General features: G+C 37.7%; 1 protein-coding gene across 1 annotated transcript; it reads right to left on the bottom strand.

Moving 5' to 3' along the window:
* Positions 1 to 9240: 9240 nt before the first annotated feature.
* Positions 9241 to 89558, bottom strand: UBE3C (ubiquitin protein ligase E3C). The gene is made up of 23 exons (XM_074899925.1): positions 89339 to 89558; positions 79023 to 79076; positions 76226 to 76300; positions 75393 to 75539; positions 73573 to 73688; positions 71554 to 71711; positions 69384 to 69537; positions 68378 to 68598; positions 67860 to 68014; positions 65609 to 65796; positions 58548 to 58634; positions 57707 to 57864; positions 56900 to 57132; positions 51825 to 51929; positions 50648 to 50735; positions 47092 to 47189; positions 43700 to 43832; positions 38568 to 38815; positions 25734 to 25946; positions 17459 to 17647; positions 17294 to 17360; positions 16252 to 16382; positions 9241 to 10926 (listed from the first exon to the last, which is right to left on the bottom strand). The coding sequence occupies exons 1-23, from the start codon at positions 89402 to 89404 to the stop codon at positions 10756 to 10758; spliced, it is 3255 nt and encodes a 1084-aa protein (XP_074756026.1). The 5' UTR covers positions 89405 to 89558; the 3' UTR covers positions 9241 to 10755.
* Positions 89559 to 124092: the final 34534 nt, after the last annotated feature.

Genomic DNA, 124092 nt, shown 5'->3' with positions numbered 1-124092 from the left:
CTCCTGTCCCGGAGTTTCTGGGCCCCCGGAGGCCGGCACCTGGCTGGAAACCCCCTCTGTGTTTCTCTGAGAGGTGTCGGGGCGGGAAGTGCTGTCCAGGTGTGCTGCTGGGGGAAAAGGAGAAGAGGAAAAAAAAAAAAATCTTAATTTAAAAAACAAGCTTTGAATAGGCGAGCTTGGCTGCTAGAGGCGAGAAGACAAAATGTCATCCCCCATGAGCCCCTTTGTTTTAGTCTCAAAAATGGTAACCCTCACGAGTAATTCTTTTGAGGCCAGGTTCGTCGTTTTCCAGCTGGCACCTATACAGATTCCTCGTGCTGTTCAAATAGATTTAAGCACGCTTTGGGTTATATTTGAGGATGTGGTTTTCTGAGTGGCATGGCTGAAAGCAAAGTATAAGCAGCCAAGTTATTATTCTATTTTTAAAACTTGGACTTTATCCACGATTTAAATTGCTGTAAAATTGTATTTCTTGCCCTTTATTTTAAAAGTTGGAGGAGACATTGATTTATGGATCACCAAGGTGAAATTAGAGAGTTTCCACACCTAAAACGTGTGCTCCTCAAAGTCAATTAAAAGGCTACTAATTATTTTGGAGGTGTTTATGTGGGGGTGGGATCAGTGCAAAAAGAAAAAAAGCTTGGAATCAGGCAGAGGAGAACCTAATGCAAATCAGCAAGGCAAGTAGTAGGACAACTCTAAGAAAGGTATAGGCTTGGCGCTTTGGGGGAAGTAAAAGCTTCAAAAGAAACACTGTTCCATGAGATTTGATGCTAAAATGTGCTCATGGAATGAATCTTTAAAATTAGATCAAAGAGATGCCTAGCACCATTATTAGTTTCTCATCAGCAAGCAGCGGTGAAGTCCAAATTGTTGATCTGCTTGGGGAAAGAAAAAAAGCTGCTAGTAGGTTAAACTTTCGAAAAGGAATGGTTGCAAACCTCAGAAGCAAGTGCAAAGGCAGGCGGTGGGTCAGCACTGTGTAGTTTGGGAGGAGGTCATATAAAGTTTTGATTTAATGTTTTAAATACTTCTTGATGTGGAAATAAAGAGTTTTTTCCTCAACCTTTCATAACTGATGACAGTTGAGAACAAACTGCAGTCTTCAGTCTTTTAAAAATCTCACCTGCAGTAAATCTGGAAGCAGTGTATGAGGCAGTTACTTTGCTTTAATTGTTTATAGAGTAAAATTTATATTAAAGTTATGGTATGATGGATGCCAACCATAAAATTTTCCGTTTATCCACACAAGCAGGAGAGTGGCAAGGAAGCATAATTCCATATGGAATTACAGGGCTGAAATCACAACGCTGTCTACATTAATGCAGCCAGGCCCACTGCTGCTTTAACACGATCGTTGTACAGGTGATATCATTACATTAATTTGCCCACAGATTTTCTAACACTGTTCTGCCTCTAGACTGCGTAGCTCTCTATTAGCACTATTCAGGCACAGGAATAATGTTTGGGAAAGCTTAGAGACTAATTTTTCACTTGGAGAAAGTAAGATATGAGAAGGTAAAGTGCCCTTCTCACAGCTGAGGGCAGGGCTAGCAGTACAAGATCCAGTTTGGCATTTTCTACAGCAAAACAGAATAAATGTCAATAAATGTTCCCAAAGTTATAGAAAGAAACACAACATTATGTAATTATTTTTGAAATGCCAAAATATAGTTTAATTGGTTTATGTTTGTCTTTGTCTTAGAAGTGGGATATGAACGCATTTCCTGAGACTTTGCAGAACGGGTGGTTTGCACAGCCACCAATTACAGATATCATTTATTGGGGCATCTTTTAACTTATTATCTTTGATAGCTCAGATTATCTAATACTGGACAACAAGAAGTATTTAATTTTTAAGTTTGTTTATATTGTGCACTTGGTATTTAACTTTTCTAGGTTACAGGGAAAGGCAAGGGATTGCAATGAATACAGCACATGGCAAAGGCAGCCAGAAGGGGTACTGCGGGGTACCCTGAAGGACACACTGCCAATCCAGGTGAGTGTGCAAAAGCAGTACCCCTGTAGCAAAAATCCTGCAGTAAATCAACGTGACCCCAGCTTGTCCCCACCAGACCTGAGCCAGCTTCTCCAGAGCCACTCACATGATTGCCCCCAGCGCTCCAGTTCTGCGAGATTTCGCTCCCCAAAGTTTAAAAGCATAAGGTTCGATCAGCTTTGGAACCACAGCCAGGCAGGAGCCAATCTTAGCCACTCTGCAGGAGGCAGCTCAGTCTGGCGAGCTGGCACAGAGTGCTACTGAACCTCCATGGACTTGGTGACATTTGGAAACAACGGGACAGAGGTAGCACCTAAGGGATATCTGCTTATATCTCAAGGTCTTAGGAGCAGGGTGGGAGTAACTCCAGAGGCTCCAGGCTGAGATTGCCTCTAACACAGCATCCATCAGACTGCTCAGCTTCTACCAAAGGAGAAGTCTCTACCTCCCACCTATGGTTCAAGCTCCCCCTGTTGCTAAATGGCTATGTTTCAAAAACACAGACATTCATAGTCTTGTTTTCCTGGCTTCTGTTCTCTGATCAGAAGAACGTTGCTTGCTGGTAAGCAGTGGAGGAAATGCTGCTTCCATGCTGCCCAGCGCACTTGCCTTAGCCCAGTACGGTGCACAGCCACCTCCTACCCCTTCAGATCTTCAGCGGGTCAGCTCAGTCTCTAAGATTTTTCAGGCTAATTGATCTAATCTGTATGTGTCCAGGCAAAGTCTCTGCTTCTCCAAGATCACCTAAAGCTCAAAATAGGTATTATGGCTATGATTAGTTTGCTTTTAAGAGTATCGCTCTGATAAACGATGTTCATAACTATAGTCAGGTACTGCTGAACCACCTTTTTACCCCCTTCCATAGTTCAAGTACTGCAGGACAGGACTAACTAGTTCCTCAAGAATTAATTAAAATTCCTCTTACCCATAGTTCAATTTGATCTGTATGTTCAGTCACATTCATTTCAGTTTTCTCAGAATTATTTTTAAACTTCAGCGTTAATCATATTTAGATGTCTTACAACAGTTTGAAAGTCCTTAATTGAGAACTGCCCATGTCAGTGTCTTCCATGCAGCAGTAGGACCTTGCAGTCTTCTGTGTACAAAGTTAACACTGATAAACAAGAGGGGGAACTGCATAAATTACAGAACCAAAACCACCTTCCTCCTCATCAGAGGTGACGTCATGGGAAAGATTTTAGAGGCAGGACTTGTAGAAAGAGGTAACGTGCTTAATTTGATCTACTTACAGGACTAATAAAACAGAAAAGCTTTTAGATTCCGAAAACCTTCTTCAAAGGTATTTGTAAACGTATAAAGCGTTCTATGTTTTTATGGCTAGCTGCTTGCAGCAAAAGCCTGGAATATTGTCTTAAAGAGCATTAAATCTGATGGTGCTGGCAGAGGATCAACATTCCAGTAACAAAAGCTGATAAAGTCTGGTGGGTCTGTTGAAGCCAGTATCAAAGATCCAGGCAGAGCTGGGCTGGTATCCAAGTGCTGAATCATAAGTCAGAATAAACTTTGTTATCGAAGGATCTTCATTGTTCATGGATTTTCAACTCTTACCCAGGAATATGAGGGAAAGGTCTGGTTTCACTTCAACTAACTTCAGCTGTCTAAAAGTTAAGTATCTAGTTTAAGGCCTCTGACTACGAAGAGACAGAGGAGGAGGGGGCACCTCCAGGGCATGATTTATTCCACCCACTTTGGAGATGTATTTTAGTAAAGAACAAACCGCCCTCTGGAGCTCTGTCTCTGGGTCGCCTCTTTCATCGGAAGTGCCTCGACAGCCACCTTACAGATGGCTGAAGTTAAGTGAGATGAATTCAGGCCTAACTGGTAGCCATAACCTAATGATGGAAATAATGTGGCAGCATTCCAGGACGTATTAGCAATTCACATAGTTCCCAGATTCTTTTTTTTAATAATTTTTTATGACTTATGGAGGTCAATTTTGAAAAGCCCATCAGAACACAAGAAATGCTTAAAAATGCTGCATTAGAGGGATATTAATATTAGTCCTTTTGATGTGGTAATGGCTGTAGCCTTCCCGGCCTGCTGCTCTGGCCTGCTGCTTAATGCATACAGTTTTTCTATTTACAGATTCTATTTTTGGTATTAGCAAAGAATATGAGCATATGTATCAAAGACTGTTCTCACATCATTTAATTATAGTACTACTGGCAAAGTAATTCTGGAAAGTGCCACTTAATTAAATATAAGCATTAACTTTTTGCTGATAGCTTATCAGAAACAATTAGACTTGAAATACGGGCAATACACCTAATGTTTAAAACTTTTAAGTAGAAGCATTAAAAGCACAAAATAACCAATTTTCATTAGCATTCTCCAGAGTTTTTCTGCCGAGCACAAGCTCAGTTTTCACTGGTATGGTGCTCCTTAGGTCACCAAGGGGCTGCAAGTTTATCTGAACTCCTCTTTGTAACTTAAAGCTTCATCCAAGTGGACGCTTTTGGGAGTGGTTAAAACATTTCAGGATAGCTGGTGGTTCTGGCAATTCCTCCTGAAATATCAGAGGTATTTTTCTGATTGTTTGGGGTGTTCAGACAACAACCTGAGAACTGTTGCGTGCAGTGAGAAGATCTCACAGCTTATAGCAAGCGCTTATTCCTTGCAAGGACAGCTTGATCAGCATTTATGTTCATTAATTGGATCAGGGATATGCTTTCTTCTTATCCATATGCCAATGCCAAATATTAGTTAATTCTATGTAAGTTTTCATCAATAGCCAGATAGACCTAACAGATAATTAGACCTAAAACATCTCTGCAGAACTTTGAGCTCTGCTGCTGTTTGCCTGAAAGCACAGAGAGGAAAAATAGTAAGCAGAGCTGTAATGAAAAGAATTACTTAAAGACGCAAGGGCTAGAAGAAACTAATTTCTTCAGAAGGTGTGTTTGACAACATACAGCAAAACTACAGAGCAACTGATGAGAGATGCTTCTCCTAGATCCAACATTTGGGTAAGCAGAAGTAGCAAGATGATCTGAAATAACACCATCTGGTGAATGCCTGTTTCCTGCTCCAGCAATCAAGAACTACGTATAACTATAAACAGAATAAAATACAAATAATGCAAAACTACTTTTCAGTCAAACGTTACACAGAATGAAAAACCAGCTGCTCTGGGAATGCAGAAAAGAATGATTTTAAATATAGTAGGACATTTGAGCAAGCTGTTCCTATAAATACATTAACAAACACTGCAAACAGAATGTGTAGTTTCCACAGAGCTGTGGACAGGTAAACTTAGTCCCAGACTGCAGAGCAGCTACTCTGGCAAGGAAACATAGCAATGATTTAACCATCACACAAAAAAAGTTTATCCCTTGACAGCGTGAAATCAAGCCTGCAGGACATCTGTGCGTGCTTTATATACAAGCAGTCCCACTGGTGCCAGTCAGAATTCCTGTGTTTCTCCCGTATGCCTGATGTGCTTTGCTGGATTGCATCTAGCACTGGGCTACCCAACCTTTGTGGAAGACAGCCAAATTACAAGAGTTTGTCCAAGAAGCTGCACTTCCAGATGTCTGACAGTGTTGCTGGCAGAAGTGAATACACATTTAGGTGATCTAACATTAACCCCATGGTTTTTGCATCAATGTTTAGCATTGCATCTATCAAAAGTCGTAAAAATAATTGAGAACACAATTTTTACTGAGTCTGTCATTTTGCAGTTGACAGCAGGTTTGCAAAATCCTTGAAAAGACAAAACAGCACTGGAAGTTGAAAAAGCAAAGCCACAAAATCTTAAATCCAACCTTACTTCAGAAATGCCATTTGTTAACAACTACAGACACGTACAGGTATCTGACATGGAAGAGAATTAGCATAGCCTACTCAGTCCCCTGTCACATCAAAGTCCACAAAAGGTATTTTGAAGATGCTGCTGTGTTCACTAACAAGCAAGTCAGAGAGAAAGATGAATGGTTTGGAATATGTATCATGTGAGGAGAGGCTGAGAGAGCTGGGATTGTTCAGCCTGGAGAAGCCTCACATTCCTTTTAGGACAAAAGGCAAGGACCATGAACTGGAATACAAGAAATTGTGTTTAAACCTGATTTAAAGTGTTTTCTTGTAAAGGTAAATCGAACACTGGAACGGGTTGCCTAGAGAAGTTGTGGAGTCTCCATCCACAGACACATTCCCACAAGGCAAGGTCCTGAGCAATCTGCTCTAGGTGACCGTGCTTAGAGCAGAGGGGTTGGACTGGGTGACCTCCAGACATCCCTGCCGACCTCAGTCCCTCTGTGTTCTCTAAAATGGATTCAACCAGTAAAACTTCATAATCACTTTTTGCCTCATGTTATCTCTCTCTACGCACATCAGAAATGTTATGAGCTTTCCAGACTCCCAGATACATACTGAAAAACAGGCAAGAAAGCTGGGCATTTGTGTTCTATTCGTGCTATGAATTATGAAGTACCCTACAAGAGGAGTTTATGCAATTTTCTGTTTACCACATTTTTAGTGGCAGGTAAGCTGACACTGAAGAAGAGATGGTGCTATTTTTAAGTATTCCAAAATAAACACGCACAATACTAACTTTATAAATGCTATCATGGAAACAGAAGTGTATTTAGCAATGAAAATAATAGAAAAGCAAAGGGAAACAGATAACTGTAATTATCAAAGGAAATTACACTTTCAGAGGGGCCCACGTGTGCTAAAATTCCAGACACTGAGGATGGTTTATACGTGTTTGCTGAGAGAGCAGCGTTCTTTACCATGAGTTATAGCTTCTCATATTTTTACCCAAGGAGGGAGTTTTGTTCTTTCCAAAGATTCTGAAGAAGTTTTTTTCAAAGCACATTAGTGATCTTAGCTACGTTGTTTGAAAGACCCACTGAAACAAAGCTAAACCTTATAGCTGCAGTTTGACTGACAGTGGGAACTTCACAGCTCGAAAGCTGAAGTTACAAATCATCCTGAAGCAGTAAAATCATAGAATCATTTAGGTTGGAAAGGACCTTTAAGAAAAGAGTGTTTCTGCAAAGTTTCAAGAAAACTCAAATTATTTTATTCACAAAAGCAGAAGTCAATAAAAATATAGATATCCTGATCAGTTTTACAGACCATGTTCATTTCTTCTCTCCTTCACTGACAGGCAAAGCATCATGAAAAAAAATAGTAACAAGCATTTACATCACAAACCATTATTAACACAGATTCATGTATATGAGCAAATGTTTTAAAGTTTTTGCATATAATTATAAATACCCTCAAAAAATTACAGCTCCAACAAAACATTCCAAAAAAAACCAGCTCTCATTTTTTCCCTTTTGTTTCTGTGCTGTACTATTTTTCAGTCATGAAAAGAATATGTGCTGTCTCACTGGCATTTAATAAATAGTTTTTGGGTTAAACTGAAATTTAGCATGATCTCACTGCACTCCTTAAAGTATTTTCTTTGAATTCCAAACCCCTTTACAGATCAAATTAAGATGTTTGTGCTAGACTACTCAAGTGATGCCAAAAACTCTGTCCACACTGCTACTAATAGCATCAGGAAGCTCTTCTTTAAATTATGGAGCACGCCCCAGAAAAGTAACTGAAGATATCCTGTTGTTCAAATCAAACTTCTGTCAGCTTAGTGTTTACACATGAAACTGGAGCCAAACCTTTCCTATTTTGTAGATATAAATTCTCCCTATAAGTCATGAGTGAGTTTTGTGAAATTTTTACAAGTCTGGCTTTCAGGACCATGATGGAAGACAATGGATTAAGAAACAAGGCCAATTATTTTTGATTTGGTTTTTTTAACCCAGCTAGTAGGACTAAACCCACATCTGGAAAGATTCTCACCGAGAGAAACAGACCAAGTACAAATTTTATGTTTTTTTATTCCGCTTTTATGCCTTTTAACTTTGGAGAGATGAATAATTTGCAACTTCTTCCATCATAAAAATAAACCTTGACAAAAATATTTTTAAAACAGGTTACCAAATTGTAAAACAGAAATTTTTTTGAAAACGAAAGCCAAACAGAAAATGCTGTCATTTTTCAAAAAGCAAGTACTGGACTAGGAGGACAAAACACTGAAGTACAGAAACTGACTTTAAGGAAGGGTTGTCTTGCACAGACAACAATTCCAAACCCATAATTATTACTGCTATAATTCTGATTATCAAAATCTACAATAATATTTCAGGTTACTTGCATGCAAAGTGCTTCCTGCCTCTGCCTACCTCAACTCTGGGAGCATCACAACTGGGAGAGAGTTTGCTCTTCTTTTAAAAAACAGAAAATCCATTTTCATATATAAACAATTCTTGCTACGTAAGAGCTATGAGAGATCATTCAGACCACCTTGCTCCTCAAGACATGACTAACTATATACCTATGTTATTTCTCATACCTTCATCTCCTGTTCCTTAAAATATCCAGCAATAAATCACTGAAAAGCAGGGATGTGTGCTTCATCCTGACTATACGAAAACAGTTGACAGTCGGAATTGAAAGTACTTGTTGCCAAAGGAAAGCCCTACCTTCTTCTTTCTGCAGTCTGGATACTGAAGGTGGTGTAAGCTCTTGCAGCACAGAGTTTCAACTGACTACCTGCAGAATGAAATCTAGGCTACAACCCCCCTGACTTGAGTATGTCAGAATTTCATACTTAATGTACAGAATATACAAAAGAAGATCACCGAGTACTACATACTGAAGAAATCAGACTATTTTCAGTGAACTTGAATTCTCTACTGATGTTTTCTTCAACTGTGTGATTGCTGCAATTACCTGTCTACACCTATCTGCAACTTGCACTTATCCCAGCCTGCCCTCTCTGGTGACCCTGCATTCATGGTAACAGACAGCAATAGCGTGTGCACTGTCTCCTTTTACAAAAGCAGAAAGCATGCATTACCAGTCATGATTATTTGGCATGACTTCAACACAATCTTCAAAATACAAATATTTAATAGAAAATTTAGATTTAATTTTACAAAATACAGATACAGCACTACCCAATGTAGCAAAATAATGGAATTGAAAAATAATTTCAAAATATTTAAAGCATTAGGTTCTAAAATAATTACTGCTATCTGAAAGAAGTGTTCAGGTTTTGCGATTATGAGGAGGCAGTTCCACTATTACTGATCTCTTTTTCAACTTCTTTACAAGTTCCATAATTTATGTAGAAAAATATACAAGAAAAGAATTCTGGGATAAAGAATAGGTTGGGTACGTAACATTTAACATAAATAAAAAGCCTAAAGCAAAACCAAAAAGGAAACCATTCGTTTTATTTCTGTACATCAAGACTACAAATAGTATTTTAACACTTCATTTATTACTCAAATTAAGAAATTATACATTTTTATACGGTTACTAGTAAACATCTTAAAATCACTCAGTTTCCCCACATTTAAAAGGATATTGCTGATTACTGCTTATTAAATATGAAATCCAAGAGTTTCCAGTAACAGCAAAATATTTTTTTTGCATAAGAGATGAATACAAATTTGATTGTAAATTTTGATGATTTAAAATATAAAACTAAAGTTCAGAGGGATGCACTTATGAATCTTACAGTCTGAACTATAATTCCTTTTTAAATTGACTGCAGTTTGCATACGAATACCCAACAATGTGCCTACTACTAGAGGATCAGTTCCTTCCCTATGAAAGCAAGTTTTTTTCCCAGATACCGAATTATATTAAGCAGCATATTCCCATCTACTCTTCTTAGCAGAAATACTGCAGGCAGATGGATATAAAAGCTGTTTAATCACAAAAAATAATGAATTTGACTAGTGTCTACGGCACAGATATGATACAGATGGAAAGAAATTATAGGGAATAGGAATGTGAACACCACAGGCTTCAAATATAAAAGATAAAGCCTGATAACTTTGGTTCAAATAATTTTAATAGTCGTTACATGTAAATTCTTCCAAAGTGATGACTTTTGTGTGTACTGTGTATGCAACAGGAGTCTGATACATTTAAAAAAAAAAAATCTGTACAGGCACAAAAGACAGAAACAGAACAGAGAAAACATGGATAGTCACATCCATTCACGACAGTGTTCAAGTGATAATGATGCAGCCAAAGGTTGAACTTAAAATAATGCAAATCCAATTTCTCTAAGGTTTTCAAGAAAGCACAAATGGAGTATTATAAACATTTTATCTCAGTGCCTACCATCTCGAGGGAAGGTAGTATCAAACAAAATCAGTTCTGCAACAACTATGATCTGTAAACAATTCTACAATGTAAGTAAAGATGTTAGGTTACCGGTAATGAGCATTTTCATTCTCTCAGTTCTGGGATATCTGCAAACATCTGCTTCACTTCCATCTAAAAGATTAATTACAGGATGTTAGCCCTGTCTCATCCCAACGCGCTGCATGGTACACAACTTTATTGCCAGTTTGTGAAATTATTTATGTTTGAACAGCACAAAGCCAAAGCTTCATCTTTGGTTAATTTCACTGAGATGTCACTGTTCTTTAAATGTGCTCTTTCTTCGCATAGACACAGAAAACAGCCACACTGCACACAGCATTCATTGTTTCGAATCATAAAGCAGTGTCAATGTAATATTAATTCATGAAAGCTAACTAAGAAATTGTGTTTAAAAATGAAACCTATTTGAGGGCATTTGATAGGACACAAGAGCTGCTCAAATCTAGACAGAATTCCCTTAAAACTCTTGGGTATGGGTGCTGCTTATCAAGTAGGCACTGAATAGTTCCTCTGCAGATCATCCACATAAGAATCAGTTCGACTCAGCTTAATTCAAATCCAGCAGCACATTCAATGGCATAAAGAAGCTTGCTTCGCATAAGATTTTCATCATAGAACTCGGGAAGCTTCAGCAAGTTCATGCAGGTACTGGCAGTAGGTAGCCTGTCTAAATCAGATCCTCCGTTATGAATGCAAAATGCAGGATATAACTCCTGAAAAATGCAACAGAAAAAAAAAAAAAAAAGACATCAAAAATACATACAAGCCAAAACCTACCCCGTAACAGCTGGCACGGATTTCTAGAAAATAAATCATTAGATTAAAATCTGTCACAATGACATATTCAAATGGCATATTCTTTCATTCCTGGTGGCCCAAAAGCACTCTTGAATTGTGTAGTGCCTCTCTCCACCTTGTCCCCACCAAGAACCATTACTTTGCAAAACACAAAACAATTTATTTGGTTCTAAGGAGAAAAGAATAATTTGTTATCGTTCATACACTCTATTCTGCAGGTTTACGATGTTACAAAAACAATGAAGCACAAAATGGAAAAAGGAATACAGCAGTATGCAAGAAATTTTTTGTTGTATTTGGGAGAAACAACTGTGATTCACAACTTCGGACTCTCCTTACAAAGCCTCCCAAATGCCCATGGATGCTGTTGATTCTGTAGGAGCAGGAAAATGATGGGGGTTCCTACTACACCAAAGTTTTCTGACAGCAAAATAAATGCTGAACATAGGGAACAATAGATCCCTAGCAGTAACGGAGGTAAATGGAGAAAAATATTCTGTCACGTTTGAATGACATATAGTATTTGTCATTGTATAAAATAACACAACTTCTTCTGAAAATTGTACTTTCTGGTTTTTTCTTTCCATTCTGTATATACCAAAATCCCTAAGGCAATTTTGCTCTAGCTAATGAGGTGATGTGCTATGCCGGTCACAACATTCTTCTGTTTGAGTTTAAAAGTATTCTGATTTTATGCGGAAATTCTACACAAACATTTACTTGTCATGTTAAAGTGATGCTCTGAGGAGAAAGAGGATGAATGAGTGACCAGATCTAACAAATATGATAAAGTCATAGTACTACATCAATTTCTTTGTGACATAAAAAAAAAATCTCAAACAAAAAAACAATGATCAAACATATCTTTTCAGTGTTTTCCATCTAGAACTTTAGTTTGTTAGCATACCCCACACAAATAAAATAAATTCAAGTGAATGAGTATCAAGCCATCGTTTTCCTTCTACTCACAATATGCCATATTTTCTTTGTTAAAATCAATTGTTTGATACAATGTTAAAGGCTTTCTTGCTCCAAAGAGATTTCAGTCTAAACTAATCTTTCAGCAAGCCTACAATTTATGAATTTCAAGACAAACAGTACTAATGACTTCAGTGGGGCTGTTCACGTGTAAGATCAAGCAAGTATTTACACTACCATAGTCTAGAACTCTGAATCAAGAGCTGCTTTATATTCTCCAAATAAATTATCTAACTTTAAATAAAGCAATGATACTTAGTGTTTCTTTACCAAGTGACTACAAAGTCACTCATCTGTTATTGGGATGATACTCATGTGCATAGTGTGTCTGTAATGATATAAACTTGTCAACCCCTGATTATTCTTCTGATGTGGTAACTATTTATCTGAGGAACAGCCTTTTAAGACATGCTATATGGAATATTTAATTGCTTTAATAAAAAATCTGATTTTGCTTTTCTTCTGAGAAAGAATATAGTGGAAAATGTATTTATTTGCTCCATCTAAAGCACTGCTTTTGCTGGCAAGCAAGTATTCATTTTATCAAATGCTTGCCTGAGGTAAAACAGTTTTACTTTTAGAAATGGGAAAAAAATCCCAGCTCCAAAGGCAAAAGGTCAATGAGATTCTAAGCTAAATTATTGTTCAAATGGAGGCCTTAAAAGTATTTCATGGCTAAAATGCTGCATTTTTAGTGTTCCTTTCAAAATGCTAATTGAATTCCCTTACTTTAGCTTTAAAAATGGAAAAATGAAGTTCTAAATTGAAATGTCATGCCAAGGGCACCATTTGTTGCATAATTAAATACTGTACAGCGGGAAACTGCAATAGTTTGGAAGTGAAAAGTATCATCAATTTATTATGTGACCTGATTGGAACTTAACAATTTTCAACCACGCTATAATGATTTTTTTTTTGTCCGTAACAATCACATTTATTAAACTTATTAAACTTTAATTAGCTTTAGTAAATGTTATTCTGAGTCTGAATCTGGCAGTGAGCGTTTAAAATTTTTAAATGATGCAAAGCTAGACTGTGCTATAAGCTAGGAATGTCAAGACATTTCCTTATCTTAAATTAACATAAACGAAGAAAACGTGAAGGTTCCACAACATAAAGCATACAGAAGATTTCAGAGTAAGAACCAGAAACTGTGTTCCTCTCAGAAAAATACAGTACACATATTAAAACTATAACCAAATTTTGAAGCTAGCTTATATTAACGTCTACCATCAACATAAATATATTCAGTTATTTGGCCATTAATACTCCGCACCCCTGCAGCTTTGCACTCTTCGCCTTCAAAGCTCTGAACAGCACACTGCCATAGGCTACCAAGACATTATTGCTGATGACAATACCAGTTACCCACTTCCTTTTCTGGCAAACATTTCCTGGCAAACCCCTGGTTTGTTGGTAAATCAGTGTTAACAAGATACTACTGCAAGTGCCATGCTAGTATTGACTTAACCTCCACTCAGTGTTGCTCACCAAAGCAGCACTAATGCCTTTTCACTTTGTTTTCTGTAGCCAAAACTGTTGCATGTGGCTGAGCTCGCAAGTCTGTTGTATAGTGAATTAATCTTTTAACTTACTGCTATCATGCTGAAAATTTGATGACTATTTTGCTTCTGGTTTTCCCTAGGCAAGTATGTTAAAGTCAGGTTGTGGCCTGTCTCCCAAGTACACACACAAACTTCAGCTTTCCACATTTGGCTTCTTTCTAATGTGTTGCTGTCAGCCTTAGTATTTTTAGACTTTTGATTCACTTCCTCCATCACTTCAAATGTCACGCTAGCTACCTCAGTGCTGGGTAGCCACATATGCATTTCCTCCTCCCCTTGTAATTAAAAAGGATGACAACAAATGGAGACTTCTGTTTGTTTCCACACAACTGTTTCCTAATTCTCCATTACATGACTGATGTGCACTGTTCTATCTTGGTCTCATCCAACAGTTTTCTCATTTTTCCTCCCACTGCCCTATAAAATCCTGTTTGTTGCTAGAGTACTGTACAGTGATATTCACATGGACTTGAGAGTTTAACAGAAATGCTTGCAGGCTTTTAAATAATCAATCACACAAATCAATCAATGAATATCTTAGATTTATGTGACTGAACAGCCATCTCCGTTGTCTCCATATCCCAACCTAGTCACCCTGGACACTCTTTACTGTTAAGGGGATTTAGTCAGTATGTTCTGTGGAGTCTAAGACAGGATTCATTTTATCCTGAAGGAGACATGTGAAATAGACAAATTACTGACTGACAGTGCCAATTCCTCTCCTAGGTGCCTATAAAAGGAAGGTAGCTGAGCTATAGATTATAGATATTGAAGATGAAGGATGCGTTTCCTATCCACATGCTAACAGCACCACACAGCACTTGCTACAGCAGCTGAAGGGATTATGCAGAGCTTCAGACTGCACAGAGGGTTACACAATGACGGTACCCAGGGAAGTTTAAACAATCACATGCTGCAATGTCAGTGCTGCATACCCCTATCAGCTTACAAAGAAATAGGAAAATAAACAAAAGGACTGAAGAGGGAAGTGAGCATGAAGTTGCAGCGTAAGGGGGTAGATGGATGTCAAGGGAAAAGGGCCATGCTTCCCTGAACAATGTGGCACTAGAAACAACTCTTCTACTTCAAAATTGCTCTGCAGCCTGAGAAAAAAAGCTAAGCTACTGGAAGTATTCTTTCATCACCCCTAGCAACTGATCCACATACTCCTGTATGAAAATCCATATATGCTTTTATGTATTTTAAATCATCCAAGTGCCAGAGGTCTGTGTCTGAGACCAGTATGATTTCAATACCAGAGTGTCATCTTGTTTGTTTTCCAGAGGAAAACTGTTTTTATGAATAAAGCATCAAAAGTTTGAGAATTCTGGAATTAATTTGGTTTAATTCAGTAAAGAGAAAAACAATGATAAGTACTACAAACATCTAAGTTATATGTCTGGAAGAGGAAGGTGGGGTTTGTTGTTTCATTTTTTACTTCTGACATCTTTATGTCACCCCCAGGACCCATCACAGGAAAGGGCCCAATTCCTAGAGCTGAGAAGAAATTCTTCTAGCATTTGCCTTTCAAGTACTTTTTTAAAATGCTGATAAAAAACCTAAACAAAACATCCCCAAAACCCCACCAGAATGAACTTTCAGAGTATGATTCAAGAAAAAATTGTAAAGAATTTTAAGTAGGTTGTTTCTACCTCCAGACTACTGCATATATCTGAATTCTTTGTTCCTATATAAAATGTTAGTATCTGTCCCTGAACTCCTTCTATAGTAAGAAAATGTTTATTCAACACCACTTATTTTACATAACAGCTAATAAACCTTCAGGACTTACACATGTACTCAAACTTTGTTTAGCAACAAATCTTATCCTTACTTGTAAGGAACTGGACGATAAGCTCACCTTTGTATTAATTTTACTAAATAGTACAACAATAAACATACTGTGGACTGCTGTACTAAAGATGATGGTGTTGCTGTGAAGTAATTTATTCTTTTTTCTTCTTACAGAAAAGCATTGAATGTTCCCACATTTTAGAGATAATTAAGTCCATGGACAGTTCTCAGACAGAATTCTGCAGCCCAGCAAAATTCTACCCATGGGTAGAATATCCCCAGAATTTAATTCCAAAATGTCTTCAACTTGCCTTGGCCTCTCTTTACTTTTATAAGCAGTAGAGACAAAAGTTTTCTTCATACTTAAAGCTCCACTGTAAATAGCAATCTGAAGATAGCAACAAAACACTTAGATACAAAGGGTAATGAGCTGTGACCCTATAAACAGATAAATGGTAATTAAAAGAAAACACAATACGTCTTCTGCTTCAAATAGTTAATTTAAGAGGTTCAAATTTAATAGTTGCTTTTATATCCTAAATCATCTTTTGCTGATTTAAAACACATTCATTCTTAACTCAACCTGTTCCTTGAAACTGGTAGCAATACTGCTTCTGCACAGCAACATGAAATGGCAGGAGGGATCTTACATTGCTTAGAGTGCTTACTCTGTCATGGATTTGTAGGCTTACCAAATTTTTCAGTTAAAATAGAAAACACAGAAGAACATTTCATTAATTATTTTAAGATTATACTCATTGTACATGCAAATGCAAACATTGAAGCCGTTTCTTTAGTCACAGAGGAACATTCTTGAACTGTAAATTCCTACAGACAAGAAAAGCTTGTGTCATAATCTGTAGTAGTTACAAAAACTTGCCAGAAAGTCAGGAAGACACATACCTTAAACCCCAGAAGAGGTGGTCGAGAACAGCTCGTTACAAATTTGAGTAGTTTGCGTTTCTCTTCATCTGTGAAGCTTTCTACAACTCTCCAGAATATTTTAATTACAGGATGGTCTGCTGTGTAGCCACCTATAATGAGATTTAAATGATTTATAGGTAGAATAGTTTTATGTAAGAAATAAATCCTTCAGAAAACCTAGCATCAGTCTTGACAAGCTTGGGGAAAATACTGTAACCAACAGGCTTACGCTGCTGACTTCCAGTACCTATAGATCAATCTGATGATCACTGCATTTTGAGTTTCTCATTCATTCACTGCTTACCTATGGCTACTATGTCCCTCAGCTTCTTAACTGCAGTTTTCCTCACTGAATCCTATTTTGTTATTTTAAATTAATTTTATTTAGTTTAGCACTTGCCTAGTAACTTTGAATTATTGCCTTTTATTCCAAGAGTCTGCAAAACCTGCAAGACTCAGAACGTTACTCAATGAATCAATTTACCTTGAGGTAAGTTCAGATGTGAACTGATGATACAGTAGCTATTTTTTGATTACATTCACAATAAATTCCGGAAAAAATTAAGTAAGATACCTTGCATTTCTCGCAAGAGAAAAATATGAGCTCTCTCTTCAGGCTGCCTGACAAATGGCAAGTACCTGAATGCAGTGGTAGAAACAACTATCCCAAAGTCATTTTTGCAGACTTACTTCCAGAGCAACCAGTCACAAACATTGACCAACATCCATTTAGAAAAAGAATGACATGTCCTCCAATTAGCCACCTATAAACTTGTATTTAGTTGCATAAATAATAAAAAAATGCATACCTATACTTCCCAGCATTTATAAAACTAGATAATTTCACTCAATCTTCTGAAATTCAGGCCTGTCTAGACAGTTTGGCCAAAGTTAACAAGCAAAGTCAACAAAAATGACCCTACAACTTTATTTTTTTTTTAAAGCTAGGATAAAAATCAAGTTTGTTTATTTCTGAGTCGGTCATAATACATTTTTTTTTATTTAAGTAAAATATGCTTGCCTGAATAGTTTGTGAAAGATTTAAGGTCATCCAAACTAATAGGAACCTGGGCACCAGAAATCAGAACCTAATAGTGGAAAAAAATCAGACAGTTACATTACAGGCAAAATTTAGCATTTATTTCTGTTTAAAGCAATTGTTTTCTGCAGTTTTAAGCAGAAGTACCTGTATTTCCTGTTGATCAAACATTCGAAGCCATTCAAGATTTACAACATTGGCCAGTCCCTGACGGAAAGCGAGGCAATGCTGTCGAATTTGTTTGTTTAACCTGTAGTCTGCCACCAGATGGATGTACGCGATTCGGTTAGCGCTGGTAACAGGAATATCTTTTCCCCCTGGCTTCAACTCAACCACCTATAAACATAACAATTTACATCATCTGGGTAAACTTGAATTCTGTGTGCTGTAACCATAAAATTAAACCGCAAAGCATTCTAGTAAGTGATGTATATATTTGAAGTTTACTCAAATATACTCAAAAACATTCACCTCAAAATAAGATAAAAGATTATGGCAAGTAAGGATTTTTCTGTTTATTCAAAAGAGCACATTCTATGGCATCCAATTGTTAGATCTAGACCTCCAGCTGCTAATGCAGCCGACCACACGGCCCCGTGAATTATTACCAGAAAGAAGATTCAGCAAAACCAGAGCTCTTTCATTGGAGACAATGTGTAACACTAAATTCACCACTGCAAGTCAGACAGAAACTGAGGTGAAAAATCTTCACCTTAGCAAGCTTACCCCTAGCTTCACTGATGCTGATAAGTGCCCTGGAAGACAGAGTAGCCTGTATAAGCACTGAGCTCACACAGAGTGCTCTCCTTCCAGCTGGATTAGGAAAGGTGTGTTTGACTGGCTAGGCTCTTCTCCAACTGTTTGGTGATTGTGAATTCTGCAGGATCACATTATGGTAAAAGCAATGTCCATTGAGTCAAAATTCAGATTCTGATACAAGCCTAATTTACAGAATGATAAGCATTCACAATTCCTGCTGTTGAAAATCCAAGTTATGCATGCTCAGCACTTTTAACAAAAGTAAAACACAAACAAATCAAGCCTAATCCTTGTTTCTTCTACTAAGAAGCTTAACTTTTGTCCTTCAAATACACCAAGATACCTCAGCATGAAAGAATTTTTAATGAAAACCAAAGATAATGTAATTGCATTAAGATATAAACCAGGATCAATGGTAGCTGTTATTAAAACATTGAAGACCTTCACATATTCTGCTCTTTACTACATGACGTTAATTTTGTTGAGCAGCAGCCCAACTGGAAGGGACTATTAGAGTGCTAAGAGAAGGATTAAGAAAACTGAAAAGCTGTGGCACTGTCACCTTCTGAACTCTTCCAAAAACGTTTGTTTTTCTACATTCTACAATCAGCAATTTCTGAATTTTTTTTACACAACTGTGTAATGATCACATCTTTAGAACATGGAGAATTAAACAGATGAATAGCTTCTTTTGTAACATACTACCTAATAAGGTGAGCTGTTCTAGTATTATGTAAAATGCAAAATGGTAAGATTAAAAATTCACAATGCTTTTGAGCATTCAGATTTTCAATTTATTCACAGCTTTTTAAGGCCAAAAGAGAACATTATGATCTGTGAATCTGACCTCTCAGGTAACACAGGCCAGAGGATTCTGTCTAGAGATTCCTGTATTTAACTCAATAAATCCACAGATGAGTTAGAACACATTTTTTAGAGAGAAAGGTATCCTGCTGTAAAGACTCCACATGATGGAGTGTCTGCCACTTTCCGTGATAAGCTAGAACAACCTGAATTACAATAGGTGTTAAAAATATATCTTATTTCCCACTTTAATCCTTCAACTGCAAGCTTCTTGCTTTTTATTATGCCTACAGTAAAAAAAACCATCAATACTCCAACATGTCTGTGTGCAGGCAGTACTAACTATGCTTAAATCCTACTCCCTGAAGAATTAAGTAAAATGAAGCTGTCAGTTCAGCAGTTTCATACCCTGCACACAGTAGCTTGCTCTTGAGTGAGTCTGCTTGAACAAGAATCACGGACACAAGAAGCAGGATAGGTTTCTCCAGGGCATGTGAGGCAGCCAGCCACTCCAAGGGGCACAGGCCAGTACCTGGTGCCACTGACTGGCCTAAGGGTGAGGATATTTTTACTGGCAAAGTCCACAAGGATTATTAATAGAAGTATGAGACATGTTCCATAGCACAGTGGAAACATCTGATGAGAAGGGGCCCCTGTGCTGTTAAGCTTTCTCTTCTGCTACTGCAGAAGTGTACTGTGTTTCATCCCACCCTAGTAGATTTACTGTTGTCACTGGAACATTAGTCAATAATTGGATTCATCTAATGATTAGAAACATTTTAATTTCCACTTCAAGTCCAGTGGGTAAAATTTGTTCACACCCCTTGTTCTTACTGCAGTATTGTCCTGTAGCTTAACCAGCTCCTTCCTTCCTCCTCAATTATTTCCATGATGTATTACTTATGGGCAGCAACTTCATTAATCTTCCCAGAGACTTTTTCATTGAACTAAGATAAGTCAGGTTCCTTTAATTTCCTCCCATAAAATACCCTTTCACAAAGCTTAGCAAGATCAGAAAGCCTTCTCTTACTTGTTATTTAAACTCATGTCCTCTTTAGTGTTAGTGGATCAGAGCTACCTATGATGTTCCACATGAACAGATTATTGCTGAGACCTCAACACTACTAATACTTTGGTATCTGCCCACTTATAAATTTTCTCTACTGGTTTTGCAGAACTGCATAATTACTTGCTCTTTTGTCACTACTTCACCAAATACAATTCCTCCCTTTGAGGTATGGACACATTGAGTTTGGCCATATTAACACATTTGTATCACCTAACTCATCAAGCTTCTCTTAAGAATAGACACCAGCAATAAACTAACTAATATTATTTCATTTGTATACAGTAATTTCTGTGAGCTCAGTATTTACACAAAAAGATGTTTGAACTGACTTCCTTCCTAAAATAGCAAAGGGAACTACTGACAGGGTGTTCTAGAAAACTGCTGTGTTTTAAGATTAATCCCAGCACCTACATGAAGTAAAACGTCTAAACTACCTTGCAGGTCAGTGAATAGAGATGAGGACACTGATTAATTTATGTTTATACTTGCATTAGATTAGTATCGCCTCCACACTGGTTTAAGGGTGTCAAGAAAGCTGTATTCATTGTATAGTAAAAGCTATTCTCTCTTCCTAGAATGTTCTTCCTGCAAATCAGTGAAAAAAAACACATTGTACTCTTTCTAACCACTATTTTTAGAAAATAGGAAAAGATACTTTTTATTAATCTTTTTTTTTCCTTTTATTTTTGTTTTTAAGTAGCAAACCTTGATTTCTGATCCAGTAGCATTTCTATAGCTCCCCTTCTTCCCCACAACCCTGCGTTGCCACAAGCATTCAGTTAACTGAACTTCCTGGGGTTTTCCAGTAATCTAACTATCTATTTTCAGAGTTTGTCAATGTGAGATTAATTCTACCACCATTTTGACAAAGTATCATCACAGTCTGAAACAAAAGAGCTAATGTAGCAAGAATAATATATTATGCCATAAAGGCTAAGAAGGACGTAGAATAGAAGACAGAAAATAGTAACACTTGGTAGCAGTAACTATAGTAAATGCCAATGCAGTTCACTTTGTACTCATTCAGTGTTTTCGCTGCGTTTTAAAGGAACTATTGTAGAATTCCCACTTAATTCTAAATGTCAGAAATGATTGTTGAAGAGCTTCTTTTCAAGAAGGCCACAACCCAATTTATTACATCTGAAAAGATTATCAACTGGCATTTTTATTCTCATCCATCCAATTTTCACCACTAGGTGGTGCAAGATAATAATAACACAGGTTACACAGGATGGGCAAGAACAGAAAACTACTCAAAAGATGCAGACTTGTGTCACCTTATTTTCTGTTTTGTAGATTAAAAAGATTTAAAATTTAAAATTTTGTACATTTTAAGTTTACACAAGAAAAAAATAATTTAAAATTGGTTCATTATCAAAATCACATGCATCAAAAACCATCAAGTCATACATATAATTTAGATAAGTGTTCAGATCATTCAGACAATACCATAGATAACAGAATTCGACTCCATACTGATAAAGTACGTCTTCAAATGAGACAGAAAAGTCCCATATTTTTAAAAATCTGCAAGAAGAGGTGCTTTGCATTTTTTAGTACTGTGGACAGAAGTACTGCATTAGGCCTCTGACTGAAGGTTAGATATACTTGGAAACTACACTTGCATGCACTTAGGGTTTTCTTGGCTATAAATTCAATTGTATGTTTTCTGCAGGTACACACCAAAAAAATGCAATCAACTTACATTCATATTCTTATTTAAGAAAACCACCACAGTTTAATTAAAAAAAAAAAAAATCTCTGTTTTATGTATGGTTGCAATTCAAGTGAAGAGTTCAGATGATCCTATTTTGAACATCAGCATAATAATGAAATAAATATGCACACTAAAAATCAGGCGAAAATCAGTGAATAATGTAATTTGTTAAGCAGAATTCAGGGGATGTATCTTCTGGTTCATTGATAATAATCTGTCACACAGAGTCGATTTGCAAGGTGATTACAGGCAGAAAACGGCAAGTCTCTGTTGGTAGACAAACTTAAATTGCTAGCTGCTGCTCACACAGATCTGTCAGTGGCAGCTGCTTCCCAAGCTAATGGAGAAAAAGGGACTATTTAGACGGTAAAGTGGGAAATACTTTAGGAAAGAATAAAGGACTTGTCATCTAGGTATTCTTTTTTTATGCATGAAGAAGTAAGACACATATCTCCAGTACCATTTCAAAAGGCACTCTTAGAGACCTCAAGAACTCTTATAAACCTGTTTTTAGGACAGATGAAAATATGTTCTTTTCTCTTGGAGTTTGACCACTTTTGTTCCCATCACCCATGAAGTTTTTGCCCATTTTTAAAATAAATAAAGCTTTTCTTTCTTTCCCTATCATCTGCCTTCCAGATGTTCAGGCAGGAGATCCAGGTAGGAGATTGCATTTGCATGCCTAAGAATGCATTTGCCGTAAGTGTTATAAATCTGCCTGGGAAGGATCAGTCTCAACTTCAATATTTTGCTTCTGAAAAACCTCCAAAATCATTCACCTAATCCACTGTATCCTAGTAAAGAAATTGCCAAGACAGAAACTTTAATAATTGTTTTTAAGGCTTCAAAATTTTCTCTCAGGGAAATTTAAAGGCAAAGAACACTCCTTTAGTGAGTCAACATATTTTCAGTAACAGCATTCACATTTGTTCAAAAAGACAAAGAAGGTGTCCTGACACCAATTTCTATATGATATGGATGTAATAGAAAATGCTGCCATATATATTGAGTGCTTTTATGTGGATTTGTGCTTCTATACTTCATTTATGAAGTCTTCTGATCATATTCAACTATTCTGATCCATGTAATCTCCAGAATCAATGTCTGAGAAGATTTGCTGGAGTACCGAATCTACCTTTTTTGAAGAAAGAGGAATACATATTTGAATCTTCCTCTCTTCCCTTGGACAGCCATAAAACTCACCTTCCTCACAGAGAGAAAGGGGGGAGGAAGGTCTGAGAAGAGGAGGTATTTTCTTGAATTTGTTAACCTTACCCTTACTATAAGCATTTTATAACCATTTTATCACCATCTAATCTAAAAGATAAAAGGAAAAATAAAATCAATATACACAGCTACTTGAAGGCACCTGTAATTAGGCTGACATTCTTTTGAGACTTTTTTACTGGCCACCATTTATGCAGCAGACCCAACAGTTGAAATCTTAGGCTGGTATCACTACATTAGATAGGTCTTTATCAAAAGCTAAAGCTATTTGGGGTTGGAAGATAAGGTTGATGGCACAGCCTCCCTAATTAGCAGGTCTAATGTGCAAATTATTAAGTACCTTTTTCAACTTCTGCTGAATGCACTTTGACAATAGTTTAATGGGATCTAAAAGCACATTACAGGATTGGAATCAATATGCTGATAATAGAATTCCTACCTTCTACTACTGACAGAGGCAATAGAGCCCCCTTTGAATGTGTCTTTCATTGCAGATAACGCTTTTGTGCCACAATTGCTGGATGGACACTGTCATGAGGATAGCTATTTACAGTGATAGATTTATGATGCATTTATTGGGCACTAATTTATTAGACACTAAAGTGGTTGTTTAGCTGAAAACTAGAGATAATGTACATTCAACATAAAGGAGTGCAAATTAAGCTCTTTTCCCAAAGTGAATTAGCCTTACCTTGACACAATTCATTAGTATGCAATGGTTACAGGGGTCAAATAGTAGGAAAAAATGTATTTATCCATATGAGGTTTATTAATGTAAAGAAACAAAGTATAAAAAGTAACTTGTTGCATTAAACACAGAAGACAGTGACAAGAACCAATTAGTTATGTTGAACTACACTAACATGTTGTGTCATTAAAAGATCATTAATACTTCACAGGTGTAGTGTTCTCTCTCCAAGTATAAACATAGCAAAACAGCATTAGGGTATTTAATTTATCTTACATTTCATTAGTTACTCAGAAAATCACTGTTACATTTAATCTTCATTTAAAAGTTATGCTAAACAAAAATCAAAAGTCGTAATAATACTAGCCATAGCCCTCAGAATTTTAATGTACAAATTAGGCTTCTTGTCAAAAATGTACTTTTTACAACTTTTTGTTGCAGTAGGTACAGGTGGCAACACCTCTAACTTGGATCTCCTTTTATGTTATTTCTGAGCTATTTCTCTTTTCTATATATTCGTATTTTCTGAATTTGTATTAGCTGCAATCAACAAAACTATTACTTTAAGTGCATTTAAACAAAGTTTTAAAATACAAACAACGGACTTTTCCCCCCCCCCAGAAAATCTTTTAAGTTATACTGGAAACTGCCATCTTTCCTGCTTTGCAACCTAGTAACCAAATGCATGGATACTACAGAACTCAATTCAGTATCAGTCACTGACAGCACATGCTGCAACAGAGCAGGCACTCTACTGTACAATATTGTACAACAGAGTAGGCCCTCAAAGAACATGCTTTTTGATACATCTGTATCACATGCCTTTATTTCAAGGCTTTGAGTGTTTTTTCTAAAGACAGTGCAGGTCAGAAGTTTTCATATAGGGAATGTAACCCAGGGGAAAAAAAAAACATATGGCCTAAGTTTAATATGAAACATTATTTATATCACGCAATTGTTGACTCTCCCCCTCAGTATGATTCAGGATACTGTTTTAAAACTGTAATGCAATCCAGGTTTTAGGATCTTCCCAAATGACAGGAAATGCATAACAGAAGAGTACAGGTAAAGTCCAAGCCTGATGCTGTTAAAGCAGAGGACTAGCTGCTGCATCTCAGTGGTGCTGCTGCCTCTATGAGGTACGCATAGTCCCAGGCATCCCCAGCCAACAAGTAAACCCAAGAGAACTGCTCACCCCCTTTTATAGTCTCTTTCTTCCACAAGAAACAAGGCTGAATTCAGATGCTGCTGCATGTCACAGTGTGGTCAAGTCTACTTATTTTTATCCAATTATTAAATACCATAATCAAGTATTAGTAGGCCATAAGTAGTACACAACTTAAAATCCTTAAAAATGAAAGAGGAAGCGTGACAAAAGATTTGATATGCTAATACTGTTAAAACTCGTTAAAGGCACACTTTCCAAGCTCTAGTGACACTTATTTTCTACTATAAGTGATCTTTAGTACTCACAACAGAGCAAATAAAAGCCATAATCAAATTATATAGTGCAATTGTGTTAAAAACTCATACTTAAGGACCTAACTGGTTTGCAGAAGCACTGAACACCCATTTCTCCACTCTGACTCACCTGGTGTCTCAGCCCCTCAAAAAAAAAAAAAAAAAAGGGGGGGGGGGGGGGGGAATATTTATTTATTTATTTTTAAAAAAGGTCTAACTTCAGGCCCTCTACTTTGAAAATTACAGCTAAAGGAGACAACATTTCTATCACCATAAAGGGTCACTATTCTTTAAAACCACTGTGATTTCTAACCTTGATTTCAAAACCAGACAGTACTTCTGTAGTTTACATATCATCTAACTTTTGCAATTATTTGAAGTGCAATCAAAAAACAATGTATTTTGTTCAAGAAATTATCTTGGGCAATAGAACTTTTCATGTATGACTTAGAAAATAATCACTATAGTCTACTCCTTGAAAGACCAGACCTTTCAGTCATCATAAGGTTTTTTTTCAAGTACATGATTAGTTATTGTCTATCCAAATACTGAATCAGAATCCCCATGATGCCTCACAACATACAGCACCTTTAACAGTTGTTTCCTGCCACTTTTAAAATAAAAAATTATTTAGTGGGGGTAGTAATGATTCATCAGTCATACATAAAATAAAACAAGAAGCAAAAGACATTCTTACCTGTGCTTCCCCAAGGTCATTATTTACCACAGTGAAGTTTAGTCCAAGTTCTTCCACATCCCCTTCATAGCTCTTGAGAAAAAGCAAATTTTTGTACATTTCTGGATCTAATGAAGCTAAATGATGAATGTCAACATCAGCACTTGTCCCTAGTAATTTTGAGAGGAAAAAACTAGCAAATGGCAGCTCCACCAGCATATTTTCATAAAGAGCCTGAAAAACAAAGCAATTAAAAGCACGTTAGATTTTATTGTTGTACATGCAGGAATCCTGAAGGCTATGGTCTATTCCTCAACTTTTTAATAATTCTTTCTTAATTTGGTACCCGAATAGGATCTTCTGATAGACCAGATATTGCATGAATTTAAAAATATTAATCTTAAATTTGAAATTTGAATATTCTTGTGAAATACCAAGCTCCCAAATTTTACAAATTAATTATACGGTGATTTGAAAGGTAAGGTCACTGCTCTTCTCATTAATCTTGTATGAAGTATGATAGCAAACAGGAAGTGTTGCACAGATTGGCAAGAAAAGCAAAGTTTGCTAAAGGACAATGGAACTGCATCAAAAATGTCTTCCAGAAAAAGTTAGGATCTCTACCTCCATTAGCACTGTCACAAGTGATATTTTTCCATTCATATCCATTGCTACATGTAAAATATTCTGCCCCTTAAAAGTAACTACGTAAAACCAGTACGTTTTAAGCTAATCCAAATAAATTATTTTTCTTGCATGCTATACAGATTCACTGCATATTTTTAGTGAATTCTACTACTTAACGTCATCATCAAATCATCCTAATTTCCAAGCCAAGATTTTACCAGTTTATGACTATCATATGTCCAATCCTTCCTATGCCTGACACTGTTACATCTGTCAAAAGATTACTGAACCAAAAGAGAGCCTGATCCACATATACAGTACTCGTGAAACATGTATTTTTACTGTAAACTGAGTTTCCTCAAGAATTTTCAAAAATGCACAAAACTCCAGCAACACCACTCTCACTTGATCTACTGCATGACCACATTTTGATGTAATGCAAAGCAACTTTGCATATTTTTTATACAATAACTAACGACTCCTTGTTGATTGAAAGAAAAAAGTACTTATGGTAGCTCTCAAAAGAAGGTGAGATAGCAATTTCACAGCTAAAAAGAGAAAGCATGACATAATTTAGAGAAAGCCTACATGAATAAAGAAAAAATAAAAAATAAAAAATGGTTGCCTTCAAAAAAACATTCCTGAAACATGCTGTCTGTGCCTTTCCCGTTGTCCAGTCTGTTAGCCACATCAGCATCTCTAACAATGACAACCAAATCTTTAAAATATTCCTGTCACTGCCAGGCTGATCAGAAAAGGCATCATCAACAGAGTATCACTGTTTGTTCTCTTTTGACTCTTAAAGAGCAGTGTTTTGGCATTACTTAATTCCTCCATAATCTGCTGCAAACTTAGAAAAGCAAGCACAAAAAGGAGCAAAAAAAGGAAAAAAGAAGAATAAATGTAGCTGTAATCACTCAATGATACTGCAACAAAGACATTAAGAAAAATATACACAATTCCTTAAACTTTTGAAAGAACGTTTCTATGAGGTGAGTTAGACCTTGCAGAAAGAATTGAGAATAACGAGTTCAAAGCCAAAGGGTGCATTATATTTAGAGCTGTATGATTTATTCAAGGTGTAGAAGTCGAAATCCTCATTTGTATAGTTGACTTTAAAAGCAAACTAGAGGGATAAATCATTAATTTGCAATGTATAAGGTCAGTGTTTGCTGTTCCTGCATTAGTAACAATAAAGCCATTGTAATTCCTTAAATACATCAAAGCTACCCGAATTTAAAATGGAATTCAATCTATGACTCATAAAATGTAAATGTAGAGGTGTAATTTTTTACACAAGGCAGGTTTAAGCCTTTAGAGCATTTAATATACAAGGACTAATAAATGATAGCACTAAAAACTATGATCACATCAGCTAAATGGATTATAAATTAAATTTCCATAATGTATGCAACTGAAATACAAATGTAGACATAAATCAAGGTATTTTCTAAACACAGGTTAATTACACAAATTCAAAACCTGTCTATTTTTTATGCAAAATAATCCACTTAGCATTTTTCAAACTGGTCTTAAGACTTAGCCACTTGCAACACTTGATCCTAGAAGCCTATCAATAACTCCTCATCAGGAAAAAACAGCAATAGGTATATTGCAGAAACTTGTATGTTATTTTTCAAGTGTCTGTCTTTTATGAGTGTTTATTGCCAGAAATTGTGCCAAAATGATTTGAAATAAAAAGGATTAATTATAGTAGAAGCTTTTTAATATAAGTGAGTGCAGCTGCAATGCAATTAATGCAAATTGTGATGCTATCAGGAAAATAAATGTGAACAACATCACCGGCTATTTCTGTTTGCTGCCAAATAACTTCAGTAATTTACTACATTAAGAATCAATAAAAAAATAATGCATTTCAAATGCATCACTATTAATCTTCAGGTAGTTCCAAAGTGAACATTTATAACTTCATCTAAAAACTATATAAAGCATTTTTAAATAAACTAAATTGTGCAACTTGATTATAACTTTAATTACTTCTCTTGGCTAAGTGACTGCAGTATTAAAAACAAAGTATTTTTGGAAACAAGACAAATACTAGTGTTCTAATTAGTTTGAAAGTCAAGCTATCCTAATAAAGTTTAATAAAAAATGCACTAAAACTCTGGTAAATAAAATCATGATAAACTTTGGTTTTGCTTCAAAGACGCAAATTACTCCATTACAGCTCCAGCACTGTGCAGAGATGCTGAGGAATGCTGATACAATTGAATAGGACTAAATGAACTGAATCTTTAGTTTTCAGTTTCCATCTATCTTCCCTGTTTCTCAGCCAACATAAACCGATCAAACTACCTGTTGCTGCCAAAAGATTTGATTCTACCCATTCCTGCCAGAACGATGAAATGAATTAGCTTGCTGATTCAACTGGGTTTCTCTGCAAGTAGAGTACTGTAGAGTAGAGGTTACATGAGCACACAATATGCTGAGTAAGGTTCAAAATTTGCCCATTATTTGTGTTGTGCTTTTGTTTGGGGTGTTGGGTTTTGGCGTGGTGAGGTAGGTGTTGGTGGACACAACACGTACACTGCCTGAAGTTGAGCTTTCTTTCAAATCAGAATCAGAACCTACTCATAACTATGGCTTAAACTGGGTAGGAACAGCAAGACCAGTTGTTTCAATGGTAGCACAACCTTAGAGCAGCCAGTTGCCCATGGAAGTCCACCCTGATGGGTATTTTTCTTAACTGCTGCTAATCTAATGGCCAAAAGGGGAGATTCACTCCTTCCCTCTTTTCCCTGCGTTAGTTGTCTTGGGGAGCTATAAGTTACCTGATTTTAAGCTTAGTTTTCTGCCCACTGAACTCTCTGACTGGCCTTCTGCAACGTCAACATAAAGGAGGCAAGAGCCCAAGACCAGTGACAGGCAAGGGAATGGTGACCACCTCTTACAGAGGTAACCTGTTGTCAGATTAATTAGCTTCAGTATGAAGCTGCACTGTTAGCATATACTTACTATAACAGAAAGTCACACTCTCCCTACAGCAGCAGTCCTCTTTTTTCTTCCAGCAACCAGTGAGCAACAACATTGACAGAAGAAACTGGCTTGTTCTTGGAAGGAGGTGACTACTTCCATTTGACTAAGTCAGAGGTTCCTGTTCATATACTGCTTCAAGCAAAGCCAGCAAGCTTAACCAATATTTAATTTAAAACTAACTTCTCAAACTTCAAGTACTCTCACCCTTTGGCAAGTTTCCTTTAGAAACCTACAGGATGGATGCCATTCTATGATGAATTCTGAGAGTTCACATTCCCAACTTTCATACCTAATGACCACCTTGACTTTATTGTCTCTATCCTGCAGTCCCATAAACTGCAACTGACTTACATAAAGCAAAAAATCCAGATGGGATGAACAATTGGTGGTCAAATAGGACACTGGACTTCTAGTTTCTAACTTGGGGGGGGGGGAAGGGGGGGCAAGGAACAAACACCTTAACAGAGTCTATATAGCTCTGCCTCCTCAAAAGGCTGGGAGTATTAGGATTCCACTTTCACAGAAACGCAATTTGCAGATGCAAGCTTGGGGCAAGAGCCTCATCTGAAGCAGAGACAGGGATGTCTACATCAAGGGCAATCACCCAAGCACTGTAATGCTTGTGGGGTGATGTATTCCCAGTAGCTAAAACATTACAGCTGCTGCAAGGGCCAACCTGGATTTCCCAGCACTATTTTTCAAACTCATTTAGGTTAGGGATGCTCTTTAGGCAAAATTACAACAGTTGCAGATAACCATTAACATAACTTAAAAGCTTTCAAAATAACTAAACAAAACAAAGCAAACAAACAAAACTGGGGTTTGGTAACAAATTATTCTTGGTACTCTTCACCCCAGTGTTTTCCCAATTATCTGATGATATCTTGCTAGCGGATTTGTTTTGTTTTGTTTTTTAAAGTAAATGGTTAAAAGAAGTTTCTTCTGGTTAAAAGGCCAAGATCCATTATTTCACTATGGAAGATGCAGTATTCAGCAAAAGGAAGTTCATATACCTCCCTCCCCCTCTGGTTGTGAATGCCTGTAGAACACACCAAAAAATTAAAAACAAGTACAATAACAAAAAGCCTACTGTGGTTAATAGCTTTTGACTTCACACACAAAGCATGCAGTCTGAAGTCTATTGCTTCTCTTTTAAATAATATTAGCTAAGGGCGATTACAGTAGAGTTCAACTATAATTGACTGCAACATGGACTAGCTACAAAAGCCTTTACTCAATTCAGTGACACAGATCACAACTTGGTCATCTAAAGTGAAAAAATATTATGTTCAGATACTTGTGAATACACTGAATGCATTCATTAAACACCTGTGATGGAGGGGAACAAGAAATAGTCCTCTTAAGGCAAGCAACTTTCAGAATATAGGCATGCCATTAGCAGCTTTAATAAATTATGGAAAAAAGATCTCAGCTCAAAGGACAGCTGTATACAGTACGCAGTAAGAAAAGAACAAAAGCGACAGTTCTCTGGGCAAGGAAAACTTTTTTTCATGTTTTCAACATAATGAGAATAATACCTGACACGGTCACTATCATAGTATTATTTAAGCACTACATGGATGCATAAGGTAGTGTTCAAGTATCACCCCAAGATTTAAGCAACAGCTTTTCAGAATGAAAAGCCTTTATGCAATGTTTTAAAACTGGATGAAAAATTTAAGCTAATCATTTCAGATAAATTATCTATATATAGTAGAGGTTACATGAACATTACAACATACTGAATAAGGTTTAAACTGTGTAAACAAATTCACAGATGAACTAACCAAACCTCCCTGTGAGGCAGCTTTAGTGCCTTTTCTTACACTTTCATGTCTACAATTAATTCTCTCATTTATTATTTCAACTAAAATGTTTCTTAAGAAAAATAATTCATCGGTCATTGTTCCTACTTTCCATTAATCCTTTACAACCCAGAACTATCTTTCAAAACCAAAACAATGCTAAAATCATACTCCTGGAAAGATCCACAGTTTATGGGATGAGGCAGTAAATGACCGGGCTTAAATTCAGTTATTTCCCTAATCAGCCCCCAAGACCATAACCCTTTCTACTTCAGTCATTTTAAACAGTTACTATTAAATAATACTTAGCACTTACAGAGTGCAATAGATCTTCAAAGCTGTACAGAACCATTAATAAAAATAATAGAAAAATCGCAAAACCATTAGAACTTCCTTCTACCTTATTATCTATATCCTAGAAATATCTCATCACACTCACAAAGGCTTTGGGGCCATGAAACATTTTCTACCCAAATGAAAAAGATAAAACTAAAAATGTGAGTTAGATTAAAATTAACATATTTAAAGCTAGCATTTAGTAATTATAAGATAAAATAATTTCTTACAGATGCACTTAATAATGTGTTTTAAAGTGAGCAAACCCAAACTGATATTGCTCCTAACACCCATATGACAAAATAAAACTAATTCTATCAGGTGTGTGTCACAATGCACTATGTCTGCTACCTGGTAGCTTTAAGTCGCTGTTTTTCAGTTCTCTGTGATCTATGCTATCAGAGACATCTAGATGCATTCGTATCACCATAGTAATGGAAAATCTGGTACATTATCTTCCCCATATGACTGTGAAAATTCATAGTGCACTTTTTGTACAAATACTGGATGCTTTTTCTGTCTTTTAAAAAAGTAGGAGTCTGAAATACCACAGCTAGATGCCTGTAATTAGGCTTCTGAGAGCGCTTTATTAACACCCCCTGCAGCAGTGTTAGTATCCTCAGATTTTTTTTTTTTTTTTCATAAAAACTAAAGCCTTTTGTAAATTGGTTTTACTTTTGATTTCCCACTCACTGGGAATTTGAAGGTCAGTAAGTACAAGTTCACAGAAGCTCAGAGATCTGGGGTAGCAAGACTCACATGTGAAGGACCTGCCTGTCAAATTCGCTGCAGTCAGTGTAAATACCTGAAATGATTGCAGGTGTGTGATAAGCACAAGACAAATTCATGACTGACTCATCAACACATTACCATAAAAACGTAGGGATTCATTTCCAGACTCCACTGGAGCATATTAAGTATGATGACCTTAATTTTTAATTTAAAATGGGAAAGTCATGGTAGTATTTAGGACATATTTAATTTTGTTAGAATTTTTATTACCAAAATAAGAGTGCTTCAGAAATGTTGGTATTCATAGAAAACCACATCAGCTTGGTACTTCCTTTCTGTTTTAATAAGAACAGTTATCTCTGTAACTTAAGCCATGTATATGATATGAATTGCTATCAATGTCATCTGGGGGATTTTGAAGGATGAGAGAGAAGGACTAGAGGTACCTGTGGATACTGGATAACTGATATTTATCATTCACTACTGAAGTTCCAGTAAAGGCTTAATAGATTTTTCTTGTCTCAAATTTAATCATAATTTAGTAAGAACTGAAGATAAAAGGAAGACATCTCCTCCTTATTTAAGTTCTAATCTTCTGAAAAACTGAAACATTTACTACTACATACTAACCTCTGGATATGCTTCTAAGATAAATCTGTATATTAATAGCAGTGAAACTAGTAATTTTTGAAGACAGTTCAAACAGAACAAAAAATTTCAGCAAATATTCCAAACCTAATTGATTGAAATGGACATAGGTGTTTCCAACTGTGAAAAAAGATCAGGATACCATTACCACACACTCTAACTGTTTATTTATTCCCTGTCTAAGGAACCTGATTTAGAGGCAATAAAATGCAATCAGTACACAAACCAGAAGCAGGAATCATCTGCTAATGGAACTTTTAATTGAGGAGTGACCACTGACATGAGGTAATTCTTTCCATGCAGAACTCCTTGCAGAGACCCTTATGCACTTTATCACAGTAAACAATCACTAACATATGCATTAAAGAAAATTTAAATACATTATGACCCAATAAATATCACAATCCATCAATACACACTTTTCCTTCCTAAAGATTTAGAGTTAAAATACCACATTTCAGCAGTCTTTTAGTGCTAGACATATATTTACAAGGTTAGTACTAACATAGCTATTTGTAATCAAAAGATAATTGGTTATGTTCAATGAACCAGTACACAAAGGAATTGTCAAGCTGAATAACCATGTCAGAAAATAGAGTCAGATTAGTTTACATCTACATTCATAAATCATGAAATAACTTCCATAAGGTACCAAGTTCACTCTCTTATGATTGTGTTTCTGCACTGTGAAAGTATAATTAAAAGAGCATGCCACTTTACATGGTAAGTTCCTGTTTTGATTCCATTTCAGATGATTCAGGATTTTTTGAGACAAATGATCATCAGCTAACTTGCTTTTTAGCAAAATGCTGAGTCTACAAAATCACGTGCAGGGAAACTGAAATTAATAAAACAAAAAGTTTATACAAATTACATCCTCTTTGTATCAGCATAACTAATTCCAAACCTTTCTAGATACTAGTAGTATCAATTGTGGCTGCAACACAAATCAATTAAGAGTGTACTGATTTAAGCCAAGCCAAAGTGGATCTTAATTAACCAGATAGTAAGCAAGGGGAAAGGTTAGCCTAAAAATCAGAAAGAAAAAACACACCACCCTTCAGCAGTCTGAGAAACAGTGGAAGAACAGGAGCGGAACGCTTCACACACCATCCTATTAAATATTCAAAGTATACAAAACCCAGTTCTCACTGTAGAGTTTTCTTGCTTTGTTTTCGCTCTACAAGGTTTTGGCAAAGAAAGGGCACACAAATGTGTTACTAGAAATATTTGCTTGAAGGTTTTAACTCCATATGTGCAGCTTATTAATGATTTAAGAGTTTAAGATCTGATCCAGGTCTTGCTGTGAAAAGACTCGCACTGATCCAATCCATCTTAGATAAGGCCCAAGAATGATTAAGAAACTTCAGTTTTTCTGTGAAATGGATACTGTAGACACTGCTAATCTTAGAATTGTACCTTGCAGCCAGGAATAATATCTCACACAACAAATGATCTATCACAGCTCTATTCAAAGTTGCAAACAGTAACCCCAAGGCACACTCTCTAAGATATAGAAAAATAAGCAATAATTAATGGTCCCACATTTACTACTAGGGTAATAAAATTTGTATTTGATCTACTATTACCCTTCTAATGCTTAATTATACTAAAAGACATATTTTATAACTTTTTTCCAATTATATATGCTTAACATTTAGTTATGTGCACAGAACAGTCCATTATATCTTAAATCAGTATAGTAACCTACAAAAAGTCATATGAAAATAAACAACTTAAAACTTTATCAGTGTAATAATATCCCCCAGGCCATGCAAATTACTGACCTCCTATATAATATTAAATATTAATGATCAAAGACTAAACCTAGATTGTCTCATCTATCTATCATCAAAATAATGCTTAAATTTAAAATAAACACATTTTTGCTTCATCCTTTCTGCTTCTCCCATCAAAGTTCTTTATTTGGATCCACAAAGGAAGGACTGTTCAAAACAACAATAACCTTTTGTTCTTTATACTGCCTTCCCAACCATTTAAGACAAAAGCTATGCCTTGGCAAAACAACTCTATATTTTTTCTGAAAATACCAGTGTCTTCCAAGCACTGCAGATTCTATTGCTTAGAAGAGACTTCATAGTGTATTTCAAAGATAGTGTATATGTTCTTCAGCAACATGAATGAATGACTTACTAGTGCTCTTCAATATGCTGGGTTAAGAGAAGAGAAATTGAAATGGTAGAATTCAACATAAGCAAAGATGCTGAGTGTATTAGACAAAAATCTCTCGTGTCAGAAAGAGTCACTTTGTTAAAGATGCAAAGACAATCACTGCAAAACATAACACATGCAAGAACCAGCAAGTTTATGTCAAAAAGGAAGAAGAGGAAACCATAAAAATTATCATTCTTATCCTTCTATGGACTTCCTGCCATACTCTTAAACCAATGCTGATACTTCATGAATTTTAAGTACATTATCACAAGAATTAGCTACCTCATGTCAAATATTTCCAAATGCAAAGAATGTCCTTTTCCCCAACATCTGTCACATTAACATCACTGAATAAATGCAAATGTGAACTGGAAATGGAGACAGATAATACAGTATACAAAACTGAGTGGTGAGAACATGGTGGAGCTCAGATTTTAATTCTGTATCTGTCACTGTTCTAGTAATCACTGTTTCTGCTGAAACAGTTAACCAGCATTTTCCTCTTCCCAGGTTTGCAGCAGACCATTCAAGAATCAGCACGGAGAAAATCTTCATTTAACCTTCTCAGGTGTTGCTTCCAAACTTCCCTTCTCTGGCTATGTTACTTGAAGTTTTGGCAGCCTGTCAAAATAGCAACTTTTGTGTTTTCCTGAGCCAAGTCCACTACATTGCCAAAGCTGCAGCAGGGAAGTCTGCACGTGGAAAGATTTTTTTAGTGCTGCCAGAACAACTACTGCACATGGAAAGGAAATTAAACCACATCAGGTGCCTTCCCACAGCCCAAGCCTACCTACTGAGAGAGCAAAAGGATTACAATGTCCCATCCATACTTCTGGGACACCACGTGGGACAGGACTTCACCTTCCAAAGAGGACAATGAAGAGAATCTGGGGCTAGCACACCTCTATCCGAAGAAACCCAAGAGCCCAGGACACCTTCAGCTCTCAATCAAAGCCTGGGACCCAGAAAGCCACTGCTATCCTTCCACTGGGCAAAACTGAAACCCCACCAGTGGTAGGAGACTGTTACCAGAGGCGGGCACGGTAATCTGAGTTGAGGGAAAATGCTTAAAAAGTCACCAATGTTAAAATAATATTTACATTACAGAGTAAAGTCACTGAAAGTTGAGAAATGTAAACTTTGGAAGTGTTTGAGTAGCTGCTGTTTAAGCAAACTCATTTCTGCTTTTTTGTTTTTTTAAGAATGATTTCAGTCAACAAATGCAATTACATGATCACGTGGTATTATTTCTACAAGACCTTTTGTTCATTCGGTGATCAGTAAAGGCTGCATGGGCAGCCATGCAGTTTGTGTAGTATATAGATTTCAATTTCTTCACTAACCACAAAATACACCCCAAATAGTCCATAATTTATCTAGGGTTAAAATAATTTAAGATTTTAGATACACCATTTTTAAAGTTAAGTTTTAAATTTTTGGATGTTTCTACTTCTGAACTGACCAATTAACAGAGATAAAACTTCCTGTTGAGAAAAAAAAACTGAATTAGGTGTAAATCTATGGTACTGAAAGTTAAATGCATTTGGGTACTAGTATGACATGGTTACCAAGAAACAGAGAATTTCTATAAATTATTATATTTTAATGTATTTGTTTTCTGATAACATTGAAACTTCCTACGTGAGAGTTTTTGGTGGCAGCGCTCTTTACATACTGGTTTCCACAAATAAGAAATTGCTGCGGATGCCCGATTGCTTCCTTTGCATTATATCTATTTTGTTTACAAAGGGGCTTTTAATAATCCGCTATTGCTCTCAAATAACCCTGTGCAAAGCATAAAATGGACACATTTTTTGAAACGGGTGAGTGAGTATTCAATAACTTAACCAAGATCACAATACTGGCAGGTTTTGAATAGTATGGTCGTGCCTTATCTTTCTGTTTAATTCATCAGGTCTCTAAATACACTACTAAAAGGGTGTCTGTGCATCTGGGTAGAGATAATTATTAAGTAAAACTGTCAATTCTTACTTTATGTAAACATACTGCAAATACAAAAACAATTTATGCTTTCAAAATGTTAAATAATAGATCCTCTGTTAAAAAGATAAAACCAAAACTACACTATGGGAGCTAAAACATTATGCAACTTCTGTCTTTATGCTAATATTTGAAATCCAATTACAGAAGGCACTGTGTTGTTTTGACAGAGGAAGTAAAAGATTCAAAATTACAATCTTTTTTTTGAAATAATGTTTCAAATTTCCCCATGACAACTTAGCCCTGCCTCGTTCCTAGATAAACACTAATCACTTCTGAAGTAACTTCCTCACAGTATCACAGCAGTATTCACTTCCCCACTCCCCAAATACATACGTGCAGAAAGAAAATGAAGCCTTGGATCTGTAACATAATTACAAACTATTGCATTAGTACTGAATCCATCTCCCATTAAGAGCGGGAACATGCCTCAAATATTATTTTATTGAAATGGTCGATTTGAAATTTTCATTATTTAACAAGTTTGGATATTGCAATAGCTAGGATACATTAGCAGAGAATTTGCCTACAAAGTGACGGTTTAATCTAAATCAACTGACTGGCAACTCTAAAGAACAGCACTGTGTTTCAACAATTCAAGTTTGCCAACAACATCCTCTTAAACCGCTTCCAGGTACACTAAAAGGACATCCAACTATATGTTAAATCTCACTGCAAGTCAGCAGGATTTTAGTCTCAAAAATAATTCAGGCAGTTAAATGGGACTTCTACATCTTAAATTCCTTCAGCTTTAGATAGCTAAGTAGCAATCAATACTTTTTTTTTTTTCTGAAATGAAATTTGTATTCCAAACTTCCACAATTACTAGCTTTACTAAAGTTATTCCAAGGGTTTAGAAGGAAATAGGCTCAGTACTACACCTAACCATAAAAGAAAATTAATATAATGAATGTTTGTAATTGTTTCTTTTTTCTTCCCACCTTCATTTTTTCATATAGCTCAACAAGTGTGTATTAGTCTCTAAACATGCACAACACCCAAATATCAAGCACTAAAACTCAAGAAAGATGCAAAATGTATGAAAAAACAAAGAATAAGTGAAAGTTAATTTGCATATGGCTCAAGTATGGTAAATACTCATGGCAAATTTTAAATGCTAACAAGAACTGTACACCTAGAAACTGTTTCTGAAAATATTAATTTCATACTATCCAAGTGATGAAAATTAACTGCAATCAAGAAAGCTCCAGGTTAAGAATCACCATAAGCAGAGGAGTTCTATTTGCTTTAATCAATTTAACTTTAGGCAAGAGGATAAACACAGAAGCAAACATATGCATACTTTGCTCAACTGGCAGTCAGAGTATCTCAAATTCTTTGTATGTCTCAAGCATGTAACTTATTAAAATGAACCAGAAATTTGGGTGGTATGTGGAAATAATGTTCAGAACCAACATCTGACATTTTTTCTCAACTCTAGAAAAATCAGGTTTTTCCCCATTTACTCCTATCTAAAATGAAAAAACATTACTGAATAATTTTATTACTGCTAAATCTTCATATTATACTTCACCTTTCCGAGCATTCTTCCAAGAAAGTAGTAATGTCGAGCATAAGAGTCTCCAACAAGCATCTGTGCAGCAGGATTAGGATAAAGAAGTCCCTCATTGGTGGTCTTAAAAAATCCCTGGTTAGGGTTAAACCCTGATTTAAGTAGTTCATTCAGAAATTCTCTGAAAATTCCACCACCATCAATACCAGCTTCATCAAGACCATGTGCATTAAGTAAGTGAACACGAATGCGCTTTTTTAAATCAGGTTCTGCAGAGAAAGGAGAAAGACAAACTCAGATACAGCTATCCACTTGAACTTTGTTTAGATTAAAACCACATAACTACACATACAAATATATCGACACTAACTTTATATAAAAAAAAAAATGAACCAATAGCTAAAATCTATTACTGGCTTGAGTTTTGGAATATTTAGTATATAAAACTCACTTTGTAATACAAGGGATCTTGCTTTAAGTCATCAAAAGATGGAGTGGAAGAACACTTAAGCAGAGGGAGAAAAAAGCCCTACAAAATATTTTAAAAAAACCCAAGAATAATTTGAAAATTCTATGTATGTAAAAAAGTTGTGAATGTAAGGTTCAACTTTTTCCTGTCTGTCAATAAGCACTGCATTCCCCTAGAGGGCCTGACTGTTTAGCTACACCATTAAATACTATTTGAAATTTAACGTAGTACTTTTGATACTTTGGACTCATTGCTACGTCATGTAACTCCAGTGAGGAAAGTGTGGTAAAGATAGACATGTTCTGAAGGCAGGTGTTCTGCTTGTTTCTTAGGAGGCTGCCACTTGAGAAAGCAAGCAATATTTAGCCACTGAACTATATATACATAACAAGGAAGGAGGACCTTTTCACTCAATTCACTGAATGCTTCCAAAGATCTAACGAAATATACAGCTTTTATGTAAACTCTTGCATCTCCTAAGCTTGCATCCCAGCAAATTAGACAGTAATAAACCAGTAACAATAAAACTTTCTACTGCTTTCATGTGCTACTAATGCAATACATTATGGATGGACAGCTGGTGTTCATGAAAAAGACTTCAGCACTCCATAGCAACAGAATTTCTCCTGAACCACCAAGTGTCTTATGCACTCCCATTAGCAAATGCCTCTATGTCTACCAGTAACTTCCCATTTCACACTCAGCTGTTTCTAAAAATTACGTATTCTTCACTCAAGTGAAACGCTCTCTTGCACAAAAATTCTGCGGGCTGGAAATAGAGGACAGCCATTTTTAGCCACAGGCACTGCAATAGGTCCACTCACCACCATTCAAAACAAGAAGACAGAACACTGGCAAGAGAGTCTCAGGCACACAAACATTCTTTGTCTGGAGACTCCTGAGATACTGAGCATTAATGTTAAAACTTTTATATATGGAAAATGTTGGTTTAGTGCTTTTTGGGGCCTTATGAAGCAAACTGGTTAAATGTCTCTTAATCTGTGTACTGACAACCACATTTATAGCAAGGGGAGAAAAACGGTCCTAAAACAAATTCACATCTCAAAACAGGTGACCAGCTAGAGGTGGACCCCAAGTTAGTGCCATCTCTGAAAAGTTCAGTTCAGTTTTATAACTCGTACAGCTAGAACATAACTAAACTGCTGCTGGAGTCCACTGGAGGCTATTATGAATATTTCAGTCACAGGGGAAAAAAAAAACCAACAGAGAAATGCTTGTACATTATTAAGCATATGACACCAAAAAAAAAAAAAAAAAAAAATTAACCTACAAGATCCAACCTAGTACATTCCTGCTATTCCAAGCCTGTTTTCTTAATGATCTCAGATAAGGAAATACAGAAACATTAACTTTGAACAGCTCTCTTCTCAGGGACAGTAGACAAACTGGATGCCTCTTCCAAATCAATGGTCTTCAGTCTCTCCTAATCAATTCTAGGACCTCATCTATCATCTGTTCAATCTCCCAGATCAATTTTAATCAATTCAGTCTACGGTCTTGAAATTGTGTCTCTTGCAATTTTCAGGAATTTCTGCTCTCCCACTTAGTGCCTGACCTACTCCAGAACTGAAATTATTTTGAAAAATTGTACTGTCTCAGCATTCCATCCGGGTTTTTTTTTTTAAAAAAATAAAGGTCCAACCTTCTAATTTAGTCTTTATTGACTCGAAATAGCACTAGTGCTGCCATAGTACCATACTGGATAGTGCGTGTGTGTGTGTATATGTGTGTCATGCACACATGCAGAAAAACATTTTCAGATTTCAATGGCCAACTACCACTATGGCTTCTCTGTACCTGTAAACAAGACAGAAATCTTCACCTGGAGATTATTCTACTTCCAAATCCCTTGCTACAAGCTTATTGGGTTCTCCCTTGTCACTGTTTTATGAGTAATTTTCTTCCTAACAAAAAGCTGATAACATTATCTGGAACTATATACATGTATATGCAAGTAAATTTTGTATTAATACAAAAGCTCTTTTTGCTGAAGAGACGAGACTTGACAGAACAGCTTGGACAGGTTGGAAGAGACCTCATATGATCCAAAATCCCTACACTGAAAGCAAGGCCAATTTCCAAGTTAGATCAGGATGCTCAGTGCCTTGGTCTATTTGAGTTCTTCACTGACAGAGATTTCACAGCCTCTCTGGAGAGCCCATGTCAGTGCTTAACAAGTCTCACTGAAACGTTTCTTATATGTATATATGTATGTCCAAGTAAAAATTTCCCTTGCTGCTACACATCACCACTGCACCTAATCAAACTGGTTTCTGCAACCTCCCAGTTGCAGTGAAGTTACAGCTTCTTCTCATATGCCATGTGCTTCAGTCCTCTGTATCACCTTGGTGGTCTTCTGCAGGACACATTGTTGTATGTTAATGTCTTTTTTTGTACCAGGATGTCCAAAGTTGACACATATAATTGGTGCTGAAACTGTGAGCTATGTTCTTGCTAATACAGCCCAACATGCAGTACACTTTCATCCCATAAAGGGGAACTCTTTATTTGTTCAATTTGTTGGCCACTAGGAACCCTGGGGTCCTTTAATGAAAACAGCCTTCTAGACAGTCAATGCTCAGTCTGTACTGCTGCATGACGTTGTAACAGCCCAGGTAGATGATCTAGCTTTGGTCTTTCCTAAACTTCATGAAGCTTCTGTAAGCCCTTTTCTTCACTCTGTTGAGGGCCACCTCAGTGGCAACCTGACCTTCCAGTATATTGACTACTCCCCTCAATTTCATATTGCCTGTGACCTTGCTTCAAAAGTGGCTGCTCATGGCTTGGATGGGCACACACTTCGCTGGGTAAAAACTGGCTGGATGGCCGGGCCCAAAGAGTTGTGGTGAACAGAGTTAAATCCAGTTGGTAGCCGGTCATGAGTGGTGTCCCCCAGGGCTCGGTTTTGGGGCCACTCCTGTTTAACACCTTTATTGATGATCTAGACGAGGGGATCGAGTGCACCCTCAGTCAGTTTGCAGATGACACCAAGCTGGGTGGGAGTGTTGATCTGCTCGAGGGTAGGGAGGCTCTGCAGAGAGACCTGGACAGGCTGGAGCCATGGGCTGAGCCCAACTGGAGGAGTTTCACTAAGGCCAAATGCCGGGGGCTGCACTTGGGCCACAACAACCCCCAGCAGCGCCACAGGCTTGGGGAGGAGTGGCTGGAGAGCTGCCAGTCAGAGAGAGACCTGGGGGGGTTGATTGACAGCCGGCTGAACAGGAGCCAGCAGGGTGCCCAGGGGGCCAAGAAGGCCAATGGCATCCTGGCTTGTGTCAGCAATAGCGTGGCCAGCAGGGACAGGGAAGGGATCTTACCCCTGGACTCGGCACTGGTGAGGCCACACCTCGATTCCTGTGTTCAGTTTTGGGCCCCTCACTACAAAAAGGACATTGAATGACTCGAGCGTGTCCAGAGAAGGGCAACGAAGCTGGTGCAGGGTCTGGAGCACAGGTGGTACGGGGAGCGGCTGAGGGAACTGGGGGTGTTTAGTCTGGAGAAGAGGAGGCTGAGGGGAGACCTCATCGCCCTCTACAGCTCCCTGAAATGAGGGTGCAGAGAGCTGGGGATGAGCCTCTTTAACCAAGTAACAAGTGATAGGACAAGAAGGAATGGCCCCAAGTTGCACCAGGGAAGGTTTAGACTGGATATTAGGAAGCATTTCTTTACAGAATGGGTTGTTAGGCGTTGGACTGGGCTGCCCAGGAAGGTGGTGGAGTCCCCATCCCTGGAGGTGTTTAAGGTTGACTTAGTGCTGACAATTATACAGTGACATCTCCTGATTCGCCTTTAAAACTTTCCAAAACTAGGAGAACATAATTTGTACTTAATTTAAAAGAGATAGATAATCGAAGTGTATCTCTTTCAGGTAGCTAAAGTTGTAAACACAGGTACTGAAATACAAAATTCTATTTATAAATAGAATAGTATCTTTAATACTACCTTAGTAAAGGAAATTTAGAAAAGGTATGGTTTCCAGTAATTTTATAGAAACAAAGAAGATCAACATCTCTACTTCTTCCTCTCTAAACTAGCAGTTCTCCAGGAGGGAATTTAGATGGCACAACAGGTGATATTCACATGGCAAATCTCAAGTATTTGTCAAATATTCTTTTTCTATGCAAAAATACCATATAACTAACAAGGACTTTATTTCGATGGGCTTTATCTACATTGGAATTTTGGCTTCTAGAGCAGCCACTCACACAGATTGACACTAAGGCATGATTTTATGTAGTAAAATACGTACTATTGCATACTATCGCTACAAAGTGCACTGCATTATCCTTATCAGCCACACTGCACCTAACAAATCCTGTGCAGCCTAGATATATTTGTTGACACAGATTACCAAAGCAGATAATATCTAATGAACTACATAGATAAGTATGCAAAGTAGTTATTTGGACAAGTAAATGGGAAGAAAAGCCCCATAAAAGTAGGTTTGAACTAAGGAAGGGTGTGTTACAGGGTGAGACTGCAATAATAAGAAAGTGGATAGGAATTACTTTACACAAAAATGAGGAAATTTATCTTTTTAAGAACTTTCACACCTCAGAGCTGATATTCTTTTACATCCTACTCAAGTAAGCAAAATGTAACTATATGGTAAGAAAAGTTAAATGTTATAAACAAGCTGATGATAACTTAATTGTAAACCTACCATTTTCAGGAGAAAGTTTATCATAAGCATCTTCATAAATATAATTTCTTCTGATAGTGACATTAATTCCATCCAAAAATGGCCCATCTCCTTGAACTTCTTGTTTATCAGCATAGATCAGTCTTTGGAAAATCTGTTAAAATGAGTGAAAAAAGAACTCGTGTCATTGTGCAGATCTAAATATTCAATGAGAGACGGTTATTCACTACTGTCCTTTGAGTTGCTTCTGGGTACCCATTTTCAAGTGATTTGTCTTCTCTCTCATTGAACTGAAGAAACATAATACAGAGCCATGTATACGTCCCAGGGGAGGAAAGAAGAGGATACAGACAAGCAAAAACCTTTTTCATGCTAAGATATCATCCTCAGTTCTTTCTATGTATTGAGGCATATCTACAGACACTGTGTGAGTGATTCCAGTTTCCTCTCCCTAACTTTCAGAGTTCTGAAATGCAGAGTATTCAAAAACAAAGGGAAAAATTCACAAGAATATTTTCCACACACAGAGGCTATCCTCAATACTAATAAATAATTTTTTGTCACTTTTGTAATGCTTAGGAAGGAACATTCTCAGTAATGAGAAGTTAGGTATCAGTTCTCCTCTCAGGAGCAGTGAGCAAGTAACTCAAAGCAAAACAGTGGATAGCACTGCCATATTAAACAAAGAACCACACCAATTAAAAAAATAATGCCAGCAGCTGAAGTACAAATTGAAGTTCAAATTGTCCCTTTGCAAGTCTTCACAACAGGAACCTGTTACAGTTCATCTGAGGAGTAACTGTAGCTACCTGGGTTTCTACGCCAAGATGCAGCATGGGAGGGGGTTGCCTAATGTATAATAATGGTCAAGATACCCTCAATCCAGGGAGTGTCTGTTTACTACATCTTCTCTTGCATCTTTCCTATATTCAATAAACAGTTCAGTACATTTTGTAAGGGATGTAATCTCCCAAAAATATCACAAACTGCTTCCTTAACTAAGAAGATTAAACATCCTTAGAGACTCTTACTTAAAAACAACAAATTTACCATGAAAGAGCAAAATCTGAAAACAGCAGACAAAGCTAAAATAAGGTCTCACATCTACTGTTTCTATGGACAATGGTAGGTAGTGAAGAAGATGCTCTCCAACCAAGAAGATTACAGTGTAGACAAAGCCAGATTCTTCCCTAAAGTACACAGGAGGAAGACAAGAGAAAAATAGTCCTAAGCTGCAGAAAGAGAAATGTTGAATAGACATAATGAAAAAAAAATTCATGAGAGTGATTAAGTATTGGAAGAGGTTGCACAAAGAGTCTGCAAAATCTCCATCTTTGGAGATAGTCAAAACTCATCTGGACAAGTCCTTGAGCATCCTGACCCAGCTCTGAAGTTACTCCTGTATGAGGAAGGATGTTGACTAGAGTACTTCCAGAGGTCCCTTCTGACCTAAATTTTTCTACATTTCTATGACATCAAGACACACAGACAACTTCTTTTTATGTACAGGGCATGAGAATATGCTTACCACCATTCTCTTTCCTGAAGCATGGCTAGATATGGTTTATTAACTATTATTACACAGCACCAGATGGAAAGAATCTCTTGGAGGTGTATCTCATAGAAAATTGTTCTTCATACAGTCTGGACTCCTACATAATCCAGTGTTCATGCATGTTAGTCCTGAAAATAAGAACCCTAACACATAACTGAAGCATTTATAATGACTTCAGACTAAAACATGGAAAAGTAAGCAATGCTGACTGAAATACACACCACAGAAAGTAACATCACCATAGGCAAGCTGATGGAAGTATAGCTTAAGTAAGAACCGAGGTGTTTGATATAAATTGGATTCATTACCTCCCACATGTAAATATCAGACTGAAAGGTGCACACCAGTGTGCCTTAAGGCTAAAGAGAGTAACATGCCCAGGAGTCAGAGGGCTGAAGAGCCGACCATGAAACTGGATTCAGTAATTTGTAAGGGTATCTGGTAATTCAAGGTAAAAATCTCATGCACAAGTCAGAAAATGAAAGGACACATGGAACAACGCACACATGGAAGCAGCACTGAGCTGTACTACCACATTCAATTGCAGCATAGATGACAGCTAGTCAAATTAAAAAAACAACAACAACAAAATTTAAAAAAAAAGAGAAACCAAACCAAAAAAAAACCACCAGAACAAGATAAGGTATCTTCTCTTATTACAAGTTGTTTTGCAAGGACAGTGGGACACTTCAAAAGGATGTAGACTCCCATTATTACACAACAAGGACCGTATTTGGTCCAAACAGTAGTAAAAGAGCATCTCCTCTTTGAACTATATAAAAGAAGGATAAAACTATACACAGAACAAGCTCTCACTGAACTGCTGCTTCATTTTTTGTGATAAAACCAAACAAGGTTTTATGAATTCCAGAAACTTAACATATATGTATCTCTACATAGCTCTACTAAATCATAACATAGAGATCCTTGCTTGAGGTCACTTCCAGTTCTTTCCCTGTAACCCTAGCGCAATATCACCATACGGTATTAAGATGTTTTGTTAGAACAACTGCTTAATTGAAGCCTGGAAAAAACACTCCTTTTCTACCAAAGCTGTCACTGTCTTTTTTGACAAATACTAATTTACTTTCCCTATGAACTATGCTTCACTCCGTTGATGGCATCTTGCAACTTAGCGTTTCCAAGACAATTCAAGGAGTAGTTTTTAAGTAACTGACACTGTTGACAACAAAAGCAGCTCAGAAAAAAAATGTACATAACAGATTAATAGCTTTAAAAAAAATATATGACGCAATCTGAAATAGGTAATAGAACTAACAATTACATGCTTAAAATCTAGAAAACATTCAAAAGCAAATCCAATAGTACAAGAATCTTGCAAATTTTAAATTACATGCTCTACTCATATTCAGCTACTCAGCTATGAATGCAGAAATTTAATCTCTAGGCATTAATTTTCTCAAAATGGACATCCATCATCTCATTCTCAGTAAATCCACCCACTGCACAAAGGTCTCTAGTCTTGACCTTGCAATCTGTTTATTACAGATACACAACTAGTTAGTGCTCTGCTTACCACAAGAGGGTGCAATCATGTAGATCAATCACTGAGTAAGGACTGCAGTTTATTATAAACATACAACTGCTCCAATATATCTTGGAATACATGTTTTTAATTTTAATGCAATTATTATAAAGGATAATGTAGCTAGTAAAAGAAGAGAAAAGTAATTAACTTCAAATGTTCAGTTGCCACGAGTACTGAAGAAACACAGTATGGCCTGTCATACCCTTCTGTAGGGAAACAACGCAGTTTCTACTTAACTAAGCACTCTTTTTACACTTACTGAAAATAAAACTAAAAAACCAATTCCATATTAAATGAAAAATTAGGTACCTTTACTCTTTCTTCAAAAGGAACTACAAAAGGCAGCTCTGTCAGAATTGCAAGTTGTCGTTCTTCAGATACAGAAAGAGGTGCTGGCTCCAAACCCACTTGAAATAGAAATAATAATTTTTAAATTTTTGGAAAGAACCTTCTTTAAACAGCGCGCTTTTTTGTATCAAGTGACTCAATTTACATTGTATAGAAACACATACATTAAAATAGTTTATTTACTAAACAGTCACACAAAGCCTTACCTTTCCTTAGTTTCTACAGACAAACTACAGGAAACATAAGTAATGAAAACACTGAAAACAATGTGTATAAAAATAAGTACTCGTGTATTTTTTATTTTATTTAGAAGAAATTTTCTTATTACCGATGTTTTAATTTTTCACTTAAGGAAAAATACATAATAGAATACAATGAAGAAGTTTTAAGTAATTAGAGAACATTCATTGCAGAAATACACAATATTCCCATCCCAATGATCGTAACAGTTATTGTGCTTTCAACTATAACATTTACTTTCAAACAAATCTTTTTAGTTAGACAATCTAAAAATTAAATCAAATCTAATGAAACCAACAGAAAGATAACATTTGTTCCAGAGGGGGTTTTTTTCTCCCAACATCAAGTTCACAGTGATCACATTAATTCCTAGTCACTGCAGAAATAGTGGAAAGAACATCAAGAAATTGTATAATGTGCTTACGAAAACAATATTAGAAAACAATTTAAGAAACCACAGCAACAGAGAGACTCAGTTGCATGCAGTTTCCCAAGCTACCATGCAGCTCCTTTGAACCTTCTTATACCCACAGAGGATGTTTTTAGGAAACAACTCAACTTTAGGTGATGCACAGTAGAAATCACAAACCTGTTCTAACTTCAGGGGAAGAAACTCAGTTGCTGAGCATGTACCTGACTGTAAACTATTAACTGCAGAAAAAAAAAAAAAAGGTATTGCTCACTGACTAGACACTGTGGTTAAAGGTCCACCTAGCTTCAGTCTACAGAGGAAACAAAGCCCACAGCTCCTTAGCTGTTTCATTTTCATGTTTAATAACCACTTTATTGAAAAAAGACTCCAGAGTCTAGACTATTTATAGACCACATTGCAAAATGGGAGCAAATGCTTCACTTTATTACCCAGTCTGAGAAGTTTATGATGACAGTTTCAAATTTTTCGTTTGGCTCCTACCTGTGGTGACTAGCATTCCTTCTGCAACTGGACATCACTTCAATGTTCTTTTTTTTTATTTTTACTCCACAAAGCACCTTAAGCAGGGATATTTTAAGCACCAATTTAACATGACATAACCCAAAACATCACTATACTTGATGAATATTCATTTGGGGCAGGTTTCAACATTGCAACCCTTTGGAATTTCTGATAAAATGCTTATCTGTGATTACCTTTATTTACTTAGTAAACATTTTTAATTAAAGTCAATGTATGTAGCCTATTAAGCTAACAGTTAAAAGCATTTTAAGTAAAAAGAGCATGTACAGCAAAGGTAAACTACTACATGACTTCGACAGTTCAATTATTCCACTCAATTAGTCAACTTTATCTGCATTTCTCCATCACAGCTTCTTTCTTTAAAGAGAAATATGGGATGGAGTCATCAATACAGAGGGCATTTAGAACTCAGGAGTCTGCCATTTAAGTAAATGAAAAAGCACAAATAAACATGACCATATGTGATTCAGCAGTACTTTCATGCTAATTGGCTTTAACCCATATGGAGTCAAGAAGGATTAAACAAGTCATGTGCACATTGTTACCTGCTTGTTTTCACACATTCATGTTGACTGTACTTTTTTTAGCCTGATTTCATATGATAAGAGGCTTACATGAACACACTGTGTCATCTTTCCTCCCCATCTTGCCTCCAACACACCTTTTGAGGTAATCAGCTGAATTTTAACTTTGACAGAAAATAGGAGACTCAAAAATACCGAGTTTTGTGAAAATTTTCAACTGGACAGAGAAGATAAATTCCTTTAGTGACCTGCTTACAGAAACAAGGAAAGCTCAGTTATCTGCTCTGTTCAGTGTGTCAGTTTTTCTGACAGCCCACCAAGAAAAGAAGGGCATGTAGCTGGCTCTGCACCAACCACAGCATGTGCATTCCTTATTCACCAACTGCCTAGACCAAGGCAACTAATGAAATGGAGAGAACTGGTACTATTATTGGAAGGAAGACAAGGGAGAGAGCTCAAGATACTGTATGTATTAAGGGGAAAGAGACTAGTAGACTAGTAGCATGGGGGAGAATCTGGAAGTAATAAACATGGAACAGGCCTGACAGTGAAGAACATCACAACAGTATAGCTGTCAATAGCCATGTAGGTCAGTGGAAGAAACAGGCATTACTGAAGTAGAGTCCATAAGGTATACAGGATACAGGCCTGTTGAAGCCTAGCAATTCTGCTAAAACACCTGGTTTTAAGGCTTTATATTATCAATCACTTAGAATGGGCAATTTCCAAAGAGAAGACTAAACTAGAAAAATATTCAATTCAAAATTCTGAGGCGTACTTACATTGGACCAACTAGTTGTTATCCAGCAACTAGACTAATAAGGTAATCAAAGCAAACTTATACCATTATAGCTATTCAAATTAAAAAATATCATTATAAGAAGTCCTTAGGTTTCAGCCTTGGACAAAGCCCTTAATTCCGTATAACCCTATGGCAGGATTCAAAGGCTACAGTCTTCTCTAAATGATCTACTGTACCTGGCTAAGATACTCAAACAGACTACATCATCTTGAAAGAGACTATGGAGTCTCATAGATGAATAATTTTTCTGCTTAAAGGTCCCATTTTTAATTCATTATTACATCTTCACAATTATTTGTGATTTAATGATTATTTTACCTGAGCATAGCAAAGTAAAATTCTAGAATAGCGAAGCTACAAAGGTACAAAAAGCTGAAAGAAACAGACTGTATACATGAGAAAGCATATTGGCAGAACCAAACTAGGGTAAATTTACTCTAATTCCTAAGTTGGTCCAATTCTCTCATCTTTCTTTGGAAGTTTCTTAGAGTCCAGATACTTTAATACAAGGGGTTAAGTTTCTGCCTTATCTAAATAGAGACAATATTTATAAACAATAATTAATACTTATCGTGGTACCTAAAGCTTGTTTGCTGCAGTTTAACATATAATAAAGAGGTTTGTTTATAGTATACAGTAAAAGCAAAGCCTCAATGCTTTACATCTTCTGCAACTTTATTAATGTATCTTATGCAACTGCTTCTCATATATATTAATATACACATTTTTAAAAGATATCATTTGTCCACCTTATCATTTCTCCTCATCGATGCCAGCAGAAGCTTGGGAAAGATTTTGTACGCTCAATATTCTAAAGACATACACAGACGTGTGTATACAAGTACCCCTTTTTTTAAATATCTGAAACAAAAGGTTTTGCCTATCATTAAGATCATATACAGAATACTCAACCAAGGTCCAGAAAAGGTACATTTTCTCTGCGTAAGGCCAACTGTTATTCTTAGTAAAGCAAAAATTGCATATACAGTGTATTACCATCCAAAGTAGATTGCAATGGTCCTATTCTTCCCATTCTTCTGACTCTCCAGACATGTCTAGCAGACGGCACATACAGCTGCGTAACCTAATAAATTAACAGTATTTTACAGTTAAACATCATCTAATTACCTATTACAATTTACTATTACATAGTAAATGCATAAAATTGTCACATCCAGGAGTGTGTCTGAATGCCTAAGTATCTTAATTTCTCATCAATCCTTATACCTTAAAGCCGAGCTGCAAAATTAACAACACTATAATATGACATCTATGTATCATTTAAAGGTACCATACAATGTTACATTAAATTCTGGTAGTTTAGATACTAGAGAAGCTGAGTTGAGTTTTGAGATGTCAAATCCTGTTCATTTTGTACTTAGAATCAGGTTAGCATCACAGTTTAAGACTACTACTACTACTTTCTCTAAGTTGTGTAGGCACTTTTTCATATGAACTATAAAGAACTGTCACAGAGAGAAAGTGAAATCTTGAACACAAGGCAAGCAAATGTGCAATCATCAAAGATAAACAGAAGAGCTCACTGTTAACCATTCTGTGCAAAACTTCCAACTGTTAAGGCATCTAATAGTGCAAGGCAGTCTGAGGTGTAACTAGTTTTCTAGGATCCAAGTTTCACTGATTCAAAGGATGCACTTACACCTTCATATTAGCATTTTCTTTTGCACGTACACTTTTTAAGCTCAATGTGATTTTTGTCAAAAGCTCTTAGGAAAAAAAAAAAAGTACTTTCTAGGTGAGGTAAGTACAGAAAATGCTACCGAATTTTCTTTTATTTTGGAAGAGAATTTTGAGGGGTTTTCCCCCACTATAGAGCAATTCTTTTATTTAGCATTTTTATTATGAGAAGTACTTAAAATAACTAGAAAATAAAATGCAACAAAATGCTACCAGATTTTCAATTTTCCTCTGCTGTAAGTGCAGATGACTTACACTGTCACACTGTAGAGTGAGTTCCACATTATGGATTGAAAATGCGATTTAACATAAAAATTTCTTAACAGATGCAAGACTTTAGAGAAAAGCAGCATTACTCCAGGTCTTAAACTACACTAAATCTGTGCAATATTAACATCACTGACACTGTCAGGAATCAAACACTTTACCATTGAAACTTTGGCACCTGTAAGGCTACATGGAAAAAGGATATTACCTTATCTGCTTTAATATTTTCTTGTTCTGAGAGCCAGTGATTTGGTGGGCAGAAATTTCTCCTTGTATCTCTAGATTTCAACATTTTCACTAAGTTTGTGATGACCTAGGTGTCAGAAACACATACATTCAATATACATTTACACTCTGAACAAAACTGTATAATCTACAAGCAAAAACTTATCAAAATGTCAGTAATATATGAAATTGTTACTTATTTTTAACTTAGAAAACCTTACGCTTATACTTACATACCTTAAAATGTGGGTAAGTAATTGGCGTTCACTTTTAAGTCATCAAAAAAATTGGCTTATTCCAAAACCTAATAATTAGGACTACCTAGACCAAGTAATCCTAGGACTACCCTGCACACCTAAAAAGTTGTATAGCACTTCAGGGAAGCCTAAACAAATCATTACCAGCATTATATTACTTATTTTTAAAAAGTAATACCTAACCAGGTAGTTTATACAATGGTCTTTTATACAGTTTTTATTTTCGCTTATGTAGGTTTCCAGAAATTAAATGTGTGAATAAGATACATGTTTTAGAAGAGCAAACTATATAGCTACTCTTTACTACCTCTCATTCCAGAGCTGAGATTCGGAACAATTTGGCTGATTTGTAGGTTTTCTTTGTTCAAAAGAAGAAGGATTCTTAAATTTCTGTGCATCGTTTTTCAAGGAAAATGCTCAACAGAAGAATGGAACTTTTGCTTGCCATCTCAAGACAAAGGTCACATGTATCACTCCACACTAGGCAAATCTGAGAATCAACTAATAAACAGTGGGTATTTCTGCCTATAGTCAATAAACTAGCCAGCAGAAGACTATGTGATGTGCTTCTCAACAGCCAAACTGCATAAAAGCCAACACCAAGTTCAGAAAGTAGAGAAGGGGAGGGCAGAAGCATTAAATTGGTAGCAAAACATAACAGCAAAAGTTTCATCTCTAAAGAACATGAAAAACTAATTACTTCTGGTTGCTGCATGAACAAACTAAAGCATTTCCAGCTAAAGGTGCCTCAGATAAATAAGTATCTGCTGATGGTACCACCTCACCAGACACTGAGGTGATTACCCATGTGAAAAAAAGAAATGCTGGTATTTTTGAGGGTAAATGTCTATATGGGAAAAGACTCTACAGGCTCCATTTCATGTCAATGACGATCCTGTTAGCGTTTCAAAGCTGGCTAGAGAAATAAAGATCATCTCATCCAGAAGTAGCTAACAATTTATTAAATTAACTGTACCCTCAAAGTTCTTGTCTCTATTAAAACAGACCCTTGTGTGGCTAGCTCAGTTGTTTATACTGTACAGTAAACTCTATCAGAAGATTGTTAAAGGATCCAACATACCAGATTCAGAAAGTAAAACCACTCCTGAGAAAGGCCTAGCCCAAGCATGACTGAAAGCAGATTACAAGAGGACAACTTCCAGGAAAAGGACAGTGACCAAATAATTCTTCTGGTGATCACAGTAAGCAGCACAAAAAGCACCTACAGTCCTAAAAATGTTATGTGTAGGGCGGCTGGTTATCATTTTGTTTAATGTGCACACATATGCTGTATTACCATAAAGTTATTTACAAACTAGAATGTGTTAGGTAAAAGCCCTTTAGTGTGTTACGTTAGTAAGCCTTTTTCTAACAGAAGGTAAAAGCATTTACTTGAAAACCACCGAGTGGCATAATAAACTTTTGCTTATCAGCTGAACTGTAGTGGGTGATGATGCATACACCCATACTTCGCCCAACCACATTAACTTAAACCACTATGTTTAATTCATTTTTATTCACAAGGAATTCAAATGATGAAAGGTAACTGTAATTATTATAACCATACAGTCAGAAAATGAGAAAACTGAATAGATGACTGGTTTATACACATCTTCGTAACAAAATTGGGGGGCTGAGAAAAATTGTTATCCTCGTCATTAGGGTGTCTTTGCAAATTTAATATTTTTCTTGGCAGTCTCCTCCAATCTGGCGGGGGGGGGGAAAGTAGTAGAGATATCCAGATAACTACTCCATCTCAAGCACAATTGTAATACTTGGTTACATGCCCTCTCTCCAAAGCAGAACCAACTTAGCCCAACACTACATAAAACATAATTAAGTGGAATCAATACATTATTAAATTACTAGCCTAAAAACACATTATCACTGATACAGTGAACAGCAGCCTGTTTTGCAATTTAGGACTACAGCATTTGAAAAATCAATAGAAAAAAAACACACAAAGCTTTTCTGAAGTAATCTTGCTAGAAGACAGTCTTAATGGGCAGGTGTTAAGAGTAACACGGAGTTTAATAGGCCTTCTAAAGGATTCTGTGTCTAGATGCTGCACAAAAGATCTTTTAAGATCCAGTTTGTAAAGTAACATCTTGAATAAGGACAGAACAAAGAACGCTATTAAGGGAACTGTCTGATGACACAGGAATTTTCATCACCTTGCACTGAATTTTATAAGGGCAGGTTAGGCCACTGAAACTCTGTGGTCCCATTACCACTGTATGCAAGAGAAATTTTTAAAAAAGGAAAAAAAAAAACAGAAAAAAATTATCTACATGAAGAACATGCTAATAAAGTATTTTACAAGCAGTTAAAGAATCCTTAAAGGAAGATGAACCAAATTAGGTGAGACTGGAGTTCCTTCTACATAATGAATGGGCACTGAGAACCCTATCAATCCAAACTCAGGACTCCTTTGTAAAATTTTTTATAAGTATGTATTTCATTGAAAGACTCACTTCAATAAATAATATTAATAGGAGGATTTCTTTCTAGTAAAGCACCAAGTGCAAGCAACATTCAAAACTAAAATTCAGTGACCTAATTTCATAGGATTGCTTTAAAGTAGCGAAATAATTCTTTTATTTGACAAAATCCATTTTCATGTAGTCATAGCTTCAGTCCTTCTATGGAATGTCTAACACTTGACTACACTATTCAATATTAAACCAAGCCAAGAAAGGGGGATTCTGCTGAATAAAGACGTTTCCACAAGTAAATATTACCAAAGACTTCCAATCTGTTAGTAAATATGCACATCATTGTCAGCAGTCTCAGTTTTCAGATTTACCACTACCTTGCAGAAGTAAAGCCTATATTTGCATGGATACATATACAAGAATTACATTTCATTTTCCATGCCAATTCCAGTGGCATGGAAAATACGCAAAACAAGTGCGAGAAATAAAAAGAAAAAAATAAATTAAAACATACATGATAGGGAAGGAATGTACTGCCTTCTCTGCTGACAGCTTGCAAAAGCTTTATCAAAGCTAAATCTCTCATATATTTGAGATAGTGTAAAAGAAAGAAAAGTATTTTCTGTATAAATTTATTATTAACTCCTTTAGCTCTGTTTTAATGATTTGGAAGAAGGTATCGCTGCCTGCTTACTGGCAAGAAGTTCTTTTGCAGCTGCCCTCAGGAAAGACTCAGTGCTGTACTGTAGTTGTCTTGATGAGTGAACTTTAGCCATGTTGAATTTTTATCTGTAACAATATGTTTCTGAAGGAAGCTTTGTTATTAGCTACTTTTTCATGTAGAACCAGAGCCTCTGAGATACCCTCAAGATTTACATTTGTAATTCAGCTGATGGGAGACCACTCTGGGTCCTGAAAATAGTAAGAGTACACTGAGTTCAGGCAGTTCCACTGTAAATTTAATTCCTGACTGCCAAAGTGGAACAGAGTAACTCTGGATTTTACAGCTTCCTCAATGACAGCAAAATATTATCAAGTTCACCTGAAATATAAGCAGCTTATAAAGTTTTATTAAATATGACAAACTAAAGAGAAGAAATAGAAGATGGCACAATATAAACTGCATACATAAAAATACCCCTAGCACGCCATCCTTCTTAGAAAATAGACATATTGGGGTTTTCACTTGTGACCTTTAAATCGAAAGTTTATTTGGCAATTTGAAGACAAGTAATTAAATTAAATTGTGCAAACATGTATTAGATCAATCCCTGCAAATTACAAATTCAGTGGTGCATTAGGACTATATTCAATGCAATCAAAACATTATCAGTTACTCTCACTGCTATTAATGCTTATGCGCATAAGTGAAATGTGTTGTAAAATCAGGGAGAATAGGCTGGATAGAGGCTATCTTAGACTTGTAGAATGAATAAGCATTCCTTAATTAGCCCATCAGGTTAAGTGCAAGCCTTAATGGGCCTTTCCTAAAGTCTTGCATGACATCTTTCTCCAAACATGGCCAAGAAGAAAGTTCCATTAGCAATATTAATACAAGCTTAGTTGATCATTTTCATTCAATTAACTTCTTTCAATTAAATAGATAGCTTGACAAAAGCAGTGATAAAAAGACCTGAAGGGACAGCTGATGACTCGAACTGAACATTAGTGCACCAGAGGTCGCCAGTATTAAACAGACTGTAAATCTAGCATTCAATTTGGAAAATGCATTTCTTCTGCTCCCACTTCTTTAATGAGCAATTTTAGCTGACTAGATGTGTTTGCTGCAGAATTTTCATGACAAGTCAAGCACTCCTTTTCAGCAACAGTTATATTAGGTTTTTTCTTGCCAACATTTTCAGCTTCTCTTAACTCATGTCTTAGGTATGATGCCATGGATAAAACTAGCAGAAATACATTGGTAGATATCCAGAAAGAACATACATTAAGTTTACATTTGCTAAGCCAGATTCACCATCCCATTAGTATTCCAGCAAACCCAAAGGAATAGCACGAACAAATTTTAGCAGAACACCAACAAAACCAATACAGCATGGTACCAGTTCAGTGAAGCTTCTAATAGAGAAGTACTTGAGTAAATATATGATTCAGTTAGAATTTCACATCTACATGAAGTCATAATGACATGAGAGTCCAAGTTAAAACCTATAGTCTACACAGTAACTTTTTTATAAACAGGATAAGCAAGAAATTTAACCTAGGAGTTGCCAGGAGAAAAAAAAAATAATTGTTACAGTTATCAGAGTTTAATCACTCAAGGTTTAGCATATATGTTAAAATCTCGTATATTCAGCAGAAGCCTGGAAATTGTATTTAAATATGTTCTAAAAATTCACATAATTTACCTTGAATAACTGGATCCACCTTTTTTGCTCTGTCTGTATACACTGCTGCATTTCCGTATTTTTTGTTACTCCAACACTTCTAAATGCTGCAATATATTCCTCACGAACCTCTGGTTTTGTTTCTGGGTAAGCCAACTTTATGATTCCTAAACATGCATCTCGAAGGCAGCGTGACAATACTACAAGCTCTTCTAGTGTAAAAGGCATCATTGATGATTGTCTTTGACCTACAACTACATAAAGCAGAGGTTTCCTTAAACAATTTTTTTCTTAATCATTTCGTTATTAAAAACAACCCACTTATTTCATTGGAACTTTAGTATTCACACACAAAATCTAAAGGTAGAGAAAACAACCATCACCAAAAAAGAGAATGAATACACATTTATAAAGGTAATCAGGTCTTGTAATTGTTGTTTGCAGTCACAATTACTTTAATTACAATATTCTCTTACTCGCTTTTGTGATTCCTGCTACGTTAAATTTTTATGTTACACTACCAGTTCAGTCCAGAAGAACTTCACTCTCTTCACTAACTCATTTAAAATTATCATAATTAAGAACTTCCATATCAGACCCTGTAAAGCTAGGTCTCCCAAGGTACAGACCATCATTTTTTTTCCTCTTTTTTCTAAATGCAATCACCATGAAAGAGCTAGCTGACAGCTGAGTGCTCAGGGGACTATCAGCAAGTCAGCCCAGAAAAGCCTTCCCCACAGATGTCAGAAAGTCAGTGCCCAGAAAACTCTGTAGCCTTACACAAACACATTTTGAAAAGTACTGCTATTTCGTATGCTTTAAACTCACCTTCTATTGGATCACCAAAGAATTCATTATCATGAATAGAAATAAGTGAATGACTAAACAAAGAACTAAAAAGGTAGAAGAGAGGGATAATTCGACTAGAGTCTTCTAAAGACATTGGAGAGCCTCTTGAAATCACTTGAAGGAGTGGCACCATAGACCTCAAAATATAAAATGCAAAATTAAAGAGATGGTTAATTAAATACTCTAAAAGATTAACTTCAGCATTCTAGTAAAAATATTTAGTAGTAGTTCCTACAGCAAAATAGGGACAGCACTCTCAGCTAAGTAAGTACTATTTCCCATTCTTGCAAAGTAAGGTTACTCTTTGTCCGTTTCTGTCACTACAGTATCTCAGTGTCTTGATATATAAACTTCGACCTTAACTATTACAGATTGCAGGTACTTTCTGGTTTAGGACACAGACACGAAGCAAAGAGAGTAACTAATCTGGATGTCATCACAGCACAAATCTGTAGGTCCAGTGTCTCAGTTCCCTGGCAAGATGTTTCTGGTACTATCAATTTCTGGACTAATAAACGTATATGAGCTAAAACTCACATACTTGGGATGAGATACCTGGGGCATCAGTGTCTGTTATACTGATGCTAGTAAGCACTCCAAAAACTACAGAACATCCACCTTGTTTTAAGTAAAGAATTTATTTACAACTGTCCAAGATTTTGCTCAGTTTTATGAAATCACAGGAACTAAATAACCATAACAGTTCTGGTTTTAGTCATCTTCCACAAGCACTGTCATACCACTAACTGCCTCATGCTCTTTTCACTAGATATGCTCTATTTTTACAAAGACTCAGTTTCAGAAATGGTGTAATACATACCCTGTAATCATTCGTGTAGTCATTGACGATATCAAATACCAAAGATGCCTCAGGAATCTGGCATTAAAGGCTAAACTATAAAGAAGCCTGCAAGAGGAAGTTCAAACAAACTGTGTTCCAAAATACTGTTATTTGCAAAATACAATGCTTCTGTAAGAACTTTTCTGTCAAGCATTTCTCAAATATTAACAATTTAACTTTTTTTCCCCCCCAAGATGGAAGTTCTTATTCTAATCAAATCTGGTGAAAGCCCCAAAAACTGAAAAACAAGCATATAAATCCTTATACCTAAAATAAAGTTTTCATCAACTCAGCAAAAAACCACACAATATAAACCCAAGTTTGCAGTATTCCCCAGAATTAAACACACATTAATAAAAATAACATGAACTCCGAGTTATTCATCTGGGAATTTTTTCAAGTCTAACACAGAAAACGACACCAACTAGTTAACAGGTCACTTCTGCAGTCCTTCTGACATTAACAAACATACCAATTTTTTGCTAAAAGTATATTAAAATACCTTACAGTTAATTTATGCTAGAAGCAACTATTGAGTTAGAATTATAAGCAACTGAACAAGTATATTCTGCATGGCAGATACAAATGTAACAGCATCAGTGGAACAACGCCTGTCAGGACAGCTACAAATACACTAATCCATATGTAGGCAGAAAATGGTTTATACACCTGTAAAAATAAATGTTTATATTCACAAGTCAGTTATATACAGGACCGACTTCAACCATATTATTTCAGAAATGATTACAGCACAATAAACTCTTTATAGCAATGAGAAATAAAAAGCTTCCTGGAATCAAAGTCTCCTCCAGTCTATTTTTTCCCCTGCAGGAAGCAACGTTGAAACAGCTGAAACAATTAATGTCTTCTAGGAAACCAAACAGGATTTGACGGACTAAATATTCATTCTGCAGATATTGAAGAACTATATTCAGTTAGTTATCCTAAATGCTACTTTCCTAGGTCTCCTAATTACTATTCGAATAAATAAGGCAAACCAGATACTCAGGTCCACATCTCCTCTTAGAGGTCAATAGTATCAAAATTCCCTTGACCACACATACAAGAGGTAGGAGGCTGGGACATGGAAGCAGGGATGGTAGATTAGCTGCTGCCTGAAAAAAACAATCTTTATTACGGACCACATGGATAAATCAAAATTTGACAGATGGCAAAAGGAAAGGAAGCACACATAACATTAAGGAAAAAAGACATTAATAAACACTTAAAATCATTTGAGAATGGTTTAAGCAGGAATTCATTTAAAGATATTAAAACAAAAAAATTGCAAGAAAACCTACACACCCACTTAAGTAAATACCGCATAGAGCCATTTGCCTCTTGGTCCTCACTTACTGGTTCCCTGCAGGTTCTTTTTGCTGCATTCACTGAATTACAGCCTCTCTCGTGCATCCACCCAGCTAGTCCCTTCACATGCATTCACCAAAAGCTAGTCACACAGACAAGGAACTGTGTGAGGATAAAGTAGCACGGCGAAGGGCAGAACTCTTCAATAAACAGAAAGGACAGAGTTTCACAGGCACAAGGAGTTGGAAATAGAATGGGAGCATGCAGAAGAAGGGAAAATGAAATGCAAGTAACCTCTGGTTTGCAGTGCATCCTTGCTGAAATATCACTCCTCTTGTTTCAAAAACTTTGCATTTTGAATACACAGATCACTCACTACGTTTAAGGAGCTGGGGGCTTGACATATTCCAGAGAAGCTGCATGTTGGTAATCATTACTAAGTTTGAGACAAATTTGAAGCCAGTGCAGCTAATGTCAACTTAAGATAAGTTTTAGTGTAAAATTAAATTTTACTTTAAGTATATGGAATTTTTTAAAAAATTCAACCTGAATTTGATACATGGGAATTTTATTTCCTTCTGAAGTCACATTATTTTTACATTTGGGTGGAAATTATACATTATCATGTAAGGAAGGGCTTATTATATCTAGGCTAAGTTAGAATAAGGATTTGTATTTTAATGTTCAAATATCTAAATGATGTCTTGGTTTCTGAAATGAGAAATTTCCTCAGTGACCTTCAGTTTTCAGCCTCATATTTGAAATGAAAAGTAATTTGGCACAGTGCCATTAGGTCTCACAGGGCTTCCAAGTAAAAACTTGTTAATTTTACAATCATCCCTGGAAATTATGTAATAGTTTTAGCAGAAATGAACAAACATTATGGACACTGAACCTATCATAATGTAATTCATTTTTTCATTCTAGCAATATTCAGCAATAATGAATGGAAAAAAGGACAAACCTTAAGAGCTTATAATAATAACCTTTGTCTAAGTTTTGGCCATTTTTATTCCATATCCGTGATTCAGGCAGTCAATTGTAGCACCTGCTATATTTCATGGCCCAATTCCAGAAATCCTGAATGTATTCAACTTTCACATTTCCCTTCCCTGAAAATCTGGTTAAATACAAGAATGCAAATTTGGTAGAAGATGTTATCATATGGCCCATTTTGTCAATATGAAATACCTATGAAATATGAAGCAGATTAATTAATCAATTCTAAAGTTTCTATACTATTACCAGAAAATAAACATGAAACTGCAAACTAAACAGAGAAGGGCGAATTAGGCCTTGTGTTACAAAAGTTTTACATCACTAGATACACCTGAAACATAATCCATTGTGAAAGGAATGACAGCAGATAGAATCCACTACTCTCCCACTCAAAGTATAGAAATTGGCTTTCAAAGTAGAAGATAACAATTGTTAACAAAAAACCACACACACAGAGTGCAAGGATGGCCTTGAAATGTCATATCTCTGCAAAAGTTCAAGAAATTAGCTGTAGTGAAGTCTCAAAATTTTTGGCTTCACATTGGAAAAAAAAGATGAAAAAGCCTAAAAAATTTAAATTAAAAAATTAAGAAATAAAAAAATAAAAACTTTTAGAATTAAACTAGGTCAAAATCTATCTCCCTGGGTCTTTTTCTTTGGCAGAGAAAACATGTGCATCTGCTCAAAAACAGCATTTCCAGACAGACCCTACATTAAAATGACACAGCACAAAATAATAATTCCTGATAAACTGCATAACATATCCACAAAGTTTAGAGATCAGTTAATGCAAAGCTTGAGTGTCCATACAATCTTGATCACTTTTTCCTTTAAAGAAGAAAACACAAACACACTAGAAATCAAAAAGACTAGACATCATTTCATTTTATGTAAATTTTTATAATCTAACTCACAGGTTTTACTTTCAATATTTGTACTATTCTAAAAACAAACCAAACAGTTATTCTTGAAAATCTCATTGCATACCACCAACTTCTTTATTATGAGATTGTCATACATGGCTATGATAGAGTTAAATTCACTCCAATGACTTCTGTTCAGTATCTGGTTTAATCATACCAAATTAAATTATCTGCTCCCAAAAGTAAATACATAATGATCATTTATTTAAAACCTTGCTTCTCTCTGTAGGTATCTAATTGTCCACAAAGGCTACATGATTTATGTGTACTCGCCAGAACAGTATTTTGGGCACCTCTGGTTTAAAAAGTGTCAAATTCCTCCTGTGCAATGGGACAGATTAAATGACCCATTAAGCTTAATTTAGCTGAGGCACCACTACAAGTTAATTAGTTAAAGGCAAGATTTTCAGTCTAGGTCATAAATTGGGCCCAGTTTCCCACTGAGACCATTTAAGTTAATGAAGAGAATACACTAGAATGAGAGGAGCTCATACAGTCTGCATAAGGTCACTGCTGCTGGAGCAGTGGATTCTGACACTTCAGAACTGCAAGGTGTCACAGGTACGAGAGAGCATGCAAAGCCAGCATTAAATGAGTTGTACCACTCTTCAGGCTGCTTTATGCTTCTGCCTCTCCTTGTATTGGACCAAGAATGTAAAGTGAAGCTTAAAAAAAAAAAAAAAATTAAAAAAAAATCACATACAATTATTTTGGTTTTAAGAAAAACACAACAGTGTAAGAACATTCCCTAAAGACTTACTAAAACAGCCTCAAGCCTAAGTATCTTCAGCACATGTATGAAGACAGGCTACTCATACTACACCAGAATGTCAGTTTTTCAAACAATTTTCAACCACAGGTTAAGGTTAGCAGTGTTATGTTAATTAAACAGTAGTAACGTATAGTCACAAACACATTTTCCCTCACTATTTAATATTAAACTGTAGACATGACCTGAAGCCTATGGTATTAAATTACACCCCTAAATATTTTGCAGAAACAGAATTTACCAGTTATTTGAAGCACAGTTTTGATGAACAAAATTCATGCAAATCTCTTTATAATAAGAACTACATTCCAAGATTCAATATTTCTCTTTAATAACTGTATTCCATAATGTATCTAAACTTTACAGTGAAAAGATGAAAGCCCCGCACTTCTGAAAACAAGTACAATTCCCAATGAGTTCTTCACAATCAGTATTTTACTCTACACCTCTCATCTAGTTTACTTAACATTAGCTACAGCTAACTTTTTCCAGTCTTGTGGCCTTTTTCTTTAATTGGGCTTAATTGCATCTTTCCAGGACTTAATTCAGAATTTATCAGAATTCTTACAACTAACCCAAAGCAATGTGCTTTTCCAGTAATCCACATATGGATCCCACCACTCTGTAGAGAATCAGAAACAAACTTTAGAGGCTTGTTGCTTCTGTTCAACACTACATTGTACTTTCGGGTGTCCTGTTCTCTCTTGGTCTCTTTTGCAAAACCAAAAAAACTACCAAACTAAAGCAGCAACACCAATGTTCTCATCATCAGTCAAATCAAAGATGTACTGGTAAGACACAAGAAAAAAAAAAAGCTTGAATGTAGTGACATAAGTCTATACTATGAGTTTCTTACCTTTTTTCAAGAAGGAAAAAAGCCTCAGAACTATTAAAACAATACAGAAGTATTTGTTGTTTCCTTTCAAAAGCCTGTGTTAACTTTAGCCTAATTTTCTTTAGTTATTGAAAAGTTATTTTCAGTTATTATGCTCTTTATCCAGCATCCCACTTTGCAGATTTGCAGCCTCTATGTTTTAAATTATCATTATTTTCTATTACAGTTGTAAATGCTGTTAAATAAGTGGTCTTTGTAACAACCTTTTCAATGTTTTAAATCACTTGACCCAGTATGTTTCCAAATAGAACATAAAAGAGCATTTCTGAGCTCTTAGAATGCATTAAAAATAATCTTAAATAAAATATTTCCGCTTAACTGTTCCTACATGGTTTAATTAAATAGATATACTTTCATATTAAGTAATTTAAAAGTTAAGTTTCAAAACACGTGAAGTGTCGTTCAAAAGACTATCATTACATTTGACAAAATTATTTGGGCAATAAAAAAATCATCAAGCAATTAAAAAAAAGTGGAAATCAACAGTGAAAAATCTTTCAGTTGTCTTTTGAAATGGCACAATGCTTACTACCTTTAAAACAAGCATCACATGTCCTTTGAAAAACAGTCAATAGCTGCTCGGTAACTTAGGCCAGGTCTATAATGCACTGAGAATAGGACAAAAGATTTGACACCTCCTGACACAATGATGCCTAGCAAACCCAACACTTAAAATTGACTTGGAAGTCTAAACTAGTAATTAAATGTCTACTTTAATTTACCAGTGAATTAACTTAATTTTGACCATGAAAGTAATTCCATTGGTATTACTGACACAAATACCACTACCTCTACAACTTATTTCTAAAATTGGTGCACTCAACTATTTTGAAGCTATTCAAAAGTTAAAATTTGTAAGTTGCTTTCTGTTATACAATGTTGAGTAGAGCTTTCATAACTCCTGTATTTATCCAATGTGTAACTACTTTGTTATCACAAATAACTGCAAAGACCCAATACAGCTTCTCAGAGGAAATAGATGCCATACTCATATAATTAAAGTTCTGTGGGACTTCTTTATTCATTACACACCCTTTTCCACACAGTTCACCAGCAAACCTCAAGTCAAAGCAGTGATGCATTTAAACTCAGTAATTACTATCCAAGGCAATGTACTACTTGCAACAATAAAGCAGGCATACTAATTCAACTGCTGCTATGATCTTCAGGTCTCACATCCTGCTCTAATGCAATTAGTCTACAAAGACCTAATTACCCTAATCGAGGGATCACAGTTTCACTGACATCTTACTTCCTCTAACAGCTATAAACACCATTGGGCTAAGATAGCACCTAATTAGTTTTCTGTATCACTGTTTACAATGCAGTTTGAATTGATTATGTTTACAGCATTCCCTAAATACTTACTTTACTACCAGCAACTACATACTTATTCAGAACTACTTGCACCAGAACAGTGTTAATACTGATGGGTCTTAGTCTGATAACAAAAAGGTCAAAAATCTTTCATTGTTACTGATATTTGTGATTTGCAGATTTTGTAAAAGAATGCTGTAGAAACAAACAAGTCTTTTATGTCCATCTCAGGTGCCAAAGCCCTTCCCAAACAACAACAGTGACTTTCAGTAGTTGGGAATCATTTTAATTTGTAGCAAGAGAGATATTGGATATATACTAAAGAGGGTAGAGAACAAGTTGGTTTCAACACTCAGCTAGCTAGAGAGACTGTGGAATCCATACCACTGAAAGTTTTAAAAACAAGCTAGACAAACTTCTGATAGAACGACACTTAACACCTCTGGGCAAGTAGACAGATAAACTCCCTTCAAGAACCTCCGCAATCCCTTTTTGTATGTGATTTTCTGATCACAAACACTCCCTGTTCCATAGTCCTCAATGTGGTGATAGAATACTAATTTATTTGCAAGTACTAAACAGAGCTTACACTTTTGCATTCAGCTATCACTCTGAAGAGAGCACAATGAACAAGAATTAAAATAAGAAAAAAAGAATCCGCTCTTTGATTTGCCTGGAATTATTATTTAAATTCTGACATTCTCATTTATTTCATCTGATCATAAAAGAAAACACAGGAAAAAAACCCACGGGGTATTTAAAACAAGTTTAGCTAATAAAATCCATTTTAGATGTACAACAGTTCAACATCACTATCATTTATACTTGCCTGACTTTTGGCACCATCATTCGGTGTTGTACCATTAGCGTGTGGCAGATTGATGCCATCAGGGTAAAGACCTCTTCACTAGCTGAATCTCTCCAAACCATATTCAGCAGAGTGTTTGTCTGCTGCTTTGTATCCAATTTCTTTAGACACTCTTCAGTTATGTACTGAACTGATATTCTGCCATCACCCTACAAACACACCAAAGGAAAATTTGCTTTAAGTCTTTTTAATGATCAATTACCCCCTTTTTAAAAAAAAAACACCATACTTTAGAATTTCACTAGAACATAAAGTCTTCTTGTACAGTAACTAAAATGTAAACACATATATATATATATATATATCCCAGTAGCATTCTTAAAGTATCTGACCCAAGAGCCAACTTAAATCTGTAGGTAAGCAACTGTTGGGTTGTGGTATTGATCTTTTCACTTAGGCCCGTGGGAAAGACTCCCTTTAATGTAAGCATGTTCTGCAAGACTTGGATACAATAAGGCAAGATCATTTATGTGAATAGTCATCTCTTCCCCACTGTCATCAGCAGCATTGGAGATTAAATCCATAAATGAATATCTACTCTAAGTTCCTTTACAAAGTATAAGTATTTGCATATTCATAATCATATTCATAATCCAGGGGTTAACAAACAACAAAAAACTTCAGGGTGGCTAGTACATATCTGGGTAGTACCAGAAGTGTAGGCAGAGGAACGCTATTTCTTGGCCTGGAACTGAGTGAAGCTCAACCTTTTCTTTTCCTTACTTTCTCTCTTTCTTTATCTTGCCCCCAACAAAGCAAATTGCCCTGGCTCATTGAAAAATACAAGTTAGTGAATTATGAATTTTTAAGAAAGAGGGATTCCCCACCTAACACCCTTTTTTTTTTTTGTAAAACAGGCATGTATGAAAATACGAAATACATAAAAACCTCACAGGAGAAACATAAGGAAAATATATTGTAATAAATAGTCATATGTATTAAAACCTCCTCAGAGAAGATATTCTCTAATTTACAAATTACTGTAAATTACCTGTGAACAGAAATTTATGCTTTGTTTTTAACTAATCCCCAATCTCTCTAAGCCACAAGTACAATCTGCTAATATTTACACCACACACAGCATGTGCGTGTCTGGCAAATTAAGTATTTTATTCACACTATCTTGGCAAGATTTTGGGATAACAGTAACACACTGCATCTAATAATGCACAAGTAAAGCTATTCCCCAGCAGTATGGCTCTTTGTAAGAGGCTACTCTCAATATCAATGTCTTAAAAATGCTGCATCTTTCAGAAACGTACATCACCTTACACCAAAATGTACAGAGGCATTACAGGAACAGTATCTCTTAGAAGAGCTAGTATGCTTTTGCTTTCAACATTCCACCAAGAAAATTCCAGGAAGCCTTAGAATGCCCAAGAGACACAGAAATCTAGAATTTCCAGCTCAGTGTGGGGAGGCAAAGTAACCTATGAGGCTTTTTTTTTTAATGAAAGCTGAATATGGTGAATTTTCACACATTTCACAAGGAAAGACTGCACACTGCATAAGTCCTTTGAATGGCAGTGTCTTTTGAGAGATTATATAAAGGCCAGTAAGAAACTGTTGAATTTACATCTCTCCAACTCTGGTTGTTCAAAGCCTTGATTGGAGTGTTAGGTGGTTAATGTTAGCACAGATTAATTTTACTGGCGGAATTTTAACTGTAGTCAAAAGTTCTATTTATAATACAGTCTCTATACGTTATTATAGAAAGCAGGTGTTCCCCCTTTGAGGGTATTCAAGGCAGTGGATATATTTAAATACAGAGCTAATTCTACAGGGTAAAGACTGTAGCTGAACTTGTAATATTTCCATAAGAAAAAAAATATGAAAATACTAAGCTGGAAGATCAGGTTGGTTATGTTTCATGATAGCATCATCGTGGACATAAAGAATACTGAGAATAACACAGTATCTGTAAAATACAAATTTAAAGAAGAGAAGTTTAAACTTTTTTTGTTAAATAAAAGCTCTGTCCTTCAGTACACTAACCTGTACTTTAAGATTTCTCATAATAGTAATGGTTTTGGTTTTAATGTAAGCAACCAGTTTCATTTGCTTACAGTGAGCAGCCATCTATTTTTAAGAAGTAAACATACTCCCTTTTACACATAACTAGAAAAATACTAGGCTTACGATGATTATGTTGTTGCCTCTCTTTGCTGCTGCTGTAATACAAATTCATTCAGAGAAATTCTGTAGTGCTTACTGGTGTAGTTGTCATTTTACTGATCTCTTCATCCTCATCTTCAGAATCACTGTTTGCATCTTGACAATTTGTACCAGCAGGAGACACAGGCAGCTGAGAGAGAAAAGTCTGGAGTACCCTCAAATACACAAGAAGTCCTTCCTCTGAAAGGGATCCTATAGCACATAGATTGAAATAAAAGATGGTTAGCCAGATCACACTGTACTATAAAATATATTTGACCAGAAGTACCTAACCAAAATGCATCATGCCAAATCTTCCCAAATTAAGGGTATTTTTTACTGAAAGGGGTAAGAATAGCTAATAAAACAGATCTCTCCAAGGCTTTTATCCACAAACTGTCCTTTTGGCTTGGCAATGAACCATGTTGTGAAATACATAACAATTATATAACATAATTATAATACGTATATTATGATACACATACATATATGTTCTATATAACATAAATTATAATACATAACATAATATTATGTCAAATACAAAAAAATAATGAATTGGCCATTCAGCCTTCTCACCCAAATATGTTTCTCCAACTGTTAACACAAAGTAAAAAAGCCATGGGGCTTGATCACGTCTTCTTGAACACCCACTTTCTGCTAATAATAGTGCATTCAGAAAGAGTTCATAAGGGAAAATGGTCTGCACATCAGCAAGCGCTGGAATGATGAAATGGAATATCTGATCTGTAAAAGGTGCTGCCAGAAACTCCTCTGTGAAGGCTGCAAAAATCTGCTGCCTGAAATGAAGAAAAATTTTCTTTATAGAAGATACAGGCAAAGTTTCCCACAATTAAATCCATGGAATAATAGATCAATCTGGAATTTTGAACACATCCATTAAAAAGACTGCAAGGATGCATACACTCCATTAATCGTGTGCTAATAAACCAGATTTCTCAGATTTTTAAAAAATAACTGCTTATACTACAACCTATTTCTGATGATCTTATATGTAATTTTATCCTTTAAACTTTTCAGGAACTCACAGAAAACTATTGTGAAGTTAAATTAATTGTCTATAATCTTGAAATAAAAAATAAATTTAAAAAGCACAATTAGTCATTTTTCCCTAAAAACACTCCTTTAACACAAGTCACCTGTGATACAACCAGAATTTGATTTTTGTTCCATCTTTCTACATATGTGACTCTTTCTGTTTGTATGATTTAGTTATTTCTCTACATAAACCTCAGCTCCTGTCAAAGTTCTTTTTAACTCTAAAATTCTTTTCATCTACCCTTAGCTGCATCTCTGCTCTCTAAGTTTTTCTACACCTATGTTCTTATGTATTGTGATACCTGCTGTTCTGTGCTGTTTATTGTACTCTTCAGCATTTTATTGCCTTTTTTCTTAAACACAGTACATTGTTTCATCAAGGTACAGCACTACCAAAAAATCATTACTATTGCAAATAAAGCAACAAACTGCACTGAAAGAATAACTAGACACTGAACAACAACAAACTGCACACCTCTGACAATAACAAATAAGTATACAGGTATGTAATACTATCTTTGTTTACCTTGCACCTTCTGGACATGAGCTATATGTAAAGTGCAATGGCTTCAGAACATTCTCCAGAAGTATTTTTGCAATAGGGACTCGAGAAACATCAGAATACTCAATACTGGAGGGAAGCTTATTGTTAATTAACAAATACAGCGACTTGTAGTAGCCTGCAAATAAGAAATATCACTTTTTAAATACAGTATTATTTTTCTTCTTTTATGTATAAAACAACTTATATACCTAACATTAACCTGAAAAATACCTTACAATGCACTGCATGACACTTTACTTAGGAAGACATTTTACAGTAGTCCAAGTCACATTCATATAACTAACAGGATATATCAGAAACCTCTTTGGAAACATCACTTCATAAAATCATAACTAGATCACTGCATTCAGAGCCAGTTTGATTTTCAAAGACCAATCACTCCTGCTGAAGTGAAAAATTTGATTTTTTTAAACAATGACCTATGAAAAAAATGTTCTCCTCCAAGTGACTCTTGTCATGTTTTTGACAGCTGTTCTTGCAACCTTTCAGAAAGGATTCATTGTCCCCTGTATTCCAAAATATGACTGCATCATACAAGTAACTGAGTCCTGTTGGCAGAATGTCTCAATTCTGTAAACACCTTGCCTTAGCAGGCTGAAGAATACAATTACTGTTTCCTAAACAAGGACCTCTCAAACAGTAATAAAATGCATTACCACCCAAGCCATAAAGACATGCATAGAGGGTAATCTGGTTTTGTGTCACTTAAGTACAAATCACATGATTTCATTCTTCTTAAGCCAACTTCCTCCTGCTCAAAGAACTCCTAAACTAAGATGCAAGTTCCATGACTATGGTAAACGCATAAATAGTATCATATCACTGAGGGGTCCAGCCTAAGACCCTTTGTTGGGGACTACCTAACTTGACAAACAATGTAACAAGTGGAAGTCACCATAAAGGAATAACTTAGCAATGCTGACAAGACGCACATGGAAGACAAATTATATGCAAAAACATATGCTAATAAAAGATGATTACAGATTATTTACAAATTAACCATCATAAATGATTAGGAGACAGTTTATAGTTGCACACAGCCACCTCTTTTTTTATTGTAAGTGATCAGAAAGTTGAAGTATTTACTAAAATTTATAATCTAACACCTTGATAAAGTTTCATGTATCAGTTGTGAGGACTGAATATTATGCTAAAAGAAGAAAATTATTTTGGAAGATATATTTATTATAGGGTAAGCAATGAGACAAACACAAATACTTCTATAGTTTTAGCTATGTCTAGGCAAGAAAAATAGATGTGCTACAATAACAGTAACTTTTTTTTTTTTCCCCTCACAGTGACTTCAACATGTAGTAGTTAAAACCAAATCCTCAATAACAGGGTAAGATAGCCTAGAGTCCACTGAATGTATTTTAAAATTTACACAGAATTATTCCACCAATTAACAAAGTGGAAGGTGCTCTTTTTGTGCTTTATACCAATGAAACTGGATCCAAGATGTTTATTTCATAATGTTTTTGTCTTTTCTACCCATCTGCAAGTCTTGCAAACTCAAGCTACAGTATCAGAAAGCCAAATTATTTTTTTCCCCACATTCCCAGAGCAATAAAGTTTCTCTGAGACAAAACATAATTTTGGAGCTAACTACACAATTCATTAACTTCCAATATGTTTGCACAGGTGTAACTCATTGCAGTTTAGCAAACAGTTTTGCTTGTGATGGTAGGAGGGAAATAAAAGCTAGGTCACCATCTCTTTGCTAAGGTGTCACCAGCATTAGCAGGATAAAAAGGTAATTCCAATTTGTGATAATAATGAACGTTAGCAGTTATAGAGAGCAGTACTGCAACACAGTGCCCAACTTTCACACAGCTAAAGCTTAGATATCCACCTACTCTCAAAATCTGCGGTAAAAGTCTGTATAAGTAACTTGGTAGAATATTCAATTTATAAACAGAATTTCCAAAGAAATCAAACAATAATTTCTCAAGCAGTGACCTCATTACAAGCAAAATATCCATGTAATGCATAGGTTAGTGTATGCAGCACTTAATTCATCATGTCTGTGGTAAAAAGGCAAAAATGTGATTATACAGCACGGTCTTCAGGTACTACATGTTCTGTTTCATTTCTGAGTATTTCCCAGAACTCCTAGTTCCTAGCTACTCACCTTTTTGAATCATGTAGTGCAAAATTTGTTCAATTAATGATGTCACATAGCTGACATCTTGTAAAACAGGCAAATACGTATTCTCAGATGAAAATACCTCAAGCATTCTCATAGGAAGTGCAACATTCAGACTGTCATCGTTACAATTTTGCAATAGCCTATAAATGAAATGAAATCAAAATTATTTAACAAGGTATTTCTCTTATTTCACCAGAGGCGTATGTACACTGAAAAATAAAATTGAAAAAAACTTTTCACATTCACATTAAAATGACTTATTTCTACCTGGTTTCCAAGTGTTCTCAGTAGTTTAGCTACATCTTTTTGTTGGCACCTTTACAATAATCATTTCTGATTTTAGGGTTTCTATAAATACAGCATTCTATCTTTAAATCCTACTCAATTCTTGCTTTCAGTGACTTGAAAGTTTGGAGGTCTACTGCACAAACTGGAGGAGAAGCAAAGAATAATACATGTTTTTCCAACATGTATTACTACCAATATTAAAAGTAAAGCCATGAAAGCCCCAGAGCAATATGGGCTGGGAAAAAATGCTGGGGAACGTCATATGCGTAACTAGAACAATATGCCTTTGATTACAGACTGAAATATGAAAAATACAACCATTCCCATTCTTTTAGCAAGTTGCTTATGAAACAACTACCAGTAACCACAGAAATGGTGAAGATTAAGAGCCTGTTTAGAATTAAAAGATTTGTTAGTATGAGATGTATATAGGCATGTTGCACTAACAATGTGCTTTCTTTCTCAGACGTTCAGGAAGACGGGACCTATCAGCAAAAATTATTTTGACACCATAGCAAGACGTTTCACTAAACAGAAAAAAACCTACCATTTTTTGCTATGATGTTACACAGTCACCTTTTTACCATAGCATCAAAAGCTATAGGTTCTCATGAATCTGAACTTACTTCTCCCAGGGAAACACTTTTTTGTCTACCTGCCTCACTGCTCACTTTCTGGGGTTTTGCAGAAAATTAAAGTAGCTCAGAAAGCAAGTACAGACATGCATCACTATGTTAGCAAGGTAAAGTTAAGAAGAGCTTCTTCCTCCATTCTCCCTGTATGTATAAGGCAGGACCAGCCCTTCCACTCCTTTTGTTTTCCCACATCACCCAGTCAGAAAGGGAGAGTGGGAATGCTAAAAGCTGCATTTACAAAACAACAATTTCAACTGTAGTGAAAATGTACAATTCAACCCAGTAACACCACAGGTGTGTTCCACTGTACCTGGACTTCCAAGCTCACCAGTCAGGTTTTTGTCTCTGGTGTCAGTGTTTATTATACATACAACAAACACAATTACAAGAACACAAGGTTCAGTGACTTGAATTAAACAATTTTCTAGAAAAGCTTCGACATTAAAAGAAAAAAAAATATCTTAAAGTTCTGGAGAGTGTAACTATTACTAAGAAGAGCAAATATATTGTTTTCTAAAACTAAGCTTTAGCTGCCAGCTATTCAAGTCACACTGATATATTTACCTTCCTGGGATCCTCCACTACGAATAATAAATATACTGCTGAAGCCAATAATGTAGCTGCTTAACCTCCTCTAAATTCAAAACAAAGTGCGAAGAAAGGCATCTGAAATAATTTTAGTTTTAAAACAAAATATATCCAATGCATATCATTGGAACATTAGTCTAACTCAGATGGTATCTTCTAATCACCATCACTTCCAAGAAAACATTTTGACTTACACAAATATTGCTAATGATAACACTATGTGCAAACAGTTAAACCTATCCCTAGGCAGGGTATCCTTTAAACACATGTTGAACTTGAAAGTCAATGTCGCTTAAGAACATTTCACTGTTCTTACATAGGAACAAGTATCCTATGCCATGGCCTGCTTACACATATATTTAACATAAAGAGTCCTCTCCATAAAATAAACTTATATTTAATACTTCACCTGCTGGAAAAAGAAACTAACAAGTGCCCAACATAACTTCTGAACCTTTTGATATGGTAGCACATAGTAAAAAGAATTTACCTGCAACACAGCCCCAACAGTCTTTTTATTTGGAATAAGCAAGTAAGTCTGTCTGGACCATCCAATTGCTTAACAAACTGAGAACTCTGTTTAATCAAATTCTGACACATCCATACCTAGAAAAAGATATGCACAAGTTTACTGTCTATAACAAGTGGTCACATTATTTATTGCAACACAGATAATACTTCAATACTGGTTTGGATACCTTTGGAGGAATTACAAACCACAAAGAAAGACAACACTATTCGGCTGAGAAAAAAAAAAATTTTACACAACATGAACTAGATGATTGCTAGTACCAAACTTTTAAAGTTGAGTGAAATACATCTACAAATAACTTTACTCTTGCAACACATTTATCTGTTATTTTTTTGTTTTAAAATTGGCATAATTCTTTAACATCCATTAGTAATACCTGCTATGAATCACACTTACTTGTACATTTGGGAATCACAGAACCACAGAATCATCTAAGTTGGAAAAGACCTTGAAGATCATCCAGTCCAAACATTAAGCTAACACTGACAGTTCCCAACTACACCAGATCCCTCAGTGCTGTGTCAACCCGACTCTTAAACACCTCCAGGGATGGGGACTCCACCACCTTCCTGGGCAGCCCAGTCCAACGCCCAACAACCTGTTCTGGAAAGAAGTACTTCCTAATATCCAGTCTAAACCTTCCCTGGTGCAACTTGAGGCCATCCCCTCTTGTCCTGTCACTTGTTACTTGGTTAAAGAGACTCATCCCCAGCTCTCTGCAGCCTCCTTTCAGGGAGCTGTAGAGGGCGATGAGGTCTCCCCTCAGCCTCCTCTTCTCCAGACTAAACACCCCCAGTTCCCTCAAGCCGCTCCCCGTACCACCTGTGCTCCAGACCCTGCACCAGCTTCGTTGCCCTTCTCTGGACACGCTCGAGTCATTCAATGTCCTTTTTGGAGTGAGGGGCCCAAAACTGAACACAGGAATCGAGGGGCGGCCTCACCAGTGCCGAGTCCAGGGGTAAGATCCCTTCCCTGTCCCTGCTGGCCACGCTATTGCTGACACAAGCCAGGATGCCATTGGCCTTCTTGGCCCCCTGGGCACACTGCTGGCTCCTGTTCAGCCGGCTGTCAATCAACCCCCCCAGGTCCCTCTCTGACTGGCAGCTCTCCAGCCACTCCTCCCCAAGCCTGTAGCGCTGCTGGGGGTTGTTGTGGCCCAAGGGCAGCCCCGACATTTGGCCTTATGGAAACTCCTCCAGTTGGCCTCAGCCCATGGCTCCAGCCTGTCCAGGTCTCTCTGCAGAGCCTCCCTACCCTCGAGCAGATCAACACTCCCACCCAGCTTGGTGTCATCTGCAAACTGACTGAGGGTGCACTCGATCCCCCCCTCGTCTAGATCATCAATAAAGATGTTAAACAGGAGTGGGAAGTTTGCAGCAACCTCACGATATGCCAGCATTATTAACCCATGAGAAAAAAACCCAACCCAAATACCTTAGCAATTACCAGAGGGCTAAGTAGAAAATATTGTTTAAAAAATAAATTCTAGAAGTATATTATTTTTAATTAATTACTGTAATACACACAGAATTTTTCAAGGCTTCATTTCAGATTTTTGTGTATCTGCATGTGTGTGCAAATACAAAATGCAATTTTAGGTTATTCTGTCTAAACCAAAAATAGCAGAGTGCTAGCCAGCAAAAGCCAGAATTCTTAAATGAATTTACTGAAGTGGTCAAAGCTGGTTGTGCATCCCTTCAAAATCTTTTATGTGAAAGAGTACTTTAAAAGTGAATGAAATAAAAGTAATATGGATCAAAGTATGTAACAGTACTCACCAAACGCTTAGAATCCTCATTCTGTCTATAGAAAAAAAGTAACTGACGAACTAAAAGAGTCAAATTAGCTCCATTAGCAGTGGAAAAAGTTCCTCCAGATTGGGCCAAATCAGCACAGCGATCAAATTCACTTCTTTGGATAGAGTACTTAAAAATAAGACATATATAAATAATGGTTATGATTTAAACTAAAACCACAAAATTTTAAAAAACTTCATTTCAGCTTCCCATCCAAAGCAGTAAACTGGATACAGTACATATTTCTTAAAGAGATCAAAACATACATACATCATAATTAAAGCCATAACTGCCTTCTGTAAGTCAGAAAGTACACATTGCAATAAATTTGTTGCTTTTCAAGTAAAGAATATCACATCAAATATTTTCATCTAGTTTACTGAATAAATACTACTGAATTTAAACAGATGTATCTCTTTCTTAGAATAATCTACTCAACAGCAGCTTCAAAAGAACATCTTTTTGACTCAAACTACTACCTTAACCATATTAGGGAAAAAAAAAGCTCCACTGGTGTGTGAAAGCTGCTAATACCTAACTGGTTTAATTTGCTGCGTCACTCAAAAACCCAATGCGTAATCCCACTGAAGTCCACTGTCACAGACATGCTTTGTGGAATAAATGTCCATCTACTAAAATATTGAGGTTTAAATGAAAATCTCAAGAGGGAAAAAGAACTTCCACTTTGTGGGCACATACAATACTCTCAAAAGGTGAGGATTTTTCAGTGGAATTACGTACTGCTAGAAAGGCTCACTTTCAGCAAAAATGGTTTATATCTTTATAAATAAACAAATAAATAAATAAATGCTTACTTGATGTTTCCTGTCTCTGTACCCTCTTACAAATGACTGGATTATTATTGCATTTTTCAGCCTCCGCCTTTCTTCCTATAAAGAAACCCAAAAAATTGAAATCAACATTGTGAAACTGATGCTAATTTCTACCATTTTATCAAATATTTGTATTCAAAAGGAATTTTTTTAACAAAAATTAAGCACTAATCATTAGTAAAATAAAGTGTTGAAGGTTTGCATTCAATACACATAAACCAGGGAGAAAATTTTTTAAGTTTTTAAGGGTAAATTTAGCATTAAAATACTGAAACAGAATCTTTAATACTCAACAGGTATGTAATACTACAGAAATCAAAATAAACACATTTGTATTTCATTAGACATTGAAGAATTCATCAAATTCAATTACATCATTCCTCCTTCTGCACAGATCAGCTAACACTGAAGACCTGCTTATTTGCTTCCATTCAAATAATGTATCAGTATTACGAGGCTGGTGCAGCTTAGATATGGGGAAAACACACACAAAAGTATTTGAGAATACTACTGTCAAAAGGAAAATGAGGCTTAACGCTTTAAGCCCAGGAGCACAATATGGAAATTAATACAAATTCTTGCTGCCTCCTTCAAGCCAGACATATAAAGTGAGTCATTTTATGATGTCTTCCTCAGTAGCTAGAAAAAGTAGTTAAAATCATCCCTTTACAATGGCTCCCTTTCCAAGGAACTGAAAGCCAGCTTGCTTAAGGTACTATGGAAGGAGCACTCCTGAGTCCCCTGACAACACCCCCAGCACATTCCATCACAATAAATATCTAGGGAAAGTGGCTACTGTAATTAGGTTTTTAATAATGTCCATATAGTTGGATGAAAGAGGGAAGTAAATAAAACAGCTGCTCACTAACCTAGAGCTACAAAGCAGTGGTTGAGGAAGGGAAAGTACAAAGATCAGGAGTAAAAAAAATCAGAGAAGCTAGCTTTGAGAATTTTTTTATAGATTTCATCATAGACTACCAGGTTGGAAGAGACCGCAAGGATCATCTGGTCCAACCTTTCTTGGCAAAAGCACAGTCTAGACAAGATGGCCCAGCACCATGTCTAGCTGAATCTTAAAATTTCTACTTTATTGTCCCATAAAGACACATCCAACTTAAGAATTTAACCTGAACTGACCAGGGAAACACAGATGAAATTGCTATCCAATGTCTATTTTGTTTTTCTTGGAAACCCCTGCTCCTAAAGTACTTTCTCTGAGTAAGTATATACTTGAAAGACTCTAACTACTTCTAGAGTGCAGACCAAAATCAAAATTTTGATATGTCAAAGGGTATTTTTTCTCTCCAAAGTATCTAACAGTAAAAGTGCAAAGTGTGGGGGCAAGCAGGAGAGAGTTTCAATTGCAGAGAAGCACTGTCTCTTGATATTCATAATGTAATGCTCAACTAAAAAGTAGGTATGTTCTCCTTTTCTCTAGATAACAGGTTTTATCCTAGAATACATAATTGTCAATTAGTAACCCACAGCTGCAAAGGTTTTAAGTCTGAGGTCACTGCTAAGATTCTGCTACAGGCATTTTTTTTAAAAGCTGTAACTGATTTTATTCTCAGAGGAGTCATTCATTTTGTGAGAATCCCCTACATGCCACTGAAAATCGCTGTATGCGTGTACATACACAGATATGAGTATATGATTCTGCACCAGCTTTGCAGCAGACAGAATTAAGCAAATGAATGGGTTATTACAATATGGCAAAAAGGTTATGAAGCACAAAACAATTTTTTTGCTTATGTTGGTAAGGACTCACTGATCATAAATTTGACTCTTAACACAGCATTCCAAAGTATCTGGTGAAATCCTCGTAACTTCATGCTTAAATTTGGCCCATAATTACACAGCCAGGTTGAAAAGAAAAAAAAAGCAGTAACTGTCCTCAAAAACAGAGGAGCCACTGCAGAACTTGTATTTAATCTAGCAAGGGTCAAACACATCTTTAAGGGCCAAACAGCTCTGGTTTTTTGACCAGCATGAAACCTATATAATTACACTTCTTAAATAATTTTTAAGACCAAAATTTTTTTCAAAGGGGAAAAAAAATGACAAAATATATTCATTTTCATTCCATACTACTAAATTTTGTTTTCATATTGCCACATATATCCATGTTTTAAAATTGACGGGTTTTCCCCTCAATACTTATTCCTCTTTTGCATTATTCCAGACTGAATTATACATGTCAGTAAGCTTCTACTACAAACCAGTATTAAGGTTTCCTAAAGCCTCACACCACAGCTTCTCATTACTCCTCAATTATTAGGTGGTTTCGAGGCATTTTAGGATACATTCAAGTATCACTGTTCTGATTTTACCTTCACAGAACCAAGGCACACACTGAGGAAGTGAATTACTGAAGGTCATCCAAGAAACCACAGCAGAACCAGGAGCAGAAGATAGTTTGCAGAGATCTATCCACAATAACAGATTATGGGCAAGGCAAACATTGCAATTTACTAGCCAGATACCTATCTTTTCTCCACAAGGACTAGATCCAATGAACACCAAAAGAAAAGGAAAAATTTGCTTTTCACCCAGTGCATGCTTAACTACCTTCGTTTGAGATAAAAATCACTTCTAGGAAGCATCTTAAAAGCAGTCAAACAGTCTGTCAATTCCAGTATATTGGAAAACTATACAGAACTTGAAAACTGAAACAAGCCATTCCTGAACTAAGTATGATTGCAGCAGAAGTACTTTGGACTGTAAATGTTACTACAAAGAAAAATCCTGCGTTTATGCAAATGCTTACAGTCTACTTTACCTCTCGTTTTCTCCTTTCTTCCTGAGTACGATGCAGGAGAGAAGCTTTTTCTTCCTACAAGGCACAAATAAAGATACTATTATATTTTCATTCAAACATGATTCCAATGTGTTCATGATATTTAATCTAGACCACTTTGGAGATTGTTCATAATATGTAATAGTAAAACACTGAAGAAAAGTAAGTGTTAATTATTCTTCATGCTTACAAATACATGTAATGCAGCTCTCAAAAGCACAGTGACAGAGGGCAGCCATGTAAAAAGAAAAGGGACAGGAAAATTGCAGCAAACTGTACTGATCCCTGTCCAGGTTTGTGTTCTCAGCATCCCAATAACAAACATCACATATTTATAAATGGGGAAGCTGAAACATAAAAGGGTCCCAATCCTACCAGGTAGTACCAAATGTGTATTGAGTGTTTTCCTTACTTGGAGCATACCTAAGCCATTGGCCCAGGGTCATACAGCCAGTTGTGGCATGTTCAAAGTAATCACATACTGTTCCAAAGCCTGATGCTTTTGTCTAATTTGCAAAAAAGCATTAAGCTCTTATATTTACTTACCTTTTTCCTCAAAACTTATCTGGAAAAGATGTCAAAACAGACTTATATAACAAGTAATAGGAATTTTTCCTTTAAAATTTTGAACTCTTCACCCAAATTAAGGCTACACACCTAAACTTTCAGGACAGTGATCTTTCCAATACAGAAAAAGAAAATACTAAAGTATTCATGAGGCCTCTAAAGAACAATACCATTACAACAGAAAACCTGTGCATTAGCTTTTAAACCAAAATCTTAAATCAGTACACACAGATATAAACAAAGCTTTATTTTCAAGAATCTATCACTGGATGGTTCTGTGTAGTTTCCAAGGAAATATACAGAATAATTCCTTTTTGATGCAGAGTATTCAGCTCCCATTGCAGTCAGTAAGAGTTGAAAGTACCCCGGCACCTTCCCAAATCCAGTCTAAAACAGACAATAGATTTAAGGAAACTTTTTTTTTTCCTCTATGACACATGTTACTACTTCCTTTTTTCTCCCTATGCCCTTGCTTATTGGTCTAGATAAGTTAAGAAATAACACACACTTGAGCTGAAAATCTATTATATCTGAATACATAAAAATAAAATTGAAGTTGGCAAACAAATGTCTATAAAATAACCACACCTAGAACAACTGTGTTGGAATATTTTCAATGTCTATATGCAGACACAAAAAAATCTTCCGCATTTCTTTTTTGACAATACAGAGGAAGCAAGGCTGTGATTCTCCTAGATTCTTTAGGACGGAAAATAACGCAGACCACCAAGAGAGAATGAAAAAAGAAAAACATAGATGCAAAAAAGGAATTTAAAATTGGGTTTGTATTTCAGATCATTCACTGGAGCAAGCATAAAGAAAAAAACCCACAAGAAGGTTAACCATCTTTTCCTCTAAAGACAGTATTTATGGCCAAAGACACCACTAACTACAGCTATTGCCCTCTAAAGACAGGGTTTTTTCCATGTGTTAAACACAGTACAAACAAATCATACCAAAATCCATACATAAACCGATGTATCTCCACTCAAGCAACGGGAAAGGCCCCAGGTCTGCTTTGTAAACTTGAGGCAAGAGATTCTGACCTCACCCACACAAAAAAGGCAATAAATGTTCTAAATTAAGAAACAACCCACAGATGGCTTAAAGGTTCAGGACATCTTTTAACAGATCATTTCTTTTTCAACAGCTAATACCTAATGCAATAAAGAAGTTAGTAAAATGTTCCTATTTAAAAGTGATCAGTGACATCTCTTCAATGTACTTGGAGAGTTTCATTCTGCAGGCAGCACAACGCAGAGAATATATCTGCTTAGAAACAACGTTGCTGAGTTTGTCCTTACACTTCAGAAGGGATTGAAAGAAGCAGCAAAAGAACATACAGAAAAGGGAAGACAAATTGTTACATGTGAGTGGAAAGAAGAATGGTACAAAAACATACAAACACAGTAAATGCAAGTGGTTAGTAGATAAAGGAAAATAAGCAGCCAGAAGGCTTATCACAACCAAATAATTTTAAGTATTTGGAGAGAGGAAAGATACAAACAGGCAGTGTATTCCCACTTAGTGTATCAGCTTTGCATTGATCAGAATTGGGTCTCTTTGAAGCAAGCATTCTTTAAACCAATACACTTCTAAAAAATAACAAAACTTGGTTTTAGTCAGCCACATACTTGCTTTGAGTATCTGTAAAGATAAACACCAACTTATTAAAGCATAATTAAATACAATAGAACTGTCTTGAGACAAAGAATAAAATACTCAGCTAAGGACATCCCACCTTTAAAAAATTATTGTGAGTCAAATAATATTACTGTTCTTATTCACAAGACACACACGGGTCAGAAACATAAAGGAATGGAATCACAACTATGACTAAAGAATATATTTAAATTAAATGCAAGAAAAATACATCTCCTTCAGTTATTCAACCCAACTGGAATACACTGCCTCTTCAGAAACTAAAATGTAACAGTACGTATGCAACAAAAAAAACCTGCTGTGGGAAAGAAATGAAAGTAACTATGAAATAATCTTCTTCATCTACAAAGGGCATTCTAACAAAATTATTTCTTAAAAGACAGCAAACTGCAGAGTCATCTCTGAAATCCCCCCTGCCTTGCCTCTTAATAAACAGCACAGTGAGAAAGAGTTAAACTTAGTAGCTGTGGCTCTGCGGTTAGTTGTGAATGACAATGGGGTTACAATATGTTATGCACATTTGACAACTCCCATCTATACAGTCACATGACTGCTGCTGTTCCACCACCTCTTCCTGCCTACCTATAGCCAGAACTACTCACAGTGCCAGATCATCTGACAGTAACTTCCAAAGATCACACATAGCTCAATCCTTACTCCCCATCTTCCTTGCCTTGCTTCTGTGATGGCCACGATACCTTCCTTCTTCACCTGCCAGACAGGCAGATGTCAAGGTATCAAATCTACCTATCAAGGTAGGCAGTGAGACATTTTAGAAGGAATGAAGCATCAGCTTGTCTTGCTGCCTTCAACCCTAACTGAAAAGGAGCAGAAAGGCATTTCCTGAATCAAATTCCAGACACTTTCTATAGTGTAGCCTTCTTTCTTCAGGAGCTTGACCTCCAAAGTGCAAAACAGGGAATACACTGTGTTTCATGCAACATTTACTATGTTACTTGCAGTCCCTTTCCTGTCTGCTCCTTCCTCTCACACAAGATACTGGTGAAGACAGCCAACCTCAGGCTCTAGCACCCAAGCTGTAGGCCCATGAAGAGCCTATTTGAGAAGTTTTCTTACATACATACATATATATATATATATATATATATATATATATATATGAGGCATGACACAAACAAGAAAGCAAAGAAACAGTATGTGACAGCAAAACACAATGTGACATTATGGATGATGACTCAGAGTAAGACAGAAGGGAGAAAAATGAAAACAAGGAAGCAGATGGAAGACAGTATACAGAAAGGAAAGCTTATGACTACCGTCTAAAAAATGTTCAGGAATATTTGAAATGTTAATTTATACATCAGGATAAAACTGCTATGTACCATATTATTCGTCACAGCAAAGTTCAAAGTCACATCACTGCTGTAACAGACCAGAAAACAGCCGCATCTGACAGTGTAACAATATCAATGTCAGTGCTTCAAAAACTTCAACTGAATACATAATGAAAAAAAAAAAAATCCAGTTAAAACTGCTTTCTTGTCCTGATTTTGCTGAAATACACCATTTTCTTGCAAAAGTATGTTTACACAACTTCTAGCCTTTATATATTCTAGACAAAGACTGAATAACAAACAAATATATGAATTATGATTCTTTTTGTCCTGCATTTTAACACTTTGCATGGACAGCGATAATAAATTTTCAGCCTTCTTGGCTCAAAATTCAGATTCATAAAAAAACACATATACAATTCTTTTTTTTTTCAAATACTTTCAGTATTTGAAAATCTAAAATTGAATACACATGGACAGTCATGTTAATCAAGCTTAGTTCCACACAAGTAGATTTAAAACCTAAATATGCTAGATGCAAAGGTGAAACTGAGTAACTACTTTCAGGTACTGTCTATATACTGAGCACATTTTTTTAAAAATAACAAAATACAAAAATGCATTGACAAAAAAAATACATATTATTAATAAATGTTTGAGACTTATTTGTAAACCACAGGAGTTTCTTTTCTTTCTTTAGTTGAGAATGCTCTTCTATTTTACATTAGAATAGATCATGCAAAGCACAAGGCATGACTTTAAGGAAATTTTCAAGGAAAAACAAATAAGCAATTGATCTTTTAAGTCTGAGGGACAAATAAAAATCTTGACTGCTTTTCATCTACAAAACCCAGGAACTTGCATCTTTTTCCTTAAAATAAGGGACATGACTTCAGCTGAATTTAGCTTGAACCACATAAAAATCAGTAACAACTCCCAAAGCAAATGACGTGACCTAAGCAATTTATAGAATAAAATTTCTTTGAACACAAGTTTTTACTAAGTCCAACAAATAAAAGGAAGATTTTGTAGCATTTATTTGTAGAGAACAAAGGTGGAGACTAGGAGACATGCTCCTCCAAAGTGATTCTCAACAATGTTTCTAGTTCCCAACATTATTTTGACAAGATAAATTCTATTTCAATTCTTTGTTCTGAATATTAAAAGAAATTAGCATTTTAAAACACTCAGTCTTGAACTGAACCCCTGACAATTTAAATTCCATTGGATATGCAGCTCAGCCAGCCTGAGTAAAAACATGTTCAGCAGCTTGAAAAATTCTGTTTTAAAACAGTTTGCGACTCTTCCTATCTCTGATTATTTACACCATGATTAAGTTTATAGGTAGTGAAGACCGTCTTCAAGAAGAAGGCATTTTAAAGTACTTAAAATATGCCCAGGAAGAGGCATTTAGCCAGGGAAAGCCTGACTTCACTGAAATCAATGTCACAGTGCTTGCTAGAAAACATCTCAGCATTTTAGCTCTAGTTTTGCTGTAGGACGTAGGGAGTATCTGGAACCACTTTTTCCACAGTATCTACAAAGCCACGCACAGTGGAACCAGAACTTGACTGGAGGCTCTAGAGGCCAAATGAAACGCAAGTAAGTTGCTTTTAAATTTACTCTCTGTTTGTCTCTATTACAATTTTTAAGATGTATATTGTACGCATCTTCATAGTTGAATGACTTTTCATTTTCTCAGAAACAAGCTGGGAAAAAAACATATATATAAAAGTGGAATTTTTTTATTTAAATTTGAGAAAATAGCACATAACTAAAAATAACAGTGTAATCAGTGCTGTCAGCTAACTACAACTCCATCATTCATAGCTTCCTTTCAAACGAGAATTTTAAATGTCACCAAGAGGGAAAAGATCCGCAAGAACGTAGTATCCATTAATTATGTAATTTCCTACTGACAAACAGTAATTATTTTTTGACATGATGGTCTCATCATATTTCCACACCACAGATCTCAAGTCTAAAGAGTGTCTGAAGACTCAGGCTTTGACATTTCAATGTTCTGGACAAAACACAGTTCTGACTCAGAATCAGGCATGTACTTGCATAAGTATCCACACCACGTGTCTTATGGGACAAAGGTCTTATGGAGCAAAGCAGTGCAATTCTTTCCCACACTTCAAAAATTAATTATAAATTTGTAATTGTAACCCAGAAATCCTGTATTATAAATCCCTAGCACCCTTTCACTTCCATTGTGACCTAGTGGATCAAATAAGTTCCAATGAAACAGTAATTCTTCCTTTCTGAAATTATTAACAACTTTCCACAATCAACCAATAAGAGAGAAACAAAACTATTTTTAAATCTGTTCCACCGTCGCTTGAATCCTACAGACATCTATCACCATAAGCAATTCCAACCTGTGCAGATCTCTCCATACACTGGCAATTTTACAGCCTACTGTTTTAAATCATTAATTTTTATTCCACAAGAAGTTAGTTGATGTGTAGAATACAGACAACAAAGAGCAAACAAGGTGCTTCTGCAGTTCTACCTCTGCACTTCAGCTGAGAGCGGGAAGAAAATATACAGAAATTAATAGCATAACATTAAACACTAGATTCAAGAAAATATATCAGTAACTACTAAAAATATAAACAAACTTTGTAAATTGTGTATCTTTAATTATTCAAAATGTCCATCTTAAAAGAAATTACAGAAACTTTTTAAAACACAGATGGAGTTGTCACTATTTGTCTTCAATGAAAACAAAACAAAAAGCCAAAAAGAAACTGTTTCACTTTCATGACAGTGCTAACTCATCTGCAATTCCTGAAAAGGAAGATCTTTTCAAAACCATCTCATACTGTATTATAATTTAACAATATATTAAACAGTTGGGATTTACTTATCTCAGGTGATACTGTAAACATGACTTAATAATAGCCTTTTAACCACTTTTCCTGTTAAAGGTTCACAAGATATCATTAATGCATTTCATAACCTAAACAAATCACGTACAGAGTCCCTTGCACATTTCGCCACAGGCATGGGGATCCTCCTGCATGGATGTACTAAAGGACTGGTACCCCATATTTTTCTTAACATTTATGAAATTAATAAAGGAACATCAGACCTGACTGTACCAAATCAAGCTGACATGGTTAAACAGATTCTGCACTACGCCAACAAGAGTCCAACTTCGTGAGAAAATTAGTGAAACCTGCCAGCTGCCACCAGAAGGAATGGTGACATTCCACCTTGAAGAAATATGTTCACTATACAGGACATGAGGATGGGGTGGGAACCACCCAGGTGAAGGACCACCTGTTTTGGTCCACTGCACAGTTCGGTTGGGTTAGTTCAATCTGGACTGCACGCCCAACCAACTCTACAGACACACTTTTTTCCTGTCGGACACACCACAGAACTTCTGCAGCCACAGCCTTTTTGGCAACAATTCCTGTCCTATATAAAAAAATCTATGAGTAATTCAAGACATTCCCATATTGAACTACAGTAACAGTATTCATTTTTGGAAGCTATTTTACTTCAGAAGTAAAAAATCTGTTTTGCCAGTTACAAGTAAAACCAAATCTGAAAATATCTTTTGAAGAGCCTCATAAAGCAGAGGATCATGTTTTAAAGGTGGCAATAAGCAACCCCAAAAATTTAAGAAAAAAAAAAACAACCTACCACACTGTAAATAAAACACAGTATCCACACCCTCAAACACATATACAACTAACACAAATAGTCCAAATGAATCAGCAGATTTTTGAAAGCAGATACAGAGTCCAAACACTGATAATACCACCTATATTTTTACACTTATGTACAATCTAATACTAAAATGTTACAATAATATTCTGGAAGAACTAGTCACAGGGATAGTGATTTCAAGAACAGTGATTTTGCGAACCAAGATTTTTACAAAAATAAGTGATACTTAAAGACTACTTTTTTGCCAAAAAAGGTTTGGTTGAAGTGCCTCTCTACAGCACTTGCAATCCAGACCATCATAACGCAGGTGAACATAAGTTGCACACAGCGTAAAAACAAACCTGAAGCTCTCTGCTTTTATAATTCAAAAATGCCATAAAAGTTAGTGGTGAGAAAGCACACTAGATTCGGTACCTTTCTAACTGCCACAATGCCACAAGTCCCCAGCTGTATTTTTATCATTGTGCCTATTCCGACAAGGCTTACTGAAATCAAGCCCCCACGAGGCCTAAGGAAACACCAGGCACACCTGGCGATGTCAGACAGGGTATCAGCACATGTGACCCATGACCAACACAGTCACTGTTTGCAGCTTCAGTTATATTCACAAAACCACACTTTTAATAGTCAGCTTTGCTGATCACTTATTTTGGTGTAGTTGTATCCACATCAGGAAGACTCTGCTGGCAACTTCAGCACTGACCAGCTCCTCAAACTGGAGACCCTGACAGGGTTTTGTTAATGTAGCCATACAGATGCAACAACGTTTGGGAAACTTCCCCAAATTGGGGAGAGAATTATTCTTAGCAGCCTGTATACAGATTCTACCAGTATTTCTGAGTTGTGTTGTACTTCACTACAGAAATCAAAACAGGCAGTACTAAGCATCCAGTTAACAGGGCATCACAGAAGTGCGGGTTGGAACTATACACTGGATCTCTCTAAAATCATACACATTTGGGAGGGCAAGGGGGCTTGACAAAGAATAAGTTTTTTTCCCATGTGCACAAAAAGCTGAAAGGAAGCATTTTACAATTTAGCCTTCTGTAAAACTGAAGCCTATAGGTATGAGAAACATGATCACAAGGAGCCTGTGACATGAGATAATGAAAAGCTCATGGAACCAGCATGAACACTTGACACACCAATCTCTGCTGTAGTACGTTTACATAAAAGTTCAGGTTAAAAAAAAAAGCATATTTATAAGTAATTCTTATAAAAAGAATTCCTGAAATTCTTATAAAAAGAATTCCTGAAATTCTTATAAAAAGAATTCCTGAAATTCTTATAAAAAGAATTCCTGAAATTCTTATAAAAAGAATTCCTGAAATTCTTATAAAAAGAATTCCTGAAATTCTTATAAAAAGAATTCCTGAAAACAAGCAGCTATTTCAAGGGCATTCTACGATGTCCATACAAAACTGAGACTACCTGATTTGCGTTGATACACAGCACAAGCACTTTAGGGTACCAATGTAAGTCATGAAATCTGGGGACCAGTCAGCATCAATCTGATCACAAAATACAACCTCTGTTTTGGACAGAGCGAAGGTTATGCATCAATTTCAGTTTCCACTTCCTTTACCTTTTAATATTTGACCTTGGAAATTGATACCTGTAGAACATTGATAAATTTGTCCCATATAATTAAAATAGATAGACTTCTGCTGAATTTTCACAAAGAAATCAGTAGGTGTAGAAGAAGATATGTTACAATGACAGTTGTTTACTTCTGTATAAGAAAACATGTCCTGCAAGTTAACACTATTAGCAAGTCAGTGCCAAAAGTTGCAAAGTACCTAAAGTGTACAGCTGAGGACCAGGGCATGCTCTGTCAATTCCTACTTCAGCTGAGGAATTTTTATGATATTTCTGACTCATGTAATGCCATTGTATGTAGTCTAATGAGCAGAAATGTCTTAAGATAAACAGAAGATGATTCAGATGAAAAGCTGCACTATTTAAATACAGTTCTGTTACACATTCTCTTTAATAAATTATGTAAGACAACACACCAAAATGCAAACTTCACGGTGGTCTTAATATCATATAGTGCAGTATTTTAATCCAAGTTTCCTAATTGTACTGCCAAACCTTAAAAGTTTGAGAACTGAACTTGCTTACAGTGCACAGTAACAAAAACGTAAGACTTTATTTTTAGCCCCATTAAGATCCAAAAATATTAATGAAAACACTCATTAGTTTCCACACAATCATGTCCAATGACAACATGGGGAATCAGTATTTTAGCAGGGAATTAAAGTGACCCTTACACTTCTAAAGGCCACTTCTAAAAACACTTCGTCCTTTCTCTCGCTCTTGGCTTGTTCTATGCCCTTCAGTGCTGGACTAAACATTTGACTACCCTGTCCAAACAGCAAGATCTAAATAAACCGTTCTGCTTTTTTTTCCATCAATAAATACAAGGAGATTCAATTGTCTGGTACAGCAGACAATTAACTGCTACTCACCCTGCACACGACAAATTGACTGAAAAGCTAAACCGGTGACCCCGCAACCCTCACTCACGTGGATGAAGCCTCTCCCAGCAATTTGCATTGATCTCGAGTTGTGTAAGGCTGTTTCCCCCCCATCCCTCCGGCGAGGCGGGCCCACGCATGACCTTCCCTTTGGAGAGAAATGACAAGAGGTCTCCGAGTCCTTCCCTCCTTCACCCCGGGAGCCCTAGAGACGAACTGCTCGGGAGGTGCTACCAGCCACAACAAACCGGATTGCTTGCAGGGGGGACGAGTAAGGAGACATTTCCTCGCTTCCCACAATTCTTACTACACTGGAAGCCTGGGAGGGTGTGTGTGGCCTGATTAAAAAAACAAAAAAACAAACAAACAAAAAACCACACACACACACCCCCAAAAAAAAGCCAACACAAAGCCAAGGAGACCAGAGATAAACACATCGTCATGAGGGGAGGATTTTTTCCCCTGAATTAAACCTTAGTCATCGGTGCTCCCATTTTTGAAGGCCCAACAGTAAAAATAAGGCTAATACAAGAAGGCAAGGCAGGCGGGGGGGCGAGGAAAACCGACACGGACACAAACGCGGAGACAGACAGACGCCGTTTCTTACCTTCCTACTCGCTCCTCCGAGAGACACCTTGGGCCTTGTTTTGAAATCCCCTTCAAAGCTAAACATGTTTACAGCTTATCCCATCTAGAGCGGGGTCCGGCCCCCCGAGCTGACCCCGCGGAGGGGGCGCCGGCCGGCAGTGGGCGAGCGGAGGGGCCGCCGCCGGCCCCGGGGAGGCACGAACCCCCGGGCTGGCACCCCGCGGCCCGCCCGCCCGCCGCCGGCGAGCCCCGCGCCGCCCCCGCCGCCCGCCCCCGCGGGGCTGCTCCCCTCACGGCAGCTCCCCCCCCCCTCCCCTGCCTTCCCCGCCCCGCGGCCTTCGCTTCCCCGGTCGCCCCCTTTCTGACCGGCGGCGACGGCTGAGTGTGGTGGGAGGGAGGAGGAGGAGGAGGAGGAGGAGGAGGAGGAGGAGGAGGAGGAGGGAGGGAGCAGAGGAGGGGGCTGGCGGGGCTGCTTCACTTGCACTGGGGGAGCAGCCGGCTGTGGAAAGAAGATGGCCGCCGCCCGCAGCCTCCCCGGCGCGATCCCGACGGTCGGCCGCCGCGGCGGCGCGCGCGCCGCCCGCAGCCGCCGGGGACGCGCCGCCCGCGCGCGCCGCCCCTCGGCCCCTGCTGCCCCACCGCAGCGGCGGCGGGCGGCGGCCCCCGCTGCCCCGGCCGCCCGCTGCCCCGGCCGCCCTCGCCGCCGGCCGCCCTCTGCCACGGCCGCCCTCGCCGCCGGCCGCCCTGCCAGCCCCGCCGAGCCTTTACCCCTGCCCGGGCCTAACGACAGGGTTGTCGCGCTGCGCGGGGGAGCCGGCCCTCTCACAGGCCTGACCGGTGTCCTGTCTGTCCCGACTGTGGCTGTTTCATCTAAAAAGTCTACCCCACTTTAAATACGAGCTTTGTGTGGCTGTGCGGGAGTTTTTAGAGCTGGGCTCAGAACTGTTGTACCACCTCCACCCCAGCAATGAGGACGGGGCCTGAAGCTGAGGAGCCCGCTTGGCCTGGGCACAGGACTCCACCGCTGCGTCAGTGGTCTGTGATAAAGCCCATTATATAGATATAAGCATACATTACTTGTCCTTTTTGTAGGAGAAGCTTATGATAGACATTTCCCCATTGCAAAGGCTTCATGACCAGTGTGAAAGCCGCACACTGAACATCCAAGTACAGGCTCTCTGCTTGCACAGATGTGAAAATCCACTTCGAGAAAGTTCCCGATGCAAGTGGGCTCCGCACAGGATCGGGGCCTCAACACTCAACGAAGAATGGAAAGAGAAAAAGGTTGTCATATAAAAGCAGCAGACCTGAACGGTGAAACTACACCTGAGGCTCCTTTGTTTTATATTTCTTAGCCTGTTCTCCATTTTTCAGTGCTTTCATTGCATCCTTCCAGATACGGAGGTGATACAACCGCAATAACAAAAAGCACTTATTCAGTCTGCAGCTATGAGGTGTTAAATAAATATGGGTGGCCAAATCCAGCTTTCATTTCCTTCAGTGGAAATTTGATTGAGCCCTAACTTGTGAACTCTCACATCGGCATATCACAACAAACAAATGGCAAGGATCCATGTCAGGAGACAACGTATGTGCTTCCAGCTGTTCATATGGAGAACACAATGCCATTTAACTATTGCCCTTCCAGCTGTTCATACCGAGAACACAATGCCATTTAACTATCGCCCAACTGACTGACAAATGAAATATTTGTTGAGATTTCTTTGGATTTGGATGATTCAGAAGGGTCTAAATTTTCAAATTTCAGACTTTCTTAAGGGAATAAGTACTTGGCAAGAGTAAACATTAGCCCTGCATTTCCCGAGATAACACAGTTTCAGCATAAGCACGCCTGGTCTCCTATAAATACTGTTTACAAATGTAGTTGAGGTTTAGGGCATTGTGAAATACCGCATTAAATGTTTCAACATGTTGTGTTGCTGATGTAATATCACACTGCTCTATATGGGAGTGATAGCAAGTTTTTTTCCATGCATGACAGATTTCTTTTCAAGTGGACTTAAGCCTTGATAGACTTTGTAAGTCTCATACAGAAAAGGACTAATCTAGGTGTCCCTAGCAGTTAATTAATTGGTTTTCATTAGCACAGAGGCGACCTGTTAGGTCATGAGTTTGTGCCAAATTTTTATCAGTAGCAAAGCCTTTTTAGGGGATTCAATCCCTCCTCACATAAGAAGCCAAAGAAACATGAAACTGCAGAGAGCAGGGTCTCTGGGAAGCAGGTTTTGGACTGATACACGTTTGACAGGTTCCAGCTCCAATGTCAGAAGGACACAAGATCCTCTGCTGACCCTGGCTGTTACCTTCTGAAGAAGTAGTTGGTAAATAACATGGGCTCAACTGATGAATGTTTGTCTGAGAAGTCTTAGCGATTTGCATGTGCCCCTAGAGGCCACTCTACGTGTAATTTCATTAAATGAAAACTTATATACAGAATAAACTGACTGGGTTTTATCTTGAATACGGTGAATTTTTGGAAGCATAAAAAAACCTGTAAATGTGTTTTATTTTTTAGGACAAAATGTACATTTATATCACAGCGGAGAAAATATAAAAAAGTCGGAAAACTCGGTCAAAAAGTCAGAGGAGAGACTGGTTTAATATTCTCAGGGAGCAGCAAGAGCAGGGCTGCTCCATGAAGGAAAACAAGTGGGTGCTGAGCACGACCCCAGCACAAGCCATGCCCTTCCCAATCACACAGGCTCCAGACATAGTGAGCAAAGCCTGGCAATGGTTACAGGGTTCACTGACAGCTCCAGGCAGAGCAAGGGGATGAGTCCAGAGGGTCCAGCCACAAGCAGAAGACAGTGGTACGTGTAGGTCCAAGGTCCATCGAGGAGGCAAGGCTGGAGACAGGTACTCCTGAGCTTAGATGGACTGATGAGCAGTGGGGTGAGTGAGTGAGCTGAAGCTGTTCAGGGCAATTAGGTCCTGTTGGTACATCCAGGGCCCTGACAAACATATACTCAAGGATCTAGGAATATTGCTCTTGTGTGTATGCTGTGTTAACACCCACCTGCCTCACCTGTTGCAATGAAATTAGCTCCATATGCAGTTTCCCATCTTTCTCATCTCCTTCTTATTGCACATTCCACAATATTTTTTGCATTCTCCTAATGACAATTCTCTGCCCTTTGATTGTTCCTTTTTCCCTCTGCAGGCATATGCACATATTGCTTCCAGGTACAGCTGGACTGCAGAAGTCCAATTGTTAATCAGACACAGTCTCTTAAAAAGGTGTCATTACTTTACATTTTCTTCACTCCCTGCAATCAAGTTTCCTGAGGGTGTGCAAATACCTTCTTTTTCTTGTAAATGCACACCACAGAAATTAAAACAGCAACACAAAGATAGTCACATTTGTCAAAAACCTGGGTAAAATGTGATTCAATACACATTACAGAGAAACTTATCTGTAGATTCTCTCCTGGGCCTGCCTCTCAGTACCAAAGGACAGGAGAAATTTTGTGGTACGTATATGACTATTGTAAGATCTTCTTTTTCCTTTTTCACTAAGTTGACTCAGAGCAAAGCCATCTTCTAAAGGTAGCTTGTTGACCCCCTGGTACTGAGCAGAGGAAGAAACAAGAATGAAGATTTGTTGAGGTAGCAATAATAAGAGAAAATAACTCCTTCCCAACAGTGATGAAAATCTTGAATTTATATTGTGCTGGGTGCTAAGGATAACATCCTTAACTGAGATGACTTACGAACTTTTAACATTATGGAGCTACTGCTTCCTTAATGCAAGTAGCAGCACACTCTGCCTCTGTCAGAGAGATTTTATAGTTTTTATAAACACTCTTTCTACATATTAAAACAAATCAATGGCATTTAAATTTTAGAAAGAAAATAAATATTTTACATGCTGGTTTTATCCTTTGAATGAGCACCATTTTATATCTGCAATGTTTCTTATTCTTGAACTAATCCGCAAACAATTTAACTTCTGATGCATTGTCCTTCTGGCCCCATTCTGTACGTACAGTCCTGATTTAGACAGGGTAAGCAATCAAGAGTATATTTGGCAGTTGCTCAGTTCTGCAGGGTATGATGGCCAAATTGTCACTATCTTACCATTACTTTCCATTCCCTGTGCAATTAAAATAAAGTGTCCTAAACTTTTATGCTGACTTGCTGAACTCAGATGAAAATCTGAGATGCACTGACGGTGCTTCATTATGTGCTACATTCCTTCCCAAGATACAGAAACGTTTTTTACAAGAGTGCATAATAAATGAACAGTAAATAAGTTAGAAATACTTTAATTTACAGGAGATGAGGCTTGAGATTAGTCCAAATGCTGTGATAGGCCAACATCTGATTTCTAGTAATGCTTTAGTAAGGTTTGCTATCATATGGACTAATGGTGGGAGGTAATTTATATATTTTTTAATTTATTTACTCTGGGTAAAACACTGAAAATTAAATCTATTTTATCAGAGGAGATACTGGCAAGACTGTAATGTAAAAAGCACTTCACTTAAGCACTTCCTTTAGTTAAACCTGAGTGCCAACAGACATTGCCAAGGAATGAAGACATTTTATTTAAAATTACACTGGCAAGAGACCATCAAATTATCCTTAACATTTTCATTAAATTGAGATACAGATATAGTTAGGGTAGTAAATCTTTTCAATACAAGGAGTTTATTCCTGAGCCAAGGCCAGATTCAGCAGTAATTGTAGGAACTATTAAGACCTAAAGCCTCATCTACATTACCAAAACAACTGTTCAAGGCTTTAGCCCAGTTTTGAAAATGGATGGGCTCCATTCTGTACTACAGAGCTAATCAGATCAGTAAACTACAGTGATGCTTTAGATGCCAGTCTGGGGTGATAATTCCACATTTTGTTGGCTTGGTTCAGTGAGATTTTGGGGGTTTCCATTAGAAATCTGTGAATATCTATAGGTTCTCTGCAGTCCATGCCCTCAAGACTGTAAAACAGTCAAACAAGTGGTACCTTTCCTAATATTGACACCTTATTCCTCTATAGGAATGTTGAGCTGAAGAGACTAAAACACCTTATACCCATAGTTTCTAAAATGAAGAAATTATTACCCTGTGGTTTCAACATCTTTATAAGATCTACATAGCAAAATTTTCCTCCAGAGATTCTTACCTTTTGTTCACAGCTTCTGACTGAACAAGATCATTTACTTTAGGCATCCAGTCTTCTGAGGAGTGTGGGGGTAAGGGCTTGTTTTTATAGCTATAATTGTGAGACATTATTATGTTACTTGGCAAGTGTTAGTTAACCGTAAATCCTCGTTTGTTTTCTGGGGTTAAAAATTGCAAACATATTTATTCATACTAGTGTTGCAAAGATGTTCAGCTAAATAATAAAGGTTAGGATGTTCTTTTCCAAGTCTGCCTAAAAACTTAAATATCTATTTATTTTAATAGGAAGGGAGCATTCAGGATCCTTAAAAGTCTTTGAAAGCCCAATTGCAAGAAATAATTGCCCTCAAGTGAGCACAAGTATAACTTCATATTTACCTTGTTATCATTGGCTCACCTTTAATATACCTGGAAGCTTTCCCTATATATGAGCTTTATAAAAATTGCCATTCCAGGCAAATTCCAACATGCTGATTTTATGCGCTGACAGAAACATATATACTATGGGCCAATACACATCTAGCTGTTGTTAAAATGTGTTCCACTTCATTTCCTATTTAAATTGGCTGTAGTATTTTCACCTTCCCTTGGTGCCCATGTAAACAAGGGCCTTATCGAAGTTAAATCTTTCATGTGGTTTGAGGAAAACTAAACCAGATTATTTCTTTGCTTTAGGTCACCTGAACTTCCTTGTGATCCAAGAAAACACATACAGACATGCACACTTACATGTGTATGTGTATATATTGATATATGGATGTATGGAAGTGTTTTCTTGCAGAAGTTTTCAGAATAAGTTAAAGAGGTCCTTCATAACAAATGACTCATAATTACAAATGTTAAAGGTCTTGAATGTCTGAAAAAGATCCCAGTAGATCCCAATTTATTCATTTATTCATTATTTATTAAGTATAAACACTCAAACGGTTTGTTCAGTGTACAGGTCCTTGGCTCTTGTAGCAGTGACAAAAACCCAGTGAAAACACATGCAAATACCGTGGCCCCTCAGAAGATAGGTTTTCACTGACCAGCTCTTAGGAGATGGAAGTCACCTTCAAAAGATGCTGGGGACAGTGGAAGTTAAAGGCAGCTGATAAGATCATATTGTGAAGCCTCATCCAAAAATTATTTAAGGGTCACAAATTATGATCTTGTGGAAAATAATAGAGAAAGCAGGAAAAAAACCCAGATATCAATTCAGATAACTAAGAGTAAACAATAGTGTTCTGATATCTAAAATTATTCTGGAGAATTTACTACAATTACGCTATGGAATCCTAGAAGATTATTCTGATTCACATCTGTGCATCATTCAAGTTATTCAGATTAATTTTCTGAATAGGTGTATTAGCTTAGTCCTAAATGAGCTGTATAGATTCTTTTATAATCTTAGGTTTTGCACATATCAGATCCATTAATTTAGCTTTGCAGTTGATAAAAAACAGTGTGATTATGCAGAATTCAGTAGGGCTGAAGACGATTTATGCTGCCTTAGAATAAAGTTCCTGAATTTTACTCATATCTATTCTTATATTTCTTTATGTCTGAGATCAGAGTAATCTAATTTTAGCTGTCTAAACATTAGGCATCTAGTCTAACCTCTTCATCTAGACCTCTCAGCACAGAAAGGCACTTTCTTCCTCTTCCAAACTCCTTTCTTATAATGGGTTCAGCTCACTGGATGTGTTTATTGGCTGAAAGTTCACGATGAAATTAGGCACTTGCCATGTGCATGGCTGAGGTTAGCTGGGGTGAGTTCACCCTCCATGTGACTGAAGACAAGACACACAATAATGAAGAAATTTATCCTTCATCCATAAAGAAGGAGCAAAGATGCTTAGACACTTCTAAACAGACTTTAAGACCTGAATGGCATGTGAGCAATAAACTTGTTCAGGATTATTATTAGTGTCACAGAAGGATATTGAGAAGAGTGCCAGAGACTGCTGAATAATTTCTCTTTTACTTTGATACTGATTCTAAAGGCTGCAGTTAACATCTGCTATGGAAAAAATCCCACAGAAATTACATTTGTCTTTTGATTTCTGCCAGTAAATTTGGATTTTCAGAATACTATTAGGAAAACACGAAAGCGCCACAGCCAGGATTTGGGAGATGTCATTTAAACAGCCAGCACTTCCAGTAACATTCTGTGTAATCATGATCAAGTAAACTAGCTGAAAAACATCTTTGCATCCAAGAGTTCTAGGCAAGAACTTGAACATGAGTCCGCAGTGTACCCTTGCAGCAAAGCAAGCCAACCATGTAGCAGGCTGTATTAACTAGAGTGTAGCCAGCAGGTTGACTTTTCCCTTCGTTTGTCACTTACAAGACTGCATCTAGAGAGCTGCGTGCAATTTTGGGCTTCTCCGGGCACTAAAGACATTGAAATACTGGGGCAAATCCATCAGAGGACCAATAAGATGAGGAGGGACTGGACTGTATGATATAAAGAGAGGCTGAAAGAACTGGGATTGTTCAGCCTTGAGATGAGAAAGGAAAGACCTTACTGCAGTTTATAACTATCGTCTAATAGGAGTATATAGAGAAGGTGGAACCAGACTCTTGAGGCAATGGACACAAGTTGCAACCAAGAGGCAATGGACACATGTTGCAATGAGGGAAATTAGGGTATTTTCAATCAGATATTAGGAAGAAAATATTCATGGTGGTGGTGGTCAAACACTGGGACAGGACCCAGATAGATGCCTTGGGAAACCTCCACCCCAGGGATATTCAAACCTGCACTGCACAGGGTGCTGAGCAATCTGTTGCTCTGCTTTGTGCAGAGGGTTTGGACTAAGTCCACAGGTCCCTTCCAACCTCAGCTGTTCTCTGATTCTGTAATTCAGTTCACCTAACTAATAGCTATAGTGTGGTCATTTACATCTGACCTGGTTGCTCTGGGTTCCGTTTGACATCAGTGTTGTGACTCATCCAATACTGGCTTTAAGATGAGACATACCAGCCCATGGTCAGTATTACTGCTCAATTGCTGAGATCTTTCTGATGACAAAGGGGAATCCCTTCTAAGCCACAATGACTTAGTCATATCAGTCCCATGCTTTTTACCTTCCTTTCACATTTGTAAGGCAGAGATACTCCTACCTCAGTATTTTTTTTGAGGAACACATTCATTAATATTTGAGTCTCACACAGAGACTGTGATGTTGGCTGCTATATATGGAAAGAGAAAAAAGAAATAAAGTCTTCCAGATGATGACAGCACTGTGGCTCCCTCCCCTCCTAAGCAATGCCAACAATAATTTTAAAAAAGCCTTTTATCTTCAAACATATTTCAGAGCCACTTCAGAGTGAGAAGAGCTTCTTAACATATGAACTTTCAGATGTCTGGGTTGAAGAAAATATGGAGCTTTCCTTTAAACAATTAGAGCCCATTTTGCTAATCAATTTTTATCAGGCGCCTAGAAACATTTTTCATTATCAGATTCCAAATTGTCTTGAACAGTATGAACTAATGACCTTTTATCAGTCCAGTTTGGGGCACTCTGATACATCCCTGCTCAAATTAAATAAATCACAAACCTTAATTAACAAAGACTGGCATGACTGCAAAAGCAATGAATTAGTTTGTACGCTATCTGAAAGATCACAAACGTACAGTAGTTACAATTAATGGATTTAATTTTAAATGCTAGGGCTCCTGCATGAAAGTGCCTGAGAAGTCCATCCTGGCATTCTTATTACTCTTTAATTATAATTGATGTACCTGGGAAATATGTCAGCAGCGTACATTTTAATACAGGTGCTAGTCTCCCATAAGAGCTCATAGTCCTTGCTTGAAACAGTCAATGATATGCAACAAGGTTTTGATGAAAACCAATTTTATGAGGGTTATTAAAAGTCATTAATTATTTGGCACTGTGGAGATGTAATCTGGTACTATTTTTTTAATAGACAGCTTTATATATTTAAGTTTGAGAACTGAGGTTTATTTTTAGTTTAAAACACTTTTGTCCCTTTTGGCCCCCTCCTGCCATTCCTGTTTCTTGCAGATTTCTCTTCTATTTTTTCTCTCCTTAGCCTGAGCTCTTATCTTCCAAGCAGATATTTCCAGCTATTTTCCATGCTTTTTTCCAGCCTCAGGAGAGGTCTTCACTGCTCCACTATCACTGTTCTTGTGTGAAATAGCTCCCAGGAGGTTCAACCAGCAATGAACAGTTAAGTCTAAGAGATAAAGTCACTAACATCAGTAAAAGATAAATTTGTCTTCTGCAAAATGACATCAAGTCCACTGGCGTTGTTTGAGGTGTCAAGCTTGATCTAAACATAAGTGGCCTGATAATAAAATATTTTCCAAGGATAGTCCCCTGCTTCCCTTCATCCCACATGCAGCCCAGCAAGCATGGTTGACACCAGGCACAGATTAAGTCAATAGCTACCTAGGGCAGCCAGCTGTCAAGGGCAGGGCAGCAGCTCTGCTCTCACTGTGCACTTGCCTGTGCCATCTGGAGAACAAGGCCAGCAGCTTCTGCCTCTGCAGGACATGGGGCATAAAAAGTGGCAGCAATGAGGAAGAAGGTGAGCAGTCCCAAAAGTAGACAGCATTGCCCCCACCCGTCTGTCCCCTGAGGAGCAGTGGCAAGGTCAGCTCAGCCAGGATCTGCCTCCCACTCTCCCTCCCAGCTTGGTCCTTCCACCTTCTCAGAGCTGGCTGGACCACACTCCCAGCTCTTCATCCCAAGAGTACTCCTGCCCAGTTCATCCAGTCTCCCTGTGAGACACTCTACCCATTTTCTGCAGGATGAGTTCAAAAGAAATATCTGTTCTCCAGCTGACATGCATAGTTACAACACAAACCTTATGATAACTTGTCCTTATTACCTCAACTTCTGGAGTTATTAGACTATAGGAAAACTCCAGCAGTCAGTTAAAGAGCAAAATTAATTTTCTTGTTACAGAGACTGGAAATGGCAAGTAGGTGAGTCCTGAAGGCTCATAAAAAACAAAAGGCAATTAAAATTAATCCTTTATGGATTTCATCATTGACTTTACTAAAGGTTTGTCATTGAGTTTAATGCAGTCAGAATTTTCTCATTTCCTTTAAAATGTGTATTTTTTAAGGATGTATCACTATTATTAATAAATATTTCATAATTTTTTAATATTTAAGGTTAAAAATAAAATATTTTATGGAACTCTAACACAGGTATGACTGTTTGCTAAATTTTATGTATTATGCATCTCTGGAGCACAAACCTATAATTTAAAAATTAAATCATGTGAATCGACCGACAGCAATAACAGCTAAACTGTGTTTTGTATAATTATATACTATTAATTATATACTAACTTGCATGAGTTCCATTTTCTATGCTTACCAATTAGTCCCTACAGCAGTTGAAGTCAATAGCAGTGGTTGACAGTGGAGAATCAAACCAAAATACTTTTAACTGAGAAATGGAAACTTGCCTACAAGCTTTGCTTGCTTTGCACTATCTGGTGTCCTTGTCTTAAGGAAATAAATATTTTAGCCAGATAAGAACACTGGTTTGGTCTCTTGTGGAATAGAATACGTGGAATTTGATCCATTTGCCTCTGCAGTGATCCATACACTTTGGATGTAGAACTTGAAAAGGCATCCTGCATCATGCACTCTGGTCCCCTGCTACCACAGGCTACATACATATAATCCTTTGCACAAATTTGGAATACTTACACTGTTTGAAGTAGAAACTGATGGGTTTCATCTTGAGGAATTTGGCCAATCCCTGTTTAAATTCATTTACCCTTGTGGCTTCTGTAACGTCCCCCAACAGCAGAATCCAGTTGCTGCATGCCTATAAATGCTCTGTGGGTGAAAAAGTAATGTCTTCTGTCTGGTTTAAGATTTTTACTTGAGTGTTTATTGGTTGTCCCTCTGTGTTTGTGTCTTTCCCATTTTCCTGACTAATCCCATTAGAAGCTGTTGCAGAATCTGACTGATATGGAGCCTAAACCCCTTCTTTTAATTTGTAGCCCAGCTCTGTTCATGGCCAGTTTATATTTGTTTGTTCTTGCAATAGCATTGGCCTCTGTCTTATCTGGTTGAGTGTTGATAAACAAAATCTTCTTTCTGGCTCATCAAGTTTTGCTAGGCTGAGCAAGCCTTGCTCTGCTGACTTAGGTGAGGTTGCCAGAAACGGGCTGTGTCAATCTATTAGCCTCTTGCCATTGAAAGGGACGATCTATGATTTTCTTCTCCTCGTCCTCCTCCTCTCTCTCCTGGCCATGAGTAGGTTTCCTGTGCAACTAGTTCTGGCTCTTGTCTGACCTTTCAATTTATCTGATTAAACCACCAGAAGAATAACCCAGCACAATATAGTTCGGCAGGTGGTCAAAACTGTCTTTTTGTTAGGTCAGCTCGCCAATCTATCATCTTATTAGCCCTTCTTCACACTTTCTGTCAACACAATTGACCAGAGCTGGGTGCTGTGTTGCAGAGCAGGTCTCCCCTGTCATAGTGAAACCTTACTTTTACTCTTTAAAGTACTTCTGTGAATGCATCATCTCCGTTTACTTTTCTCATCTCTGCAAAACACTGTTGTCTCCTAATAGTCCTGGTATTCACTGGTACATCCTGATTTTCCTTTTCCTTGGATGTTTTCAGTTGATTAGTTCAATTCACAGCAGAAGTTCCTCTGACAATTCTCCTAAGGCTGCACACTTTTAAACAATGAAATTTGGTCTCAGTTTTGGATTCCAGTACTTTTGGCTATTCAGTACTTTCTTTCTGATGGATTTTCAGATTTGCTTTGGTATTGACAGTGCCTCTCATCTTTTTACTATTGGCAAATTCCTCATGTGTGTGTCACAGTCACTGAGAGAAATATTGTACAACACAGGCCTGAGGCTGGACAGGCACTAGAAAATATCTCTGGTGAGGATTTGTCTTAGACAATTTCTGCTTGACTGAAGTTTATCTTCACTGAAGTGGGATTACAGTAATTATAAGGAAAAGGTTATGTTGCAAAACAGCCAGATTATGCCAGACAACTTGACCGTGATTTTTTTCCTCAGCATCCAAAGTACTGTAAAGCCTAAACAAGATGTAAGAAAAAGAGTAAAAAAATATACAGGTTAAATTCCATAAATTGCTGTAGTCCTCTTGTTATTTTCATTTGTTCATAAGAAGCTTTTTAAATAGGATTTGTTTCTAGGGTAGACTATCTTTGGAAGGCTTTCTGGAAATATATTCTAAAGCTAACTTTAAGTAAATAGAAGGTCATGAATTTGTTTCAAAAGGATCTCCTTATTATTTGCAACTAGTGTTAATAATTTTCAGGTGACTATGCTAAAGGATTTTAGGAAGTTTATTCTTATTTATTTTGCAACTAACTAAATCCTCTGCCTCCACTTTAATTATATTTAAATTGCAATGATGTGGTATGTACAACACGGTTGGGAGTATACCACAGATAATCTTCAGATATTTATTTACCTGACTATAGAGATAGAACAATAAGATTTTTAATATTGTCCTGTTGTTAGTTATAATGAAGTTATTTTTAGGAATGGTCATGATAAAGTTTGATCTTTCTTCCTGACTCTTCACCAAACTGGCATATTTCCTTGGTAAAGCTTCTGTCCTCAGGAGCCACACAAGCAAACAAAACACCATGTGTAGCAAAAGAAATATACAGCCTTTGACATGTATTTTTTGGCCCTGCACTGTCCACTATCTATCTAGTACACAAGACTGAAAAGAGAACCAAATTTTACAGATACGTTTAACTTTTGAACTCAAGAAAAACTGTTTGCTTAGTTTCAGACTGTTGCTGCTAGAATGACAGTTTTGCAGAGCAGTCTCATGCTGTACTTAATATGCTAGCAATCTGTCACTGTTCATCATTAATTTAGTTAATAAAGTATCTCTGGTAACAATTTCACAAGACATGACATCTTTTATAGATTGTATTTTGGTTTTAAGAACATTAATCTCGAGAAGCCTGATGCAAAGTAATATTTTCCATAGTATAACCCTAGTATCTGGAAAAAAAAATTATAACCAAGTGAACACAGAGAAAGTAAAATTATATTCAAAGTGTAGTTATTGCTGTGCTTGCATTAACCTTGAAAGTCTCATGCCTAAAATGTCTATATAATGTATTTAACCTTACATTTGATAATGAAATATGATGAACAGATAGCTGTAGTAAAGTGTGGAAGATGATCAGGAAACGTTCACCAACCAGCACTGCTATATGATCAAATGCTGCAATATGAAAACAAGAAATATGGCTGTAAAAACAAACAGCATGACAGATAAGGAAAAACAAGGCAAGAGGGAGAAATATCAAGAATTAAAGTTTTTTTGATCATGATAGATCACCTAGAGACTTCCTGAAATTTGAGTTTCATTGGTTTTGAAAAAGTGTTAAGAAGTAGCCATGACTTCTGAGAGTTTGGGTCTAATAGACATGAGAGTGAGGTAAGGCTGCAAGTATTTATTACCCTGAAGAGACGGTCAGAAATTGCATGGGTTGCCCAAGATCAGGTAGGAAAGCACAAGCAGAGATCATCAGAATTTGGTGGGGATCTCTTTGTGTCCTCTTCCCGTAAACGGGCTGGGCTGCAAAGGTTTACTTTAGCATAGAACTTAAACCAATAAAGCATAAAATGATGTCAGTAGTTTTGCAGTGAGGTTATCTATTGTTCATGTTCAAACATGACAGAATCACAAAATCACAGAATGGGTGATGGGCTGAGGCCAACTGGAGGAGTTTCACTAAGGCCAAAAGCCGGGGGCTGCACTTGGGCCACAACAACCCCCAGCAGCGCTACAGGCTTGGGGAGGAGTGGCTGGAGAGCTGCCAGTCAGAGAGGGACCTGGGGGGGTTGATTGACAGCCGGCTGAACAGGAGCCTGCAGTGTGCCCAGGGGGCCAAGAAGGCCAATGGCATCCTGGCTTGTGTCAGCAATAGCGTGGCCAGCAGGGACAGGGAAGGGATCTTACCCCTGGACTCGGCACTGGTGAGGCCGCCCCTCGATTCCTGTGTTCAGTTTTGGGCCCCTCACTCCAAAAAGGACATTGAATGACTCGAGCGTGTCCAGAGAAGGGCAACGAAGCTGGTGCAGGGTCTGGAGCACAGGTGGTACGGGGAGCGGCTGAGGGAACTGGGGGTGTTTAGTCTGGAGAAGAGGAGGCTGAGGGGAGACCTCATCGCCCTCTACAGCTCCCTGAAAGGAGGCTTCAGAGAGCTGGGGATGAGCCTCTTTAACCAAGTAACAAGCGATAGGACAAGAGGGAATGGTCTCAAGTTGCACCAGGTAAAGTTTAGACTAGATTTCAGGAAACATTTCTTTCCAGAACGGGTTGTTGGGTGTTGGACTGGGCTGCCCAGGAAGGTGGTGGAGTCCCCACCCCTGGAGGTGTTTAAGAGTCGGGTTGACACAACGCTGAGGGATCTGGTGTAGTTGGGAACTGTCAGTGTTAGCTTAATGTTTGGACTGGATGATCTTCAAGTCTCTTCCAACCTAGTTGATTCTGTGATTCTGTATTTACAGCAAAGTCAGCTGATGTCATCACTGAAATGTAATTTCTAGTCATAGTCAAGCCCGCACAGAGAAGCTTTTAACATGAGTGAGATAATGTATTGAACTCAAGTTGATTAAGCCACTGAAGCAGAGATGCTGAAGTAACCTGGCCCATACTTGGTACTTAGCCACTGGACAGTGTGAACCCAGACCAGCTCTATTCATCCAGGTCTTCTCACAAATCCTCTGTGAGCCCAAAAATAAAAGTTCTTCCATGTTCACTAGGGATGAAGTTGCTGAGCAGGTTGGCTTTTACTAGTGCTATGAATTATAAAACTTGGCTTTGTCAGACAAATGAATAAATGCAGAAAAATACAGACACAATTTGAAATTTCACAGTGTAAATCAATTCGGGTGAAGCTAGCTCAAAAAAAAAAAAAAGAAACCTAAAGGAAAATAAATTGTATTACCTCTGTAGTGGTGACACTACTAAGACTATATTAATTCATAGCAGTTATGGACACTGACCCCTCCTAGTATCAGACCATAGTTAACAAATGGTGCACTTTTCCATCATCCAAATGAACTAGAATGTTCATGTTTAATATTTGAGCATTAAAACTGGATGAGCTCATGTATCTACTCAAATTTTTGCATCATCCCTTTACAGTTAGTGGACATCTTGTGCTGAAAAAAAAAATTCCAAGACCTGTCATTTATCTTGTGCAATTAATTTCCATAAGAAGATGACAAATACAGTTTTGGAGGCACTGTTTAATGCGAAACCACCAAAATTTCTCCCCATTGAAGTTGTCATTGAGATATGCCCTTAAAGGAGAAATTTAGATCTTTTTGTACTACAGAAAGTTGTAGTCGACTACAATAAGTTTTCTGGAAAAGGTACAAATGCATTTGCCAAACAACTTACACAATATAAGAAAAACAACATTGTTCTTTTGGGGGTTTCATTGTTTTTCTATTTATTAGTAGTAGTAATATGAGGTTTTGGTCATGTTTACCTGTACTGAGTTCTTCATGTGAAAAACAGTGCTAAAGGTAAAAAAATACATTTCAGAGATTTGAAATCCGACTACTAGTCTGTAGCAAAACAAAGACAGAAGTTACATTCCAGTTTTATGAATCTGCTAATGCGGCACCTCTTATTCCTTGGATTTACTATTCCTTTTTCTTTTTAATTATATTCATGGCAATAGCAGTATACTACTTCTAAATTTTGGCAGTTTAAAAATCTTACAAGTTTGGGGAAAGATTGAAAGTTGGTTCAGTAATATCTTTTTGTGCATTGCCTCTGCAATCTGCAGATCATCATGTGGATATTTTCACTTAATGTTTCAGTGATGATTATTTTAGAAGAAACATGGTCCAATGCGACAAATGGATCTGATCACAAATGGACTTAAAATTTGGAGGCTTAATGGATTGGATGACAAATACTTAAAAGGCAGCCCAGCACCTAGGTCTGCATGGACATTTGCTTTTAAAATAGCAATGAAATTATTTTCTAATATATGAATAACAAGTTGTCTCTGTCCCAAACTCTTAGTCATAAGAAACCAAAACCATTAGCTGAAAATGTTAGATAAAGTCATTACATTATGTTCTAACTATTTTTAAAGTGGCTCCTTTGGAAAATTTTATTGGCAAATAAAATTCTTCTTTGGATCTGTCTAACAATAGTATCTGAAGTCTGTAGATTGAAAAATGACTCATTTGTAGATTATTCTGAAATCTAAGATGTGGACTATTTTAAGGTTTACCAATGTGTAAGTGTTGGCTTTAATAGAGTCACAACAGTTTTACGTTCCAGAGCTTGCCATATAACTTCCCATAATGTATCTGTTGTAAATTACTTTCCAAATTAGTTTGTCATAAAGTTTTTTTCATGGCAAATATTGTGTCATGCACTTGATTTGGTAGCAATTCTGATGAAGAATAAGCTATGAACTGTATTTCTTCAGGACAAGTCACATATAGAACAGCAGAGATAACATATTTGATCAGAGGAGCAACTTCAGCTTTGACAGCTGAGTGATTCAGCATTTTGCTGAGTTATAAACTCATCTCTGCAGGGTGAGAACTTCTTGTCCAAAGAAACCCCTTCCTAAGGTCCCATCACCACAGTCTGAGCCCCAAACTTCCCTTTTTCTGTCTCTCTGCCATTCTGCTTGCTCCTAGAGCAAGTGGATCTGTGGGAGTCACAGCGCTCAAAGTTAGACCTCCCATGGCTCTAGAGAAAAGTTTGAAATGCAAATCAGTCAAGGACGATTGTAAACTGGCAATCAGAAGCACTCAACTATTTATGGATTTTGTTATAATTTTTAAGGCATGCAAGGTCTTGCAAGGGATCTTTCAGAGTGACCCAGTTTGATGTCTTCCTCCATTCCTGTGGAGGGGGGAATCTTTCACAGCGATTTGAACCCATCATTGCTCCTTCAGTGTACCAACCTGATAAAGCAGCACTGGGGCCATGGTGAAGATGCTCAGCCACAGGTTTGAAAGCCAGAGCACCATCGCAAAGGGATCTGATCCCATGTAACTAAATCCAAGAAAATCCACCAGTGATCCCACAGCAGTCCCACACTTTCGCATGAACGATCACTTACTTCACAGTACTGGGAAACTGGTGCCAAAACTTCACAGTCCCATCATGGCTTCTCCCAGTTAAGCCATTTTAGATGAATATGATGTCTGACTATTGTATAAATCATCGTGTGAATGTAAGCATTACAGTAACATGTATTACCATGCACACATAGAGAGAAAAAAAGGAGGAAATGGGATGAAACATCCTCAGTATGGGCCAGGAATTACCCCTTTACAGGACAAAGATTACCTGATTTTTTTTCTTTTTAACTGGGAAGGCCTCAAATATGTTGCATTTATGCAGTCTGGGCTTCACAAGAAATTTTTTTAGGGTTTGCTTTTATTTCTTTTTTTAGACTTCTTCGGCCAGCTGCTGGCTGGACCAGAAATCCGTGGTGCCTTGCAGCTGGTGAGTCAGAACAACACAAGAGACAAGAGACAGACAGCTGTGGAGATGATCAGTGAGATAGCTTCCACAGGACTCCTGGCTGGTTTGGTTTTAACGGTTGTTTCATTTCAGTTGTTGACATTTGGGATATAAGACATCAGCTCTCTCTTTTGGAGACAGAATACTTTCACGCTGACACCTGTGACCAGAGAAATCACGTCATGCATCTTCCAAGTTACCCAGCCCCACATAGGAGAAACAGAAATGGCCAAGGTACAAAACCTCTGCTAATTTTAAAGCAATAATGAAGTAGAAGAAACCTTTTGTTTAAGAAACGAGGCAAACTATTCAGGTGTTCTTTGTAAAGGCCTATAGTGAAAGACACAACCTGTTCTTAAGAGTCATTTCATGTTCCTTTTAAAGCACAAGATGGAGCAATTGGGTGTTCTGAAAGAAGGGAAAACCTTAAAGAAATTATAGAGGTCAATTTAACAACCAAATCAGTTATGATTAATACTCCATACTTTTATACTTCCTAATTCTCGAAGAGGAAACTTCAAATGACACAAAAGTCTGATGAAAGATGGCCATCAGCCGGAGTTTCCTCCTCCTCACCTACATGATTTTACATGGAGAAGATTAAATTGGCTGGCTTCACAGCCCTATTTCCTCTTAAGCTCATTGCTCCATTCACTCGGTCACTACCACCATTTGCTAACATTATAGGTAGGAAATTCCCAGCAAAATTAAACAAGAATGACATATGAGAAATCCCACAAAAACCTTTCCTAAAAAAAAAAAAAAGCCTAAAATACTTTTATAAAGTGTTAAATGTATCCTTCACTGATTCAAAAGTGTAGAAAAACAACAGTACAGTACCAGTATTCATCCATAGCCCTGTGCACACCCTGGTGCTGACGCATGGGAGCAGATTTACACTGCACCGATGCACTTGTTCTCCAGTCAGTACCCACACCCACAAAATATACACCATGAAGCGGCAAAATATGGGACTTTTCCCAGTGTGGGGAGGAGGCATTCTGTCCTTCCAGCCCCTTAGATGTCCACAAGATAAGAAACCCTCTGTCCTTCAGGGGACATGTCTGTCACCATCACCTGTATTCTCACTCCCCAAGATGGCAACACGTATATTTAAAAACACATCTGGCTAATCTGCACCCACAAGCATTTGCCCTGTATTTACTGAGAGAAACCTGTGCTAAGAGCTGTGGCTTTGAGTCTTTATTTCCTTCTGCCTTGCCAATACCTCTCCAAAATCCTACAGAAGTCAACTGCTCCCAGTGTTATCCCTGGAATCATGGGAAGATATAAGAAGGCAAAGGAATGATGTTGCTCCTGCTGGTTTCTGATCCTTCTGATGTTTTTCTAGATGTTTTGGATTCCTTTAACCAATTTTGTGCTAAAACACAGGTTTTCAGCTTTACAGATTCCTAATTTAAGGCAATAGAGACACTTACAGTGTAATGCTGTCAAATGCAATAATGCAGGATAAGGTTTACAATATCTAAAATCATGGTTACGGTGTCATGGTGGTCTGGATTTATTTTTTTCTGTTTCTTTCAGATCACATCTGGTACAGTTTCAACATTTTTTCATCTGCAAACTACATGTGGAATGAGAACGATAATAAAGTTGCAGCTACAGAACTTCGGCTGATAATGAATAAACCAGAACAGAATCCAAGGATCTGGGATGGAAAGCATTGTGATTTTGTTAGCTGAGTTTTTATACTGACTTAGTTCCCAAAAGTTTAGAAGGTGGGCCTCAGCTTAATCCAGCAGGATTTGGGTCTTTTATTATTTTTACTTCATTTTCTTTAGGTTTTTACAACATGAAACTGCCACTCAAGTTTCTCAGCAGTTTGGATAACTCACACAGGAAGGGTGAGTTGTATTTTGACTGCCAGAAAACATCCCAAATTCCCCTGACTTCAAAGAAGGCAGAGCTGGATCCTGATGGTCTGCTTTGCTTCTTTGTCAGAAAACTCTTTTTCACAAGATTAAAGTACTGCTTTACAAACCCTGTTTGTACGTGTTGATAGTACAACAGGGTTGAGTTTGCTGGTCAGGCTGAGCTGTGTTCAGCCTAGAGAAGACATGAGGACAAAGGAAACCTAGACACGGCCATCCTAATCCTGGGACCACTAGGCTGTTCTTCATTAATCCCAGCTGCCTGTGGCCCCCAGGATTTATGGTTCACCATAATGGTGGGATTTTGGCTATATCCCTTTCCCTAGGAATGTATACAAGGGTCAGGGTAAAGCTGACTTCCAGGGTCTTTGCAATGTTGAATTGCTAGAAAATAATTACATAAAGTATAAAATGAAGTTAAACGTCCCCTCTCCTTACAACTCTCATTTGTTTTGATGCTTGATGAAAACTTCTCAGTAGTTCTGATACGCTGGAACAGGTATCCGTTGTATGTTTCATCAGGTTTGTGCTTTCCTTCCTATACCTATTCCTCTTCAACTCTGGGGCTTAGAACTGTTCTGTCTTGAGTTTGTAAAACACCCAGCACATTGGGACTGAATACAGACAATAAATAGCTTTGCAACAATAATTAAAATTAGGGGCCAGTGTCCAGTACTGCCAGGGAAAAGCATCAGGTTTTCCCATTCAAAGCATTCCTGAGAGAAGTCAAAAGCAAGATCTCTCTCCTTTCTTGGCACTGAGTCACTGATGTGACTGTCAATTAGACATTTTAGGAGCAACAAAGATTATGATATGAATGCAGTTTAATCAGTCATTTTACAGCAGCAACAGTGACAATTAGAACCGTTTTAATACTTCTAGGTCAAGATTAAGAATGATAAAATTTATTGCTGCTGGTTTAGAGATTAACATTGTGCCAATTAATCAGTTACTCAGTATAAAGAATTGACAATTCATTGACATTCTTCTTCCAGGCTGGCAAACTACTATTTAATAGTTGAGGATTAAAATATATATATATATATATATATATATATACATGGAGCTAGAACAACAACAGTTTCAGAAGAAAGCCAGCTGGGAAAGTATAGGCAAAATAAAATTAACATTGAGAACATTGGTGGTTTTCATCAACCTCTGCAGCCACCGAGTTATTTCAGAAGGAATAATCAGATACAGCATTTGATTTTTGTGCAATACAGAAAAATATTCTGAAGCAAACTGGTACACAGGCAGCCTAGGAATCCCCTTCTCTCAGCCCTAGTTCCACTGCCACTTTTCTTAATGAATGTCTGAAGGCATTTGGGGGGAATGGAACGAATAAATAACATAACAGGCAGTTCCCCTTTAGCTTTCTCATTGGGCTTGACCATACCTACATTTCTTGTCTCAAAACAATTCAACATGCATGTTAAATCTAGGCTCTAAAAATAGCCATTCCAACCCGATGTCCTGTTTTGATGCCAGCAGTCAGAGTGGCCTGGAGAGCTATTTCTGATTTGTACAAAAACAGAGTCAAGCTTTGACTGGTGCCTCCAGACTAGTGCTTGTGCTCGTGCTAGAAGAACTAGCACCAAAGGAGTTACACAGCTGTGAAATTTGTGTGAGAGAGGAATCTGTCCTGAAATTCCAGTGTGTTTCCCACCTAGCTCAGGAGGGATAGAGATTACTGTTTCCAAGGTGCTGGGAAATCATTGTGCTGTGGGCTGGTGGACTCTGGTTTCTCTACTCACAAGATACTGCCTCAGCTGATAAATCATCTACATCAAAACAATGTGGCTACTATGGCTACACAGTACTGTGCCACTCAAACAGAAGAGTATGCACCAGTACACATAAGGTATATTTGCATCTGTGCATATTTGCAGGAAAGAGAAGGAAAAAGAAGAAAGTCAGAAGTCCAAACTCCTTTTGATATGACTATTCATACACACACAGAAAGTGTATAAATGCAAAATACCAACATTTTTTTGTTATTTGCATCAAATCTACCAGTAGGAAATGGAAGAGCAAAAGAGGGGGTTTGCATTTAAATAACTTGTTAATGTCTGGAAACCAAAACAGTCACATAACAGCAATAAAGAAGCTCTTCAGTTGTTGCTGGAGGATGTCCATAAAGAGGATATAATGAAAAGGACTGACCAAATGTGCAAGGATAATATAGTTAATGTATTACTTCTTTTATTATTTTATCATCTTTCATTAATTGCTGGCATCTTTCCTGCAGGAGCTGGTTCCATGAAAAGGGCTTTTAGTCAAATGTCCTAAATGAAACGACCACTTAGAACCCAAGAACAAGGTTGAAACAAGGTTCACCTGACTTCTCTAAATCACGCTGGAAGGGGGAGGTCAAAATACCACATTGTTTTCATTTTGTGGCATCCTAATGTCAGGACTGAACCAGACCCCACTGAACAGTGTTTCCAGGAGTACAGCTACACCCGTGTTCTGGAGTAAAGACCAGGTCTGAGAGCATTAAAAGGTATTTCTATCCACATTGCTCGCTCTCACTTCACCTGGGCTTGGGCTCTAAGCATCTTCACTGAATTCAAAAAGAATCAAGCCTGGGATATATGCTGGCCAAGTAGGCTGTAACTTTTTTTTTTCTGCCTAGCCAAATGGCCAGGCCAACGCTTAGGCACTGAGCAAGCTTAGACTGTCCCCTCCAGGGAGTCCTGGTCACAGTTTTGAACAAACAAGAATGAGCTTTGACCAGTGAAAAAATTTCCCCTCAGCATTGGCTATTGAAGGTCAGTTTTTCCAAAGACCCCTTGAGCATTTTACCAGGACAGGAGAAGCAGCATGGAGGCAATGTCCTTGTGCATAGACATTTATAGTAACAGGTAAATGGATCTCCAGGTGAGACCATGGGGAGCAAAGGCTAGTACCCACAATAGGATATGTTCATCAGGGTCACTCCTCTACATCTCCTGCTCATTCACCTAAGCCAGCAGATGTCTACTGTGTAAGAATGTCCATAATGAGCACAGGACCTGACTCCAGGGAGTGAGAGGGTCAGGTAACATTTGGAGAAGTCTATTTCAGTTCTGTGCCATAAAGTTCCCATGGATGGGCACTTCAGAAACAGAGTCCAAGGGAGGGGACATACTGCCTGCTCTGAGCTCTGGGCCAAGTCCAGTGAAGCCCACAGAAACATTCCTGCTCCAGCTCAGCTTTGAATCAAGTCCTTCATGCAGGAGGGGTTGGATAACTTCTCTGCAGAAGGAGCAGTGACCACCATTACACACCATCCTACCACCCACTTGAGAATATCCCTGTCTCCTCTCCCATAACAACACTCCCAAGTCCAATGGTTGCCCCCATCTTCTTTACTAGAGAAACGTAATGAACTCAGCTGCATCAGGGATATGGAAGTCACCAATCACATGAAGGTGTCACCACTTTTGACTGATTGATTTTTATTAAAACTCAGTGAGAGTCGAATATGATATTTCCCAGCATTCAACACAGGGACTTCCTTAATCACAAGGTATCCATTTTATGTTCCCATTGCAATCGTTTGCCATTCTTCTGTAGCAGAGACTTACACTTGTCCCTTTTCCAGCTACCAAACATTCAGCTCACATTAAAAACATAAAACAGAAAGGATATTCTGAAATTTATGGAGAAAATGTCTAGAGAGAAACTCATTCGCTGATAATGCAAGTAGGCACCACAGAGACAAGCCAGCAAATCAGAAGCAGCCAGAAACAAAGACAGATTTTCTATGTCAGAGCAAATTTTTAAAAAATCCTGTGCTTTTGACCTTTAGACCATAACAACTGATTTTAGTGAAATTGCTCCCAGGTTGCCTGACAATAGTTGGGAGAAGAATGAATCCATATGTCTTCACTTTATATTAATTTCTAACACTGTAAGTAAACCTAAAGGGCTGCTTTACTCTCGGCAGTCTGTGCAGAACAAAAGAACAACCCCTGCCTCTTGCACAGGTTATGTTGCTGCTTTCACTTAATGACACAAATTAAGCTATAGTTAGTTAACTGGATTTAAATATATCTAGTTAAACTGATGTAACATGTAAGGGAAATATATGGAAGTCTTGATTGTGGTGATTGGGACTGTGCCAGTTTGTACCCTTCTGGTTTGAGTCTGTTCGCATCCCACTGTTCTTGCTGAGAGTTTGGTGTCAGGATGCACCAGAGCTGAACAGAAACTTTTCAACAAAATCCTTTCCAGTTAACAAATTATTTATCAGAAGCATGTTGGTTTAGAAGAAAATGTTTCCTCATGCCTTGTTGGAATTTCTGTCCAGAGAGAGGAACAAAAAACAGTATTTCAGGACTCACCTGCCTCAAGGGGAAAGGGACCATGTCTCTTATACAAGCAAGTGCTGACAGCGACAAGGTTTGTGGGGAAGAGTCAGTGCTTTCCACTCACAGAGTACAGCCTGCTCTCTTCTCTTCATGCCCATGTGAGGACTTTCTGACAGCGCATTATACATTTGCCCCTATCTGGCACATTCATACCCCATCTTGTTTCGGGAAGGCTCTTGTGACAAGAACATGTATCCCAAAGACCCAGACCTGCAGATGTGGGAAACCATCACTGCACGCAGCCTGAGACATCTCTCTTTCTCACTCATCCTGCCCCAGTACACACTTAGGTTCTATGATGCCTTATATCAGAGGCGACTGCTGGTCATAACTGCTAAGGCAATTGCAATGTCATCTGAGGTAGCATCAGGACCATCGGGCATGGTAAGTTCATGGGGTCCCATCCAAACCCATTGAAATGTAAGAGTGCTTCATTAATCAGTAACTTTAAAACATGAAGTTACTGTTGATCCACAGATAGGGGAAGTGAGACACAGAGCAGCTGTGAGATTTGCCTGTTACAGACCCCGTCACAGGTAACATCCACCATGCTCATAGAGGGTATTTCTGCATAAAGGAAATAAGAACTTGAAAACAGTTTCTTGCAGAACAAATTTAATGCTTTGGGTTTATTCTTTAGCAAGATCATTCAGAAATGACCTGGGAGCTGTAAGTGGTCACTGTGTAGTTGGGTCAGCAGTTCCAACAAAAGTTTATAATTTATGAAGTAGTGTTTGCTCTCTCTGACATGTGCCATATGGCTGATTGATTGACAGAGTGAAAACTCTGAGCATGAGAAATGTGATGATTCACAGTAAAGACCATTCTTGGTAAAGAAAATAAGGGTACGCATTGGCAAAAATTGACTGTCGTGTGGTGACTCAGAACAAAGGCAGAAAACACACTTGCTCCACAGACACAAACCATACACCCCCCTGGTCCTGAAGAGCAAATTAAAAGAGACAAGGACACACCTGAATCAAATAGCTTCTGGAAATCTGCGGGGCAGTTTCCACAGACTGGTGTGTCCAAGCAGCTTTGGGGTTTCTGTGATCATTTTTAGTTTTGCTTTTTAACTGGGGAGAGTTGTGAAAGGAGTTCTATTTCATTTAAGTCTCAGAACTCCTGTGCGATGGCCCACACAGACCCAAAGACTAGACACTTCTACACCACCCGTTGAAGATCACACAAAGACAGCCATCCTGACCAGTTTCTTTCCATACAAAGATAAGATCTTCAAGCACTGGTTATATGGGAGCTTACTGGGGGCATGGGGAATCCTTCATATCCCAGATCTGGTCATTTAGTATCTCACAACAGCAGCGCTCAGCCAGGCCCAGGTAAGTTACCTACAGGCATCTTGCAGGTAGCCTGCATGGAAGCTGCATGGGTGGAAGCTGTAAAGAAGGAGAGTGGGAGATTATGAATGAATGTGCAAGCCACTGTCTGCTGGGTTACTCCATCTGTGAGATGAAAAACTCACCCTGAAACCAAAAACAGTCAGTCTGTAGACAAATATGGATTGCAGTCAGGGGATTGCTAGAGATTGCTAGAGCTGACACAGGGCAGGAACCCCTGGCAGAGAATGAGGAGGGACCACTCCTTCAACAGCAGCATAACTTAATACAGCCTCAAGTCCACCAGGAAACCACATCTTTTTTCACTGCGCAAATTCAAGGGGGATTTATAACTGTGGTTCCATTTTGGCCAGGCATAGGACTGTTGAGAGTCTCTGATCTGGGCCTGGGATGGGATTGAACAAACCTAAGCTCTCCCTAGATGCTGTGTTTCTAATGCTGACTCGTTTTCAGACTTCCATAGTATTGGTTTAACCTACATCCATGTTCCAGAACTACTTTACATTAAGAAAACCAGCAGATCTTTGTTTGTTTGCATGTCATTTGCTTGTTGGGGGGAGGGTGAGTTAGGGAGGTGGCTATGAAAAGATCTGTATTTGGGTAGGATTTTCTAAACATGTAAAGAAGAAAAATTCTCCCTCCAGAAAAAGAAAAAAAAAAAGCCTCTTTAGGTTGTTGATGTCAGGGATCCAGACAGATCAGCTCTGGTTCCCCTTCCTCATCCACAGCAGCAACTTCAACTGTTATTCAGACTGAACTGGAGCTTTTCCACGGTGTCCGTTGGACTTGGTAAGCAGGGGTGTGCAAACATTCTTCTCCAGGGATTTGATTTCAAAGCTCTTGCAATTTTTTTCTTCATGCATACTTTCAGTCATTGCCAAATATTTCCTTCTTTTTCTTTCTGCCCTTCCCATTTCAAGGTCTGGTGGGACATCAGACCTTCTTCAGCTTCTGCCTTTTAAGGGTTTGGCACACAGTCGTCATCTTGATCCCTGTAGTCCCAGAGTAAGATCCTCCTTCTGCCATGACTTCTCCTCATCAGGAGAGACTCCTTTTCACAGCAACTTTTTGCTGACTGTGTTTCTTTCTTTCTCAAGAGTTTAATAGTTGTAGGGCTTGATGATTTTTTGCCCTGCTTGCCAAAACCCAAAACATTTAAATGCTTGCCTTACCTCTCACAATGGAAAGAACCTAGTATGCTAAAATGTGGGTTTGGGAGTTCAAAACCCAGGCAAGAGGAGATTGCCAATATTTTAAAGTCATTCATTTCCAAAGCGGAGGGGAAAGCTATTCTGTCACGATCTGTATTTTATTATCCATCTTATGATTTGTATGCCAGGAGGACAGAAGGGACATTTTCTCTCTCTTGGATTGGCCAGAATAACTCATAGCACTTTTTAAAATCAATTATATTGCATAGCAGGTTTTCTCCAGTTCAGCCTGGAACGGCTGTCAGATCTTAAAAAATAAGTTTGTCAGAGACCTTGAGAAGCCCTTGATCCAGCCCCAAGGTGTGATCAAAAATATCTATGTAATCTCTGATTGATCTTTTGCTAGTCTAATCTACTAAAAATTATTTTGCTGCGTTAGACTTCAAGCCCCTCCTGCTTCTGTATATATCCCTTCATCTTTACAGGCTGCTCATGCAGGAGGACTGGCCTCCCTGATACAACCCAGTCCATGATCAGATTTTGATTCTGTGCACCACCTTCTTAAATTTCAACTTTACTGCATACCTGGAGTAGGAGGTTTATTCTTAAGACTTTGGTTTCCTTTAGTGAAAGTGAAAATCCAAAAAATATATATATTTGATGCTATGTAGTTGTGTTCCCCCTATGGTTCTCTTTTGGTACTGGAGGGTTCTGGAGGTATAAAGACTAGACCTACTCTTAAACTTTTTCTTTTATTCTCTTTTCAATCAGAACAGATAGTTTATAGAATCTGAAAGACTACACAGGCAACAAATTAAGTTTTCAAAGACAAAATTTCTGAACTCAGTAAGAGTCCGGGTCATTGCAAAACTGCAGATGGCCAACGGGACTTGCTTTGCCCCCGTTCTGGATGCCTGTGAGCAGATGCACTTCCTAGGGCCCGGCTACTAAAGCTCTGACTGTGGGTTTAAGAAAAGAGCTGGCCCTAGTAATTCCTACCATTCCTGACCCCTTTTTTCTTAAGTGTGGGATAGAAAGAGGTAACATACCAGAGTCTGGAGATACATTGACTGGAAGGGCTGTCAGTCCCAACTAAGTAAGGAAATTTGTACAGAGTGAACAATGTAGGCCTAGAAAGTGAGCCTAAAACCAGCTATTTAGGAGGCAGTATTTCTACTGGAGTGGGGCAGGTGATCTGTAACATCTACTGACACCTCCCCTAAATAAAACTTCACCAGAAGCTTTGGATAGCCATGCTTTTTTCTGCACCTTGTGCAAGGTTTCAAAGTCCTATGTTTAGTTAAATAGACTGATGTAATTCCAGCGGTGAATGGCAGCAAAGGTGAAAATCTCAGCAGTGCCACTAAGTGAAAAACTATCCTGCTTTAGCGAGGCTGTTCCCGTCAGCCAGCCCATCTCTCACTGTCCTGCAGAGGTGGCTGCTGACAAGGTGATGGGGAATTTTGCAGTAGGTGACTCTTCAGCCATACCCACCTGCACAATGGAGAATTTGTTCAAGGGTAGACTTGGTTAGCAAGCCCAAAATGCCTCAAGATAATAACTGGAGACTATTTGTGTATAAAATTGTCATTGCATTACAGCCAGCAGTTCTCATAAAGGTTAATTACTTAGATAAATTGAAAAATCTATGTTCATTTACAAATGGACATAAAATGAAGTCTCAATTATTATAATTTATTTACACTGTCAACTTAGATGAAAGCATATTCAAAAATATTGCTGAAAGCTGGGACCCTGGGGCCTGATTCTTCAAAGCCTTAGCAGCACTAGTAGTTCTTACCCTTCAAGTGGCAGCATTTGAGCAAAGTGAGCAAAGAGAGAATAGTGCTTTTGTTTTGCGGAGAAATATAATTGATCTTATTTAAGAAAAAAGTGCATAAATAATTCCTTCCTTGCCCCAAAATCAGGCATATTTGATTTGGATAGTCTAGAGCATTTTTGTGCTACAGTAAATTCATAGCAAATATAAATAGACACTTCCATATATTTATTACTCCAGGGAGGCTTGTAGATGGATTTCACCTCACTTACTATACCACAAGCAAATTATGTTGAAATCCTTCCAAGATCTGAAATGATATGTTTATAAATTCTCCTTATTGAACTCTTGGCCTCAAGTAACTTTATTATAATAAAACATTTAGGTGTTTATTTTATTTATTTATTTATTTATTGAAATGCATTCTGTTTACTGCGAGAGAAGTGGCAGCAGTTTGTAATTTCACATCCATCGGCTGAATTTTATGCTGCAAAACAATCATAAAGTATAAATGCACCAAATAATAAAATAACACCCAAGTGTACCAGATATGTAATGAATTGCTGCATGTGCTGTTGTTTTCATTATGCTGATTTACAGCCACTCTAATGCACACAGTCTTCTTAAACAGCTTAAAGTTGATTGTTCTGGAACTAGACAGTGATTCAAGGTAACATACTGACTCTTTGCCATCTTTTAGGAAAGTTATCTAAATTCCTCTGGGGGCAAGCGATCTTGGATTAAAGAGTTCAGGTTATTCAACATACAAATGATGTCCTAGCCACTAAAACCAGTTGCTCAAATGTGGCGGAAGCAAAATCAACACCACTGGAGCTGGAGACAAGAAAGCAGTGAGAGACCACAGTGTCTGTAGGCCTGTCGGTATCTTGCAAATCACACATCAATCCTGAAATCTTAAGAATATCTCATGCACTCAAGGCAACTTTGCTTGATGATTTGCTTTTAATGACATGATGTAATTCTAGCAATACTGTGCATCATTTGTATTCACATGCAATAGCCTGGCAGAGTCCTTTCTGGCTGTGGCACACCCGTTGGTATGTGCAGGCTGCATGACAGCCTTGCTGCAGGAGGACGGAACTTTCCAGCAAGGTTAGTATTTCAACCAGTGCCCCAGATGTCCAGAGGCTGGAGGAAGGAGACCCTCTTTGGAATAGAGCCAATATTGATGTACCTCCTGTGCTTCCAGGAGATACCTGTGTCCTTCGAATAGCAGAGAAAAAAAAGGCAAGTTTATATGCTCTAGAGACAAACCCTGGAGCCCTGTTAAATAAAAGCATTACTCAAAGCTTTCATTTTCTGTTCGCTGCCAGAGGTTTAGCCCAAGTATGGATTTTAGTATTGTTTTTCCAGAGTTCCCTGTTCAGTACAGCACAAAGCTCTGCAATGGTGGTACGTGCCCAGCATCACTGCTCTGGGTGGAGTAGGCATGGACCCAGTGCCCCGCTGCCTGTCTGGAGCCTGGGTTTGCGCAGCTCGCCCCTTCCTCGCCCCACAGTGCTCAGCGCCTCGGGATGTTAGGGAGCAACACCAGTTTCCAAGTTACAGGAATGCTTCCTAAAATGTCATTCAGGGATTCCTCACCCTGATCAGCATGAGGCTAAGTCAGTAACTATTTGTCATAACTATGATTAAAGCAAATTTGCCAGTTTAGTGGCAAGACCTGGGAAACCGGGTATGAAACATAACAAGAAAACACCCCACAAAAACATGTGAGCCTCACAATGGCCACAGACCATGCCAGGAAGGATCTCTGCCTCTTCCTCCTCAAGCATCTCCCTCTATCACTGCAGCAAGCACACATTGTCATTGAGTTCCTCTCCATCTCCCCCCATATTGTCAACATGGTCCCGAGCAGCAATGACTAATGTACCATGCGAAACTGAGTGACAAAATCTTTCTGATTCATTCCCAAAACTGACTTTTCCTGCTCAATACCCTCTGCTCCTCTGTGCTGCCCAGCACCCAGCATCCTCACAGGAGCAGCCCCTGAAGTTACAGAGCAATAAATGTCAGCAGTGACTGTAGCGGAAGTTAAAGCAAGAGATGCTCTAGAGTTTGCTGCCAGAAATGTAGCTCAAATTACCACAACCGTTGTCTCTTCTAATCTTATCTCTTTTACAGGCTCTCTCACCAGCTTCCCAGTGAGCTGTAAGTATTGTAATAACATCAATTAGGTGTCCATTAGTATTGCAGATATAACTTTTCATGTAGCATTATGAAGATACGTATTTATAAAATGTCAATATTTTCTTTCCCTGCATTGTGTTAATCACGCTGTAAGTTGCCACACTAACGGTCTTTGTGGAGGCTGTGATATTTATGCTGATTTAACATTTACAAGCCGCCAGTCTGCCTGGGCGCTGAGCTCCGCACAAACACATGTGAAAGGCTAATGGGCTGAACTGAAAAATGTGTCTGACTTAAGTAATTTTATAAACACTTTAAACACATTAGGACACTTTTACACTGCTCTGCAGACACAAGGCCTGGTCCTATTTGCCATCAAACTGGTGGCAAAATTCCCAGTGACTTCCCTGAGACCTAGCTCACTGTGCCTTAGCTAAATAAATGTACAATAAATGTAGAAAATGCAGAACTGCTTCCCACCCACTGTGGAGAACTCCCTGTGTACAAGATACACAAGCTACATGCTGGGAGAAGGGACCATGCCTGGGCTGGGCTGAGAGCCTGGAATGTTGGGGTGTTTCCAGAACAGCAGCATTTGGAGCAGGATTTATTCCTCGGCTGTTCTCAGGATAGGTGCCTGTGGTACCCATGCTGTGTACGAGCTACCTTGTAAATAATTAAAATTACATGAGTAACATGCCATCCAGTTATACATATTGTGATACCCTTCTGGGCTTAAGGCTGGACTAAATGGACATCTGACAGAGCTACTCAGCTGTGCTGCTTGTGCAGTGTTGGACAGAGAGGTGGATCAGGGCACAGGCAAGAATATTCCATGAACTTCAGACTGCAAGGAGGTCAAAGGATGGGACATATCCATTCATCCCCCTCCAACATATTAATTATCTTCTTAAACAAGGGGCTAATTAGAAAAGGTGTTGAATGACTTCACCATCAGCTTTTCCTTCCCATCAGCATCATCTTGCCAACTCCCACTCTAGTTCTCCAATCACCCTCCCCTTCTGCTCTACATCCCCAGAGCATCACCTTCCTCATTCTTCACCTCTCTCTTTTGCATGCAGAAAATTCAGTAAAGAAAGGGCTGCTGCCCCCCCGCTAACCATGTTGTCATTTTTGATGCTGCCATATGCCCTTTACAGACATCTGCTGTTCCCCATCTTTGGCAGCTTTCTGGGCCAGGAGAGCCTGTGTAGGTGTGTGTTTGCTCAGCACCAAACACTGCAGTGCTTGATCCACCATGGGAGCTCCCAGGCCTGATGGAGCCCAGTAGCTGCTCCCTCTAATGACAGACATTGTAACAGAGAAGCCTGTTCATTTCTTTTAATGAGAGAGTAATTTCTGTTGACATTGGTTGGTCTAAATGTTGGTATCACAGTATCATCCTCATTTTGCAGCACTTATTTCACATAGTCCTGACATGATAACAATGTCCACTTAATCTTACATGGAAATTTCCTTCAGTGTCTATTGGTCTGCACTGATTTATGCAGATACTGCTTTCTTGTGTCACTGTGAACCGCTCGCCATAGATTTTCTGTGTCATTGATTTGCCATCATCTCCACAATCCAATACAATTTTCCTCCACTTGCATTTGATATTCTCATGTTGACACCAAAGACCTGCATCACTAATATTGTATTAACATCACTCTGACATGGGAACAAATCCTCATGCTAATAACATTTGCTGATGATAGCTCACCATAATGCAGTTACCAGTAACTTGCTTACAGAGGATTCAGTCTTTGGACTTGACATCCAGACATCCTCTTCAAAGCATTTCTGTTGATCATACCCTGCAAGGCAACTTCCTCTCTAAATGAGTAATAATAACTGCAACAACAATAATTTGATAGACTGAATTTTCAAAGACCTTTGCAAGTAAATATTTAATTCTCACAACAACCTAGGCAAGAAATAAACTTCCCATTCCATATAAGAATAGGCTGGAGAATGGTTTAGGTTTGCTTTATGAAAAAAACAGTAGACAATCCTTGGAGTAAGCAATAGCCCAAGGGCAATGTCAGTTATGTGGGAGACCCACAGTTCGTCCGCTCCTCTACCTGACCCAGACAGGCTCCAGATGGCTGCCCTGACCTGTTGTCCATTCCCCATTCAAGGATCTCATTTTTTGTTACAGCCAAAAATTCTGGCTCATACCCTTGCAATCTCTCTCGACAAAATTTAATCAGTACTGATATGTTCCCATGAAAAGTTTCAGTTTCAATAAATCAGCATTTTCGAAGAAAAAAAAACATCTGTTTGGAGAACTCCCAGCCCACTCACATCACTGCTATCAGCTACAGAAAGTCAATATTATTCTCCATCATCAGGGCTGCCTCTACACTCCAATTTTTTAAGAAAGAGAAACTAAGATCCTGATAAAGGAGATTATTTTTTTCAAAAGTGCCTGAATGATTGAAGACCCCAGCAATTTCATAGGATGCCTGTTCCAAAGTCACTTGTAAGCTTTTGAAAATCCCAACCCAAATCTATCATTTTGAAGTCTGTTTGATTTTTAAAGTCTGGGGTTAAAAAACACAGCAAAGGCTAAACAAAAGTTTGTTCAAGACCACACAGCAAGACCATACTGTCCACACTGTGATGAGAAGAGAAAGTTTTGAAGGCGCCTCTAGCCAAGGTGCAGGTAGAGTAGCAAATCCAGGCTCTTTGCAAGCCATGCTGGTGGAGGCATTTCTCTTTTCTGCTTATGGCAATATATGTCATCCAGCTACAGTTTCACTCATTTACCAAAATAATTGGAACTGCTCAAAGCCACAGCACAACCCCTGCCAAAAGATGTTGAGGTCATTACCCACAGGTTCATTTTAGCAAACTTCATTGAGAAGGTTCTTCCAAGCTCAGCCAGCAAAAGCAAGGATGAAACCACTCCTCTGTGTATTGTCCATTAGCAGAAGACCCAAAGTAGCCCAGTACTAACTTCCAGTAGCAAACCTGATGTACTCATAGACAACTGAGGAATTTGGGGGGAAAAAAAGGATTGCCTGAGTTGCCCACACCCCCTGTTCTACTTACTGAACCAATCTATTCAGCAGAGAGCTTTAGGAAAGCTCAGTATTAAATTGTCATTTTGTCAATAAAATGTCATTTCATCAATAGTACGTCCAGGTGGCCAAATGTTTCTGCATAATTAATTCAACTGATGCATTAAGGAATGTTATACACAATATTAATCAAAAAGTACTGTCAATATATGGACCATATATAAACCCAGCTAAGAAAACTACAAACCTGTTTGAAAGCTAAGCTCTTTTTTTCTAGGATGATCCTTCAGTCTAGGGAGATGTGGATTCTGCAATTAAAAAAGGCCATTAAGAAAACAACATGATGATCCATGGAAATATATTATTTAATTCCCCAAACTGTTTCCTTATCAGCAGGGCTTTACTGGGATCTGAACTTAAACTGTACCATCTGATACACAGGGATCACGGAGACCAGAGCCTTAAAGGAAGCAGGATTTGTGGTTCTTGGGAAATTCTAATTTTGACATTTGGATTTGTTCTGAATAAAAATAGGTTGCAAAATATTGTAGAACTTTCTGAGAAACTATGGCTTTGCAAATATGCTGTCAAGTCCAGTAAAAGCCTTTTCTTGCAGTTTGGATTGAAATACTTTGCCATGTAACATTTTTACAAAGTAAATTCTGCAATGAAAATGAGGGTATTTAATCCTAGGACTATCAGAAATTACTCTGCGAGCAATTGCTGAGCGCAGCGGCAGCCGATCACGCAGGGTATTGAGCACCGCTGACCTCTCCTTCTCAACACTGATGTCCTCTTTGCGTGGCGCTCTCCAGACGCTGCCTCTCGCTTCCTCACTACCCCTCTGCATCCCTGCATCGCAGACCTGGACTCCTTGCCCATCCTCATCCTCCCCATCCCTCCTCACTTCCCACCACCTCCTCTTTCCTCCAGGCTTTAGCATCTCTAGCTCTAGGATGCCGTTCCCCCCGCCCGCCTCCATTGTGTCCAGCTCTGAATTTCCCTGCGAGCTCTCGTTGCAGATGTGGTACCCGCGATGCTCGGTGAGCATCACTCACCAGCTCCCTGCCGCCACCGGCTCCTTCCTCGGCCCGTTTCCCTCGCTGCGGTTGGGTCTGACACCTCACTCCTCCAGTACCAGCTGCTGCAGAAAAGCAACGACAGGGAGAGAAATCCTCCTCAGATCCTGACTGGGGTTACCTCTGGAGCAAAGGCAGTCCCTGGGAAATGCAGCTAAGGAGGCTGCATAGCTCACAGAGGAGCTGCTTTTGAAAGTTTTATGATTTGGCCAAAGGCTGGGTTTGTGGGATCGATGACAGGAGGTGTGCCCTGTGCCAGGGGGGCCTGATCCGCACCAGCTGCGGCCATAAATCACGGCTCGGTGGGTATGCAAACACCCTCACTTTCA

The sequence above is a fragment of the Athene noctua genome, chromosome 2, assembly GCF_965140245.1.
Source record: "Athene noctua chromosome 2, bAthNoc1.hap1.1, whole genome shotgun sequence".
Taxonomy (NCBI): Eukaryota; Metazoa; Chordata; class Aves; order Strigiformes; family Strigidae; genus Athene; species Athene noctua.
This window is presented reverse-complemented; position numbering and strand designations above follow the sequence as displayed.

Coding starts and splice junctions, on each gene's coding strand:
- UBE3C (XM_074899925.1), bottom strand. CDS start 89,404: ATGTTTAGCTTTGAAGGGGATTTCAAAACAAGGCCCAAGGTGTCTCTC. Junction 51,930..56,899: donor GGTGGATCCAGTTATTCAAG/GTAAATTATGTG, acceptor TCTGACACCTAG/GTCATCACAAACTTAGTGAA. Junction 25,947..38,567: donor TTGGAAGAATGCTCGGAAAG/GTGAAGTATAAT, acceptor TTTGTTTTTCAG/GCTCTTTATGAAAATATGCT.